We start from the raw sequence: 103,782 nt of genomic DNA, 5'->3' as shown, positions 1-103,782 counted from the left end.
TGATTTTTTCACTTCCTGACTAACAACACCACATTTTGAACTTTGAAGGTTGTCCACTACTTTCTTTCTGGTGTATATTTAGGTGCACATATTATTCAATATAAGAAATTATCCAAAAAAAAGTTGTTTAATTGTTGAATTTGTTAAAAGGGAAAAGTAAAGCTACAAATAGATCAAGTCCTCTCATGACCTGACTTGGTCCAAACCACATTAGACTTGATCCTATCTATTTTTAAACATCCATGAATTCGGTCTAGGTCAACTATAGGACCGGATTTGGAAATCAGGTCTGGTCTGGATCATATTCATATATCTTCTAACCCAGCCCTACCAAATAATATCCAAGCCAAGTTTCGGTCAACAAAAAAATAGATCCAATCCACTAGATGCAATTCAACCCAACTCGGAAATCCAAACTATAGAAGACTCCTTCTGCTTCATCCTAAAACCTTATTTAAACTAGCTCCTCTTTGTTCATTTCAATAATCCCATCTCTTCTACATGCTTTCACTTAATTAAATTTAAATATTATTTATTTATTTTAGTAGATTCTTACTTAAAACATTCTCAAACATATCAATGTTTATTTTCTAAAAACATAGCTTGTAAATTTGTACCTTAAAAATGATTACTTTCTTGGTTCAAGTTTAAAGAAAAGCTTTCTTGAATAGAAATTGATGTTTAAGTTAGCCCGGTAGTTTTATTTGAAATTTTAATGATTTATATTGAATTATTAATCATTATATTTTTAGTTATAAAATAATAGACTAAATATTTTATCCAAACTAAGGATCTCATTTGATCCCGTCCTCACACAAATTGGAATATTTTGAGTTGGGTTTGGGTCAGACTGAATATTATGCCAACCTGATTGATCAATTAGCTCTAAAATGTTTTTTATGAGCCCAGCTTGACTTGACCCGATCAATCAATGGGTTGGATCTAAATCCAACATCAAGACACTAACATGACGCTCGACCATACTCTCTAACCTATTTGCAGCCCTACAGAAAAGTGATCACATATGCTTTCTTACAAGATTAATATTTTCAAATATGCATCAATTAGTATAATGGATGCAGCAATATAAGCGCGTTAAGTAAGGTAAACATTTGCATTTATCCGAGCATAAAAGCACAATACGAGATACGAGTGTAAAACGATTCTGCTGCAAAATCCCTGTACACAGGGAGAGAGCTAAGAAGGCTTCGATTAGAATTCCATAGAATAATTCAGCTCAATTGAGGACGCCGACCTCTGTAGAATCTTCTTGAACTTGATGGCCACCACTAGTACTTTTCCACGTGGCATGACACGCGGAGGGCCCCAAGGCCAAGCAGTACGTGGCACGGTCTTCCACGCAGCATGGAGTCTGACTCGCTGAGCTGGCTCGGCTCTCAAAAGGCGCCCCACCGATTCAGAAGCTTGGGCGGCGCGCCCTCGTGTTCTCAAGCCCTGCATGGAGTCCAAGATTTCATATTAATTAAGAGTTTCTCTGATAGTGCTAATCATACGGAATGGCCTGGCGATCAATTCCAGAAGTCCATGTTCCTTCGGCTCCGGATTTGATGCTCTCGCTGCTTTCGGAGCTGCAATCCGCTGGCCAAACTTGGCTTCCAAATCCTCCATTAATTTGAACCAATGTTCTTCAGCCGTGTTTTTTTTTAAATTCTTTTCCCAGTCAATAATTAACTCTTTTAGTGGCTAGATTAGTGGGTTGTAGATGATTTCCTTGACAAAAGACACCAAAGCCTCTCTTGCACACCTGGCTTAAGTTTTTTGGGTCAGCTAGTAGTCAAATCCAGTCCACCGAGGTCTCACCATTTAGTTCATATAATTATTTTTTTATTTTTTAAAGAAGTACAGCGCAGATGGTATTGCCAAGATTTGTATCTAAACTTGTCTAATAAGTAAAAAAGAATGCTAACTGGCTAAGCTAAGATTTTTTTTTCTTTCTTTTTCCTTCTTTTTTTTGAAGAAAACATTATCTCGTAAGCTAATTTTATCATACTAGACCCACTACAATACGTGCTCTTAGTTCATCATCAAATATAGTGATTAAATGTTTTTCCATCAGAAGATCCTCTACATCTCTTAGATATGAAGTATTTAAGATCAGCGAAGTTCTTTTTCACCTCTTTCGTTGGATAAATCAGGATGAAAACTATGAGCGAGAACCTTGCATTCTAGGGCGAGGCTTGGCCTTGTTAAACAAATAATTCTTAGCTTAGAAACCAAAAAATATCAATAAAACTTATGGTATATATTATCATACTAAGGCTCAGTCAATGTATCTCCCCTCTCACTCACTCTCTCTCTCTCTCTCTCTCTCTCTCCATATGACACAATCTGATATGGATTTTTCTTTTCTATAGTTTACACAGGAGGAGCTGCCGCAGACGTAGCCAATGGTGCGACGGCATATGTCAAAACGAAGATCTTCTCGAGCCCAACTTTGGAAGCATGCTTCACGTACGGTGATTTGGCGAGGGAAACAAATCCAAGCCAAGTGTGAGAGAGTATATAATAATAACGTGTATACGTACTATCTTTACACACTTGGAACATAAGCTAGCTAGGGGCTGCCCCCCATTTTCATAAGAAAGCGTGCCAAAGTCGAAGTTCGTTTCCTGTTGTTCTTTTGAACCCTTTGCACTCACCTCATGACCAGTGGCACGAAAAATATAGTGGAAAGAGGAAAGCCTGGTCCAAGCTCTAAGTATGCGTCCACATGGGGACTAGGGTTCCATGATATTGAAAAGATTTCCAAAACCCTAGGGTTTGGTGGATTGACAAAATTTGCCCACAAAACTTTACCACCGTCTCCTCGTAGCGTGCATGGCGGCAGACAGGCACAAAGCACTCGTATCTTCAATTCCACGCCATGCTAAGGCTTCCAACACTGCTTTTATAGATCACGAGGACAAGTTTTTGAGTCTTTCCAAGTGCAGAAATATAACCAAGCCAATAACAAAACGTTGAGAGGACAATTTAAAATGTATTAGAACACCAATTAAATATTTAGAAGAGATGAGATTTTAGAAGCCTAGCTTTGACCTCTCTGCTAGGGTCTTAGATTATAAGACCCAACCTTTCCCTTTTCTTTCTTCCTCCCTCTTTGTGAACTTGTTGAATGACAAGCATAACGTCTATAGGTCAGTAAAAGGTAATGGTGCTCTTAAGGTTCATAAGCTTTGTAGTAGGACTTCTGCTCTCTTCGGCTGCTCTTGGGGACTCCCTTGCACTTGCCGATGAAGGTAGGCATGCATGATGACTCTCTTCTCCATTCTCTTCATCCAAAACAAAATTTTTCACGCATGCATATCATGTCTCAAGAGCAGTACTGGTTTCTTTCTCCTAATTTATTCTTTCCTGCAGGCATGGCAACACTTAGGCATAATGATGGTATTTTCAGCAGTGATCGGGTATATATATAGTATCAAACTCCGTCATACTTCCTTCATTTGTTAATGATCTTTTCTTATCCGTGTGGGAATTTGGTTTTATGAGCTTTAACTTCTCGCTAGGGGCTTGAAGACAACACCGAGATGGTTGATGGCACTGGAATCATACGGCTTGGAGGAAGGAAGATGGTGAAGGAAGCCAAAGGCACAATGAAAACAGGTGCAAACTATTCTGTTGGAAAATGTGGGCATGGAGGAGCGGGAGAGTCGAGGTTAGGGTGTAAACTGAGTAATAGACGTCTCCATCGAAGAGTCCATGGCCTTGTACCTTTCAGTGCTGACTACCACAGACCCGGAAACCACCCTCCCAAGAATAACTAAAGCAACGGCTCTTAAAACTAGTTTTGTGGCTGATGAATGAGAGAGAACATCTTTTAGTGTGTTAGTGTCCTATATGACTTCCGGTGCGTGTTCAAATGGATGTTCGTGTGTAACGAGGCGTCTCAGTTATTATGTCAGGTAGGATTCCAATCGCAGTTCTTACATTAATCCAAGTATAAGATTAATTTATATCAAGTGTTCTTTTCGATCAAACAAATATTAGTAGCATTCTTCAGACATGCATATGCTTAACAATATGATTTGACTCTGCGATGGCCGCATATTAGTCTTCTTACATATTATACTACGAGTGATCAGATAAGACTTATATGAGTATTGTGCTGAATTACAAAGTGGAATGCAGAGGAAGATAAAACGAATTCTTGTTCAATTTGAATACTTGCCCTTCCAGATGCAGGAAAGGCCAAGAACTCTTTAAATAAGTCATTTGGGTCATCAAATGCAAAGGTAAATGATCCAATCCTCTCTCTCTCTCTCTCTCTCTCTCTCTCTCTCTCTCTCTCTCTCTCTCTCTCTCTCTCTCTCTCTCTCTCTCTCTCTGTGTGTGTGTGTGTGTGTGTGTGTGTGTGTGTGCATGCGCACGCGCGCGTGTGTGTAGGCACGCGTGCGCGCGCGCATGCGCGTCCATCCCTGCCTCAGGATAGACTAGGACAATGCACCACATACGCATAAATATGCACATATAGAGACCACAATTCAATTAGTTCGGCATCTCTCTGACAATTATCAGGACCACAAATAGAGAAACAGCATTATGACTTACAGATTGTCTTGTGAAGATAAACTGGTAGGCGAATTCGTGCATCTTAACTCGAAACTTCTGCAACCACATTTTGGCCAGGCCCTTCTAAGCGAAACATGGTCATGCACTTACATGCATTAAGTAAGAAAGAAGGATTATTGTTTTTCAAGAAGGAAGGTCCCTCTTAACCAACTTTTAAAAGTTCAGGTGGACTCTTGTTTTCTTGTATGTTTTCGCCAAATGTCATATTTTCCATATTCATATTGTTTGTCATCATGTTATTGGGCCATATCTAACGCTAAGACCTTTTTTTTTAAAGAATCCTTCTACTATAATTAAAGTCACACTGAACATGTCTCATGTTATGCTCCTGTCCGGACCTAAATTATTGTTTCACATAGAACTAACTAGTGATATTTGATCGTAAGGAGGTGCCCTTCATCAATGTGGCAATTAAGATTTTGCACTCAGCACAGTGTTGTCTCATACTACATGTTCTGGCTTCTTGACCAACTATATATAGACACTAATGATCGAGTTTCACCTCCATCTGTCCTCAGGATTCTAGTAGCACGACGCTGCAGTCAGGATCATCGACTAGTCTCCACATGAAAACCGAATTGGGAATGCTCTTGAACCCCCAAATTATTCTCAAATCAAATCCCAAGTAATGGAGACCTCTTCCACTCATGCAAGCTTGGGGTCTTCAAAAGTTTCAGGACTATCACATGATCAATCTGAGACAGATGAAACACAGAAGCTACTAGCAACCACCTCTGAAATTTTTCAAAATGCTCAAAAGGCCTACCATCAGAAGGCCCATCGCAGGCCTCCGATTAACAATAACCTACCTTTAGGGAAATTAATCCGAAACCCTAGTTAGTGCTATGAAATTTTCGCATTAGGATATGAATCCTCCTTTACTTCTAAATATCATCAACCTTTTTGCTAAAATAAATAGCCACTGCGTTTAGCTAGTTAATGAAAACATTTTCGCACCTGTGTTACTCGTATAGTCTTCACTCCTTTCCTTTATGCCCTAAAACTATATAAGCTTCAAATCTTTCTTACTTCAGTCCTGTCTCGTCTACCCAAAAGCATCATTTTAGTACATAGAATTTGTCGATGACTGAAGTGAGTTCAAGGTTTATACTAATTATTATTCAACTTTGAACAAATATAGCTCTAGTTCTATGTGCATGACACTATAAACCATAGTCTAGTAATTTTGGAGATCATGATGAATACTCCCAAAACTGCTATCTGAGAATATAAAGTGGATTAGTTGGAAGGATATTGAGATGCTACTTCTGTGCTATTACCGGTTTGTTCTTTCGCTCCCGCTGTTTCTGTCACTATTGCCATCGTTGCAGGGAAATTCTTTTGCAGTTGCCATCATTCTTATCTAGTTCCCTTCTCTCTTCCACTCGATTTTATTACCATTGCTGCTATCCTTCCTTTCTCTCTCTCAGATTTCGAAGATGCTACGGGCATTGACATTTCCACCTGTTATAGGACTCCATTGTAGTGGGATTTTTCTGGGTCCTAGGATAAGTAGATAGGATAAAAAGTGGGTATGGATCAGATCAAATAAGGCCATATCTCGCTCCGGCGGCATCTCCTCTTCTGCCCGCTTTGCGTGATAGTCGTTGTTCTGCCTCCGTCCATGGCTGAACCCTGCCTTGCGGATGCAGGCGATGGAGGGGGTGCTGTCGGCGGATGCGAGAGATAACGTAGAGGAGACCGATGCATGGGAGGAGGTGGAGGATGAGGTAGCCGTCAGAGGTTGCATGGCATGCGAAGCGGAGGAAAATATACACGGTTGTGGTGTCCCTCCTCGATGACATGGTGGACTCACATGTGAGCTAACTTGATTTTGGGCCTGGGAAATGAGTGGGTTGGACTTCATTAAAGAAGAGATCGAGGAAAAGAAATTTAGGACGCATTCATCTCGTGACCAAAATTAGAATCAGAATTGAAACAGGAATAAGAATGGTCAAATCATAATTATGACTAAAATAGAATTTGAATACTAGAAAAGAGTAGAGATTGAGTATTGAAAGATTGGAGCATATAACAACTATCCATGGTAAGGATTGGAATGTTTGCATGTAACAACTACCAAGAATCAACTGAAGACCTTATATACAGGTTTTTGGCAAGGGTGCAATATCCCCTATTCCCTATTCATAGCAATAGAAGACCTCACTCGAAAAACTAGTCAAAAAATTGTTATTTAGGTTATTTGTTAAAGTATTAAGATCTATCTAATGTATAACCAATACAGGACTAAATACTGGATAAATTTGTGGGAAGGAGAATGGCACTTATTTTTCCCTAGCATGGGAGCATGTATGTGGTACGGTGCTATATGAGAACGTGGACATAGGCATTACTCTTCCCATTTCCATTGATAAATGGGAAGATTGACCTTTATCAGTTCTAACTCATCACCATGCTCAACCGTCGCATTTTTGTAACTCGTTCCTATTTCCCGGCCTTTGTACCAAAAGAGCATTCTGTTCTCCCTCTCAAAACTCCAAAATTGAAATACAATTTAATCTAGACGCCTGTACAACAACCACACAGTGCTCTTGTCTAATTCGTCTAGTCAATTCATTGATGTAATGTAATGTAATGAATTTTTCCAATGGTGCCTCATGGAGTTCTCCCATTGGTCCTCCCAAAGACTTAATATTCTACTTCGCCACGTAAAAGGCTTCTCCGAAAAAATTATATGCAGTGAGAAAGAGCTGACAAAATTATATGCAGTGACCCTTTTATGATCAGGGTGGTGGCATTGGGTGATTTTATATCATGGCTTCTTGCTTCTTGTTAACATGTAGAAATTAAGCTAAACCATGTGGACGCAATAATCTTGCACAACCTATGTTATAGAAAATTGATAATATCTCTGTACGTGGAATTTTTTTTGATAGGCTAAGTGGCCAACCATGTAGAATAAATAACGGCACAAAACTGCAACCCAAATTATAGGCATATCGATAAATAACCATGTAGATCACCCATGACCCAAACGAGTGGAGCATTGCTGAAATCTTGGTGAATGAAAAAGTTCTGTAGATCACAATGGAACTTAAGCTAGAAAACCGACCCCATTGAGTTGGATGCAGGTCTACGTTACACGACCAATAACAATTCAACATGTACCTCAATTATAAGCAAATTCCTACGGCTAGCTCCGTGGAACCACAAGATCAGTTCCACTAATCACGCCGAATCCCCAACTCTTCTTCTCCTCCTCTTCGTTTTCTAAACCATTATTCCTTGTAACGACGAGATCAAACCAAAAAGAACCAATGAAGAATGGTTTGAGAAGTCTCCACAAACGTAGAAACTCATATCAATCAATCAATCAATCAACTGGCTCGCAAAGAGCTGCTTGTCAGCATATTACTTTTGTCAAAATAAGGAACATCAGGTTGGAACCATAGCCGAGTCGCTATCGGGTTGCCCTTACGGAGCTATCCCAAGAATTCCACGGGCTGCATCACCCTGTGGACCTTATGCTTGGCGGCCTAACTTTCAACAGATGCTATCCAACCAGAAGTTTGGATAAGTATCCCAGCGTTGCGGATAAGTAATACCATGGAACATCCCGCTGTGTCAAACATCATGTGAGGCGCGGCAAAACAAGCCAGTTCTAGCTTTAATTGAATATATACTATATATAGGAGTTCTCATTGGCTGCAAGATAAGAGATATATAGCATGTTGAGATGGGTGTCTCAGATTTTCCACAAGCGCAGGCACTCGTCTCAAGATGCACTTCAACTCATCATTCTAGGTGCTGAGACAAAGCAGGGAGTGCCCCAGCATGCTGCCCTACGCGTCCAGAGTCATGATTCCATACAGTACAAATTATGATTCTTTTTAGTTTTGTGCTGACGGTGCCAACTGATGGAGCTGCTCGAGGCGACGCACCTTTAATATAAGGTTATAAAGATAGAGATTAGGGCAGCATGGAAGATCACCACTTATGCAATACGTGTTTTAGGAACTGATGGTATCTCTCTTACAGAAAATTCAATTATGATGATCAAGTGGATATGAGACAAAGACTAGCAGAAAGATAGACATCTATTGCTCGACAACATTCGTAGGCTGGCAAGAGATCGCGGCTTCTTTCAGGCCGTTCATATGTAAACTGGATCATCTTTTTTGTTGCTTAACACTCCAAAAAGATTTTTGGAGATGTTACATGCTGCCTCTCTACTACGCCATCTTTTTTTCTCCCGACTCTGTTCTTTACAAATTAAAATTGTTTGGGCAGCCGTTGTGGGAAAAAAAAAACCTGCGTCTTGTAGCAGGCACAAAAAGGAGAGTCACCCATAATCTATGCCAACTTACTTTTGTTTAATGACATCTGCAACTGATACGGCCTCCAATTTTTGTTTAACAATATTCACTACTTAAAATTATGAGATGCTGGTGTTCCATTCACCTTCATTGGCCTCAAGACAATGCATAGAATGCACAAGTTCTAATACCCTTCATGCGATGCAAGCATGCCAACCATGCTAATAACGCATGTTGTAGGGTGACCACGCCGGAGGAGTCGAGAAAGCTGCCGGCTGGAACAGAAGAAGAAGAGCCACCTCCCATATGACAGTGTACCTGCACAAAGCCTCACCGATGGTTCCGGTGAGGGCCCTCTGATATTCAAGTTAGGGTGGATCTTAGTTTGTCCAAAAGTCTCCGTAGTGTTATCTGATGGGGCTATATATAGTCCTTGTAAAGATATCCAGGTGGCGGAGATATGACCCATCCTCATCATGGGGAAAGATAGATTTCAGACTGATGGCGCGCAGTTAGAGCTTGCTTGAGGCGCACGGCATAAACCGTTTCTGTGAATGGTAAGGCGTCGATAGGTGTGATGGGGTATAGCTGGAGCAGCATGGCGTTGTCCTTGACTATCGTTGGCCAGCAAGCAAAGCATGGCGCGGTGACGTTGTAATGTACGGCTACATAGGCGAGCGTGGGCACGTACGTGGATGCGGTCGTGGGCGAAACCAAGCTCGATGAGGGGTCGCATCGTGCATTCGGCGATGTCGTTTTGGCGGGTGCTAAGGTCAGCCTAGCTTCTCCGATTCCGAGGTTTGCTTGGTAGGGCGCTCCGAGCTCAAGGGTCGGAGCGCGTTGTTGGATGGGGTGCCCCGAGCTTGGCTGGGGTGTATCGTCGAATACTAAGGAAGCCCCGAGCTCGGGTCGAAGCGTGTCGGCAAATATAAAAGGCGCCTCGAGCTCGATCGGGGTGCCTCGACGAATATAAGGATGCCTCGAGCTTGGTCGGGGCGCGTCGGCGAATAGTCCCACGGTTGAAGGTCATTTTTGGCTCACAATTGACTCAGTGGGGCGTTCCAAGCTCGGAACGTCATTACAGACATCAGAGGAGGTTGCTGCAAGTCGTGGCATCAGAGAGATTCGGTCGAGATCGGCTGAGACTTCGGCGGAGTTCGAAGTCGGACTGGCTCTTAGCGGAACTGAGATCCGGCTCAATCGGTGTTGGAGTCTATTTGGCGGAAATCGGATGGTCCTATTATTATGAGCAGGATGATCCATTTTGCCCCCCATCACCGCCCATTCACCTCCATTGGCCTCTTAAGGACAAAGCATAAAGCAAATGGCATCTATCTGCTGCGACTGCTCTAGGACGAGGCTGGAATCCATCATGAGAGCGGGAATGAAAGAAACGCTTTGGCAGCTGCGGATCAGGTGGGAACCACCACGAGGATTGTTTCACGAACTTCCCGTGAATCAGATGGGAGCCACCAGGAGGGCGGCCTACAAAAAATCTGATGTTGCGAACAGCCCCGAAAAAAAAATTCTATCATCAAGCACTTACCAAGAAGAAAAAAAAACGTAATTTTTCGAGAACTAAATCACTGATGGATGGATTACCTGAAACCAACGGGCCATGTAACACCAGGAACTTGAATATGTAACAACATTCATCCCGTGTGATCTAGGATTGGGGGCTCATTATATGCACGTAAGAAAGGCTTATTGGTGATTAGAATGGGACTTGAATTGATTGTCAGGAGTTATTGGAAGATTTGGAGACAATGGCAAAATTATTTAAGATACAATATGATTGCAGCAGAGGATGCATGATTTCAATGTTCAGCCGTCTCTGCGGTCATGAACAGACTCGATAACAAAGAGTAACATCTCCGGCTCTCAGTGGTTTAAAGAAAATCTAAAGAACGCGAATGTGTTTCAATAGACGAGCTTTACTTAATTCAAATATACATATTTCTCACACCAACATAAAGAGCTTTTGTCTGACCATAACCCTGGAGGCCCCAGAAGAGCGTCGAAATTGATTCTACACTTAAAAATCTTTTTATCTCTTAGAACTTTGTCTTGAACATTATAAACATAATGAATTATCAGGAACCTAGGGAATTATCACAGACCCAATTTTCATAAACACCTAAGATAATTCTCGGAATGCCAAACCTAAATGACATCATAATCAAAAAAAAAAAAAAAATCAAACAATCAATTCAACAATAAATATATACAAATGAAACTGTTATTCGATTATTGGAAGCCTGAAACATACTTAGGGATCATTGCAGATATTGGTTCTAGCAAAACTCTCAGACATTTTAGCAGATACCATGAATCTCTAACCTGCGAAAATATGGACATCCAGCCTAAACATGAATATATTTTTTAAAAGATTATATCATAAACACCAGTGAGTAGAGTTGCTTACCATGATAACATTTCGAACAATATACATAAGTTCTTATTTGTGGCAATATTATCTAAAAGGGCATATCATAATAAGAAAAGGCAGGCCATCACACTCACCTTCGTGCAACTAATAATCCAACCTAGAAAATAGATACGGGAGCAGCGCTACCTCCATTTTTCACCTCCCCTGCCCGTCACTCGCATGCCTGACCATTATTCTTGACCTCCCTATTCTCCGTACATTACACCTACAAGAAAGGGCAGAAACAAAAACAAACTGCAAACACACGAACACCCCATACTTCCTCCTTTCTTAATTAATCTCCTACTCAAAACTGGCAAGAAGTCCCCAGCCTCTGCTTCTGCCTCTGACCTGCCGCCATACTCTTCCGGCCACGGAATGCAGCGTGCAGCAGCTCCTGAAACTTATCGAGAAAAGCCCCCCATTCTTCCTCGTCCATGTCTGCCAGCTTCACAAAGCTCGTGCTTGTTGGAAGCTGCTCATTTGCACTTCCATTACTGTTATTTTTACTGGTAGCGATATCCCCTTTTGGAACCTCAACCTGGTACCCTGGAGTTTTCTCCGCGATGCCGACACCCTTCAATGACACAGACAACTTCGAGACATTTGGAATCCGCTCATGAACAGGAGAGAAGCTAGCAACTTCCTCCACCTTGCAATCTTTGTTAGCCTCATCATCTTCTTCCTCCTCCTCCATGCTCTCCTGTAATTTTGACAAAGGGTTCCTAGAACTTCCCCATTTGAACCCCAAACCATAGGATCGCGGCGGCGATTTGTACAACACGTAATCATCTTCTTCTCCACAATCAATATGAAACTGAAAATCTTCTTCATCTCCTATTTCGGCTTTTGGAGAAAATATCTCTCTTTCTGCTACCAACCTCCTCGCTTCCATGCAAACAACCTCCAACTCGCTCGGTTCTTCTTCCATTCCCCTGAACTCCCTGCTCATCATCTCACCAATCTCAGCTAGGCAAAGCCCAAAAGCTACAGCTTCCTTGAGGAAAATTGTGCAAAGGACCAAGACCCTAAGGCATGCTTCACGGATCATTGGCAGTTCCATTCGGAGCATATCAGAATCTCTCACTGGATCAAGTTTGGCAATGTACTCAAGTTCATCCTGAGAAAATGGGATGGATGCCTGCGGCCAGTGAATCCACTCAAAATAGGGGTCCTCCAAGCTCTCTGGCAAGCAGAGGCCATGATCAATAGGGATCAGTTCCACCTGTCCCCCAAATTTACCAACCCCACGATCAAGCTTCCTCACCAGGAGATTTCCAGCATGCCTGTCTGTGTTGAAGATTCTAACATCGAGTATCCCAATCCTGTGTACAGCAGCGACCGGGAAGCTTGAAGTCCCATGATCACTGGCGTCAAAGTCATGGGGAATGAACTGCTGGAATGAAGCTATCTTGCTCATAACCTGTCGTTTCTTGTCAAAGATCTTAGTATTCTTAGCATTGACCCCATCATTCACATGGAACACCGAGTGAGTTATCTTGACAAGGGCCGTGGGGGGCACATTTGCAAAGTGATCATGGTCAAGAAGGTACGCAGCAACCTCCCTAAAGCCGGTCTCACCAACCCGAACTGACCTTTTAAGACCTGGCTGGCCAAGGGCTTTCCCAACAAAACCTTTTGGATTGTTAGGCGCAAATGGCTCCTCATCTGTCGGTTTCGCAATTGCAACACACTCACCCCTGCTGCTCCTGAAGTAGTATGCACCCCCAAGTCCACTGTGAACAGGTATCGGATCCACACCGCTTCTTATTGCGTTAACAACATCCTTGACAAGCTGTTTCATTCGAGAGCAGTGGCTTGAGCACCCTAAGATTTCAATTGGACAACTCCTATCCCTTTGCTGGAGATCCCCTCCGGTGGGAGAGAGGCACGGGGTAGAGGAACTCCTGTGTATTGAATTCCTGGTGAGGAGAAGTGGAGAATCACTCCGCACAGCACTAAGATCATTCTTTAAAACAAGATCACCAAATGTGAGCGAGCTCTCCTCAGTAGGGACATTGAGGGCTAACTGAAGTTTCCTTTTCACTGTATGGGCACTGTCCCTACGGTCCAATTCAATACCCAAGACACAGCCAGTCTCAGTTTGGACAAATACTCGCCTTCTTCCCACAGGCTTCCCTTCACCATTCTTGTTATGCTGGCACTCACTGCTAAGGGTTTGGTTCAGGATTGCAACTGCCATCTGGGTCTGCACAGGGCTGTCCAAGTTAGGAGACATGGAATGTGGGAAGTTGTAGAGCAAAGTTGCCAAGGGAGGCAACAGGAAAAGTCTTCCTCCTCTTCTTCGTCCGCACGCCAAACACAGAGGCTGACGCAGTTACGGAGAGAGGAAGATGCACAGTCACGACCATGAATTGGATAGCACCTCACACAAAAAGAAGCAAAGAACACGTAGCGGTGGAGAGGGGAGACGAAAATCAGATGATCCCCCTACATTTGCGAAGCCATCAAGTCAATCAAAGTAAAAGAAGTCAAACCTGCAAGGAAGACAAAGTATTAACTTACTTGCTGAAAATCTTTCATGCCATTTTCTGTCAACCAGAAAGTGGATGGCACGAGCGAACTCTTTTTCAAAAAAATGGTTATCAGTTTATGAATTACAATATTATCTGCCACATTTCACTTTATATGATACTATAATAACATCTAAAATTTTTAAATGTTTTGGATAAAACCAGTATTTTAGATTTGGTTGCTGTTGTTATGATGTATAATTGGGAGAAACATTACGACAAGAAGCTATAAAAGAAGGAAAATAATATGGCTTATGAACCAATTGGTTGCGCATGAAAATAACGAACAAAATCTTAAAAGCATTCGTAAATTAAGTGTAATATAAGCCTAAGCATGGATAATTTCCACGAATTATTGATGCTATATGCAAAAATCAAGAAAATCATATAAAAAAGACCAATAGTCTATGTTCAGCAAAAATTGAACTTCAGGATCAGAAACATGTCAAAGAGAATTGGACGGAAGCAAGAATAACCATCAATACCAGTCCTAAGAATATCGCCAAAAACTAACAAGTGAAACATAAACTCATCACATTATATACCCAAAAAGAAAGAGAGAAAACTTTCGAGAAAATAACGTTGACACCAAAAGGCATCATATGAATTCTTGTGCATTTTTTCCGAAAAATTCATCTAAAAACTAATACAAGAACTCGAAAAGAAGTAACTTTTTGCTAGCGGAACAAATCAAAACACATAATTTCGAGAATCGACAAACAATTTCCAGTTCAACATAATCCCCAAACCAGAAATCCCTGAATAACTGAAAAGGAAGTAACTTTTTGCTGGCGGGGCAAATCAATTCACATAATTTTAATAATTCGACAATCATTTTCAGTTCAAGATAATATCCGAACCAGAAAACCAGGAACCGGAATGAAAAAACCTAAACAATCCGAAATAAATCCTCAAACTCCCATCGATCCAAGGAACAAAGCATAGCATACGTCAAGAAATCGACGATCGCACGAAGAAATGCATCATGGAGGCCAGAGACCTCTAATCGGCTCGCGAGATCCGAAGACGGTGGGGAGAAGCAAACTCACCGCAAGCCAAGATCTGGTGAGGGAACGCGCGCCAGACTATAGTGGAAGAACGCCGGCCGTCTGATCCGCCCTCGGCACCGCGAGGATCGGCGACCGACGGCGCGGATCCGATCAGGACAACGATCCTCCCGTGGAGATTCAATCCTTCAACCCAAACACCCGCCCCCTTCCCCCCTCAATCACCAAAACCCTCCTCCTCTCTCTCTCTTCCTCCCCCGTCCCTCTCGCCTCCCTTCTGAAAGAAATCTTCTTTTAACTCCCCCCAGAACCGAGAGAGGGTTTAAAAAACCTAACCGTAGTTAGAAGGAGAGAGCAAAGTCATTCAACCGCATAGATATTTATATGCATAACAAATGATCTGCCATCCATATATAAACAGATGGTTAGGATGACCTTTCGCATAGACGATTTTATGCGGACCGGTTAAACGGAGGGGGTCTCGGTGCCTCCTCTCCTTTATTCCCTTCGAGCGGAAGGCTCTGGAAGACTGGCGAAGACCGTCGGATGGATGGGAAGGGCGATGTGGGCCGTCGGATGTGGACAGGGGAGGCCCCATTCGGTGACGTGGAGGAAAGCGATTGCTTTCGAGGGGATGACGTTGACCGCCGCTCGCCGGCGCCGAAGGCGGCGGCGATTGGCGTGGAGATTTCCGGGGCGGATCCGAAATCCACATCAAAGACAAAATGATAAAATTACCAATATACCCTTACAATTGCATTTGATGCAACGAAACTCGAGAGATCTCTCGGATGCGCTTATTTTAATCCCACGCCCACCCGGCGTTCGTTAGCGCGATTTCTTTTCTGCCACTTTGTCCCTTTGATTTTTTTTTGTTCTTTAATTTTTCTGAAGAAGGAAGAAAGAAAGGGAGAGGGACTTAATTTCTTCTCTTAGGTTTTCCGTGGATCTCTCGCTAGGGTTTTTCTGGGGGCTGAGGGGATTGGGAACGATAGATCGGGTTTCTCTGAGGGCTGTGAGGGAGTGGGAACGATAGATCGTCGGGGACGAAGGAGAGGGAGCAATTGATGGAGACGGTGTCGAGATCGAGCGAAGACGAGGATGAGTTTGGGAGGAGTCAGAGCTCTTCCCAGAAAGGTTCTCTCTTTCTTATTTTTCTCTATTTTTTTCCCCTCCAGCTTTTATTTGCTATTTCTTGTTTTGCTTGCACCTCTAATCTATGCTTTCTGGACCTGGAAGACAATCTTTTTTCATGTGAAAATTGCTTTTTCTTCGTTGTAATCCATATTTTCTTAGAAAAAGAACTTATTCTCCTGAACCCACAAGTAAAAGAGCAGGCGATCCAGTCACTTTCTTGCTCTTTCTTCTTGCTGTAAATTTCTCTGCCATTAGGCTTCTTGATTGTGAAGAAAGATCAATTTGGTTTATTTTGGACTGTCTAGTTTTAGCCCTCTTTTTTAAAAAAAATCTAAAAGCAGCTTATTCTGGTGAGCCGAGAATAGGATAAACTGACTTGGTTTAAGCTTTTGTTTTTTGTTAATTTCTTTTGGGTTTTGGGCAGTGGAGTTGACGGTGATGTTGGATGGGAAGAGTAGTGAGCAGAAACCGAGCACACCAACCACGCCAAGATCGAAGCACTCGGCAACTGAGCAGCGTCGGAGGTGCAAAATTAATGATAGGTGAGTTGACCGTTACAGTAATATGCTCCTCTTTTCCACTAGCAGAATAATTGCTGGTGTTACCGATCTATCAACATCGTGGTTATCCTTGGTTCATCGATTTAGTTCTAGAGGTAAAAAAAGAAAAGAAGGCATTTTGATGCTACATGAAGAACATTGTCATGTATTTTGTCATAAGATTTGCGTTTAGTTTATCCTGTTTGCTGGTTTGTCTTCAAGCGATGTCGGTGATGTTGTGTGCTTTCACTTTTTTTCAGGCATTTTCCAACTTACAAGAAAGTATTATGACATTAGAAATCAAAATTTGGAAAGACTAAGAAAAAGCAATTAACACTCTGGCAAAGGTTAGACCGAAATCAAAATTTATGGGAAAAGAATGAAATATAGAATGAAAAAAAATGGAAACATTTGAAATCAAGTGTAACTAAGTAGAATTGTGTACATTTCAATTCCAGGAGGCACGAACAGACTCCTTATGCTTAAATTGCCATATTATTGAACAATTATGTTGTTCGCTCGTCTTTACAGATTTTCTTCTCCTTTCACGTTTTGAGCAAAGTTTATTTTTGTATTGAATGACATAATTAAACAATCCAGTGACTTGATCTAAGCACTGAGAACTGATCCTAGCATCGATCTTATTTACATCAAAGTCATTTGTACAAGGAATTTATCTTATAGTACCTCCTTAATATTGTAGTGTCACATGCACATCTGCAACTAGATAAATCAAAGATCTTAGATTGTTCTGTAATGAATACAAGATATTCTTTGTTCACATGGTGAGATGATGCCTCATCCTTCTTGTACCAACCATGCACCTTAACCATAACCATCCAGTCTTTTTCCAACTATTTGGGGTTGGCTTTATGGATTCTCATTCGCTAAAAGCACTTATGACAAGTACTAAATAGGAACAAGATATCTGCTAGGACTTGCAAAGAGACCATCCTTCAGACTCAAATTGACAGCTAAAATGACTAGAAAAATGGGTTATTCTTGTCCAATATGCATCCTTTCAAAGCAAACTCATTATCATCCTCACAGATCGATATGCTAATAAGTTTTCTTGGTCACATTGGCTGTGGTTGTGGGTTTTTTTTTTTTTTTATGGGCATGAAAACTCTAATGTACCTGCAATCTTGTCGACCTAATTTCGAAATGGTTTCCTATCAAGATGGAAGAAAAGATGATAGCATACTAATATAAGCAAAGTTCTTTGTTATAGGAAATGAATAAGAAGCTTAAATTCCTAAATCTGGAGAGTACAAAACATGTTTAGCATAATTATATTACTTGGTTACCAATTAGGTGTTCTAAGATTCTAGGATTGGGCTGCATTAGTTTATGCATTCTACCCCTTCTAAGCAAAGTTCTTTATGTGGTTAATACCAATGTTTTCAGTTTGACTGTACCTATCTGCATCGAGCGTACCAACTCAAAACGGTAGCGAATTAGTACGCAGTAGGCCTCTTGTATCGTGCATCGGCATCAGGAACCGAACTATGACGACACAATACCAGTTGGGTATTAGCATGGTTATAAAAACCGATACTGAAAATCTTGGGTAATATTATGAATTTAGAAGGGCATGTCATATGATGCATGGTTTAGAATAATGATCAAAATGGAGTATTTCATCTTCAAAAAAGTTTTCTTTTGGCTAATTTAATTACGACAACACCTATTATAGCTTGAGGTTTAGGTGTTTCAACATAATTTCAAGAAGTAATGGAAGTGCAATTCTTGGAAGTGAGATTCATTTGCTGGTGTTTACTATGGTAGATTCTTGTTTTGAACTACAATTCAATCATTTGGATTGTATTTTCCTTTTCTTTCTCAAAATAGAGAGGTTGCTTGTAGTGGGATGGGAACATGGGTTGTCTTCTTTTTTCTTAAAAAAAATTTGGAGGTCTCTTATTGGGGTTTAAGGGTAATTGTTTAAGTGGAAACATAACTTAAGGAATTTTAGTTGTTAATCAATCTCTTGGAAGTTGCTTACTTTCATAACATGCATGCAAGGTACGTCGTTTTAGCACTGGGCTCTGTACTAGTGCCACCTTGTTACTGTGTCGGTGCACCCGGTATGGGGGCTGATTTGGCGTACCGACCATACCAGCTACTGAGTATCGGTACGTCATCCGTATTGTGTACCGATACCGAACCGGTCTGGTACGTCCTGTACCGTTCGGTTGGTTACGATATGGTATACCTTGCTTGCATGACTTCCACCTTGAGTTACACATAAACAAACAAACCCTTAGTTGAAGTCTTTTTTGGGTAAAATCAATCTATTATGGTCTGTCCTGTATATATTTCAGACAAAATCTCTTGGCTTCATTTGAGAATGGGAAGGTATGTACACACGCTCCGTTATAAAAAGAAGCTTTACAATTTGGAATTTTCCCTTTATGATCCTGTTTGTCAAGTTTTTTCCCATAATGACTCATTCAAATCCTCTAATCCTGCCGGCCATATTTTCCTTTACATTTCCTTTCATGGCATGTTTGAAGTGGAAACTAAGTTTCTGCATGGGACGTGCATGCCATACAAAGTGGACTTTGGATATGCACTTGTTATCCCGTGCTAAGCCTTGGGTTAAAAATTTACGAGGGAGCCCCATTCGAATCTCAAAGCCTACCATGTGTAGCATGGGGTCTCAAAGTGTAAATTAAGTTTCTACTTTGTAGTTGATCTGAACCGCACTCTTCATAGACACCCCTAAGTATCTTTTATGGCATGGCACTCTTTTATATTAAAATATGCTGAAACTGAAGAAAACTACTAGTTGCAGAAAACTTCCATATACGTTACACAATATCTTTTATCTTCTTAATAATTTTAGCTTCCAAGATTTATTATATAGTATCATCAGTCTGATCTTCAAAAGCAGCCTTATTCTTTATTTGTTCTATGTTTTATATACTATTTGTAATATGCAGAATGTCAAAAAGTAAAAATGTTTTTTTCTTTTTTTTTTTCAGAAGCATGCTGCAGGTGCCCTTTGCTAGTACATATATATGTATGTGTGTGTATACATTTATATTTACATATAAGAACTCTATAGATGCTTTTTTTATAACATGGATGATTTTTTTCAACTGTATTAGAATCATACATGTTCCGGCCTTGTTTTACCCAACTTCTGATGGTAACAATTTCGTTTGTCCAATCATGTCTTTTGGATAGAATCACTTTTATTTAATTTAGAGTCAAGATGATCTACAAAATGTAAAATAGTTACTTACAATTTCATACATAGTCTTGTGTACTACCTATGAAAAAATATGCTTTTCGGCAGCTAATTTGGTGTGGAACCTGTTTCAGGTTAATTCTAGCTTATTTCACTTTGCTTATATAAAAACTTGTTTATTTTTATTTGAAAATAATAATGAAATAATCCATCACTCTGCTATTATATAACAATTAAAAAATCCCTAAACTGTTGAACTCTACAAGTCCCTGTCCGCACATGACTATAGAGAATCCATCTTTATTAATGCACCCCTCTTAGTTAAAGTTCTTGCTCACTGGGAAGGAGAGAAGTAAGAGTAAGTGCACCAGCCAAAAGGGGAATACATCTGCAGAGTTATATTAAGTAGTAATAATCTTTAATCAAATAATGGATCATACACACTGTTCTTCCTTTCACATGCAACACACTTTGCCAACACTAGTAATAAATATGACTTGATTGGCAGTCTTCCTGTACAGTCCATGCAGCCATCCTATTAAACCTACTGGCTTGTAAGCACCGTGTATAAATTGAATGAGATGCTTAAATCAACTTGCTATGATATGGTTAATATGAAGAGAATCAGAAGTGACTTTGTGTATTGGTGTCAAACACTGCAAATCCCTAAAATCTGGGCATATACACACATGGTGTGTGCACATCTACATGCATGGAGATGTTTGTTTTGTACATGGTCAATATATCCAGAATCTCATGTCCTAGAATTGCTGGACAATATTGGATGTGTTAGGCACGTATCTCAGACATTGCAACAAAAACATACGTGCCCCCCAAATTACAACATTTCGTTCACATTGATTGCTAACATAGTGTAAATACTGTAGCGAATGCAAAGAATTAGTAATGTTTACACTGAAATATGTTGCATAAGTTATATTGTTTCATGAACATTTTTTGAATTTCTTATTTCTAAACTTCAATTATATTTTCTTGTTTCTGTTTCTCAGCATAGACCTAAGTCAAAATAGAAAATCAAAAATTGCACAAATTTTAAGCATTGTTTTATTGTCTTCCATCTGTCATGAACTATATTTGATGTACTGAAAATGGATGGTAAATCTGGCACATAGATTTCAGATACTTAGAGACCTTATACCTCATAGTGATCAGAAGAGAGATAAAGCTTCATTTCTTTTGGAGGTAATAATATCATCCCAAGCTTGTTTTCTTCTTTTGCAGTAATCAAATTGGATGGGATAATATATTATCTTCACCTCCTTATGCAGGTTATTGAATATGTTAAATTCTTACAAGAGAAGGTACAAAAGTATGAATACCAGGGATGGGGTCAGGAAAATGCAAAATTAATGCCATGGGTAATTGATTTACTTTCTTCTTTCATAAAAGTCAACAGATGCATACATGCATGTATGCATGTAATTTGCATTTATATGCTTGTAGACAGGCAGCATGTGACATTATCTCTAGGTACTTGTTTTTCTGGGTGGATGCACATGTCATTATCATTTGCTTCACAAAAATCTGCTTATCCACATAAATTTCGATCCAGTTGGAACAAGAATGGCCTGGGGTTAAATGCACTTTTTTTGTATGCATGGACTGGTTTATCTACATTCCAAATATTAACAAGATTGGATCAACTGCAAAGAGCCTCCATACAATTTGTACTAATTAATCAGTTGTAATAAAATGGTTGTATGACTGGGAGCATTAGTCTAATTGTGTCTCTCTAAATGAGCAATATGCTTTTAGATCTATCTTTTTTTTAAATCCGTTATTTTGTCAAAGCCTAGTAAATTAAGGGCCCGTTTGGCATAGTTTTTATTTCTTGTTTTCTACTTTTGAAAAACAAATACCCAAAAACTGAGACAAAAAACATGTGTTGTGCTATTGTTTCTAACTTCTTTTTTTCAGAAATCATTTTCATTATTTCAAAAATAAAAAATAAAAAATTCTTATTTTCAATATTTTTGAAATAAAAAATTCATATTTTTTACTATAACTAATGATACCACCGCCACCATTGTTGCCACCATTGCTTCCATCACTATTGCCACCACTGCCACCATCATCACTGCCTCAGCTGCACCACCCTCTTCGTCACACCACCACCGCCTCTTACCATTTAGACAACCATCACTGCAGCTGCCTTCACTACCGCCATCATCACTACCTCCATATATTTTAGAAAATAATTAACTATATCGAATGTATCTACATTTTTTTACAAAAATTTAAAAACAGAAACAGAATTTCCATTGTCTATTCCTAAAAACAGCAAAAATAAAAGTGATGCCAAACAGCACCTAAATTATCAGATGTAGATAGCATTTTTCATGGTATTTAGTATGGCCTTTATGTGCTTTTATTGAAATTATGGACCTTCAACTATGAAATTGGTCTTTTATCGTTATCTTGTTTACTGTTTTCCAGAACTAACAATACTTGTGGGGCTGACTGTACCTTAGTAGTTAGATTTACGAATGAGCAGATGAAGGTTTTCCAAATAATTAAGGTGGTTTGTCTTGAAATTTTCTTTAATGCGCCTGGCAATTTACAGGAATTATGTGTCAACAAAATAAGCAATAACTATATCATATTATTAAATGATATCAACTAGACACATCCCTGGACCATTTTGCTTTTATTTGTACTCTCAGGTTCCATAACTTATTTCTTCGATATAAGTCATTCTCCTATAATTCATAATTCTCTCTCTCTCTCTCTCTCTCTTTCTCTCTCTCTCTCTCTCTATGTGCACGTGCACATGTGTACAACTGAAACATCCTAGTTCCACCAATCCTAGGATCTCCCCTTTTGGGTTCTATGGTTCCCACAAAAAATGAGATGAGTGTTTCGTTGAATTCACTTCTTTTTCTTAGTTTCTAAAATTCTTCTGGAATCATATTGTATCTGCCATTTATTGCTTATGGGCATGGAATATGACTATGCATGAATAACATGATCTCTTTTATATTTTTTATGGCTTGTAACAGAGTAACAGCCAAGGTCCCACAGATGGTTTATCTGACCCTTCTCATGTCTTAAAAAATGGACCTGTCCCCCCTGGGTTTATGTTCAGTGGAAAGTTTGTTGACAATAGCATCCCTATTGCGCCAACAATGCTCTCGAACACACAGAATGTAGCAGAACCAGACATGAATACTGGTACAGGTGCAGTGCTCGCTCCTTGTGCTTCTGTTGGAAGGGAATCTGGTTTAACACTCCCTCAGGAGAGGTTAATTTCAGATTCAGATAACATGGCATCCCATGCTCAATCTCAGTGGCAAAGATCATCAGGCCCGGCTGACTGTACTATCGGTAGTGATATGTTGAATATACAAGAAGAGCTGGCCATTGATGAGGGCACAATCAGCGTGTCTAGTGTCTATACTCAAGGGTGAGTTTACATTGTATTAGATCATCTTCTTATGTGCACTATTTTAGGACATTGAAAACTTGCATTTTCTCTTTTGTGGGTACGAATACTTGCTCTTTGGCTATGGATTGTTATTCCTAAGTATTATATATGAAAATTTTAATCATTAAACTGTCTATCACCGCATTCATTTTTTTTTCCACTAGTAGTTGTTGGGAAAGAGCTGCCCCCCTTCTTGTTTTTTGAATTGGAAAAGTAGATGCATTTTGACATTTTGACTTGACCTCTTATTTATTTATTTTTGTCTATTCATTGATCTCCGTGTGGATGGTGGGCAGAGCAAAGACCTTGTTATTTTGTTTTATTTTTCATAAGTTGTATTTTCCTTTTCAACAATAGACAAGCTTCTATCAATGTTGTTGTCTGTTAAAAGTTCATGCTAAGATGTAGCAATTCAATTTCGCAGGGAGTTATGCTTTTCTAGTTATTTCTTTTGGATACTTGTTAATGTTATGGTCACTTAAGGTGGGATACATTTACAAATATCTTGACAGAGAAAATTTAGGTTTCAAATCTCTACTTTTTTCATTTCTAGCATATGCTTTAATGAACTTCAACTTTTTCATAGCAGACCATTCATTTGCTCATATTTATGTATATCCTTTGGAACTTCTTGTTAAACCAGCAGGACCCAGTTTTGAAAGATTTTATATTTTGAGATTAATATTTACCTGAATTTTAACATGGGCTTGATGTGAGATAGGATATTGACTACGCTAACACAAGCACTGGAGAGTTTAGGTATAGATCTGTCTCAAGCCAGCATTTCCGTGCAGATCAATCTAGGTAAACGTGCAAATAGTAGAAGACAGACTGCTACCACCACCATGTCCAGTGCTAAGGTATAGATTATTTCATTTGTTCTTATTATATTTTCTTCTAGTTAATTTACTGAACTAAATGAGATTCTCAATAACATCTCTTGAAATTATCCCCATTTCGGTACTGGACTCTCAATTCTGGTCTTACCCTGTGCATTTGGATATATACTAGTATGGATCTGTGCTTATCCGATGAAGATCATTTCTTCTTCTGAATAAACATTATTGCAACAATTATATGTATGACATCATGAGTTGCTTCTGTCAAGTTGATTAATATTTGTTGATCTCCTTGGATTTGGAAATGACACTCATTACAATGCTTTTCCTAACCCACCTGTTTTCTTTTTTATGGATTTGCAAATTATGTTAAGATGAATAAACATTATACAGTACAATTATATGTCTTAGTATCTAACTTGTGCACATTACATAATGAATAATTATTTATCTCCTTGCATTTGCCAAGCTATTCTCATGACACTGCTTTTTGTAACCTACCCAGTTATGTTATATAACTCACTGAAGTAATCTGCTGCTGAAGATGTTCCTGAATTGTTTTCGCTTTTACTTCATTATTTGCATGTTTTGTTGTTCTTTTTTTATATAAGGAGGGTATGATACATTACCTTATATTTTATTCTCCAAAGCAGTTGGTTTTTGTCATCACATTGGGTTGGACAATGCCCATATTCATTCCAATGTTGAATTGCGGTATCTTGATTTTTAGGGAGCATGCTGGTAGCAAGCCAAATCATGTTTGGCTCAAACTTGAGCTCAAGCCTGAGATGCTCGAATGGCAAATTAGCTGATGAGCTAGAGCTACACTCGTCTCCCTAAAAGCTTAGCTTGATTAAGCTCGGAATATGAATATAAATAAGCAGTTTATATATTGTATATGTTAATTTAATTAACATTTCTCTATGTATTTTTTTTATATTTGTTTACTATAAATTAATAATCTATATGGAATACTTAAAATATAGGATTAAAATATGATTAGGATAGTTATCTCAAAATGTATGAATGAAGGCATTTAAAAATCTCCAGCTCTTATGAGATCTTTTAAATGAGCTCTTGTGAACAGCTTGCACTCGGCTTCAAATTAAATGAGCTGGCTGGATCTCGGCTCAATTACAAAACCAGCGGAGCTTGAGCTAAAGCTGGCTAGCTCATTATTACCCCTAATTAGCTGTCTCTTCCAAACTGCTATTTGTTTTCTGGTTAGAGAGTTTTGATGCCTGGGCTTAAAATCTTTACAGGACCTCTAAAGTGATTTCAGTATTGCCTCAAATCCCATTTGGATCCACATCTCCTATCAGCCAAGCTGAGGTTGGTTGTTCGTTCTTGGTCATAAAAAGGGTGTTCAAGCTTAAGCTTTTGCTTGAGCCTAGTTTAGTTGTACATGTTATTCTCAGCTTGTGACCCACTTAAATGAGATGACTCTAAAGTGAAACCATTTTCAAACTTAGTATCGCAAGCTGGTGCCAGTATATTGTTTGTCTCATTTATAAGCCGGGCCCCATGATGCAGTACGAGGGAAAGAGCTTATAGGTTCTTGTGATTGCCCCAAGTTTCAAACAAAACTCAGAAGTACATGACAAGTGATGAGTTCATGCTCATTGTCATCCTGATTTGCTTGTGGATTTTAGGACCGTGAGTACCCTTTGTTGTGTGTTATTAGTTGAGCACTTGGGTTTATGTCTAAGCCTATTGCTGTTGTAGTGTTAATTTTTAAGGCTTGTATTCCAGCTGACAACATGTCTACTCTGTGCAATGACTTTTCAGAATCAATGTAACAACTATTGACGTGGTCCTTTTCATCACCTTTGATTGTAGGATCTTGAAGACCCCTCAGCTTTTAATCAAGCAATGGAAGACTCGAGAGTGGGGAGCAGTGGTGAGGAATCTGAGCAAGCTCCGAAGAGGCATAAAACTGATAAGAGCTAATGCTACATGCTCGGATCCTCTTATTTATCTTGTAATCATCCTCATTCTGAAGCTAGGATGAATTTTCAAGCCTTTGCAGATGCACGTAATGGCATTATGTGTTCATATGGTTTCATGACGAGGCTTCCATCATAAATTGAGAAGCCACTTTTCATTTCTGGCTTTCAATCCTGTTAGACTTAGAAGTCTCTTATACCAAGTCACAGTACTTAATCCATGAAGGTACCGCGGATAGCTGATCTTCGTTGTTTCTGTGTTTGTTTGTGAATTATGGAAATCATTATCCTCGTCATATATTTGATCAGCTGTTTAGATTGTAGAGTTGAAGTGGAGAGGCATGCAATTGTTGAACTGATTAATGCCACGATGATTAGGTACCTGCAAAATTTGTCCAATCTGTCTGCAAATCCATTTAAGATCCTACCATCTGAACTCATTCCAAGACTGATTAAAAGTTTACCCAAAAAATTTGAACTCATTCTATAAAAAAACTGGAAACTTGTCGAGTATCTGAATCAATTCGATTGATTTTTATTAATCAGGTGTCCGACGTAGAATTATCAAAAATTTTAAAAAAAAAACAAAGACGGTAACAAAGGGAAAGATCTTTGCTTGAATATAACTAATATAAGTAAAAATTATCAACACCAAATGGATTTTGTAGCTTTTATATATATATATATATATATATATATATATATATATATGAAGATTTATAATATATATAATATCATATAAACAGGTCATGTAACTCGGAGTCAATTTTAAAATCCTAATTTAGGATTTTATTAACGGATCCCATTCGGATTTAGGATGGGTTAGATACTCAAAAAAAAAAAAAAAAAAAAAAAGGGTATCCTGCTGACATCCCTGATGATGATATTTCTAAATGCTGTATCGGTAGTTTCTGGCTTGTCATTTTTTTTATATAACAGAACTACAGGATATCATTCATTGCGGAAATTGTGTAGTTTGGAGGGGGACAACCATAAAGAAATATAGATGCAAACCAGGTGACCTTAGATTATCAAAACCTGAAAGATCAGGAAATTGCAGGGTATGGGACATTATCCAAGGATGGGTCTGTGGGGCATCCATAGCATTCCCTAAAACAGAAGATCTGTTCGTGCTATGCATACTTTTGTTGGGTTAGAAATCAAACATCCAAATGTCGTCCTCGTCAAAATTTAGCAAAACATCCTTTTGTTCTAATGGGATGTTGAGAACATCAATCAAAATTCTTCTAATCTAATAGATGGTCCCCATTTGTTTGATCAGAAAAAAGATCCACCTTAATTTGACCAAAGCCAGCACGGATGCTATATCCCACTCTAAACAGAAGATTCTCAACTAGTTCTTGCAAGACATCACCAAGTTCCTATCAGTTCTGCCTATACTGCCTTGAAGATACGCCTAGTTCTCTCGTATATGTATGTTGTTGGGGAAAAATAAATTGCTCCGAAGCACATAAATGCGTCGCCGACACGTGACCTGAAGACGCCCGTCTTTAGAGACGCCCGACCTGGAGACGCCCGACCTGGAGGCGCCCGATCCGAAGGCGCTCGACCTGGAGGCGCCCGACCTGAAGACGCCCGGCTTTAGAGGCGCCCAACCTTAGAGCTCCCGACCAGGCGCTCGACCTCGAGACGTCCGACCCGAGCACCCGACCTCAACATTCTGGACCTCGGAAGACCGGTCTCACCATCCACCCGCCGCGGTCACATCCTTCTGCAGCTCGACCGGGGACCATGCCCTGCTACCGCTGTCAACAATCAATGTGCATGGATTCTGCTGATCTCCGGCTCACTCAACAATCAATGCACATGGCCTCTGCTGATCTCCGGCTCACTCAACAATTAATGCGTATGCTATCTACGGATCTCAAGCCCTCCACGGCGAACAGCTGACCCGCTCGGCTACGTCCGATCAGCCACGACGACTCATTGGCTCTGGCCTGATCTCCTACGGTAATGCATTAATTCACACGATCGTGCATTAATTCATACGACATGCTCAATCATGACGGTAACCCGTTCGCCCCGTCACATCACAGGTAATCCTGTACCCCTCTATAAAAGGGGAACCCCTCCATCTTAGAGGGGGTTGGACTCTGAAACTCGGGAGACATTTTTCCTCTCCTCCTATACATTTGCTCCATCTGACTTAGGCATCGGAGGGTCGGCACCGAAAACCCTGGCCATCGGCTTTTTGCAGATCTCCCGAAGGACGCCGCCCGCCGGCGGACCGCTACCCGCCATCCCACGCCGGAGCTCCTCGTTCTCAGCCGACAGCCGCCCCCGGGTCCAATTTCCAGCAATAGTTGGCGCTAGAGGAAAGGACCGAGTTATGACCATGAAGTTGAGAAGCAAAGGAGCCTCCAATGCTTCCCGGCATCTCCCACCAAGTTCTGGACACTCTGTCCAGAATTCGCCATCTCCGGCTGATCCAGTTTTCTAAGTTCAGCCGGAATAGTTCAATATCCTGGTGCAGCAAGTTCAAGCCTTGGCCGCAGCCGTCCAAGGCCTGCAACGTGAGGAAGCCCCACCTATGCCGCCTCCACAAGCCCAGGTCCAGCCAATGCTTCCTCCAAACGGACCGGTGCCCCAGGGCCAAAATCTTCATGGCTCCTTGAGGGCCAACAATGAAGGACGATGCTGTTGCCAAGGCTCAGTTCGGGCGTCTCCCCGGAGAGAACTGCCGGGGAGGAGCATAGATAGAAGGCCGCAGCTCTCGGAAGCTGAGTCAGCCCCGGACCAACATGAGCCGAAGCAGACTACTGTGGCAATCCCCCAGGCTGGGAAGCTCGACAGGAAGGTCGAGAAGCTTGAGCGCCAGATTGAAGCGCTTCACAGCAGAAAGGCAAGGCATGAGGGTGACTTTGAGTTTACCACCAAGTTCCTCTTTTTTCGCCAAATCGAGGATGAGCCGGTCCTACCGAGATTCAAAATGCCCCAAGTGGAGCCCTACAACGGAATTACTAACCCCCTCGATTATTTGGAAAGTTACCGAGCCCCCATGGCATTGCAAGGGTCCTCGGAGGCTGTGCTTTACAAGGCCTTCCCAACGACTCTTTGGGGAACAGCTCGGCTTTGGTTCTCTGGGCTGAAACCGAGCATGGTATCCTCCTTTGAGCAGCTCGGCAGGCAGTTCGCCACCAACTTTGCTGCCAGCCGGTGCCAGCGGCGAACGTCGGATTCCCTCCTGGACGTCAAGCAAAAGGAGAGGGAATCCCTCAGAGAATACCTCGACCGCTTTACTGCTGTAACTTGGGAGGTCTGCGAGCTCGACCAGTCGATAGCCATGTCGGTACCAAAGACCGGAGCTCGCTCCTACAGATTTCTTTTCTCCATTGAGAAAAGCTTCCCTGCCGACTTCACCGAGATATTGGTCCGAGCTCGAAAGTATGCGAAATCCGAGGAGGACATCGCCTCCAGGCGGGGCGCGACCGAGCAGGCCTTGAAGAAGCAGAAAAGACGCCACGAGGAGCGCGGCCGTCCCAAAAGCCCGTCTCCCCACCGAAACAAGAACCTGCCTCGGCTGAGGAGTCCACCTGGACAGCGTTGACAGCTTCGACCAAGGTCCCCGCCTCGACCGAGATCTCCACCGCGGCCATGAATGCCCTCGGGGAGGTACAAGAATTACACCCCCCTGAATGTTCCTCGGGTAGAGGTCTTAATGGAGATAGAAGGTCGAGACTATTTCCGACCTCCACCCTCGATGCGGGATACAGGAGCTCGGCGCAATCCTAGGAAGTATTGCCATTTCCACCGAGACCACGGCCACGACACGGAGGATTGCTTCCAGCTCCGGGATGAGATCGAGGCGCTTATCCGTCGCGGAGTACTCAACCGGTTTGTGCGGAACCGGCGTGAGAAAAGGAGGCCAGTGGAAAATGCCGCACTACCCGAGAATCCAAATGATAACAGGCCTATCGCCGGTACCATCAACGCTATCGGAGGAGAAAGTTCAGCTGAAGATCCAACCGGGAGAAAGACCCCTCTGAAGCGTTCGCGCACCTCCAAAGTCATCTCATTCTCGAACAAGGACTTGGAAGGAGTTGATACTCCTTATGATGACGCTGTGGTCATCTTCATGATTGTAAACAAATTTGATGTAAAACGTATCCTAGTTAATAATGGAAGCTCGGCAAATATTTTGTACTACGATGCCTATCAAAAAATGGGGATGACAGAAACCCAGCTTCGGAGAATGAATGCTCCACTGGTCGGATTTACTGGAGATTCGGTCTCGGTTGAGGGTGAGGTCGGCCTCCTTGTCATGGTCGGGCTCGATCCCCAAGAAAGTACTGTGAGGATGGATTTTCTTGTGGTCCGCCTATCCTTGGCCTACAACGCCATCCTCGGACGACCAGGGCTAAATGCCCTCCAAGCTGTGGTCTCGACCTATCACCTGCTTATGCGGTTCCCCACCGACCAAGGAGTAGGCAAAGTTCGTGGGGACCAGTCAATAGCTAAGCGGTGCTACATGGCAACTCACCAAGCAAAGCAACCAGGTAAGGCACCAAGTCGGGAGGGAGCTACCGGCCAAGGTGCCAACTCAAACGTCAGATCAGATGCTGCCCATCGAAACCTTGGAAGTGCGGGACGACCTCCGAAAAGGACGGATAGAACCTGGTGAGCTTCTTACCCAGATTTTTTTACAAGAAAATTGCTCAGAGCTAACCGTGCAGGTCGGCTCCGGCCTGAGCTCCCTCGAAAGAAACCGCCTGATTGAGTTTCTTCGGTCCAATATGGACGTCTTCGCCTGGTCGCCCGCCGACATGCCGGAAATAGACCCTGAGGTCATGATTCACCAACTCCAGGTGAAACCGACCTACAGACCTGTGCGGCAGAAGAAACGGGGCTCCGCCCCAGAACGACAACGGGCAGCGGCCGAGAAAGTGGACAAACTTCTCGAAGCCGACTTCATCCGGGAGGTCTCCTATCCAGACTGGCTCACTAACGTGGTCCTCGTGAAGAAAGCTAACGGGAAGTGGCGCATATGCGTGGACTACACCGACTTGAACAGAGCCTATTCAAAGAACAGCTTTCCGCTCCCCAGCATTGACCAACTTGTGGACTCCACCTCGGGACACCAATTGCTGACCTTCATGGACGCCTTCTTGGGATACAATCAAATCCGAATGGCGCCAGAAGATGAGGAAAAGACGGCCTTCATCACCGACAAGGGCATTTATTGCTACAAAGTGATGCCGTTCGGGTTGAAAAATGCCGGAGCAACATATCAAAGGCTGGTCAGCCAAATCTTTAAAAATCAAATAGGCCGAAACATGGAGGTCTATGTGGACGACATGCTGGTAAAAAGCCGAACAGCGGAGGACCATGTGGCTGATCTCAACGAGACATTCTCCACACTTAGAAAGTATCGGATGAAGCTCAACCCTGCTAAGTGCACATTCGGAGTCACCTCGGGCAAATTCCTTGGCTTCTTAGTCACCCAGCGAGGAATCGAAGCAAATCCCGAGAAGATTCGAGCGCTGCAAGAGATGGTGCCACCAAAGACGGTCAAGAAGGTACAGCGGCTCACGGGGCTGGTCGCAGCTCTGGGAAGGTTTGTTTCTAGGTCGGCCGAGCGTTGCCTCCCATTCTTCACAATCCTCAAGCAACCGAAGAACTTCTTGTGGTCGGAGGAATGTCAGTAAGCTTTTGAAGAGCTTAGGCACCTCCTTGCTTCCCCTCCATTACTCACAAAACCCCAGCAGGATGAGCTCCTCTATTTGTACCTGGCCGTCTCCCCAGTTGCGGTAAGCTCAGTCCTGGTTCGAGAAGAAAACAAGTTTCAAAGATCAGTGTATTATGCCAGCCGGATCCTGAAGGATGCCGAGACCCGATATTCTAAACTGGAGAAAATAATTTTTGCCCTGGTCATCTCGGCTCGGAGGCTCCGGCCCTACTTCCAGGCCCACACTGTGGCCATACTGACCGACCAGCCTATGAAGCAGATTCTGCAACGCTCGGATCGCGCCGTGAGGATTGCCAAGTGGGCAGTCAAGCTCGGAGAGTTCGACCTCGAATACCGTCCGAGGCCGGCGATCAAAGCCCAAGCGCTCGCCGATTTCATCGTGGAGTGCACTTTGCCGAACGATCCCGAGCTCCCACTCATGCCAATGGAGGAGACCCCGAGGCAGCCATGGGTCGTATATGTGGATGGCTCCTCGACCTCGGAGGGTAGCGGAGCAGGTCTTATCCTTACAAGCCCAGATGGGGTAGTTGCGGAGCAGGCCCTACGCCTCGAGTTTCCAGCCTCAAACAATGAGGCGGAGTACGAGGTGCTCGTCGCCGGACTCAAATTGGCAAAGGAGCTGAAAGCAGAGAACCTGAAGGTTTTTAGTGACTCCCAACTGGTCGTAGGCCAGATTCTGGAAGACTTTGAAGTAAGAGAGCCGTCAATGCAAAGATATCTCTACAAGGTGCGAGACCTCACGTCCACCTTAGGCTCCTTCAATATCCAGCACATTCCTAGAACAGAGAACCTAAGGGCAAACCAACTGTCGAAGCTGGCGACTTTCCACATAAGCGAGCTTCCTAAGGCAACAATGCTCGAATATCTCCAAACGCCCGGTACAGAGGAGCCTGAGCCAACCCTCTACGTCGACATCGAGCCGAGCTGGATGGACGAGCTCGTCAACTATCTATAAATTGAGGCCCTCCCCAACAATGAGCTCAAGGCTTGCCGAATCAGGCGTCTAGCCTCCTGATACATATTATATGAAAGCAAGCTTTACCGAAAATCTTTCACCTCTTCCCTCCTCAGATGCCTCCGCCCGTCAGAGGTGGACTATGCTATGCAAGAGGTTCATAAAGGAAAATACGGGAACCATCTGGAAGGCCGAGCACTGGCCCACAAAATCTTGCGCTAAGGATACTATTGGCCCACACTTCAAAAGGATGCAACGGACTTCGTCCGAAGGTGTGATCGATGCTAACGAAACGCCAACATCCAGTGCCGACCTTCGGCCCCGCTAACCTCGATCGGCGCCCCCGGCCATTTGCCCAAAGGGGGATTGACATCCTGGGGCCCTTCCCCTTGGCTACCAGGCAGAGGAAATTTTTGGTCGTTTCCATCGACTGCTTCACCAAATGGGTCGAAGCCGAACCAGTGGCCCGGATCTCCGAGCAGAAGATACGGGATTTTGTTTGGAAGTCAATAATCTGCATATTTGGACTCCCCCGCATCCATCTGATAACGGCCGTCAGTTCGACAACACCCGTTTCAGAGAATTCTGCTTCGAGCTCGGCATCGATCACCGCTTCACCTCGATAGCCCATCCACAGACGAATGGAGAAACCGAGGTAACAAATCGCACCATCCTCCAGGGGCTCAATGCTAGGCTCGACCGGTCCAAGGGGCAATAGGTCGAAGACCTCTACAATATCCTCTGGGCCTACAGAACCACATTCTGACTTCTTACCGATGAGACCCCCTTCAATCTGGCATACGGAACGGAAGCTGTCATCCCTCTGAAAGTTGGACTCCCCTCACCAAGAGTGGAACATTACGACACAACCTCCAACTCCTCCTGACTCAGGGGCAACTTGGACCTCATTGAGGAGACCAGGGAGGCAACTTGAGTTCGTATGGTAAGATATCAATGAAAGACGGCGCAGTACTACAACTCCAGAGTGAAGGCCAAGCTTTTCAAGGCAAGAGATCTTGTCCTCAGGAGAGCAGAAGTTTCTCAGCCCACCGAGCAGGAAAAGCTTGCCCCGAACTGGGAAGGACCTACTGGATTGCGCGAGTCCAGCGGCCCGGAGTATACAAGTTGGAATCTCTTCAGGGGACCCTCATTCCACGAAGCTGGAATTCCGAAAATCTTCGAATGTACTACCAGTAAACCCTTCAGGGGTCTTCGATGATTGGTCTCGTCCCCTTCTCATAGTTCTCTCTTAATTATTCCATGCTCCTCCTGATATTGGGACACTTGAGATCTTCAGAAAACCCGACCAAGCTCGGATGCCTGACCAAGCTCAGATGCCCGACCAAGTTCGGATGCTCCAGCCAAGTCTGGAACGCCTCGCCATGTCGACGTCGAGCTCGATCTCGATCTCCCTCAAAGACCCCGACCAAGATCGGGATGCCCCGTTGTTCGACAGTGAGCCCAAGCTCCCTCGACCTCGGAAAGCGTCACTAGATCGATAGCGAGCCCAAGCTCCCTCGACCTCGTGCTCGATTCCTCGACTAAGGTCGGGATGCCCCGTTGTTCGACAGTGAGCCCAAGCTCCCTCAACCTTGGGAAGCGTCACCAGGTCGACGACGAGCCCAAGCTTCCTCGACCTCGTGCTCGATTTTTCGACTAAGGTCGGGATGCGCCGCTGAGTCGACAGTGAGCCCAAGCTCCCTCAACCTCGGGAAGACATTCAACAACGGATAGTACCTTCGCGGACCCCCGAGGCCTTCAACAATGGGGTAGTACCTTCACAGACCTCCGAGGCCTTCGATAACGGGGTAGTACCTTCACGGACCCCAGGGCCTTCGACAACGAGGTAGTACCTTTGCGGACCTCCGAGGCCTTCAACAACGGCGTAGTACCTACGTGGACCCCCTGGCGTGCAGGCGTACCTAAAGCAGACAATACCTCGTAGGGAACGCAGCATTCTCTCCTGCTCGGCCGGTGCGAGGTACGCTGTTGCGCAAGACTCCGACCAAAGTGCCATCCCTACAACAGATAACACCACCTGCGGAAGCGGACTACAGGCCGAGGAACGCCCCTAAAGGCCAATCACAGGGCGGAGTCACTCACCTCTACTTGAGATGCCCAGCTCCGATGGTGCAAGAGGTATAACCCTACCCAACACCTATGTCATCGCATTTATTTGCTTATATTACAAGATGGTCGGCAAAACCCCGACTAAGCTCGGAACCCCCCGACCAAGGTCAGGATGCTCTCTTGAATCAACCATGAGTCGAGGTTCCTTTAACCCTGTGCGTACCCTCCCCACTACCAATCTCCAGTTCAATCTTCACTTGTTCCGGGCCTTTCTGAACGAGGGCCCGGCCGAGTCCAAATGTCGATTTAAGCCAAGACGGCCTGTAACGACAACCTCGAGCTCTGCCCGATGATACTCTGGCCGAGCCCGGAGGTGCCAAGTCACTCATCGTAAGTTTCGATTCTACTTCCTGACACTCTGACTGAGTTCGAGATCAAAAGGCATAAAAGCCCCAACGGTAGCCCGACCTCGGTCTACGATCTCTTCGGGGCGCGACCCTAAAGCTTTGGCAAGCTTGTTCTGGAAGCCGAGCCCTAGGACTTGGCCAAATTTTCTGGAAGGTAAATCTAAATACCTAGCGGGATCTCTTCGGAGCCCGGCCTTAAAGCTTTGGCAAGCTTATCCTGGAAGCCGAGCCCGAGGACTTGGCCAAATTTTCCAAAGGATAAACCTAAAGGCTTAGTGGGACTTCTTCGGAGCCCAAGCTCAAAGATTTAGCGAGTTTTCCTAAAGTCTAAACCCGGAGCCTTAACGCGATCCCTATCAGAGCTAAGCCTGACAATTTAGCGAATGCTACTGGAATCTAAGTCTATGGATTTAGCCGAGCTTGAAGATTTGGAGAAATTCGTGGGAGGGGAATTCAACTTAAGCAGCCAAGGTAAAAGTTTACCTACTATGCAAAGAAGAGACAAGCACAAATTTAGAAAAAGAAAGTTCTTCATTAATAAAGCCTAAAGGCCGAGTACAAAATTGAGGTTCGGCCGTATTCAAGGGTCGAACTCGCTTACAAAAAGGGAAAACAAAAAGAGAAGGCTAAGTCCTAGGGAGCGGCAGCTGCATCAGTATCGACCTCAGGGTCGTCCACGATGATCACTCGAGGATCCTCGGCAGGAATTGGCTCGAGACCCTCCGCGGCGGCCTCAGATGGGGCTTCGCCAGTGGCCTCGGGAATGCCCCCGGCAACTTTCTCAAGGGGAGTCTCTTGGGCCGCTTGCTCGGCCGCATCAGTCTCGGCCTCGGCGACCTCCTCCTCGGCCTCAAGGGTTGCGAGAAGATCGAACTCGCTCTCTTCGCCGATCCCCGACCTAGGCCGAATACCCCCGAGGTCGAGCTGAGGGCAGAACCTGTGCATCTGCCTTCGAAAATTTTTGAAGCTGCGGAGAAACCCATCCACAGCCTCCTCCTCCAACATGTCGACAGAACTCCTCCGATTCCTTGAAGAGTTCCACTGCGTTCTGGGCCTGAGGCGCCCGATCTGAAGGCGCCCGACCTAGAGGCGCCCGACCTGGAGGCGCCCGACCTAGAGGCGCCCGACCTGGAGGCGCCCGACCTTAGAGCTCCCGACCTGGCGCCCGACCAGGCGCTCGACCTCAAGACGTCCGACCCGGGCACCCGACCTCAACACTCTCGACCTCGGAAGCCCGGTCTCACCATCCACCCGCCGCGGTCACATCCTTCTGCAGCTCGACCGGAGACCATGCCCTGCTACCGCTGTCAACAATCAATGCGCATGGCCTCTGCTGATCTTCGGCTCACTCAACAATCAATGCGCATGGCCTTTGCTGATCTCCGGCTCACTCAACAATTAATGCGCATGCTATCTACGGATCTCAAGCCCTCCACGGCAAACAGCTGACCCGCTCGGCTATGTCCGATCAGCAACGACTCATTGGCTCTGGCCTGATTTCCTACGGCAATGCATTAATTTGTACGACATGCTCAATCATGACGGTAACCAGTTCGCCCCGTCACATCACAATAATCCTGTACCCTCTATAAAAGAGGAACCCCTCCATCTTAGAGGAGGTTGAACTCTGAAACTTGGGAGACATTCTTCCTCTCCCCCCATACATTTATCCCCTCTGACTTAAGCATCGGAAGGCCGACGCCAGAAACCCCGGCCACCGACTTTTTGCAGGTCTTCCAGAGGACGCCGCCCACTGACGGACCGCCATCCCACGCCGGAGCTCCTCCTTCTCAGCCGACGGCCGCCTCCGGATCCAATTTCCAGCAACATATGTATATATAACATTTGATACTCAAATTCTGCCCAACAAAATCGATCTCAGCAGAACAGTCCCGCATATATTATAATACACGAGCAAGTTTTCAAATAATGGATTTTTGCAGTATCATCGCTATTTTCATTTTTGCTACCTGGCACCCTTCTTTTCTTCATCCCAGTTCATGGTACCTAAACTCCTTTCACATCCAACATATTGGAGAAAACATGGACCCCGTACATCCTCCAAGCCGGCTAAGCTTTGCACCTGCTGGCCGGAGAACTTGTTATTAAGACCTCGTACATTCCACAAATAGAATAATCTCGCAGAGCACACAAGTGAAACATTTTGAAGAAAATCCAAAACAAAACTCGGACGATCTGCCGGTACGGATCAACTGCTCATGGAGTGAAAAGGAAAAGAGATTTTACTAGCGATCAAAAGATTTTCATTCAGCACATGTTACAAGGCATCTGTTCATGCCTTCACAGCATATGAGCATCATCAGGCAACAGAGGGTAATGATTTCGAACATTGCATCACCATCGTCCATCCTCAGCTTTTCCCAGCAAGAACTGCTGCATGAACAAAGTCCTCGCACCGGGAAAACCCGCCTGACAGGGCATCTCCCAACACCCCCATAACATCGAATGCCTCCTGCAGATCGGCAGCTGAAGTCATGTCCTCAAGCCATGAGAGCATCTCCTTCGAGAATCCCACCATTTCCTTCATGTTCACCAGCCTCTCCTTCATCACAATCTCCCACCTCTCCAAACCACTCCCGCTGCCCCCTTCATCTCCCCCTGATGACCCCTTTGAACTTGCCCCACTCGATGCCTTGTTTACCTTGAAAAATCGCTGCAGCTGCTCAATCAAACCAGTGTAAACAAGCATTGGCTGGACGATGGCGAAGAGTTTCTTGTTGTCATTAAGATCTGTCGAGGATCCTTCATCTGATTTGACACCACTAGCAGATGATTCTGAGGACAATCGGAGGGTCGACCGGCCATGCTTGTGCTGCATAAAGGCATGGTATATGCCCCTCTGCAAGAAAGTAGGGCGGTGCTGCAACCAGTCCTCATATGACTCGGAGAGGAGAGAATTAACCATCATGAACTGGACAGTCTCCTCAGAGGACCCAGCAGAACGAGCCCCGGGAAGAGAGGATGAAAGCCTACTGGGAGAATCATAAGTGGGAGAAGCATTAGATAAGTATGCAGCTACTGACTTTGCCATGGCTCGGCGCTGCTGTTGGTTCGGGCTTCCTTGGTTGAGTAGGAAAGAAGCCATCTGGATCATGAAAGGGAGGAAGCGGAAGTTGCTCTCCCTCCCCCCACCTTTGCAGTCTGTGCTGAAAGAAGCACGCGTTGCAAACCGAGCTAACATCTGCATGAAGCAATATATTAGCACATAAAAGATAGTTTAGCCACCATATGCATTTGTTTCTCCATGAGAAATGATCACCATAAGACATTCCGACTGCATAAGTGCACTCATGACATTCAAATCTATCAACTGCTTAGTTCAGAACATTCAAGTATCATATTGAGATCTAACATGCCTACAGGAACATTTCAGGGCGTGCACCTCTATATTGGTAATGTGTCAGCATGATGAAGGCCAAACAGTTGGTTTTCATAGCTGGAAAACAAATTGCATGATCCAACAAGCATTATTAATAGCAGGGTAAGCCGTCCAATCAAACATATCTTTATAGACACACCAAAGAAAGTCCAACTTGCAAAAGAGAGACTTTGTCGGCAACAAACATTTACTAAATGAGTTCAGCTATGATGACAATAACAATATCAATAATAATGACATTAAAGTGTAAGTAAAATATTGAAAACTGGAAAAGTAATAACAATCATTACAATGAGCAAAACAGCAATAAGATCTCGACCAGATAGCGATGGACTCTTGATGTCATTAATTCTGGCCTTAGTGACATGTCATGAGAAATGTATGGTGCAACACAAGCAGTAACTAAAGTCCCACCCTCCTAATTACATGTTTGAAATTATCTAAAAGAAGCCTAGACATGAATTATGCCAACCACATATAGCTTGAGCAATCTCATTTATGTTTCCACAATTCAAGAAGCAAGCTGCATGAACTGGCTTGCTTCAACAGGGAGCTCTGTGTATGTGTGTGCGAGAGAGTGAGCGTGTCTGTCTGTGTGTGTCTCTGTGTGTCTGTAGATAAAGCAAATAAAGAGCAATCACTGAGACTGGTATCAAGTTTAGATCTAGGGGTAGTAGTGCATCAAGTTTAGATCTAGGGGTAGTAGTGCATCATCTACAATTCAACCATTTGTTTGTTATGGCACTCACAACCAGTGATATCTTCTGCTTTTCATCAAATTGTGAACAACCATCCATAAAATGATGGGTGACCTAACTACACATTATAGACCAATTTGAGTTGCAAAACACAATAAAATGAAAGAACAGAGAAATTGTCATACCAAGACAATGTCATAAGTCAGTAGTCGGAGTCGGCTGCCGTCAGCACGACCAAGGGCATTCAGGTTGTCCCAGTACTGATCGACACAGCGAACGTATTGTGCAAGAGGAACAGATGGGCCCCTCAAGGGGAAGATGCAATTACACAAGGTTTCATTATTCCTCAATGTAGCTCCTTCCCATTCCTTTTTGGGATTTTTCAGTGCAGCATCTGCTCGTTTGGCCTCCTGATGGCACTGGAAATGTATGATGTTAAAATGACTGACAGTTGTGTAAACACAGTCCCCGCGGACACTTCCTGAATTTGTTGGACCTAGATTCACCCGCTTGCTATAAGAGTAGACACCTAACATGTCATTGGGCCTCAGAGTATACCCCTCTCGGCATACCATGCAAGCCAGCCCATCTTCCTCTTCTTCTACATCTTCCAAACCTTCAATGGCAGGTTGGGCAACAACAATACGCTCACCACCATCTGAAGCAAATTCTTGTCGCATTCCAAGACCCTACAAGAGAAGCAGAACACAGAAAACAGACTGACTTTATGCACAGAATTAATTAGAAGGACCCATTGCATTAATTATATAACTTGCATTTGTAGTAGAAATAACTTATGCTAGCATGATTAAGACTCCAATCAGTATACCCTTGAGTAATCAATTATTTGTGGTGGTAAAAATGGATATTCCAGGTGTTGTCCCAGCTAAAACAAAATCTTAGAAGATTTAATCAAAAAATGAAAATATAATTTACCAAACAACTGCCCTTTTCTTATAAATCATCCATACTAATTATGATTTGCATCCAACAGTTATCAAATTGAATTGGGAAAAAAAAGGTATAACATAGCATCCCATTTCCTCAGCAGGGGGGAGAAAACAAAAACTGAATTCCCGGTAAGTATAAATTGCATTGCCATTTTCAAGATAGCCAAACCAACAAAGCGCAACTATTTAACTTCAAAAGGGAGCAAAGTTTCAATTTATGGAGAACAACAGTTGTTGCAACAAGCTTCTTTCCTGCTATAAAATATTATACTACTATGGCATTTAAAGGTGATTGGTTTTCAAAGAAACACAGAAAAACTTGAAAAATAAGAATGGAACCAGCATTGCAACACATAATTGCTCCACCCTTCCACCAACTTGTGTACCCATTTTTTTTGGTAGACTATACCATTTTCTTTCTCACTTATATGAGATAAATCTTCACTCTAATGCATATTGCATTATCACACTTAAAACTATATATTATTTCCTATCACATTATCTAAATACTAAAAAATCACACAATTATACAATATTACAAGTTACTTAAAAGTGAAGACTATCAGGAAAACACTTTATAGAAGGGGTAAAATAATAAAATTTACCTGCAGTAACTCTTCTCTTTTCCTCAGAGCACGACGGCGCATCTCATCCCTAGTAGCATGTCGCAACTTGGATATTTTCTCCCCAAGGAAACCATCCCCATTACTCTCCTTGTCAGCCAGTGTGTCCAACAAGTTCTCTGCTCTTGCACCTATCTCATTTTCTCCTGACACACCCTCCAAAGCATGAAGAAGGGGTAAGATTCCTTCCTCATCAATGCATGTTTGTATAGGCAAATGGCCCTTTGAAAGTCCCCTCAGCATCGACAAGATCAATGGAACTGATGGTAGTTTTAAACCAGTTGCCCATTCTGCACTTGACTTGAACCCAGCCTGGCCAGCAACCGAGAAACTCTCTCTCAGGTGCCTCACTGCAGCCTTGGTGATTCCCCTATCAAGAATCATATCCTTCAGCCTCTCCCCACATGAACTTGTCTTTAGTGACTCTGATACTCGAACAAAATTTTCCAAAGCAGATCTTTGCTTATCTGCTTGTTGTGCCACGATTTCATTCTTGGGATTATCCTGATGCTGTTTTTGAAGTTGATCGAATTCACCCCAGTCTTGCAAGTAAGGTTCAAAATGCTGAATAAGTGCTTCCATAGCTGCTGGTTCCCCGTAAGTCAAGTATGGCAATATCCTTGCCACCATCTCGTTATTCCGCTGCTGCTTATTTGACTTCTTGGCACCCAAGGGATGGCATAGCCTTTCTAGGAACATGAGAACTATCTTCTTAGCCTGTCCACCAGCACCACTTTCTTCACTAGAAATTGTAAGTACACTTTGAGTAATGCCAATGTCACTCTCATTAGCTTCCATAGTAAGGCTTTCAACAATCAAAAGAATGCCTTCAGCTGGCTCCATGGCATCTATTGTGAAGGCACGTCTTGCTGTCTCAAGCAGCAGCCCTAAAGCTCCTAATTGTAGTAAGGCTCGTCTATTCTCTCGTATCTTGCAGCAATACATGAGAAGGTTAAGTACCGAGCCCAACTCTTCTTGGTTTGACTTCAGCTCATCATCACGTAATCGCTGCAAAAAATATGAAGTTAAGAGCAGAAAACTCTACAAATCATCTAAATAAAACATGTGATAAACTGGTAGCACAATAGAACATTTTCAGCACCAAATACAAATGGAAGAATAAAGAAGAGCAAAGGCCTAGAATATATTGTGAAGCAAGGACCGCAATCTCAGTGCCGGTTGCTATACCGGTAGGTTCAGTCGGTACGGTACGATATGCACCTACATTGAGATAGCTCCAACCCCCTTTTTTTCTCACCTTTTATCACAATACTTCCAGATATTGGGCAATATGGGTCGGTACAGTACAGTACACACCCCAGTTTTGAGTGGTACCAAGCGACATAGGACAATTCTACTCAGTTTGGACCAGCATGGACCTAGTTCGATTCATATACCAAACCAAACCTTGGTACCATACCGGTACCTTAACCGTACGGTATAGTATGGTCAATACAGGCTGGTATAGGTCGGTACCACAGACCTTAATGTGAAGTATTTCACTGTCATAACTCTTGAGTTCTCCACGAAAGATGCTCAACAAACATATCTAAAGTAGCATTATGAACTTCATAAAATTAAAAACTGAGGCAGGTCCCCTTGAAAATAAGCCTAAAGGCAATTCTTTAATCTTGAAACAATAATAATATAGCACATACCTGAATCATGCTTAAAATAACTTCAAGACCTCCACATTCCCGGACAGCACCCGCTATTGCAAACTCGACTTCAGGATCCTGTGATTCCTCCCTTTCCTCTTCCAGCTCCTTGATCATTGGCTCAGTAGCTTCACCATCTAACCCCTGTCAAAATAAGGAGAACATGTTCGAGCGTCACAACAAGCTAGCATAGCTATAAAAGACTAGGACTAGCTGACCAAAACACATATACAACAGGGACAGCTACGGGTGGGCAGGTGAATGTTCATGCACACACACATACAGAGAGAGAGAGAGAGAGCAAACTAAGTGAGACAAAATGTGTATGCACCTTGAGTTGCTTATGCATGTATACCACTGAGCATACAAAAACATTTATGCAAATAATATAGAGATATGAATATACAGGAAAATGAATGTATGTTTACATATGCAAGCAAAGTATCAATTAATACGTGGCATATGGAAACTATATAATGCACAGAGTGCTGGAACCAAAGAAATATTTACATATCTAAAATCAAGTCTTTGAGAACAGATGAAAACCATTATTCTATACTTCTTATGAAAAGTGAGATTTAATTGCACCACATATGGAGCTATTGCTCTATTGAATATAAACAGCAATAATGTTAAAGAAGCAAACTTTCCGATCCCATAATCAACCTGGAGTCGGTAGGTTACGGTCATTGGTGGGTAATCTCTGATTGATGTCGGACCGGCAGAAGATGGTGCACCAGCAGTGGACACAGAATTCTGAGTTTGACTATGATATTTCTTCCATACTTGCTCGTATACTTGAGAGATGCTTAGGTCAAGAGAAATTATATTGCCAGCAACTAGTAACTCCATGCCATAATCATCTTCTAAAAGACCTAACAAGTCCAACTGATGACAAATCTTATTTTTAACATCTCGCATCAGTGGACCAATCTCACTACTGGAATAGGGATTTTTCGTCATGGAACCCCTGATAAACTCTTCCTGAGTGTGTGCCTTGTTGAGAATCAGAAGATAAACAGGCTCCGGCTTTGATGGACATATCATATTGCAGAGTTGTTCCAAAATAAACTGCAGTCAAAATTAAACAAAGTAAGATTTTGACTGAATATATCATCCAGAACCATTGCTCGAAAAAACAAAAGGAAACATTGAATATTTCTCCCCAAAATATGGAACTATGTGAAAATATTCACCATGTAGCAGCATGAATGGAAGGATTACTAGTGCTGGGAATTGAAATGAAAGATAAAATCTTGTATAACATGATTGAGATTGACAGCAAAAAACCTCGCCCAAAAAAAGATCACTCAATAAATATCTTAAACAAATCTGCACTGAGCAATTCCATACCAGAGAGGTCCGTCCCTTTCTCTCCTTGCCATGATTCTGCAGACCAGATATACAAGCACGAATGAATTGCCGCTTATTTTCTGTGCTCTCCAGCAGAAGACCATCTAGAAGTTCTTTCAAAAGCCGATTACAGTCACTTATTAGTTTTGTCTTCTGCACTACAAGACCTCGAATGACAAGAAGAGACTCGAGCACTTCAGACAGCAATTCATCCCGCATGAATCTATCACCAAGCCCAAGAAGACTTAAATAGAGGAAAAGAATCAATGACAGCAGTAAAAGTTTTCAACAGAAAGGAACATGCTTACCTGATTCGAATATTGGGCACCTCAAGAAACTTGCTGAGGAGCTCGATAAGCTTATGAAGGACAAATCCCTGTGATATGTCGATACCGAGGCTTCTCTCTTGTGACTCTAAGTTGCACGCCTCTTGTGTTATCAGCCTACATATAGCAGTCAGGCATCCTCGCACAGTTAAGAAAAGAAGTGCAGCTTCTGAATCTATCATCTTGAAGAATAATTCAAAATATTCTGCTGCACTTTCACCAACAGATAGTGAAGCCGGAAGCAGGGACATGAGTAAGTTTAATAATTGGAACCGTCTAGAAGAATTTGGGGGGCACAGCAAAATAATAAGAGTGCATACTTCTGATCTTATAGACTGTGAGCAAGCACTTAAAATCAACTCTGAGACCCAGGAACCCAAAGCAAATGTAGAAAAGTCACTCTTAGCTGTTTTTCTACAAGCACGACGTTTCCATTTAAGAGCATATTTTAGTGCCAGATAGTCAAATTTCTGTGAATCATGGCGAGCCCTCTGTGCAGTACCTTTAACTGCCTGTGAGACTTTGTACTGCCTTCTAACAAAATCAAGATATGACGCGCCCTTTTCCCACTCAGTATAGCTCAAAAGTGGAATGTCCTGACCCTTCCGACTACCATCCCAATGCTTTTCTGTCATCTCTGTTGGAGTTTTACTAGCACTTGGAAGGCAATTTGAAGTTACGGATGGATTTATGCCATGGTCATTCTTTGATTGCAATACAGAAGTAGATTTTCCAACACCTTGTTCTTTATCTGCAGCATCAGATCTGGGAGGGGTGCATGCTTGAGATATGATCCTCAAACAAGGAAGAATGATGTGCTCTGAAATGGCTGGGTGCTTTGCTCCGAGTTTGATAGAAGAGAACAACAGCTGAAAAGCAACGCGTAGCCTGGCTTCCCACAACTCATCGACCACAGCACATGTCTCCGAAAGTAACAATAGCTCTTCCCGTGTTGCGAGTGCAATGTCCATGGAACGATGGTGTTCAAGGCAATACATGACTTTCTTCTGTACTAATGTATTCAATTCAGCCACTGCATCTGCATCGCCCTCAGAGAAAGCACAAAGAACAGCCCTCGCCTGAAGACGAGCTGTTTTAGGGCCCTGATGAATATTATTTTCAAACAACTCAGATAAGATGCCAGCAGCTACAAGTTGTTTTTTACAGTGTGTATATTTTGACAGCACCTGTAACAATTCTAAACATTGTGTGACAAACATAGTAGCACAGCCATAACAATTATTTGGTGATCTTGGAACGGCAAATTCTGATGAAGCCACTGCGCCATCAGAATTTTTTTGATGCAGATAAGTCATCAGCACCCGCCGAAGTCCTTGCAATGTCTGGACACTTTTACTGACAGACTCAAAAGCTGCTTTACATTTCTCACCATACAGCACACCAAGAAGTGCAATTTTGCGATTTATCTTGAATGAAGGCCCAGGCAAAGACACCATCATTTGCTGAACTGTATCCTTCTGCTGTGAATCAATTTCGTGTTCACCTATGCTTGATACAAGTTTAAGCAGAGGCTTCTTGAATCCTAACAGTTGCTGATATCGCCTATGAGCATTTTCTGATTCTGACTCAATCGCTGCCAATCCTTTCTTCATATCCTCATCATTTTCCATGTTATCAAACGAAAAACTAGGCTTTGCCATGAAATTGAACTCAAAACGGCCATATTTGCTGTATCCACACTCATTGCATAGGAAAGAATCCAGATTTTCATAATTAATATTTCGACACTGTCTGCACTGGTATGCATTTTCATGGCAATTGCTACAGATGCCATGCTTATCAGTAACGGACCTGCTACACCGGGGGCACTGCAACGACTCAAGAGAAGAAGCTTGTAAATTTTCATAGAAGGAATCCAGCTCAATCATGAAATTGCATGCAGTAATCGGAATGGCAAATTCAACTTTCAGCTCTGTCTGGTTAAAAGCAAGATGACAACTCTTTGCACGCTTCCACAACGACCAATTATTCTTCAACTCTGACAAGTCAACTACAGGCCTGTTGTTGTAATACAAGTTCAGAATTTTTACTGCTTTTGATTTACGAGCATCATGAATATTCATTGTAACTGACTGGATGGTATAGCTTCCAGTGCATTTTACTATTATGCGGTTGTCAGTAAACTTTGTCTCAGATTTCAAGCTTTCGAGTTTCATCCTGGTGTAAGGCACCTCTGGACAGCTACAAGTCACACAGGGCTCATTTTCAAGATAGTAACCATCAAATTCTACAAGACCACTTAAAGTGTTATATATGCGAGAATTTGGATGATTTGCCAAAAGCTCATTTTGTGAATGAAGAGTCTCAAATATGCAGGTTATTACATCAGGCGTCAAGCATTTGCTCACAAGCCCTGACTCATGTTGCTTCATCCCGCTATCAGGTATCTTACCTAACATCCACGTCATGAGCTCAGTATATTCCACAATGTTCTGGCCATGCGTAGGTAAGGATTTCACTTTCTGCAAGAGAGCAGACAGCATGGCCTCCTTGAATGACTGTTTTCCATGATGCCAAATGCCAAATAGTACACACTTAGCTTCATGGCGCACACTTGCTGAATTCCATTCCAATAAGAAAGAATCGACAAAACGCCTTAGAACACAGCCATCCTTGTCACTGAAGATATCAACAGCTTGCTCCATATCCAGGCAAGATTTCTCTGAACCACTATCTCCTTCTTCCCCTTTTCTCTTCTTCTTTGAATCTGCAGGTTGCAGCCCATTTCTATTAGAAGCTCCTGCATCACCACCTTCTGGTCTTTGTGTTGAATGACCCATGTCTTTTCCAGTGTAAAAGGCCAAATTCAAAAGCTTGAGAGTCTGAATTACAGATTCTTCACCAAAGTAAAATATCCCATTCATCAAATAGGGCAAAAGGTCCGTGTGCTTTAAGCAGTACTTTTGCCAATTCCTTGGTCTGGCTCCAGCCACTTCAGAAATTGCAGACAAGCACTTTACAAGTTTTACACTCTTTTCATATGGCACAGGATTGTGAAAACCTCCAGATTTATTTACAAGATTGTGTAGCTTCTTCACTTCACTTGAGAACTGCCATGAATCTCTGACACTGTAGTAATGAGTCTTGCTACCGCACAGATGAAGGAAGAGCCTTCTAGCATACCTTCGGATGAATGTTGTCTGTGGGTTGCTGATATAGCTGCAGAGAACATCTTGAAAACCATCCAGCTTCAGATCCTTACCAACACATGTCTTGTATGTTTTATCCTTTTCCAACGACTTGTCCTGCTTTTCTGGGCGAACCAAACTATACACCAGCCGGAAAGTGTTCTCCAACAAGAGCTTGTGGTAATCCATGAATATATCTGAGCGGTGAGCTTTAGCATAAGAATCTGAAAAGAAAGGAGAGAAGTTTCCAGCAGGTAGGTCTCTTCTAACTGTCAAAAGTGAACCACAACCAGAACCAGCTGATAAACCACTTTCAACACTTGCTGATGAGGATTTGAAAATGTGAACAAGCTGTTGCAATATGTCCATTAGATAGTTCAGAAAAGCTTGTTGTCTTAGGAGGGAACAAGCTCGGACATGCTGGGAGGCAAACTCATTCTTTTCTAGGTCATCAGTGGGGGATGGAGCCGCTGAAGCTGGTAGCGGAACTTGAACAAAACCTTTGTCTTGTATTTCTGCAGTGCCACCTGATTTTGGCTGAGAACCATCACTGCCAGGATGGTGCCAGTTCCGAAGCATCAAAGTAAAGAACATGAAGACAAGGATTGCAACTTCTCCAAAAGAAGAACGGGTCTTGGCTGGAAATGGTTTGTTCAGGTTTATCTCATCCAATAACCATTTTACAAATTTTTCCAGGTCCAAGTTTTCAGGTTTAGAGCCATCCATGAAAGGTCCACCCACTGCAGATGATAGTCTATAAAAGAGCTGCATAACAGGAATAGCTCGAACACCAGATGTTGTCTCCATCCATCCCTTAAGCTCACCAATTAAATGATGCAGCAGAAAAGAATTCACCGCACGCTTTGATGCAGAGATTGAAACTATCCTTTGGTCAGTTCCTGAGCCAGGGAAGTCTCCAGTCTCAGTAGCTTCCAAGACATGAATTGAGGATGGAGAATTCTGCAGGCTCATATCAGTAGCAACCTGCATTAAGCTTGCATCATTCAGCTCATCCATAGGGAAATGAATTTCATGGCCATCACCTCCAAGGGAATCAATTTCAATAGGAATTGCTGACATAGGGTGATCTCTAGAATGCGGTGGAGGGAGCCTATCTGCATCAAGCACTTCATAGCAGGCCTCACACAAATCGAAGTCCGGGCATACATTGCAATGCCATCGGCGGCGAAGTATAGGAACAGTTGAGCAACCATCGCAGCAATATTGTACTGATGATGTAGCAGAATCTTCTTCAATCATGACCTGTGCATTACCACTGGTTGCACCCATATCGGAAGGAACATGTGCTGTTATAGGATTCTCAGCAGCATCATCAGTGGCTAGCATTGTCTGCTTTGGAAAAGGCACTTGAAGCAATCTAGATGATATAGCCAAACTGCATCAACAAAAAAAAAATCACCACCCGAGTCAGGGCTTACAGTATGCATGAAAACTTGTAGATCCAGTTCAGTTGCAAAACTGACCTGCTAGATGTCTGTACTGCCTCATATGGTGCAAAAAGTAGCTTCTTTAGTAATACAACAGCAGGTGCAACAGAGCGTCCAGATGCTTCGGCTCCATGTAAAGCCAGACATTCAGCATAACTATAAATCAGTTCCACAGAGGGTATCACGATGCTATTTATCGTCTGTGTCTCTGGTCGCTCCAAGTCCAAAATTCCCCATAAAACTTGCATCAACCCATCCACAACCCCAGAACCTATACCAGATGCAATGAAATGAATTGCACACTATGTCTCAACAAAAGTAAATCCAATGAGCAGCTAATTGCCTCTTAAAGTTCAGTTAGAGAAGACAAGCATGTCAATATGTGATTTTGACACATAGCTGATTACCATGATCTTAGAAAAGATTAAGATACATGTATTTACAATTGATACAACAAGGCAAACATCATACAACATAGATTCAGATATAACAGTTAAGAAAGTCACTTTCAGTATACCCTCTTTTGAAAGCATCAATAGCTGAGACCCATGATGATAGACTCCAAATATCTAGGGTAATTGAAACAAAGGCAAACATAAGAGAACATACACTGTGTCACATGTGATTAACAAATTAAATAAACCGAACAGTTAAAGTTTTTAAAAGAAGACATACACTGTCTTTTGAAATAGTACCGAACATTGAAAACTCCAGATCAAAGTCCAAAATAGTACCGAACATTGAAATACTGAAATCACATGTTAATACAAAAAATTTCTACCAAACAAACATTTATTAATTCATTAAACTTACTTTCCTTAAATATTATAAGCATTTCCTAAACAAGTCAATTATCCAAATACTGTAATCCAGAATCAACTCGTCAGGCCTATGCATATTGAGAAAGCACTCTACGTGTTTAAGCACTTCAATTCAATTGGTTTGGGAAAGAAGGCTTAAATGGATTTGGGAAAGCAAGTACAAATACATCTTTCGATCAGTTTTCTTTATTAAAAATAAATTCTGCCAGTTTCACAAGTGCCATGCCTATCAAGAAAGCACAAAGCAAAAGTGAAGATCCGCATGTGGATGAGTAATAGTAATCAATAGGACACCACAATTCCATTATGCATGCACAAGCAATGTGTTTTTATCAACTTGATCCTAAATATGGCTCATAATATAAGGGGTTGTTCTTAATATGTTATGAACCATCATATTGAGAGATTTAAATTGAGCTAGCAAAAGACAAGAGTAAAGATTTAGTGCAAGATATTTCACCATGTAGAGCTATTTTGACTTTGCACTTTTAAGTACATAAATAAATGGATTCCTAAGCCTATCTGTATAATATTAATATCTCTAAATATTATAAATTTCATCTGACCATCAGCCCCCTTACCGAGGACATTCTAATATAGTTTTTATTCAAAAAGAAAAAACTTAAAACACCCATCTCAGTTCTCCTCCCCCCCCCCCCCAAATCAAGAGATAAACTGGAGAAGTTTACCAACAAAAGTTGGTAGAGGAATGATCGATCTTCTTTCAGTGTACTGCATTTATCAATCCTGGATAAGATTTAGAGAACAGTCAATCAACATGCTTCTCCCCGCATGCATCAGACATGCCAAGATCAATTATTAAACTAGAAGTTGGATGTGATCCACATGGTAAAACATAAGAGGAAGGAGACTGTTAGAAGGCTGCATTACAATCAATCATTAGAGAAAGTGGAGGGAGAAGGGGTATCACGAGTTCTGAAAGCAAAAGACAGTGGCATAATATGAATGATGAGGCAATTTTTTTTAGAAGTACAGACAGAACTTCAGAATCTTGGAGAGACTAATAAAGAGGCACTTGGAAGTTCTAAGTATTCAAGATAGTCGATGCATAAGTGTGTATGCAGGTAAAATTGCATAATGTTTCTGAGATACCGTGAGTTTCCAGAAAGCTGGCCATGTTTGACCTCCTATGTATTGCAATCTTTGACACTGCATGCATCTGTGCTGTGAACTCCTTGATCACCCACGCAGATGCAGCACCTCCAACTCCTGTTCTTGAAATGAGCATGGGAAGAGATTTTACCACTCCTAGGAGGCGCATGGTATCCTTCACCTGGTAAAGACATAAAAATTAAGCAGGAAGTAAAAAAGAAAAGAAAAGGGGAAAAAAATAAAAGAGAATAATCCCAGTTAAGAAAATGATAGCTACATTATAGTAGATCTCCCGCTTCGAGAACACTGCCTGAAGAACTTGACATGCAACAGACTGAAGCAGAGGTTCTCTGTCACTCTGAAATATGATTTCTAGCAATGCCCTGCATTTAAGCTTATTAAGCTCCATCATTGCATCCTCAACTTCAGTAGAATAACGTGACCTGCACAATGAATAAATCCTCGAGAGAAGCTTAAGAGCGTCTGCCAAAACTTGCTCCTGAATAGGAGCTGCTTGCATTGCACGGAACTTCTTTCCAGCACCTCCAGTACCAGAATTCGCACCAAGGACATGGGATTCCATATCCAGCACAGCATCCATTTTCTCTTTCCAACCAAATTCATCCTTAGCACGACCATAAACTTCCAAAGAGTCTATCCTAGGCAAAGTTGAACCATCAAAGGTTCTGCCCACAGAGATTGTAAACTCTTCATCAGCCAGAAGTGACTCGGCAATTGTAAAAGGAATGTCATACCATGATCGCATGCCTTCATCTAGTTTAACTACTCTCTGAAAAATTGTAACCTCAGAAGGAATATGGCTTGCTGATGTATTGCCCACGTGCATACGACAACCAACCATAACAATATCAGGATTTGAATTTGATACAGTTACCTAAGCAAATGCAAAAGGTGAAAACTCCATAACTATTCTTGTTAACAATAAGTATACAAAAGAAAACAAACAAAAGCCATATAGCAGCACACATGCACTGAGACACAAGACAGCAATTATAGCCTAAACGACTAAATATAAATGTTTGAGGACCACTTGGGAAGAAATAGTCATCATACCTTAAATCCTGAAAGACTAGTGCCCTCGAGAAACCCATCATCTGATGATAACCTTTGCTTGATGCCTTCAGAATCACCATTTTTGACAGCATCACAACTCAGCTTCACTTCACTTGTGATGCACATTGTTTTTTCAAAAAAATCAAGTGGGAATTCTGGGTTTGACCCAGCATATGCCCTATTACTCAAAATGCTGGATCCCAACTTCTTTTTGTGGTCTATGCTCGAATTTGCTGCAGTGTCAACTCCCGTAGATATATGTGAGTAAATCTGAAGGCTTCCATCATCATGTAAAACAAGACAGTGAGTTCTATCTTTGGACAAAGGTTTATAGGAAGCAATGCCAACCAAAGGCAAAGATGAGCCTGCACCATATCTCATATTCTGTGCAAATAACTCACGAGGACCCATAGATACTGCAAGTGCAGCATTTAATTTAAGACTTGAGAGGCAAACAAAAATCCCACTACCAGAAAGCAATTCTTTCCAATGATGCAACCCAGCTGGCTTAATTTTACCATCTTGATCATCTTCATACACATAAGATACCTCAATAAGAGATGTTGCATTAGCATCTAAGCGCCCCATCAAGGTAGTGCCATCTTGATATGACAAGAAAAGCAGTTTGTAAGTCGAAGAAAAATACAATGAAAGGCCTTTGGGCTGAATATCCTTGTCCTGAACCCTGATAATGTCTGTTAATATTTTGGCCCCCACATCACCTTCCATTGATACTTCTAGCCTGAATAGAGACCCAGCTTCTGATAAAACAAGGAGAAAGGCTTTCCCCGACGAAGCTGGAACAAGTGTGGCATCCACAATCAAATCATTAGACAGGGTGAAGTAGTGCATGGGACTAATGTTATCCTGTGAAAGGTCATATATCTTGACAAACATGTTGGTGACCACCATGAGCTGAACCTGAGAACCTGGTACCCATTCCACTCGACGAATATAGGCACCTTGCAGAGCAAGTTCAACTGCAAGACGATCAGTCACTTCACCACGAGGATTCACAGTAAGGACCTGGCATTCCTCATATCCAGCTACAGCAAGATAATTTTCTATCACAGGATTAAAAACTAGATGGACTATTTCAAAGCGGACTATGTTTTTAGATAGTGGCTTAACATTGCTCTTGTCTGCTGTCACAGGCGCAACAGTAGGTTGACCAATTAGTTGCCCAACATCAAATATAGCAACTTTATCTCCTTCACCAGCAGCAAGCCTACCTCGAGCACTGACACTAAGTAAGGATTTGGTGAGAGAACCACTAGCCAGATGTGATTTGAGTTCCCTGGAGTTTGGATAATCTGCCTTTATCTTCAGGTCCAATGATCCACTTTTGAAAGCCTTCTTCAGTTGAAAAAGATCGACACTGCAGGACAATAACTTATCATCACCCAGAATTACCTTCTTATCTTTTAAAAGGTTTGATTCTCTACGGTTGATTACTGTGGGAAGCATTCTGTTACATAGTTCAAGCAAACGACCTTCCATATCAAGTTTTTCAAGTATAACAGGTAGTCCATCTTGTACATCTCTGGGGACTGATAACTTGAAGCAACTGCCCATATCCACACAAACATCATCATCCAAATCCGAATCACTGTCTGCTGCCTGGTCACCATCTTCAGAGAAGGGTAAAAAGGACGGAAAATTATTGGTATTGTGAACTGGTAAATTGTTGCTTCCAGTAAATTTTCGAGGCTTCAAACACTGGCAACTGCTTCCCCTGACACCCCCAGCCCCACAATCACAAAAGAATCGACTTGATCGAGAATAGACAACACGATGGCCTCGGTGGCAAACCTTGGCACATATGGAACAGCAGCCCTTAGAGACAGTTAAATCACAAGTATAGCAGAAATACCAATGTTGCTCCATGAAATTACTGCCACTAGATGTAAATGTGCATATTTTAGAGGCCAATGCCCTTTCACTATTGCTATCCTCCTCTTCATCCTTGTCCACACTACCCAACTCCCCATCAGATGTGCCATCATCTTCATCTTCATCTGCAGAAGTTGCATCACAATCAATCTGTGCAGAACTACCTTCCTGATTAGCAGGTAGAACCAAATTCTCCGAATTTTTTCTTGAGTTAACTGGTTTGGATGCTTCAGATCCTGACCCAAAACTATTACTCAAGCAAAGTTTTGATGAGAGCTTATCTGAAGCATTCTTATTAGCTCCAAAACCACCCAATACAGCCCCAACAAAGCCAAATAGGAATTTCAGTCCATGTAGCAAATTCTCACTATCAACAAGTTTCTCCATTAACATTACAGTCTTTTCCAAAAGTTGCTCCATTGAGGGCTCGCCATTTAAAAGTTGAAGTACAAAATTGAAATAAGCTTTAGCAGTTTGAATATCACACAACATAAATGCACAATCAAGCGACATAAGCATGGCTTCAGTTAGTCGACCCTGGAGTTCTGTAGACATTTCACATGGTTGGGATACAAGACGCATAATAAAATCCATGGTCGACTCTCTGAGTGCAGTGGAACCTCCTTTTGCAGTAATGCTTCCCCCAGTGGACTCTACTGTGCATCCTAAGAGCCTATTTTCTAGCCAATGTGATAGGCAAAACAAGTCCATCCCAAGAAAATTTTTCTGTAGTTTCTCATGGAGACCAGGGCAAAGTCCACTAGCTAGAAGATCAACAAATAAATTTAGTACCTTCATATTGACTGTCTCGGAATGACACTTATTCAATGCATTGATGAGAACCAGCAGATTACCACATTGCCCACTGAAAATTTCCTTGGCTTCCTCTGACACATTATTAGAACCCAGATAAAATTTATAGATTTCTGCTTTGGAATCATCTTTTCGAAGGCATTCGATAAAATCAACAACACTGGAAATTAGTATTTCCAGTAGACCACTATCAACTACCTCTCTAGAACTAGCATCTGCCAAAAAACCTTCCAACTGCTTCAAGACAAACAAATCACTGTAGTCTTCCAATTCTTTATGATGAACAACCAAACTAGCATATATAGATTTACATTTCTCATTGATGCATTGGAAAATCCTATCAGATTTTATCGCCATAACTGTATCAAGAAGCTGGCAAATGACCTCAGTCTCCAACTGAACTCTTCCTTCTGCATCTTTGACTTTGAGATACCCATCTAGAGCACAAATAACCTCTTTTATAGTAAGAATGCAAGAAAGAAGAACACCACTGCGAGAATCTGAATGTGATGGAAAACCATGAAACAAGCACCTCAAAAAAATATGACTTGTATTTCTTGTATCCTCTTTCAAAGAAATTTCATCCAACTTCAACAAGAGGCCATATATCATTTCCAGCTGCATAACATTGCAACCAGTCTTCTCAATCAGAATATCTTGTTTGCATTTGTCTAACCCAGTATGTCTAAGCAATATAAGAGGAGAGAATCCATCTGAAAGATGGTGACCATGATTGAGTATAGAAACAAATGCTTCCTGAAGAACTTGCAAGTTCATTTTCAAAATAGAAACTAGCAAATACAAAAATCTTCCACTTTTGTTTCCCTGAACTATGTTCAGAATTATGCCTTCACCCAGTTTAAAAAACTCACCATCCTTGGCATCCTGGATCCAGTAAGACTCAACTCCAGGAACTGCACATCTCACAGAATATCTCCAAATACCAGCATATATAAGAGAGAGAACAAAGGAAAGCCATGCACCCTTCCTCAGAAAATCCCAACCTTGTAGTGTAGTCATATCTGGTAATTGCTCAGAGTGTAACTGCTGAAGCAGATTAAAAACCACAATTGAAAAATCAGCATCCTTGCAAACCACAGAACTGTCATTCACCACAACAAGAGCAAATTTTAAGAATGAATCCATATCTGAAAAGTCAAGATTCAGCCAACCGTTTCCCTCAAGAAGTGTGCAACTCAAACCAGAATAGATACAAGAAACAGTACCCAAGCAAAGCGAAAAGATATATCTTTCAAGTATTAGCTGTTCCACTGCTTCAGCCTTTTTCCCTTTCCAGAAACCAAGAATCCATGAAAAAGTAGTAAACAAATCATCCCAGTTCAAGGCTAATCGCTGGAAGGCAGAGTTGTCACCGCATATTACAGAAGGATGGGGGGTAACATCAATAAGCTGAGGAAGCAAGCAACTAACTGAAACATCTTTGATAGAATCACGTAGAATGCTTTCTACCGCAGTTGACGCCCAGGATGACAACTGGTCATTTAATAAATAAGGAGGACATGTTTTATGAGGAGTTTCCCTCAATCTAGTTCTCAACCGCAAAAGCAACCATGGTGGGCAAGTAGATGGGTACATTACCATATGCCGTAACACTAAAAGCAACCGTGAAACTAGTAGAGCCCAGCAAAAAAGTTGCTTTGCAGTAAAACCAGCTGGATGAGCATCTATCGTTTTGATTGAGGAAAGCACAGAATTTGCCAGCGTAATTTTTTCAGCTTCATTTGATAGATGGAAGGCCATCAGCAGAATTTCCAAGTGAAAAGCACAAGGGAGAGTACTGAAGAAATCACTGGGCTCAGGACATCTGCAACAAATAGTCCTTGCTTTCTCCAGAACAAAATTAATATATTCCTCATAGATTTTAATTGTCAGACCCCCATCCAAATCTGCCCTGGAAATAAGAACATGAGCTAGCAGAGTAAGAGTATAATGATTATAGACATACATTCCATTTTCAACCTTCAGCACTTGATCAACAAGGTGTTCTTTAAGAGATGTTGATAAAGCATGATGAACTATAAGATCACGCAAGAGTTCAAAGCAGATATCATTGATATCCAGAAAAGTTGTCTGCGAATGCAAGGCGGCGTTCTCAGATTTCCTTTCACCAGAAAAACAGGATTGGCAATTAAGAATGGAAAGTAGTTGATTTATATGACCTGCATCAACTTTTCTGCAAGCATCTTTATATACAGTATGATGCCACTCTGGAGAAAAGACACACAACTTCAGAAAGTTCAGCAATTCAGTTGCTGCTTGGATAGGCAAGTGGGGACTGCTCGACGTACCAGTAGCCACAGCAGCTGGCTGATCAAGTCCATCACCAGTAGCTGCAGATCGGCTAGATTCAGAGAAAAGATCCCCAAAAATAGCTTCATCTTCATGACTAACAGCACACTCCTGATCCGATGCGATAGCAGGCTTTGTGCAACTTAAACGTGATTTATCAGCCATTGACCTTGATTTAACCCCTTCCAAGTGGAGGAAATAGGCTAGATGTATTAAGCCATCTATCCATTGTTCTGACTTTGGAAATATCAATGACAAATACTCTTCCCAAGTATACTTTCTAAGCATGAAAACCTGCTCAGAGCGAACATGGCATACTGGAACATTTATCTCAGATTTACACAAATAATCAGATAAATCTGACTCTTCCTTCAGGTTATGAGTTCGAGATTTCCAATTTTTAGCATCCTTGAGAAGCTTTAACACAAAGAGAACAATTTGAGGGCAGTAAACTAATGGGGGTCTTGGCGAAGAGCATGCACCATCATATCTCCAGACTTTGGAATCTAAAATGTCCATCATGGAAGCAATTATGCATGTCTGGATATTTAGAAATATATTGCCATCATAGAAGACAAGTTGGACAAACTGTAGAAATTCTTCCAAAATTTGTAATAAGAGGCTCCCTATTTCATTTCCAGCAGTCGCCAAGTCATAGTTAATAAAGTCAAACTTCGATCTAAACAAGGTTGGCAGCGTATCGGCACAGCTCACAACTGCACATAACAACTCAGCATCGCGAACATCATGAGGGATTTCCCGGGCAAGATTTCGGACTAAGTTCAAAATTTTTTGACTGAAAGACAATATCAAGCTGAAATTTACATCCTCCATCTGTTCATCAAAAGAAATTGGAGGCCAAAGCATTTTTTTACATAGCATAAGGAGACGAGGTAAGCATTTCAAGTGAACAACTGCTATGTGTTGTGCTAGAGGCATTGTGCAATCTGAAGCCTCTGGGCGGAGTGAATCATGTAATTCCGCGACAATGTTATCTGATGGGAAAACCTCAGAAGTTACCAGTAGACTTTCCACCATATTCACATCCTTCAAGCAGTGAAAAACTATCCAAAAGAGTCATGCAAGCCAAGTGAGAATATACTAAAGCCAACAATAAGATAAATAAATTAATAGATTTTAATTATAAACATGTGCATCATGGAGGTCCTACCTTGCAGACTGCATATAGGATTATTGCCCAATTCCACACTGGCATGATTAACTGGAATACTTGACAATTGCTCTATATAGCTATTTACAGGATAAGGATATTCTTTGATAATTCCATCAGCTAGTACCGATTGCAAGAACTGCGCTACAATATTCTGCAAATTGACAGAGTACAAGGTATTGCAAAAAGACTCAGAACAAACTATAAGCAACAGGAAATGATGTATCATATGAAATGATTTTATTCTTGAAAAAAAGCACATTGCACCAAGAATTCCAACAAGCTTTCCTTGAACCCATTAATGAACTACAAGAGAAAGCAACAAAATCATACATCCAACACACAAATACTATATATCTCGATAGGCCCCTGCAATACTACTAAAAAGATGACTTTGAAGAGTATCATACAGAACATCACAGGTGTAGCTTAGGCCTAAATTATGTTAAGTGTCTTTACATATTAAAACTTTTTCTCCGTGTAAGTTAGTACAGTAAACATGATATTTCATGTAGTCATTATGTACACCAAATTTATTTCCTGAAAAAGAAAATCAGAAGCTGAAGATCAAGGTCCAGTTTCTGACTTCATTTTTCATTTGGTTGTTCATTTTTTATGTAATCTTTATCCAGCAAATATCACATGTGAAAATATAACCATGAACTTTGTCCTGCAGATCGCAAATTAAAAAAAAAAAAAACACTTGAGTAGCACTTTCAGTTTAAGAGGAACTTCAAAAGTCTCCACTCATTACACTGCTATGGATACTCCCATCTTTAATAAACACAACCTTCTTAGTTCAGTTCATGCTCTTATCTTAAAAAAGGACACACTAGCCAAAAATTCAGGATGTATTTATCAAGCCATCAATTCATGGTTCTTGCAGCACTCGTCCATGAGTTCCATATAACATAAAAATTTAAAAAAAAATGGTTGCTTAAATCTCCACTCACTACATCTATAGATACTCCTATCTTAATAAGTACACTCCTCTTGGTTCGGCTCTCTCTCTCTCTCTCACACACACACACACAAAGGAAGGGTTTCAAGAGTAGCACACCAGCCAAAAATGTAAACATATTTATCAAGTTATATGGTAGAGTAGAAACCTTAAATCAGATATGTTAACAGAGTCATCTCTGCTCCTCTTACTTTCATCAGACAACTTAGATGAAATCACAGCCATCATCTTCCACTCATGCATCACTCATCCCAACTACTTCCATATGCTATTTTGATACACAACACTACTGAACCCTTCTCTGTATTTCCAACTAAAAATATAGCCTATGAAGGCAATAACTTGAATAGAACAACTTCAAGATAATCGTATATTTTATAAAAAATCAGCATATTCAGTTTGCCTAGATTTTATATTCTTTATTACTGGTGAAAAGATCCAGTAGACTTGAACATGAATAACTTGTGATAGTTAACAGAGTGAGATAATAAGAATTAAAAACATTTATACCTGATATCCGAAATAATTTTGTTACTTTGAAAATTTATAATACTTAATAGTTAATATGCTTCAATAAGTTGGCATATGTTTATGCACAAAATCATGTTTATATTGCTGGCACATTTCTAGTGAAGCAAAATTTTATCCCTCGCATGCATATACTATCTTTAGTATAATTGAGTAGTTAGCCTAAAAGTTTAAACTTAATGCAGAACCAATCACACTCCAAGAAGAGCTAGACTTTATTGATAAGGATGCTACTTTATCTTACATCCAAATTACTTATGTGTTCATCCTTCGAAGTATCTTATTAGTGTCTTAACACTAAAAACATAGACAAATAGCAAATAGAGGAGCAACAGAGAAACAGCGGTAAAGAAACAGAATGGGAACGAAAAAAATTGAAGGACTGATAAAATCTTTTAAGCTCCAACTTTTGGAGTGGTCGAGAGTTAATACCACATAGACTTGCACAAGAACACAAGATCAGATAGTAAGTTCTTTTGGTTTAGTAATACGCACATCTTAGTAAATTTTCTTACGACTATTATTTTGACATCTGAATTGCATACAGTAAATTTGCATTCTAGCACATTGACTTTATCTGCTCTCTCTTTTCCTAGAAACAAAGCATCCATTCTTTGAATGCAGCAACTACCTCATGAGCAAACGACACTTTGGAGTGCTGCACATGAAAGACATCAGCTTTTGCACATAATTCTAAATGATCCCCCTCGCGGAAACTTGAGCAATCTTACTAATGCTCATGTTCAATCTAACCTCCAAATAAAATGAGAAAGAAACACACGCATCTTCTGTGTCCTACAAGAGTATCATGTTGGTAACACATACCTCATGAAAATATCAACTTAAAAATTTATGCTCGCATCATGCTAAATTTAACAGTACTTTTTGAGAAGTTCATTTTGAATGCTGACTAATAGGACAAATAGCAAAACGAAAAGTACTTAGAACTGCTTGACTTTATTTTGCATTAGGGGAGGAAAGTCATCAGTATAGCTCTAAATAAATACATTTCATATGGAAGAGGGGGGATATATATTTAATATAAACTGAGTAAACATTTGAACAGCTCTATATTTCGCCCCCCTCCCACTGTGTAATACTTTTCTCTTATCTGCTCACACTCATCCCTGGGCATGTGCTTGTGTGTGAAACAATGTGTAGCGATTTCGGCAGTTTTCAGCAGTTTCAAGAGTTTGCATTGAGTTTTGGAGTTTTGGTCAAAAGAGTCATTAAAAAAATCCAAAAAACGAAACTTAACAAAATCAAGAAAAGTTATTTCACATTATCCCACTATGTTTTCAGTTAACTAGGACCATAATTTGTGTAGTTTGGGTGGTTTCAAGTTGAAACTTAATTATTCGAAAACTCAATACATAAAATATAGTATACTTATCCCTAATTTTAATAGTTATCCTCCACTTCCTCTAATGCTTCTAATTTTCCTACAATGATCTCTATTTTCTTAATAATTTCCTGTATATACTATAATTTTTACATTTAGCTGAAAATAATTTCCCATATTTGTTTTAATTTTTGAATTAAACTGAACTATTCTCTAAGCATATTGATTTGATGTCATTTTAATAACTCATTTGAGCAACAAAAAAACAATCTAAGCATATCATTAGGTCTGTTTTAAAAATATCATTTTAAGCAAGAAAAGATCATCAAAATAAGAATCCATTTTATCTCACTATTTCATTTTAATATCATTTTAAACCAAGGTTCGTTGTTTCAATATCAGACCCTGTATCGGTGCCACACTAGCATAGTGTCAGTACGGTACGGTACACGATTCTTTTGCATACCGAGTATCGGTACGCCACCGGTACCGGTATCGGTACCAGTTCCGAACCGGTATGGTACGGTATGTCCGGTACCATTCGGTATGTCCGGTACCATTCCGTACAGTACGGCATACCATGTTTTAAACAAAACTAGTTTATGGAAACAAACACAGGAACATATAATCTAATTAGTAAAGACACATCAAAGTTGCATCTTGCCCGCTATAACAACGAAGTCTAGTGAAAAATAACACAAATTAGATAATTAGAGCCATAGATAAATGGGTATTGACTAATACTAACAAATTTTAGAAATTATTAGAAAATCTTAAACATATATGCCTGCTAATTTAAAAAAAAAAAAACAAAAACCAAAAACTTCAGCTTCCATCAATTTTGACTGAACTATTGGGACTTAACAGAAACCAGCTGAAACTTCAACCCTTGGTGTGAAACAAGCAAACAGATTGCCTCCATTCCCACTCACTTCTTCTCTCGCCTATTCTCCATTTTATGCCTCAAGGTTTAGATAGAAAGCACAATGAGACATACAAATGAAGATGGCAACATAGATTCAATAGAAAAATATGACAAATTATAGCTATTATGACAGATCCGATACAATATCTCATAGAAAGGAGTTCTATATGAACACACCAAGGTATGTGTAAATATGTATACATATATATTGCATGATAAATGAATAATGACATAGACCTATGCTCCTTAATTCATAAGATTAGATAAAATGGTTATCGATTGTTATGTTAAACTTCAAAGATAGCATCATAGTTTGATAGTGTGAAGTGTCAAGGAACACCATGCAGTGTTCTAAGTGGCCAAATGTCCGACATGTCAGAAAAACCCAAATTTGGTGGGTCCAAGTTGCACCACTATGAAGTGTAGGATTGACATTTTCTATTTAATAAAGAGTTCAGAACCCTAATTTCTGAATCCTGCTCGTTACCATATCAACCAATATGATATCATACATAGACTAGACTAAAACCATAAATACAACCATCAAATAGAAAGAGGGGAAAAATGCTTATTTTTCACCTTAGTTTGGAAGGAGAAAGATGGTTCGTATAAGTGATAGGGTAGCGTCTTTTTAGGTACTAAGATCTGCTGCAAGAGCAGTAAGAAGTTATGGTAGTAAAGAGTATGGCGAGAATTGTCACTAAGATCCGCATTAGGTAGGGCTGCAAATGGGTTGGGTCGACCCGTGACCCGACCCGACCCAACCCGCTTAAGAGCCGACCCGACCCGCATTTTAGGACCCGCGGGGCCGGGTCGGGTCCTAAATTTGGACCCGTTCTATTTTTCGGGTCGGGTCGGGTCTGTCCAATTTCGACCCGCACCCCGACCCGACCCGACCCAATTTTTTGGATCATTTTTTTAAGACATGCAGCCCATTGGGCCGCAGGCCCGCAGTGCTACAACAGGTCACAGGTGTGCTCTGGCCTCTGTGCTTTGCCCGCAGCCCGCAACGGTCCAACGGATGATATATAAATCATCCGCTGGACCGCTTCACCTGTTGGAACTTGGACGGTCCGTTCCTCCCTTTTTCTCTCCCGTGCGACGCAGCGGCTGTGCCCTAGCCCTAGATCTCCCGAGTCCCGTGCGGCGGAGGATCATCTAGAGGAGACGAGGACGTCGAGGAGTAGACCGCTTCCGTGCTCGGTGCCCTAGATCTCCCGTGCGGCTGTGCCCTAGATCTTGAGCTGCGGCGGAGGATCATTTGGAGAAGAGTAGCCCGCTTCCGTGCTCGGTGCCCTAGATCTTTCGACTTCCGACTCCCCATTCCGCGGATCTCCCTCTTCCCATTCTTCGGCGTCCCAAGGTATGTCCCTCCTCCAGTCCTCCGTATTTTTTTTAGCATAGGCCGGGAGATGGTTCCGGCGAAGGGGGCTTACATTGTAACAGGGCAACGACGCCGGACTTGAGGGAGAGGGAGAGGGAGAGGTGGGGGTCGTCGGGGTCCTCGGGGATAGTCGGAAGATTTGGAGGAGGGGCGTGCCACACTTGGGGAGCATCATTTCGGCCTACTTGTTTTATTTTCTACCAATCTGTGAGATCTAACCTAGTTTGCACAATTTTTTTGAGATTTAATCACAGAACGCTTGAATCATGGACTGATGTAACAATCCAATGTGTGCAATATGAGCCTGCCATTGATGGGTCACAAGGTCTTGATCAAAACACTATAGACTTCAAAATTGGATAATGGATGTCATTCAACATACAAAGATAAGTGGTTGTGATAAAAATGGTCATGTTGATGTTGGTGAAGTCTTTATTTTCACGCTTCCAGCCTTTCAGGAGGAATTGTTGAGCTTGCAAAAGGCTTCACCTGATGGTGAATTGGTGAATCGGTGATGGAGTATTGGATTTGACAAAATATTGAATTAAAAATGCAAATCTGACCCGGACCCGACCCGGACCCGATCCGGACCCGACCAGATCCGGACCCGACCCGACCCGAATGACCCATTGGGGTAGGTATGGACCCGACCCGACCCGATCCGTTTTTCAACCGGGTCGGGTCTGGGTCCAAAATTAGGACCCAAACATGCAACCGGGTCGGATCGGGGTCACCTAGGACCCGACCCAACCCGACCCATTTGCAGCCCTAGCATTAGGTGTGCTAGAGAACTATAAGGAGAACCAAACTATAGACCGAAACAATCTTGTTTTCAGTGGGTTCAGTTCAAACTTATACAATCAAAGCAACTTGGGAAAATGTGTAGAGGAAGCCCAAAAAGATATACAAGTTAAATGATACATTATACATCATTTAAATATTACCAATATTGTACTTTACACTTTAGAATAGATTTTTTAAAACTTATAAAAAATACTTAAAAATAATAAATCACAAAAGGAGATCATAAAAATAGCAAAGTTAAACAGCACTGCTAGAAGTCATCTAAACAATAGATCATAGTGTTAATGTTGTAATTTTGTGAAGGTGTCTTAGGGACAAATATAATGATTGAGATGGCATAACATCAAAATGAGAAGAAAAACAAACAACATAAGAGTAACAAAGAATGGTTATGAAAAGCAACAAGTAAGAATGACTAATAAATGTAATCGTTAAAAGTTTATCACCAAAACTTTTTCATATTCTTGAAGAAGCACAAATCACTAAGGTATCATGTGGTAAACTACTGAATAAGAAAGACCACAAAAATTGTTCATAAGAATCAAACTTTGCTTAAACATTGACTATATTTTATTACCATTGCTTCCACGGAAGCCCAATTATTACCCACAAACAATAGACCCTCTTAATTTAGAAAAGCATAACAAACATTTAGTAATAACATTACCAGTTTTATATGCATCAATTTCAACGAGAACAGAAGGTAGTTGGTTATGATTCAAATTGACCAAACCAAAACATGGTTAGGTTTTCCCTTTGATTCTGACTAAAACCAAAACAATGTATCCTGGAAATAACTATTACATTAGATGAGTAAGGAGCCTGTGTACTTCAGGACTAAGTTGCGATTAATTTAATTAAAAATTCCTCCTGATATCCTCTGCAGATCCTCTACTGATCTCGTCCAAAAAGTTTTATTCAACTTCTTGAACTTAAAAATTAAAAAAATATATATATTTCTACTTAAGCAGATAGGTTTTTCATTCTTAAGCAAGGCTTCTTCATTTATTTTGATTTATGATGCTACTGTGGAACTACTGCATGGTTGTTGCCAAATCCAAAAGGTAATGGGAGTAACTGTTAGGTCCAAAGTTCTATGACACTGCTTTGGTAGTATATAGCCAGTGAATAGTTTGTCATCAAATCCAGGGGAATCTCCTTTCAAAGAAATTTTGGCAAAATAGAACTATCAACTAAAAGATGAAGTATTTTATCAAATCACATCAATTTAAAAAAAAAAGGACCCAAATATCCGCCGGTTATGGGATCACGTCCATCAAGTACTCCACCCTCCTAGATCACAATATGGATTATTCTTTCTTCTTAAATCAATCATGGGCATCACAAATGTTTATTGACTTTGTTTTTTTTTTTTCTGCTCACTGGCAACTGTTATATACCAACCTGTCTTTCCTTTCCTCCCCATCCATTTTTCCCCTATTGTTATTGTTGTCCAGTTCCTGGTTCACCTATCATTTAATGAACAAGGCCTGCTGGCCAAAAAATTGCTTTGAGGCCATTTAATGTTTAGTTCCAAGATTGCATAAAACGAGGCATATCTTGTATGAAACAGGCATGGCTGTGTCTAAAACATGTGACAAGTATGTCTGGGATGCAAACCAAGTACTGAATCACTGATGATCATCAAATATTCCTCTTGAATAGGTCGTGTCCATGCCCTTTCTCTTGAATCAATCAGGTTATATGCTGCATACTATTTCGTTATTTGACAAGATCACATAGCCTATCAAATATTTCTTTTTCTAAACTCATGGGATCACAATTATACATCAAATACTCCCTTTAGCCACTAATAAATAGCTTTCATTCAGAGACTAAACTACAACTGTTCATTCAAAAGTAGTCACATGAATCAGGAATGTGAGTCCATCAATCTCTCACCATGTTCAGAAAAAAGAGTGATGCTAAATGCACTTGTTTTTTATATTCATTAATACTTATACCCCATTGTAATCACTTCCCTTATTTGATCTCTTTTGAATAAACATAGGGAAGTGATTCGGCTAAAAGCAGCGATACATCTATGAATTCATTCAGTAATATATATCTATACTAGATACCACCTTCACATGAACCAGGACTAAGTGTTGCACATGCCATGATTTAGTGAAGTTTTTTCAATGATCAACTATATAGGAGGAAACAAGACACTTGACAATCTGATGAGTATCAAGGTTCTAGGGGACAACACTAACTTAACATTATTTTCCAGACCTCCATTAATGCCAATTACACTCAGCAACTTCATGAGAATTTAAATCTAACCGTAACGCTTTCTTATCCTATGCATCATTTCCTGGAGCCTCCACTAAACTTGCTAGTAACTTTACATCAAGCATCAATGAACATTTGATTTCCACGAGAACAAGAAAAGATCAAGTAAATGATGCTTATCAATTAAATCATTATAAGGCTCCAGATCATTGTACTATATAGCACGCCAGAAATTTAGCTAGTTTTGCTCCAAGTGATTGCACTTGCGACTCAAATCCCACGTAAGAATCATGCTAGATGAACATAAGATACTTCTATGCATTCAACAAAAGATTATCAAAACCCATCAAAATAAAAGAATGGTGATTCTGAACTGGTAGCACCGATATCTTCATACTCGAGAGGAATCAGATGATCTGAAAGCATAATCTCGACTGATTCATTTCAGAACAAAAACATTCTGTCCAAGAAGTGTACCTGCAAGCTGAAATCATCGCCTTCAAAAGGCGATTTCTCGAGAAAAACGATGCAGAACTCCAACGACTTCTCCAAGATCAGCACTACCACCGACTCCACATGCTCAGGAACTAAAAACATCCAAGAAAATCACCAAAAGATCGTGAACTGATTCCACGAATCCGTTCGAAACCTCATAAATTCCAAGAAAAGAAGAGGACTAGCTCCATACCGGAAGTGGAGCGTATAGCCAAAACAATCAGCCTGGCCACCGAGACCACGGCTTCGATCTGGGACCGACTCCAGCTCTCAAAACCCGGCAGGCCGCCACCAGCGTCCCCGATTCCGACCTCGAGGATCGAGAGGAACCTCTCCAGGCACGGTCTGATAGAATCGGAGCGTAATCTCTGGGCAAGATCCTTCGGCACCTTGTCTTGGAAGATCTCGAGAAGTATTGACATCTCCGCCATGGCGAACGATCAATTCATCGAAACCCTAAAGGGACGGAAAGAAGAAAGGAGAGAAAGGGGGGGGAGGAAAGAGAGGTTTCGCTACTGAATCTAGTGAGGGTTTTGAGAAGAGAATCTTGCGGCGTAGAGGAGAGGAAAGAGAAGGGGAGAGCAAATGGAGAAAGCGAGGACGGTAGTGCCTTTCTTATATCGCACTTATGTCGGTTATGGTTTTTCGTTTTTCCTTTTATTTTGAAATATCTGGACCGTTCAATGGTGGGCTTCGCTCATCTGATCCGTTAAAAACGCGTCAGATAGACATGGCGACGGTCGGGAAGGGTTCATCGGGGTGACACGTGGGCAAAAACGATCGGGCGCTGATGTTCCATGTACCAGCTTTTTCTTTTCTTTCGTTAAAAATATATCTATATATCAGCCTTTTCTTTTCTTTTCTTAGAAAATGGGTAAAAAAATGAAAAAGCTGCTCTGATTGACACAAAATGTTTGCCTTTTTTTTTGCTTGCTCTTCAAGTCTTCTTCTTGCGTCTATCATGCACGTCCTTCTCGGAAGAAAAAAAGAACTCTATATTATTATATTTTTTTAATATCCATCATAAATATATATATATATATATATATATATCTAAATTTTTTCTACTAACATACTCTTTGCTGATACAAACCATATAGCCAAATAATACATATCAAATAAATTAATTATTTAACAAGCCAATACATATATTTTTGGTAAATTAATATATAGTTTCTAAACCATGATATTAACTAATAAATAATACATGATTAGATGATGCATATTTAGCAAATTAGTCATCTACTAATCCAATGTACATCTTTATGCAAATTGATACATAGTCTTTAGAACATCATATTCATCAGTTCACACTACATGGCTAGTGATACATACTTATCTACTTTTTGATACATACTGTAAACTTATTTGATACACATTCGGCATTGATCCAATACACACCTCCAGATATATACATATACAATTTTTAAAATATACAGTTTACCAATACACACCATGTAGATGATATACACCAAGCAAATTAGTCACCCAACAAGTTAATACATATCTCTAGATAAATCGATATATGGTTTTTAGAATATATTGTTCATCAATGCTGATACATAGTTTTCTAGCTTTGTCTAATATAAGAAATTATATACATCCATTCCTTAGATTATATGGATTCTTAGTTGTAAAGATTCTAGAAAATAAAGAGAAATTTGGTGAAGGAAAAAAAACTTAAAAGGAGAAAGAAGATTACATGAATATGATAAACGGCTTGATAAGGAAGAAGATAGATGGTTTGGCTTGACGAAAAAAAAGAATACGGATGGTCTCTCTCCATAGATGATCTTTCTTGGCACATGCTTTTTTTTTTCTTCTTTTTTTGAAGTTACGGGATCAAGAGACTCCATTAGTAGGAGGAGTCACTTCCCTATTTAACTTTTGTGATTTCTTCTTTAAAAAGGGTGAGAGAGGAAATGTGGTAAAATAAAAGTTCCACCTATATGATATTCTATAGTACCCGCCTTATATAATTTTTTTTTAAAAAAAAGTTATAGAAAATAATTAGCTAAAGAGAAATCATACCAAAATCAAATTAATTTTAAATCTTTTGACAGCTCATAAGCATAACAAAGCTCATAGATCAAATTCAATAGACTTTGCGTGTTTTGCATGGTTTTAGCCCATATTGATCATTCCATGATTGATTGTTTGTCCAACTTCTGTAATCTGCTGGTCCAATTTTAGATTACCCATGATCTTTGCTTTGCAAAACGACCAACAATGCAGTGGACCCCATTGTCCATGATTTGCGGAATGGACAACTTGATCACCAACAATGATTGAACTGGACTTCTCCAATCCAGCTTGAAAATAAAAAGAATGCAAACTTTCATCAATTAATTCACTCTAAATATAGAGTTACGCTACTAATATGTGTGCATGTATACATAAAAGCCCCAACTGGTGAGAACGATGATTTTTGTTGAAGTACATAAAAAATATCCTTAAATAACATATATTTTGAATTAAGAATATATAGCAAAATTTATTCTTGTCTTTTGAGACTGATGGGAGAAATATTAGACACCTCGACCTCTGACCAGATAGACTCCGACCACCTCGGTACAAGCCGAGGTAACCAACTTCAGCCCAGTAGAGAAACCAACAGGCCGAGGTGAACAACTTTGTCTCTAACCGAGGAGCCTATCGACATGTGATGATAAGGACTGATAGTCCTGGTAATTGGTTGTCGTGACAGTGACTGGCCGTTTCAATGGTTCTGCGTTCGGCATGCGGTCAGTACCGTATGTGGTCTACGCCGAGGTCATACTACTGGCCACCACCTGACCACTGGTGCACACCAACCCACGTAACGGCATAATCAACTCTTCTATATAAAGGAGCGATCCGGGGGACCATAGGTACGCAAGGCGATATCATGCAATATCATTTATTGAGGACCACCCTCTGCTAAGATTTCTTTCTTTTATACTATTGTATCTTTATTCTGACTTAGGCATTGAAAAATCCCTTGCCGGAAACTCCGACGAGCGAAGTTCTTGCAGGCCATTCTTGGAGGAACTCAACTCCCGACACCTCAGCCAACTAGCCCAACTCGGTTCCAGCTAGGGCTATTAACGAGCTGAGCCCGAGTCTCCGCGGGCTCGGCTCGGCTCGTTCCACAAAATTCAAGGCTCGGGCTCGAGCTCATTTGGCACAGCCCGGCTCGGGCTTGAGCTTGTAAGGCTCGTTTGCCCGGGCCCGAGAGCCCGCCCCATCCCCGAGCTCGGTTCGTCATCGGAGAGAAGAACGAAGGAAAGAAAGAAAGCAGTTTGCAGTCGGAGAGAAGAACGAAGGAAAGAAAGAAAGCGGTTCGTTGTCGGAGAGAAGAACGAAGGAAGGAAAGAAAGAAGGAAAAGAAGAAGAAGAGAAGAAAGAAAGGGTGGCAGCGAGCACCGCCGGCATGGGTGTCGGCCGCAGGCTCGGCCGCGGGGGAGGGAGTGAAAGCTAGGGGATAGGGGTAGGCTCGACGCGGGAACGGTTGGATCGATGGGGCGCGGGGGTTGGGGCGGCGGCACTTGTTGCCTCCCCCGCCGGGAGCAGCGGCATCGGGGGCGGAAAAGGAAGAGGAGGAGGCATAGGAAGGGTGCCAGAGGCAGGTGTAGAGGTGGAGAAGGTCGCGGTCATGTGGAGCGAGGCGGGATGGGTCCTGGTCACGGGTGATGCGGCCGGAAATGATGCGGAACTTCTTGCTGAGGCGGCAGAGCTTCTCGGAGAGCTGGGATCGGGTGTACAGCATCGTCGTCATAGCTGTGGTCGGAGGGGAGGGCAAGGATGGGGGCATCGGCTTCGGGCTTGGGGTGAGGAGAACGAAGTCGTGGGTGGGGGTGGAGGTGGGGTTGGGAAGATTCTAAAGAAACCGAGAAGAAAGGAGAAGAAAAGAAAAAGAAAGAGGAGGAGAAGGGAATGGGTTAACAGGTTGGATTTGGATTAACGGGTTGAGTCCGAACCCAAACCAATTTAATCCGATTTAAAGAAATTAAATGGATTTGGATTAGGTCGGGTTGGGTCTGATCTAAGTCCAACTTGTTGGGATTTGTATCCTAAATGTCAATCGACAGCATATTGATGATTGAATTTTGTAAATGAATTGACAAATTAATAAAGTGTTATTTGGCATTATTCATCATTTCATCTTCAAATGAACTCTTATATGATGAAGTCCTTAGGACTTATGTTATGATAAAGGAGGATTTATCTTTGAGTCCTTAAACTTGTTTGCGACCAAATGATATGTTGTTACTAGGACGACAGCATTATCGAGATTAGGTCGTTGTGTGACATATACGTTGGTTGTCCTCTTAACCAAAGAGTGTGCTCTAAGTCATCCTGGCATTAGGAGTCAAAGGGATTGAATTATACAGTAACCATAGTTCAGGATTCCAGAATATTTGCTTCGCATATATTCGACCTATCCGGACGTCGGGTACCATTGCTAGATGGTCACATCGATTAGTGTAGGAAATTGTTCCTATACTACCGGCTTAGGTTCGAACCTATGAGGTCACACGCATAGAAGATTCCTGATTGATCAAGAAAGCTGATGAATGATTAAGAATCATTCAGGGATAATTTGGTCAATTTGATTGGCAAATTATCTTATAAAATAATTTAAGTAATTATTGAAGGATTAATTAGTAATTAAATTACTAATAAACTCAATTTGATTGAGTAATTGTGCTAAGGATGAGCCAAATTGAATTGGATTCAAGTTTGGGCTCAATCAGGGTTTTGACCTGATTGGATTAGGTCAGAACCAAAAAGGACTTAAGCTGATCAAATTAATTTTAAATTAATTTGTTCTTAATTGGAGATTGATCTAATTGGATTAGGTCCAACACAAAGTAATTAATTCAATTTGATTGAGTTTGGATGAGCCAAAAATTGAATTGGATTCAATTTGAGCTCAATCAGGGTCTGACTTGATTAGATTGGGTTCAACCAAATTGCTTTGTTTTAATCCGGGTTTGACCAAATTTGATTAGGTGCAACCCAAGAGGATTAGGCTCAGATGATGTGGCAATTAGTGGTGACATGGAATTGGATTTTATGAATTTTAAATAAACCAAAATTATTGCATGGCGCATGGACCTATTGCTTGACACATGGCGACATTGTTTGTTGTTTGAATTTGAATTCAAATATTAAGCAATATATTAAATAATTTCATATATCAAATAACTTTTCTAGTTGGCGTGTGAACCTCTAAATTATTTAAATTCGAATTTCAAATGAAATATATGCGACAAGAGGTAGGAAAATTCTGCTGCATGGATTTTAAATTCCTCCCCTCTTGCACATGTGTTTAAATTTGAATTTAAATCAGATTTGGTTGAGATCTGATTTGGGTTATTCCTATTCCTTTGCATGCGCCAACTAAAGGAGGTTTTCTGAAAATAAATTTCAAATTTTGAATGAAAATTCAGAGGCCATTAAAAGGGGTCAAACATGGGCACCGAAAACACATCCATTGCAGCCTTCTTCCTCACCCGTCTCCTCCTCCTCTTCTTCTCCATTTTAGATAGGGTTTTCAGGGTGAATATCTAGAAGATTCAAGATCAGATCTGAGTCCTCTACTTTCCTTACAAACCTCATCTCTATCTGCTTCAAGACGATTGATCAAGAGTTGATTGAATTCCGATGGGCAGATTTCAGCTTTCAAGTGTTCTGCAGTTGCTAGCACTGTTGCGGAAGAAGATCCTTCAGGACTTCGCGTGTACTTCTCGTAGAGGCCATTCGTGTGCGTGGTTGCGAAGTCAAGAATCAGATTCACAACTTTTATCCATCATAAAAGGTATTAATCTAGCATTAATCATTTATTATGGTGTCAAGGTCTAGGTCCAATTCTCCGAGGTTTTACCCTCTTTTGGGGCTCCTCACGGAGATATCTCCAAAATCCATTCGATGGATATTCGGATATTAATTGGAATAGAGTTCTTAAGTTTCAGATCTGATAGTTAATCATGTATAAAAGTTTTAGCATAATTGTTTAAACAATTCTGGCATAATCCTATGTGTTCTTAATGTGCTGATTTCTAGATTTGATCTTGTAAGCATGCATGAATTAAATTGTTTGATTCATTTTTCCGCTGTATTTTTGAAATTTTAAAAGAACTACGTGTGGCTTGATTCCCCTTGTGAAGAGGTACGTAGGCAACCCGATCAGGTTCAGCCATGGTTTTCAAAAAAAAAAAAAATTCAGCATGCTAAACACCGAAGAACCTAGGAATAACTTTCAGTGGTATCAGAGCAAAGGTCCAAGGGTTGTGACCGATCTCCGAAAATTCTCACGCGTGATTGTGTGATGAAGCGTGGCTCTCCGTCCGAGGGCGTATAGAGATGCATGCTCTGATAGGTATACATAGGTGTCACCCTATTTTTAATAGAACTGAACCCATGTAGGAGTGGAAACTCCTCCACTAACAGTGGTATCAGAGCCAGGTTTATGTTTAAACTTTTATGTTTTAATTCTTGCAATTAAATCTGAAATCATTAACATGTTTAGATTAGATCTAAAGTACTTTTTATGATTGATTTAATTGCTGATTATGCATGATTAAGTAGATCTGAAATTTTGGATGCATATGATGCATGTTTGTGTTAGGATTAGTAACATGAATAAATCTGAAATCATAATATTGTTTAGATTAGATCTAAATAAAGTTTATGATTCATATGATCTCTGATTTTAATGAACAAATCAGATCTAAAAATAAAAGTGAAAAAATAAATACATAAGATGTATGTTGTTTGTATTAATTCATGTTGTTATGTATATGTGATGCATGAACATAAAACATAATGACTTAAATATGAATTAAATCTGATTACATGTGATTAATTATAAAAACTCAGATCTGAAAATGTATTTAAGAACTGAAAGATTGTAATTAATATGTAATTAAAAAGAAATATACAATGATCAAAACTTTCATAAGTCTAAACTTAATTGAGAATTAAGTGTTATGAAATAGAATTGTAACTCAATTAATTGACATTGCATAATTCTTTGAGCATATGGGTTAGCTTGAATCAAGTTCTTAGGATTGGGTTAGACCTAAGGTTAGAATCAAATATGGTCTAATTAGAGTTAATTGATCTAATCTAATTAAGTAGTAACTAGATTAGGTCAAGAAAACTCTAGGTTAAATACAATAGTTGTAGATTGATCAATTCCATATCTTTGATTAGACCAAGATGGAACTTGATTTAGGCTCAGAGGTGTAGCCCGAGTCATTTGAGTAATCAAATCGAAATTGATTAACCAGTCGGTGTCTAAGGTAAGTTTGGCAGTTTTAACCGGTGGTTTTTAATTGGGAGCTACTCGCACTGATTCGTCTTTGTCGAGTTAATGGCATATTCCTTCCACCGATCTCATTTACCTGGCCGACATGGTCAATCACATTTTGATTGGATCACTTAATGATTCGAGTTAGCCCATGCCTTAAGAAAAATTAGTATGACTGATTTAGGTGTCTCCTTAATCGGTTTGAGTCTAATCTGATTTGGTGAAGTCAGTGGGAGAAATTAGACTAACCGGATCTTCTCATTTATCCTAATTATGAAATCCTCTAAAATTATTAGGTCCTTAAAATGAAATGGTTATGGAGATAACTAGGTCATAGCCTCCCATTAAGTTGGGTGATAATGGGTCTAATATTTTGATAATTATTGGAGGCGCCACACGCCTGGTACTTATCAAACATTGAAATTGTTATTCAATATATAATGAGTTAAGTGTACCTTCAATAGGCGGTCAGGTGAGCCGAGCCACACTCGGGCTTGGTCATCTATTAGTTGATTAGACTTAACCCTATTATTTAATGGTTGGACCTGACTAGGGTATTCGGTGGAGGCGCCACACGCCTGCCGGAAAATCTATGGCAAAATCATCACTAGAAGTTGCTTGGTGAAGCAATTGGTTAAGAACCTACCAATAGGTGCATATGGGTTGGCCGAGCCACACTCGGGCCTATATGTGATCTATTGGGTTCTAGTGCCCACTAAAGAATTAGGAGTAATTTTTTGAATTAGAGGTAGAGGCTATCAATTTGTATAAAATAGTGGGAATACCTTTAGACTAAAGTCCAAGTCTATTGAGTTTAGTCAATTCATATACTAATAGCCAAAAAAAATTTATGCAGAAATAGCCACTAATTTATCACTTCGCTCATTGTTGGACAATGACAAGTTGACTGGTCCAAATTTCAATAATTGGCATAGAAAATTGAAAATAGCGCTAGAGCATGAGAGGATCCTTTATGTGATAACGGATTAAGCACCTGAGCAGCCCGCTGCTAATGCATCAAGATCGGCCAGAGACACTTATCAGAAATGGCTCAGTGATGGATCACTGTTCGATGCATCATGTTGGCAGCAATGAGTGATGAGTTTAGTAGGCGTTTTGAGAATACGCAGTCGGAAGATATCATTCAAGTGTTGAATGAATTATTCGGCGTTCCTGACGACGTTGAGAGGCACAAAACTAGTTGTGCCATCTTCAGCACCCGAATGAAAGATGGGACCTCGATAACTGATCATGTACTGTACATGATTGAGTTGATCGAGCGTCTAAGCTCTCTTGGCTTTCCCCTTCATGATCAATTGGGGAAGGATACCATACTAAACTCATTGCCTGGATCATACCATCCTTTTCTCACTCATTTTCGTATGACGAAACCTATAGTGAATTATCACCAATTGTTGGGGTTACTACAGATGTTTGAGAATGATCACCAACTTCTTAAGAAGACGGTGAACTTAGTGGGAGGTTCATCCAAGGGTCGCTCCTTTAAGAAAGGAAAAAAGAAAAATAAAATCCAAAAGAAACAGGTGCACCATGCTCAGCCTAGTCAGAAAAAGAATAAAAAGGCTGATCAGAACAAGGCGGAGTGCTTCTTCTGCAAGAAGCAAGAACAATGGAAGAGGAACGGTCCTCTTTACATTGCATCCCTCGATCCGAACCGGCCTAAGAAAAGTGGGCAATCAGTTGCCAATCAAGGTACTTATATGATAATACCGTGCAATTTTTCTATTTGTGATAATTCGACCTGGGTATTGGATACCGGTAGTCCTTTTAATATTTGCAATTCGTTGCAGGGCTACAAGTCAGTAAGAGGTTTGAAGAAGGAGAAAGGTTCCTGAATGTTGGAGATGGAAGACCAGTTCCAGTTCTAGCTTTAGGAATTCTTAAACTTGAATTCAATTCTCATGTAAATGTCCTTAGTGATTGTCACTATTATCCAAGTTTTCTATCGAGTATCATTTCTGTAGGCCTTTTGGCCAAAAATGGTTATGAAATATCAATAAAAAAGGATTATTGCAATGTCATTTGGAATGGTATTGTTGTAATGAATGGAATTCCGAGTAATGACATTTACATTTTGTCACAGCCTGTTCATGTAATGTATAAATCCAATAAGCGTCCTAGAATAGATAATATCACACATGTCTACCTTTGGCATCATAGGCTAGGTCATATTAACAAGAACAGGATGAACATGTTAAGTAAAAAGGGAATCCTTGATGTTAATGATTGTGAATCATTGACAACCTATGAATCATGTCTTTTGGTAAAATGACCAAATCACCTTTTACCGAAAAAGATGAACGAGCCAGTGATTTATTGACCCTTGTACATTCTGATGTATGTGGGCCAATGAGCACAGATGCTAGAGGTGGGTATTCATATTTCATTACGTTTACAGACGACCTTTCTAGGTATGGTTATGTCTATTTAATGAAACATAAATCTGAATCATTTGAAATGTTCAAATTATATCGTAATGAAGTAGAAAAACAAATTAGAAAGAGTATTAAAACTCTTCGATCAGATCGAGGAGGTGAATACCTCTCCAGTGAATTTTTGACATATCTAGGAGAAAATGGAATTCTCTTCCAATGGACTCCTCCAAGTACACCACAATATAATGGTGTGTCAGAAAGGAAAAATCGAACTCTGTTAGACATAGTTCGATCCATGATGGGGTTTGCTAATCTGCCCATATCCTTTTAGGGATATGCTCTTGAGTCAGCCTGCTATATTCTAAATAAGGTTCCAAGTAAGTCTGTAAATAAAACACCACATGAGATGTGGACTGGACGCAAGCCGATGCTCTCTCACCTTAGGATTTGGGGGTGTCCGGCGTACGTCAAACGTTTGAAGACAGACAAACTTGAACCCAAGTCTGACAAATATTTCTTTGTTGGTTACCCTAAAGAAACTAAAGGATATTACTTCTACTTTGCTGAAGAACAAAAGTTGTTCGTAAGCAATAGAGCAATTTTCATAAAAAAGGAATTCCTTGGTGAAGGAACAAATAGCTCTAATGTTGAGCTTAGAGAAGTTCAACATGTAGAAGATCCGACACCATCTACTGAACCAGTTGAGTCGGATTTGATTAGATCAGATCCAGAACCCATATTAGATGCACCATTAAGGCGATCGGGTAGAGTACCACGTCAGCCGGACAGATACTACGGTTTCTTGGTCTAGGATGGGGATCCTATCGAACTTGATGAAAACGATGAGGATCCAATCACATATATGGATGCAATGCAGAGGTATGACTCTGATAAATGGTTTGGAGCCATACAATCCGAAATGGAATCCATGAAGGTCAATGATGTTTAGACATTAGTTGACCCACCCGAAGGAATTAAATCTATAGGGTGTAAGTGGATATTCTAAAGGAAACGGGGCGCAGACGGAAAGGTAGAGACCTATAAAGCCCGTCTGGTTGCCAAGGGTTATCGTCAACGTTATGGTATTGACTATGACAAGACGTTTTCTCCTGTGGAAATGCTCAAGTCCATTCGGATTGTGCTTGCGATAGCAGCACATTTAGACTATGAAATCTGGCAAATGGATGTAAAGACCGCATTTCTAAATGGAGATTTAGAAGAGGAAGTGTATATGATACAACCTGAAGGTTTTACATCTGCAGATAAGTCTAAAGTGTGCAAGCTTTAAAAATCCATTTATGGATTAAAGCAAGCTTCACGGAGTTAGAATATACATTTTGATAAGGTAATCAAAACATATGGCTTCATTAAGAATGAAGAGGAACCTTGCATTTATAAATGGGCAAATGGTTCAGTTATTATATTCCTTATTTTGTATGTGGATGACATTCTTTTAATCAGGAATGACATTCCTGCATTACAAGGAATAAAGGTTTGGCTATCATCTCAATTTGCTATGAAGGATTTGGGAGAAGCATCTTACATCCTAGGGATGAAGATCTATAGAGATAGATCTAGAAGATTGCTTGGATTATCCCAATCCACATACATTGATACTATACTGAAGAGGTTCAGTATGATTAATTCCAAGAAAGGCTATCTTCCGGTGGGCCATGGAATTAACCTCTCTAAAAGGGATTGTCCGACAACCCCTCAAGAAAGAGAGAGTATGGATAGAATTCCATATGCTTCGGCAGTGGGATCTATAATGTATGCCATGACATGTACTAGACCAGACGTAGCATACTCACTAGGAGTAGTGAGCAGATACCAGTCTGATCCAGGTAGCAACCACTGGAAGGTTGTAAAAACCATCCTTAAGTATTTGAGAAATACGAAAGATCAGTTGCTTGTCTATGGTGATTCTGACTTAAAACTTGAGGGATATACTGATTCAAGTTTTCAGTCAGATCAAGATGATAGCAAGAGCGTGTCAGGATATATCTTCACTCTTAAGGGTGGGGCCATCTGCTGGGAGAGTTCCAAGCAGCATACAGTGGCAGATTCTACATGTGAAGTAGAATATATCGCAGCATCTGATGCCGCCAAGGAAGCTGTATGGTTGCGGAAGTTCATCACCGAGCTTGGAGTGACACCCTCCATTATTGGTCCAGTGCCTGTATTTTGTGACAATACTGGGGCCATAGCTCAAGCAAAAGAACCCAAAGCACATCAGCGGACCAAGTATATTCTATGTCGCTACCACGTGGTTCGAGAGATCATCGATCGAGGTGATATTGATCTTCAGAAGATCGACACAAAAGAAAATCTGGCTGACCCATTTATCAAAGTCCTCGGCATCAAAGAGTTCGACGAACACAAGTCGAAGATGGATATTAGATACTGTGCCGATTGACATTAGGCTAAGTGGGAGTTGTTGGGATTTGTATCCTAAATGTCAATCGTCAGCATATTGATGATTGAATTTTGTAAATAAATTGATAAATTAATAAAGTGTTGTTTGGCATTATTCATCATTTCATCTTCAAATGAACTCTTATATGATGAAGTCCTTAGGACTTATGTTATAATAAAAGAGGATTTATCTTTGAGTCCTTAAACTTGTTCGCGACCAAATGATATGTTGTTACTAGGACGACAGCATTATCGAGATTAGGTCGTTGTGTGACATATATGTTGGTTGTCCTCTTAACCAAGGAGTATGGAGACACTGGTATGCCACACAGGTGAAGTGTAGGAGTACATTTCACTGAACATGACCAATTTCGGAACGCTCTACTGTCGAGAGATGTTCCGAGTGGATATGGGTATAAGTTTGGCCCTCTGATCTGAGACCGTAACCTGTGACTAGCAAGTAACTCACTGTACTTTGGTATCGGACTACCTGAATTTCTAATTTAGTGACGGAAGGTCACTGGGTGCAGTCAAGTACTTGTGTAGTCAGTTATGAGTCAAGATGGAATTGACCCCTCCTCAAAACAGGAGATAATGTCTTGTGATTAATTTAGCAAAACCTTGGCCAGGATAATCCCAGTGAGGAGTCATGGGATATCTAAAGTTAATCACATAATGGATGTACTAATTATAGGGTTGACAGTGAGCTCTAAGTCATCCTGGCATTAAGAGTCAAAGGGATTGAATTATACAGTAACCATAGTTCAGGGTTCCAGAATATTTGTTTCACATATATTCGGCCTATCTGAACGTCGGGTATCATTGCTAGATGGTCACATCGATTAGTGTAGGAAATTGTTCCTATACTACCGGCTTAGGTTCGAACCTATGAGATCACACGCATAGAAGATTCCTGATTGATCAAGAAAGCTGATGAATGATTAAGAATCATTTAGGGGTAATTTGGTCAATTTGATTGGCAAATTATCTTATAAAATAATTTAAGTAATTATTGAAGGATTAATTAGCAATTAAATTACTAATAAACTCAATTTGATTGAGTAATTGTGCTAAGGATGAGCCAAATTGAATTGGATTCAAGTTTGGGCTCAATCAGGGTTTTGACCTGATTGGATTAGGTCAGAACCAAAAAGGACTTAAGCTGATCAAATTAATTTTAAATTAATTTGTTCTTAATTGGGGATTGACCTAATTGGATTAGGTCCAACACAAAGTAATTAATTCAATTTGATTGAGTTTGGATGCGCCAAAAATTGAATTGGATTCAATTTGAGCTCAATCAGGGTCTGACTTGATTAGATTGGGTTCAACCAAATTGCTTTGTTTTAATCCGGGTTTGACCAAATTTGATTAGGTGCAACCCAAGAGGATTAGGCTCAGATGATGTGGCAATTAGTGGTGACATGGAATTGGATTTTATGAATTTTAAATAAACTAAAATTATTGCATGGCGCATTGACCCATTGCTTGACACATGGCGACATTGTGTGTTGTTTGAATTTGAATTCAAACATTAAGCAATATATTAAATGATTTCATCCATCAAATAACTTCCCTAGCTGGCGTGTGAACCTCTGAATCATTTAAATTCGAATTTTAAATGAAATATATGCGACAAGAGGTAGGAAAATTCTACTGCATGGATTTCAAATTCCTCCCCTCTTGCACATGTGTTTAAAATTTGAATTTAAATCAGATTTGGTTGAGATCTGATTTGGATTGTTCCTATTCTTTTGCATGCGCCAACTAAAGGAGGTTTTTTGAAAATAAATTTCAAATTTTGAATAAAAATTTGGAGGCCATTAAAAGGGGTCAAACATGGGCACCGAAAACACATCCATTGCAGCCTTCTTCCTCACCCGCCTCCTCCTACTCTTCTTCTCCATTTTAGATAGTATTTTCAGGGTGAATATCTAGAAGATTCAAGATCAGATCTGAGTCCTCTACTTTCCTTACAAACCTCATCTCTATCTGCTTCAAGACGATTGATCAAGAGTTGATTGAATCCCGACGGGCAGATTTCAGCTTTCAAGTGTTCTGCAGCTGCTAGCACTGTTGCGGAAGAAGATCCTTCAGGACTTCGCGTGTACTTCTCGTAGAGGCCATTCGTGTGCGTGGCTGCGAAGTCAAGAATCAGATTCATAACTTTCATCCATCATAAAAGGTATTAATCTAGCATTAATCATTTATTATAGTGTCAAGGTTTGGGTCCGATTTCCTGAGGTTTTACCCTCTTTTAGGACTCCTCACGGAGATATCTCCAGAATCCATTCGATGGATATTGGAAGATTAATTGGAATAGAGTTCTTAAGTTTCAGATCTGATAGTTAATCATGCATAAATGTTTTAGCATAATTGTTTAAACGATTCCGACATAATCCTATGTGTTCTTAATGTGCTGATTTCTAGATTTGATCTTGTAAGCATGCATGAATTAAATTATTTGATTCATTTTTCCGCTGTATTTTTGAAACTTTAAAAGAACTACGTGTGGCTTGATTCCTCTTGTGAAGGGGTACGTAGGCAACCCGATCAGGTTCAGTCATGGTTTTCAAAAAAAAAAAAATCAGCATGCTAAACAACGAAGAACCTAGGAATAACTTTCACAACTCGGTTCAATCAGATTGGGATTTAAATTGATTAAGCTAAATAAAATTTAATTGGGTTGAGTTCAAGTTTAATTAGGATCCAATTAAATTGTTAATTGGACTCCTTATTGTAGGCTTAGTTTCAATTCCCTGTCCAAGAGCTAAGATATTCTTACTTCTCCTAGACCTGTACTTCTATTAACTAATATTCCAAGAGCTTGGTTATGAACTTTCTCCTTCCCAACTATTGATAGCTTCCATAATCGAAAACTATCCCCTATCTATGGTTCTAGCTGACAAAACCGGGAGTGCATTCAAAACAATGTTGGATTGATAAATAGGTCAAAGACAAAGAAAATGCTTTTCGGTGTTTTAAGTGTTGAGGCCCAACTCAATTCCTTTTATTCGTTCACACCACGAAAGGAAAGAAGGCCGATGAAGCATATGAATCAACTACCACAACTTGATTCCTGATTATCGGTACGAAACTGGAACACATAATTAGCATATGTAAGGTAAGGTTGTCTGAGGTGGTGGGATATTGAATCCTTTCGTTGGTAGTTTTATTTGAGGCTGTTTCCCGAATCGTGCGTCGAAGCAAGATAGTTCCTTTTTTCAGAGGAGCTAAGCAGCGAAGTGGACCCCGATTGCATAATGAGTCCTAGTAACTTTAACTTTTCCCTTCTTGGTAGCTCCTTTGGAATCGAACTTCACTGAGCCTTCATTTGGGCTCGTGAGCTGTTCGGGCTCGGGTTCGAATTTAAACGGGCCTCATTTTGGGCTCGGGCTCGGGCTCGTTTGACTAACGAGCCGAGCTCGAGCCAGGCTTTTACCAAGCCGGGCCCGAGCCGAGCTATCAAATGAGCCCGAGCTCGAGCCGAGCTTTTACCGAGCCGGGCCTGAGCCGAGCCCAAGCAGCTCGGCCCATTGACAGCCCTAGTTTCAGCCATCCTTAAGGTCGTCCAAGCTTCGCTCTAACCTCGGTCCGGATCCAGCGGCAATAGATTGGCGCTAGAGGAAGGACCACCCCTAGCTACATCATATTCAACGGAGGGAGAAATCGCCAACATGAGGTCACGAGGAGCTTGCAGTGCATTGCATACTTTGCAACACCACGCTTTGACCTCTCGAAGACCGTTGCAAAGCTCGGAACCTGTTTCGCCGAAAAAACCTGCTATGCTAGAGGATAACGAGCAGTTCAACCTACTCATTCAACATATGTAGGCACTGATCGTGGCTGTCCAGGTTCTGCAACAAGCAGATGGACGGTCGGACTATGTCCGGCCGGAGTCCGATTAGCCCAGTCATCCCTCTCAATCGGTTGTGCACTACATGCACCTGGTCAGACACCACCTTCAGGAATCGGGACCTCGAACAGTCTCGCCAAAGTCAACACACTTAGCGGACTAATTTTGGCCAGGATGAGAAACGACGTACACCAAGCCCCCATTCTAACAAGGACTTTGCTCCGAGCCTCTCGCCTCCTCGCCACGTGGAGCCGCTACCCCAGCGGAATGCTGACCTCAACAGGAGAATCAAGGAAATGAACCAACAGATTCAGACCCTCAGGGGACAAGCTATGAGGGCGAACAACGACCTCAACTTATCCCCGGAGCCCCCTTCTCTCAGCAGATCATGAAGTAACCGATCCCACCTCAATTTAAGATGCCCTAAGTAAAGCCATAAAACAGCACCACCGATCCTCTAGATCACCTGGATGAGACCTTCGTGTTGCCCAAGGAGACAACCCAAGAGGGGGGGTGAATTGGGTTTGGATTAATTATTGACAAATTAAAACTTGATTAGTAAATAATTAAACCTAATGCAAGCAGGTTAATTAAGATACTTGATGAGGAGATTGGAAGAGACAAATAGCCAATGCAAACACAAGAAAATTTTATAGTGGTTCAGAGCCAACCCTTGCTCCTACGTCCACTCCCCAAGCTTCACTTGGGAGTTCACTATAATCCTTTGGATTACAGTCGGTTGTTTTACAAATTCACAACCCAACTTGTTGTTTTCGCGAGATCACAACGAACTCGGTCGATTTTCACAGGCTCACCGACTAGAACCACCCGATTGTTTTTTCGGGATCACAATCAAACCCTTACACCGTTGGTTTTAACTTTGGCTCACCAACAAACCTTTTAACCCTTGATTCAATCCCCTGGTTGAATCAAGTGAGAAAAACGGTTTGGAAAAAGATACAAGAAAAGCTTCTTAAAAAGCAAATATAAATTAATATGAATAGAGTAAAGTTAGAAGCCCTCAAACAGATTTCGGAAGAGAAAGAAAGGGCTTCTCGAACTCTGAGTCTCCTCTTTGAGTGCACTGAAGATTTGATGTCAGAAGAAGAGCCTTGAATGCGAAGGAAAAACTCCTAAGAATAAATTGAATGCGTTTCTTCCTTCTTTTGCTTGTCTTTTCTCTCAATGGACTCTTAGTAGTTGGCAACGACTTAATGCACAGATGGAATAACTCTCCTGTTGTCTACTACTGTTTACTCTAGCTATTTAACCGGTCCCTTTTAAAAAATAGCCATTAGACACTGATTTGTACCCGTTCTGCACAGTCTGCACCTCTTGATAATGTATCTGTTGGGGTTGGAGTCGACTCGGCTGTTGCTGGAGTCGACTCATGCTTTACTGGAGACGACTCGCCCACTGTTCAGGATTTGAATTAAAGTGCCATCCCAACCTGGAGTCGACTCGGTCCAATCCTGGAGTCGACTCGCCAAGATCTGGAAATGACTCGGCATTTTGGAGACGACTCGTTCTCAGGATTCCAGATATTTTTCTGCATTTCTCTCTCGAGTCGACTCGGATTCTCTTGGAGTCAACTCGGCTGTTAGAGCCCGAAAAATCGATCCTCTGTCTATTGATCTGAGCTGCCTCAGAGTCGACTCGCATTTTGTTGGGGTCGACTCGACTGACTTGGGGTCGACTCTCGAATTCTCGGAGTCGACTCATTCACAGGGTCACTGAATTTGTTTTTCTGCCTTTCAGTCCGCTTTCCTTTGAGAGTCGACTCTGGCATGATTAGGAGTCAACTCGCCAAACGTTGGAGTCGACTCGCATCCTTTTGGAGTCGACTCGGTAACAGGGTCTAAAAAACACCTCTCTATCTTTCTGTCTGTTACTCCTTGGAGTCGACTCGGATCTGTAGAGAATCGACTCGTCAAGCATCGGAGTCAACTCGAAGCCTTCTGGAGTCGACTCGGTAACAGGGTCTAAAAACCATCATTCTGTCTTTCTGTCTGTTACCCTTTGGAGTCGACTCGGAACCGTCGGAAGTCGGCTCGGCAAGCATCGGAGTCGACTCGAAATCTTCGGAGTCGACTCGGTGACAGGGTCTGAAATTCATCTTTCTGTTCTTCTATCTGTTCTCAGTCGGAGTCGACTCGATCTTGTGCCAGAACCTCTGAAACACTTAGAATCGACTCGCAATCTTCCGGAGTCGACTCGAGCTTCAGACTTTGGCTCAATTGAGTTCAACACTTAGCCAAATTACTTTGAACCAAGGCTCGATGCTCTTAAAGATAAATTCACATATATTCGCCTGAAATACTAGATTAAATTCATTACTACAACATGAAATATACGCAGATGCTTTGAGCTCATCAAAATCAAATAGGGGTATAATCAATCACTCCACAATCTTTTCCTTTTTGATGATGACAAAACATTGAGTATTTGTAAAGTGAATTGCTCAACCAGGAGATGATTTATGGTAAAGTTTTGAAATGAATTCAAATGTCTAGTCATTTAATTTATCCAAAATTGAAAGGTATGAATCAGTAAATTCTGAAGTTAAAGCTCCCCCTTTCATTTGAAATTATATAAGCCTTCAAATCATGCAATCAATTGTTTAGCTTATATGTGTTTAATGAATTTGCTTTCTTAAGATTTCAGATCCTCCCCCTCAACATGTGCATTCAATTTTGTTTAAGTCTAGTTCAAGTTTTCTGAATTTTTTAATGTTTTGAAAATTTGAGCTTAAATTCTTACTTTCAGAGGAAAAATCTGACAATTTGTTCTTGAGTATGATTCAACTAATCTCCGAATATCCCTTGAATAGATTCTGCAGATTACATCTTGAGGAGCCCCAACAGAGAGATAATGAGCCTCGAGGTATTGAATCCATTAAGAACAAATTACATTTTGCTTTAAGGATTTTCTTTTGTTTAGTGATTCCCTTTACATTTCAATTCATCATATTTTCTCCCCCTTTTTGTCATCATAGCAAAAAAGGCACATAACACAGAAAGAGATAACAAGTCAAATTGCACAGTTTTTTTTGAAAGAAAATTTCTATTCATTGTATTAAAGTCAAGATTGAGTACAAAAGTGAATACATATAGAAAAGTCCTCAAGGGACTGTACATCATAAAATCAAAAATACACTAGGATCGTCTAGTAGTGGAGGATGTGGCTCCCCCACTCAGTCTAGCATGCTGCATGACCAAGCTTATCCCCTCAGATACATTTCTTAATTGTGTGATGATCTCAGAGGTGGCCCTAGATTGTATCTCAGTTAGTTGGGTCACAGTCTCCTGAATAGTGTCAAGCTTGAGGATTAATACATTTGCAAGCCTTTCCGCACCTTGACTCTGGCTTTCCATCTCTTCTCTGATGCTGTCTCGCATCTTCCTCATGTCTTCCTTTATGTCGCTAAGGCTCCAGTATTGACTAGGCTCCTTATGTTGGACATTTTCTCCTTAAGATCTGCTATCATCTTGGATACCGCTGCTGTGGAGGGAATGACGTCAGTGGAGGGAGCACTAAGTGGACCTCGCAGCTCTCTCAATATGTCATCTCTCAGCTCCCTCACTATCTCCTCTCTCATCTCCCGAAGCTGCTCAGTGCTAATCCGAACTTCTAGGGGTTGCTGAGGTGGTGGAGCTGTAGATGGTCCAGCTGAAGTGGATGGGAATGAGGGACCAAAAGTGGATGGAAAAGTGGGAGGAGCTGTGTAGTGGTCCTGGTCATGGTTAGGGCTAGGTGAATGGTGAGTAGTAGGGTCAGATGGTGTGGATGAAGATGTTCTCCTAACCCAGACTCCCTCTACTTTATGGAAGCCCATTCTATGAAGAGTTTCCTCACCCATATGATCAGTGTGCCTGAGGGAGCGTGTGGGTTCTCCCTCAAGGATAGGGACCTCTAATTCCCTAAAAATAAGTGTAAAGAGCATACCGTAGGGAAGGCTTAGCCTAGGCTTATCTAAGGGTTCATAGAGATACCTATAGATTAGCTTTGGAAAGTTTATGGGAATGTCATGTAGAATGTAGAACATCAATGCTAGGTCCTTTTCTGAGACAAAGTCAAACCGACCAGTCTTAGGAAAAAGGGTCCTAGATATGATGCTCAGGAGGAGTCGTATTTCAGCCGAAAGCTGATTTGCAGACACCTCCTCTATGGGAGATTGGGGTGGTCTTCCTAAAATGGCCGTAAGGGCCTCTGTCCTATCTGTGGGATGTGTGGGAGCGATCCCATCGCGAGACCAGTGGAAGATCCTAGCAATGAGATCTTCGAAAATGAGAATGGGGACATTGGCCACTACCCCTTGGACACCACCGCCACCCCTTGTGACGGTCCCATAAAATTTTCTAACTAACCCTGGGTAGGTAGGGAGGTCAAGAGAACAGAAATATTCTAAGTTTTGGGCTCTAAGGTGATGCCCTAGGTTGAACCCTTCCCGAAAGAGGAAGTCAAAGTTGACTTGTCTCCCGGTAGAGACAACCCTCCCGGCGCACGGTTGCGAGGAAACCGTCCTCGGCGGAGAAGAAACCGGAGGTGGTGGCCTCACGGGTTCGTTTCTCGCTTTGGACCATCTCTCGGCACCGCTCGCAGAGAGAGGTCTCTTTCGGCTCGGGACAACTGTTTTCCTAGGCATTTTTGACCTAATACGGAAGGATGAACTCGAAGGACGGAAGAAAACAAGGAAGAAATGACGGAAAAAGGGTTGGGGATGATGTAGGAGACGACTCTAGGTTTTTGAACTGTGGCGGCCGAGAATAGAAGTGGAGAAAAAGATATTTCACTTAGGGTTAAAAGTCGGATTTCCGACCTCGAGTCGACTCCGGTAAGTCGCGAGTCGACTCGACATAGAGTTGACTCCTAAATATGTGCGAGTCGACTTCTCCACGAGCCGACTCGAAAATCTATTCGAGTCGACTCGACTCTGGCACATAACCAAAAATCCCGTTAATTCTGTGCCGAAGAAGAGAGATATGGAAATCTTTAGAACTTAATGAATGATTTGATGACCATAGACGAGAAATCCTATATCCAACATAAGCTAATCATCAAAATCAATGAATTATAGGAGAGTATCACAAGAATGGATTAATCACTCCTAACCCTCTTCTAAGAATACAAAATCGATCTTCACTCAAGGGTTTTGTGAAGATATCAGCAAGTTGATCTTCAGTGCATACAAATTCAAGCATCACATCACCATTTAACACATGATCTCTTATGAAGTGATGTCTTATCTCAATATGTTTAGTTCTTAAGTGTTAAATTGAATTTTTAGTTAGATTTATGGCACTTGTATTATCACAATTTATGGAAATCTTATCTTGTTTAATGCCATAATCTTCAAGTTGTTGCTTAATCCATAAAATTTGAGCACAACAACTTCCGGCAGCAACATATTCGGCTTCAGCCGTAGATAGTGCAACCGAGTTTTATTTCTTGCTAAACCATGAATATAAGTTCTCTCCTAAAAATTGACAAGACTCGCTGGTGCTTTTTCTATCAAGTTTACAACCAGCAAAGTCTGAATCAGTGTACCCTATTAAGTTTATACTTGATTCTTTAGAGTACCATAGACCTATGTTTTTTGTTCCTATTAGATATTTAAAGATTTTCTTAACTGCAATTAGGTGTGATTCCTTAGGATTAGATTAATATCTAGCACACATGCATACACTAAACATGATATCAGGTCTACTTGCTGTAAGATATAATAAAGATCCTATCATACCTCTATACAGCTTTTGATCTACTAATTTATTTGATTCATCTTTGTCTAGTTTGCATGATGAGCTCATAGGAGTGCCAATTGACTTGTTTCCATCCATATCAAACTTTTTTAGCATTTTCTTGATGTATTTAGCTTGATTGATGAAAATTCCTTTCTTGGATTGTTTGATTTGAAGTCCGAGGAAGTAGTTCAATTCTTCCATCATGCTCATCTCAAATTCACTATGCATTAATTCAGCAAACTCTTCGCAAAGACGATTGTTAGTAGCACCAAAAATAATATCATCTACATAATTCCGTACTATTAACATATTTTTGTTTTCCTTTTTCAAAAATAGGATTGTATCAACATTTCCTCTAAAAAATTCATGGTCTAATAGAAATTTGCTAAGTCTTTCATACCATGCTCTAGGGGCTTGTTTTAGACCATAAAGAGCTTTATTTAGTTTATAAACATGATTTGGGTATTGATGATTCTCAAAACTAGGAGGTTGTTCTACATAAACCTCCTCATTAATATACCCATTCAAGAAGGCACTTTTTACATCTATTTGAAATAATTTAAAATCTTTATAACATGCAAATGCTAGTAATAATCTAATTGCCTCAAGTCTAGCCACAGGAGCAAAAGTCTCATCAAAGTCTATACCTTCTTCTTGATTATAGCCTTTTGCTACTAGTCTAGCCTTGTTCCTAACTACAACTCCATTTTCATCAAGTTTATTTTTGTATATCTATTTAGTTCCTATTATTGAGTATTCAGTGGGTCTTTCAACTAAGTTCCATACTTTATTTCTTGTAAATTGGTTAAGTTCCTCTTGCATAGCATTTATCCAATTTACATCACTTTCAGCTTCTTCAATGTTTTTAGGTTCTAAATGTGAAACAAATGCAAGATGATTATTTAAGTTTTTGAGAGAGGCTCTAGTTCTAACAGGTTGAGATGGATCATCTAAGATTAACTCTTTAGGATGACCGTGAGCATACCTCCAAGCTTTTGTAAGCCCATGTTCGGCAATTATCTCTTGGCTTGTTGAAGTTTCTTCAACTTGCTTGGGTTCATCGTCTTATAGAGTCATGTGATCCATCTTTTCTTCAATTATTTCTGCATCATCATCAAATACCACTCTCTTGCTGGAGGAAGCATCATTAGACTCATCAAAAACAACATGAATGGATTCTTCAATAACAAGGGTTCTTTTGTTGAAGACTCTATAAGCCTTACTCGATGTAGAATATCCCAAGAAGATATCTTCATCAGATTTGGAATCAAATTTACCTAAGTTATCTTTGCCATTATTATGAATGAAATACCTACAGCCAAACACATGAAAGTAGTTTACTTTGGGCATTCTATCTCTCCAAAGTTCGTAAGGTGTTTTCTTTATAACTGGTCTTAATAGAACTCTATTTATTATATGACATGATGTATTAATGGCTTCTCCCCAAAAATACTTTGGGAGGTCACTTTCACACAACATGGTCCTAGCCATTTTCTATAGGGTTCTATTCTTTCTTTCCACAACTCCATTTTGTTGTGGTGTCCTAGGTGCAGAGAAATTATGAGTTATCCCCTTTTTACTACAGAATTCATCAAATAGATGATTTTCAAATTCTGTTCCATGATCACTCCTAATTGCTATAACTGAACTATTTTTTGTATTTGTTACCTCCTTGTGGAATTTCTTAAAAACTGAAAATGCTTCATCCTTATGAGCTAAAAACATGATCCATGTGTATCTAGAAAAATCATCAACTATGACAAGTCCATACTTGTTTCCACCAAGGCTTGTGGTCCTAGTTGGTCCAAAAAGGTCCATGTGAAGTAGCTCAAGGGGTCTAGTTGTAGAGACACAATTTATGGACTTAAAAGTGCTTTTAGATTGTTTGCCAAATTGACATGCTTTATAGATTTTATTTTTTTCAAATTTCAGCTTTGGCAAACCAATCACGGAATCTCTTTTAACTAATTTAGATAATGTGTCCATACTTGCATGACCTAATTTACGATGCCATAACCAACTTGTCTCACCAAGCTTAGTATCATTAGCTACTAAGCAGTGGCTGTTTTTAGCAAGATCATTAAGATCTACTACGTAAATATTGTCACGTCTTAGTTCTTTGAAAACTAAACTATTGTTGGTTGAGTTGGTTATGATGCACATAGATGGCTTAAACAATACATCAAAGCCTTTATCACATAGTTGACTAATGCTAATTAAATTGTGCTTAAGACCATCTACAAACCGAACATTATCAATAAAGATTGAAGGTGTGATTTGTATCTTACCAATACCCATGATGTGACCTTGGTTATCATCTCCAAAAGTCACCACACCTCCTTTCTTAGGTTCTAGGGCGAAGAATTGCTCCTTGTCACCCGTCATGTGTCTTGAGCAGCCACTATCCAAGTACCAACAGTTTTTATTTAGCTTGGCTGTAAGACACTACTACACAAGAAAATCATATAATCTTAGGTACCCAAGTTTTCTTGGGTCCTTCAAGGTTAGCTATGTTTTCCTTTTGGAACCCAAACCTTTTTAATTTTTCTTTTAGCTTCTATTTTTCTTTGGTCACACACATTAGCTTTATGTCCTACTTTTCCACGGCAAAAATAGGTTATATTTTTAGTTTTACTTTTTCCAACTTTTACAAAAAAGTTTTTAAGAAACTTTTGTTTATTCTTAGGCTTATACCCTAAATTAGCTCTATTAAACACGGCTCGTTGACTATTAAGAATCATCTCCAATTTTTCAGAACTATATGTAAACTTTTCTACAATAGGTTTGTATTTTTCAAGTTCTTTTGTTAATTTCAATTTTTCTGTTTTTAGTAAGCTTAAGTCTTTTGTAAGATTATCTTTTATAGTTTGATTACTATTTTTATATTCTGAAATATCTTTAGTTAATTTTTCTTTGTCTTTAATCAAGGTACAGTTCTTTTGAGTTAATAAATGGTTGCTTGTTTTAAGTTCTAAGTTTTCTTTAATAATGAGGTCCTTTTTTTTAATCAGACTATCATTTTTATGACTATAAGATTTATTAGTCAACCTCAAATCTTTATTTTTAAGAGTTAAGGATTTATACTCATCCATTAGTTCATTAAAGGCATCATACAATTCATCAAAAGTAAACTCTAACTGAGTTTCAGATGTTACCTCATTATCATTTGTCATAAAGCAAAAATTTGTTTTCCTCTTGTTCCTCATCCGATAATGATGATGATTGATTGGAGTCTGTCAAAGTGGAGACAAGAGCTTTCTTCTTCTTATATTTGCTGCCCTTTTTCAGCAAGGGACAATCGACTCTGAAATGTCCTGACTTCTTGCATTCATAGCATCCGATTCCCTCACTTTTCCTTTTCTTATCTTTATCCTTGTTGAAGAAACTTGAGGAACCTCTCTTTTGATGAAAGGACTTCTTCCGATTAATGAACCTTCTGAACTTTCGCACGAGAAGAGTCTCTTCTTCATCTTCCTCATTGTCTTCTTCTTCATTGCTACTACTGCAAGATAGATCCTTGTTAGAAGAAGTATATTTGAGGGCCATTACCTTTTTCTTATGATAGGATTCTTCTTCGCTGTATTGTTTCATTGTGAATTCATGCGTCATTAGGGATCCAAGAAGCTCCTCGAGTGGCAGTTTGTTCAAGTCCCTTGCTTCTTGGATTGCCGTGACTTTGGCTTTCCATGACCTTGGTAAAGAGCGAATAATTTTTCTGACAAGATCACTGTTAGTATAACTTTTGCCAAGGCTTTTTAGGCCGTTGACAATATCAGTAAATCGAGTAAACATGCAAGAGGTGGTTTCACTAGAGTCCATTTTAAATAGTTCATATTTATGAACTAGCATGTTAATTTTAGTTTCTTTAACTTGATTTGTACCCTCGTGGGTCACTTCAAGTCTATCCCATATCTCTTTTGCAGAATTGCAAGTAGAGATTCTATTGAATTCATTATAGTCTAAGGCACAATAAAGAACATTCATTGCTCTAGCATTTAGTTGTGCCTTCCTTCTATCATTATCATCCCAATTTTTCTCAAGCTTGGGTATAGCAATGTTATCAACATAGATAGAAGGGATATGTGGTCCATTAATTATAATGTCCCAAACATCATAATCTTGAGCTTGGATAAATATCCTTATTCTAGCCTTCCAATAGGTATAATTAGCTCCATTAAACAATGGAGGTCTATTGGTGGATTGCCCTTCACTAAAGGAAGACCCAAAAGGGGTTGTCATCTCAATCTTTGACTCTATTTACGGATTGGAACACCAATCGATATGAGAGCACCTGCTTTGATACCACTTGTTGCCCAAGAAGACAACCCAAGAGGGGGGGTGAATTGAGTTTGGATTAATTATTGACAAATTAAAACTTGATTAGTAAATAATTAAACCTAATGCAAGCAGGTTAATTAAGATACTTGATGAGAAGATTGGAAGAGACAAATAGCCAATGCAAATACAAGAAAATTTTATAGTGGTTTGGAGCCAACCCTTGCTCCTACGTCCACTCTCCAAGCTTCACTTGGGAGTTCACTATAATCCCTTGGATTATAGTCGGTTGTTTTACAAGTTCACAACCCAACTTGTTGTTTTCACGAGATCACAACGAACTCGGTTGGTTTTCACAGGCTCACCGACTAGAACCATTCGATTATTTTTCTAGGATCACAATCAAACCCTTACACCGTTGGTTTTAACTTTGGCTCACCAACAAACCTTACAACCCTTGATTCAATCCCCTGATTGAATTAAGTGAGAAAAACAGTTTGGGAAAAGATATAAGGAAAGCTTCTTAAAAAGCAAATATGAATCAATATGAATAGAGTAAAGTTAGAAGCCCTCCAACAGATTTTGGAAGAGGAAGAAAGGGCTTCTCGAACTCTGAGTCTCCTCTTTGAGTGCACTGAAGATTTGATGTCAGAAGAAGAGCCTTGAATGCGAAGGAAAAACTTCTAGAAATGAATTGAATGCGTTTCTTCCTTCTTTTGCTTGTCTTTTCTCTCAATGGACTCTTGGTAATTGGCAACGACTTAATGCATAGATGGAGTAACTCTCCTGTTGTCTACTACTGTTTACTCTAGCTATTTAACCAGTCTCTTTTGAAAAATAGCCGTTAGACACTGATTTGTAGCCGTTCTGCATAGTCTGCACCTCCTGACAATGTATCTGTTGGGGTTGGAGTCGACTCAGCTGTTGCTGGAGTCGACTCATGCTTTACTGGAGACGACTCGCCCACTATTTAGGATTTGAATTAAAGTGCCGTCCCAACCTGGAGTCGACTCGCCAAGATCTGGAGATGACTCAGCATTTTGGAGACGGCTCGTTCTCAGGATTCCAGAGATCTATTTTTCTGCATTTCTCTCTCGAGTCGACTCGAATCCTCTTGGAGTCGACTCGGCTGTTAGAGCCCGAAAAACCGATCCTCTGTCTGTTGATCTGAGCTGCCTCGGAGTCGACTCGCACTTTGTTGGGGTCGACTCGGCTGACTTGGGGTCGACTCTCGAATTCTCGGAGTCGACTCGTTCATAGGGTCACTGAATTTGATTTTCTACCTTTTAGTCCGCTTTCCTCTGAGAGTCGACTCTGGCATGATTAGGAGTCGACTCGCCAAACGTTGGAGTCGACTCGTATCCTTCTAGAGTCGACTCGGTAACAGGGTCTAGAAAACACCTCTCTATCTTTCTGTCTGTTACTCCTTGGAGTCGACTTGGATCTATAGAGAATCGACTCGTCAAGCATCGGAGTCGACTCGAAGTCTTCTAGAGTCGACTCGGTAACAGGATCTAAAAACCATCGTTCTGTCTTTCTGTCTGTTACCCTTTGAAGTCGACTCGGAACTGTCGAGAGTCGACTCGGCAAGCATCGGAGTCGACTCGGTGACAGAGTCTGAAATTCATCTTTCTGTCCTTCTATCTGTTCTCAGTCGGAGTCGACTCGTAGTGTACCGGAGTCGACTCGAGCTTGTGCCAGAACCTCTGAAACACTTAGAGTCGACTCGCAATCTTCCGGAGTTGACTCGAGCTTCAGACTTTGGCTCAATTGAGTTCAACACTTAGCCAAATTACTTTGAACCAAGGCTCGATGCTCTTAAAGATAAATTCACATATATTCGCCTGAAACACTAGATTAAATTCATTAGTACAACATGAAATATACTCAGATGCTTTGAGCTCATCAAAATCAAATAGGGGTATAATCAATCACTTCACACTTCGTGACTCTTAAGAGGTGTCAGATGAAGCTCAACTCGATAAAGTGCACCTTTGAGGTCACTTCAAAAAAATTTCTGAGATTCATGGTGATGTAGCGAGGCATCGAGGCAAAATTCGAGAAGATTCAAATAGTGCAAGAGATGCAACCCCCAAAGACTGTCAAAGAGTTTCAACGCCTGATTGGTTAGGTCGCTGCACTAGCAAGGTTCGTCTTCAGATCTGCAGAGCATTGCCTCTTGTTCTTCAAGGCCCTGAAACATCTCAAGAACTTCTAGTGAACCGATGAGTGTCAAGAGGCATTCGACCAACTGAAGGAATGCCTCATCTCGTCGCCTCTTCTCACCAAACCATAAGTTGGAGAAATATTTTACTTATGCTTAGCCATTTCTCCTTGTACTGTGAGTTTGGTCTTGGTATGAGAGGAAGAAGGATGCCAGAAACTGATCTACTACATAAGTCGGATTCTGCGCGACACCGGGACTGGATACTCCAAATTGGAGAAGACGGTTTACACCCTCATGATCTCAGCTCGAAAGTTCCAGCCATACTTTCGAGCTCTCAATCACAGTCCTACTCGGCTAGTCGATGAGACACATTATGTAGAAGCTGAAAATGTAGGTCGACTGACGAAGTGGACAGTGGAGCTTGGCATCTATCAAGGTGCAAGTGCTAGCAGATTTTCTAGTGGAATGCACATCCCTAATGAAGATCCCGCCGAACTCTCCAGAAAGAACACAAAGCGACTGTGGATCCTGCACGTAGACGGGTCGTCGAGCTCGAGGGCAGCGGGGTTAGGCTCATACTCACCAATTCTGACGGAGTAATTACGGAGTATGCTTTACGGTTCAAATTTCTGACCTCAAATAATGAGGCCGAATATAAAGCACTAATAACCAGCCTCAAGCTTCCCAAGAAGCTCGAGGTTCAGCAACTAAAGGTCTTCAGCAACTCATAATGGGTGGCCGGCCAAGTGCAAAGAGAATTCGAGGCTCGAGGGCCGTCAATGATCAAATATCTATAAAAGGTAAAGGACATCACCTTAACCTTTTGTAACTTCGACATACAATAGATTCTTCAGATGGAGAATGCAAGGGTCGACTTGCTATCAAAATTGGCCACCTTGGAGACTGTCGAATTGACCAAAGCCACCTTCCTCAAAGTCCTAGAGACACCAAACATTGACGAAACTGAGCTCGTGATGAACACCGCCATTAAGCTAAGCTGATTAAACCCTCTAGTCGACTTCTTGAAGCACGAGAGATTGCATGCAGACTAGATTGGAGCATGCCGGATAAAGCAACAAGCTTCCCACTACATCCTCCTCAATGACAAATTATATCGAAGGTTGTTTTTGTTGCTGCTCCTCAGGTGCCTCTGTTCAACTGGAGTAGATTATCCACTTCGCGAGGTGCATGAGAGCATCTGTGGCAGCCACCTAGGAAGCAAGATATATGTCCTATAAGGTCCTGAGGTAGGGATACTATTGGCCGACCTTGCAAAAGGATGCGGCCAACTTTGTCAAGAGATGTGTCTGATGTTAATGACATGCGAATATCCAACGATGACCGGCCGTGCCGTTGACATCAATCAGCACCCCTTGGTCGTTCATATGATGGGGAATTAACATCCTCGGATCTTTTTTCTGGTGGCAATTGGGCAATGCATGTTCCTCTTGGTAGCAGTGGACTATTTCACTAAATGGGCAAAAGCCGAACTAATGGCATGGATTACCGAGGCCAAAGCTCGAGTTTCATCTGGCAGGCCATTATCTGCAAGATTGGACTCTTCCGAGTAATCATCACAGATAGTAAGCATCAATTCAACAATGCCTGATTCAAAGAGTTTTACACCGAGCTCGAAATCAATCACCAATTCACTTTGGTGGTGCACCCCCAGTCCAACGAAGAGGTCGAAGCAACCAATCGAACAATCATGTGGAGACTGAAGGCGAGACTAAATCAGGCGAAAGGGTTGTGGGTCAAAGAGCTCTACGTTATCTTGTGGGCATACTAGATAACGTCTCGGATCCCCACCAGGGAGACACCCTTCAACCTTGCCTTTGGAACGAAGGCCGTAGCCCCACTAGAAATCGGATTTCCGTCGCTTCAGATGGAAAGCTTCGATGACCAAACAAATTCTGATCAGCTTCCTACTGGAAGAAATCAAAGAAAAAGATCAAATCGGCTTGGCGACATACCAACAAAAAGTAGCTTAGTACTACAACTCAAAAGTCAAAAACAAGCTCTTCTTAGCGACCTTATCTTGAGAAAGATTGAAGCATCCTGACTAGGAGAGCACAAAAAGCTGAGCCCAAATTGGGAGGGCTCATTTCGAATAGCCGAAGTTGTATGGTCGAGAGAATATAGACTGGAGCAGCTTGACAGCACTCCGATCCCACAGACTTGGAACTTCGACAACCTTCGCATCTATCATCCGTAAGGTTCATTGTAGTCTAAGCTTATTTTCAATAAAAAAATCTTCTTGTTGTGTTTGCCTTTCAGGTCGAATAAATATGATAAGCATACTCGACTCAGGATACATCGGGAACACTTGGGCCCCAACCTAAGACCTTCGAGGTCAACAATAGTCCGACAACAAAACCGACTAAAAGGAGACAACCTGGGCCGACCTGGGACCTCCTCAAGCCAAGCTCACTCGAAATCCCTCTAGAGTTAGACTCCAGAGACAACCAATAAGAGACAATCTGGGCCGACCTGGAACCTCCTGAAACCGAGCTCACTCAGAATCCCTTTGAAGCAAGACCCCAAAGATGACCAACAAAGGAGACAACCTAGGCCGACCTGGGACCTCCTCAAGCTGAACTCACTCAGAATTTCTCTAGAGTAAGACTCCAGAGATGATCAATAGAGGAGACACCCTAGGCCAACCTAGGACCTCCTCAAGTTGAGATCACTTAGAATTCCTTTGGAGCAAGACTACAAAGATAACCAATAAAGGAGACACTCCGGGCCAACCTGGGACCTCTTCAAGCTGAGCATACTCAGAATCTCTGTGGAGCAAGACTCTAGAGATGACCAACAAAGGAGGCAACCCATGCCGACCTAGGACATCCTCAAGCTGAGCTCACTCAAATTTTTTTTGGAATCGAAGTCCGGAGAAGATCAATAAGGAAGATAACCCGGGCTGACCTAGGACCTCCTCAAGCCGAGCTCACTTGAAATTTCTCTAGAACCTAATTTCGGAGAAGATCAACAAGAAAGACAACCTGGGCCGACCTAGAACCTCCTTAAGTTGAGCTCACTTAGAATTTCTCAGGAGCCAAACTCTAGGGAGACCGACCGTGGAGCCCAAGATAGGCTAAAGTTCCACACCGCTTCTTCATGAACGAAATTAAACATAAGGGGAAGAGTTCGGCGTGACGACCCCAACTCAAACCAAGAAATAAACAACAACAAGTAAAGGTCGAAGTTGGGTAATTCAAAATTTTCTTTACTTTCATTATTTTTTAGTACATACGTTGACCTTCGCAAAAACCAAGCAAAAAGAGCTACAAAAGAAGATCGAAGCTTGGGGCGACGATATGAACTTAAGCAAAAAACAAATAACAAAAACAAAAGCTGAAGTCAGGTACTTTGAGAAATTCTTTACTTTCATTAGTTTTGAACTTTTACACCGACCTCAGCAAAGGCGAACAAAAAGAAAGTACATCAAGCTTGGTTTACCTAAATGAAAAGAAGAAAGAACAAAAAAGATGGAAAGGTAGGACTTCATTCCTTGCCTTCCCCACCTTCCCCGTTGCCAAGGTCCCCATCGTTGCCACCAACCTCGCCCTCCTTGCGACCTTCTTCACCACTATCACCACCAGCCTCACCTTCTCCACCGTTGCCGCCATCGACCTCACCTTCTTCGCCACCTTCGTCGTCCCCACCTTCACCGATGCCATCATAGTCGAGGTGAGAGAAGTCCATCCCTAGAAAGAGCCGCTGAGCTTGAGCTCAACATTCCTCAAAGTCCTTCCTGAAGATATCAATCACGTTCTCCAATGCCTCCTCTTGGAACTTCTCCAAGGCGATGTACTTCTCGACGGCCTTCATGACCTTCGCTTCGGCACAAAGGGCATGCTCCCTGGCCTTGGTGGCTCGCTCCTCTGCTTCGGCAGCATTCTGCCCGACCCGAACTAACTTCACAAAAAGCTTCACGACCCTCGACACAGTAGCTTTGAAGGCCTCCCTAGTCGCAAATAGTTGTGCCTCCTTTATTTTTGCTTGGGTCCATGCAGCCGAGGCATGGGCTTCTGTCGACTCGATCTTGTCTTCGACCGCCTTCACCCTCACCTTGGCTTGCTGAGCCCGCTCCTCAGCAGCATCTGCCCCCTCTTCGACCAGATGGGCGTGCTCTTCGGCAACCTCTCACTTTGTCCCGAGCTTTGAGCTGCACTCATACGCATAGCTGATCTCATGGGCATGTTGAAAAGAAGAATAAGGGTTAGTAAATGAGGTGAAAAACTTAATGAAGGTTTGCATGTCAGAAGCTTACTCGAATGACATGGTGAAAGCCTCGTTGAAGAACTCCCTGGTGTTATCGGATCGCATTATCTCCCTATTGGCTGGGACTTACATAGCTTGGACCATCTCCTTCGCCACCTTGGGGGTCGCTGAGCCGAATCTAACTCTTCAACAGACCACCCAGGAAGTAGATCCTGGAGGTGAGAGCTAGAGTTGAAGGGACCTCCTCGAGAGCGAACGAGCTTAGACCTGACTGAGCGAAGCCACAGGCCTCAGGGGGTGACCGACATGGAGACGTGGCAGCAATAGAAATCTGTGCGAGGACGATCCCCTTTGGAGGGGCCGATTTGATTGGAGACACAACCTCGACCTTGGGGTCAAGCTCAATAGTCTCCCCCTGAGGTATGGGCACCTTAGGGGAGGCTTCAGGAACCGAGGCCTCGATGGTGACCTTAGTTGTAGCTTTGCCAGTGGGGGCCGAGGACTTCTCCCTCGACCTCTTCTTTTGAGGGGCCTCGCCCTCAGCGCCCATGGTCTACCTCTTCTTTATCTTCCTCCTTTGACAAATAACGCGAGATCGGTCTTCATGGTGGCGAGAGCTGCAAAACAGAGGACAAGGTCAGAAAGAAATGTGACGAGGTGAAAGGATAAGGAAAGTTCAGAAGAAGCTTACCCTGGGGGTCAGTCGGGCTCAGGCCGACATTGATCAACGTCTCCTCGGATAGCAACTCCTGCAGGGTAGGGATCTTGGAACAAGACTAGAGAAGTTTGTCCAAAGCCCTTTGATCATCACCAAGACTAGTTAGAATTAATTTTTTTTCTTTTATTTCTAGTTTTCTTCTTATTTTGTAGGTCTTCTTTTCTGGATATCAACAGCTCAAGGTATTCCTCTTCTCTCCAATATTATTTTCTCTATTGTCTCTCATATATAGTTTTCTTGTATCTATTACATTGAGGACAATGCAATGTTTAAGTTGGAGGGAGGAAAATATTTTGCAAAAAAATATATATATTTTTGCTTTTGATTTATTCTATTGCTTTCTTTTCTGAATAAATGCACGTGTATTTTCATATTGAGTTTGTGCGACTATTAAGGCAAGGAACACATGCATGCTATGACTGATCAGAGACCTATTTTTAGATTCCCACACGTGTACTTAATGATAATAGGAAGGCCTTAGGAGTCACATTTGTTAACTGCATTTTTGTTAGCCTTATCCGTAAAAGTAGTACGAGTATCCTTGTTCGTACCATAAGGTTCATAATTTGATTTTTTACATAAAGATAGAGGTTGAATATCCCAGCTAGATTACTTAGGTGCCTTACGATCCGACCTTGGTTGACCTATAGTCACGATGCAGTCATATATATAATAAAAATATCTATATGGTTCAGTCTACCTTCTATTTTTTTGCAAAATTATTATTAAAAAAAAATCCTTATGATGAAAAGTCTGGCCTCGTGGCGTAGTCTAGTTCGAGTAATTAAGTCCAAGAGGTGTTTCACCTAATGTCTTGAGCCAATTGGATCGGGGGCCATTAGCTGAAAGCTCGCTACATGGATCTTACTAGAGCCTAATGGGGTTGGACAGTTGTAGTCGTCATCTGTATTTAAAAAAATAAATAAAATAAAATAAAAATAAAAATAAACATGAATGAGTTGGTCAGGCTGAACTCAGTGATATGTGGTAATGGCTGGTTTGACTCCATTATATTGGACCTCTGTGCACCCGGATAAAGATAGTTGGGATTGATAGCTCTTTCTTTACATGCGAACCATTCTTGACAAATTTAGACAATATGTGATATTCTGAAAATTTAATGGATCAGGATCTAACAAATTGTAGAAAACACTTGTGAACTTGAGTAGTGCACCTAAAACTCAGGCGGTGCCCTGTTGTGGTGGAGGTATTAGTACTCTGAGAAAGTCATGCGATTTTATGCATACTACTTAATCATATTTTTCTTGCTTTGATAGTTACCATGCTTGAAAATATATATATATTAATTACATGTGTATTGGCTTAGTATTTATTTCACATTTTTTAGGATCCCATGTCATGTCATATCATTCATGATGTTTGTGGGTAACATCTCTGCAAACCCTCACGAGACAAAACTCGTCCACTAAGATAACCTAAGAGTTTAACGGCTTGTTGCACGTGCTAAGTGCAATCGTGATACTCTACGAAAGTGGGTACGTATCTTAATTTTGTGTACTTTGCTTCAATAAAAGATCATACGTTAAACCACACATTTTGCACTCTCATTTTATCATTTGCCCGTTAATTGCTAGAGACTAGCAATAAGCTAGTTGGGAGGTGTGATAAGAGCATAAAAGTGCGATCTACACATCACTTAAATTAGTATTATTGCTAATAAAATAATGATAAAAGTGTTGCATTAATATTATATTTTTGTGGGGTGCAGGTGATCGTAAATCAAAGCAAAAATGCGCATTGGGTCCAAAAAGATGCATCACCGCAGGTGACCAGCCAACCGTATGGGTCAACCCCAGTTGCACACTAGAAGGAGGCTAAGTTCAGCCATCCAGTTCACTACAACCGATTCCCAGTAGCCCGTGCATCTCATTCTGATGGAGCCCATGTGCAACCTATCCTCCCGTAAGTGAGTCACGGCGTCTGCGAGCCAACGTCCAATCCTCCTTCCGTTTCCGAGCATCTCCATCCCAGCATCTCGTGCGTCCCAACTCCCGTGCACAATCTCAGGATCCCGCGTTCAAGGCCAAGCTACCAGAGCTTCCCAGCTGTCCATGAAGTATCCGGGTCTACGTTCACAGCACATCCCAGCTTCCTCCAAGCGTCCAACTGTGATCCCAACATCCGCGTCCCAACTCAATCTACTCCTTCTGTTCGCGAGCATCTCCATCCCAGCGTCCATCCGAGTCCGCTTCTCCTGCGAGCCCGAGCATACAATTCCCAGCCTTCTAGCGTCCCAGCTTCCTCTCCACGTGCGATCAGTCTCCCAAGCTCCAGCATCACAGCAGGACCCGCGTCTGAACCTCCTGGATCCCGCGTCCGGGTATCTCGCGGCCAGCCGAGATGCGCATCTCGGATGACCGCCTCCTCCTGGCGAAATTTCCATCATCCTGCGATCAACGCCCCAGATCCATCCGGTCCGCCCATCTCCACCGCAAGCGAGAAGGGGATCGAAAGAGCTTGATATCTCTCTCTCGGCTGGGAAGTTGGGGGGCTATCATCTCTTATTCGAAAGAACAGAGCCCCCCTGCCATTGAAGAAAAAAAAAAGAGAAACAGGGGATGCCCGGTTTCCGAAAAGAAAAAAAGAAAAGAAAAAATATGGGGAGGTTAATGTTTTAATGGAGGGCTGATTTCTTAGGTGAAGGGTGATGGAGGAATCTTTGATGTCTTATTTTCTTTCAAGAAAATTCTGAACGATTGATCTCTTTGATTTACATCTATTAATATGTTTTTGATTCTTGCCTACTTATCTATTAGATAGATCTTTTATGATTTATATTTATTGATGCATGGATTGTTTCTATGTTTGATTTGTCGTAGACGTAATCGGCACGATAAATACTTAGATCTTGAATTCATGTTTTCAAATTATATACTCCATGATTAGAACTATTCTATCTAATTGATCCTTAATCAAGAATCGCAGAGTTTAATTGTTAAAAATAATATCATCAAGGGGGATTCCAGATCCCTAACCATCTTTATTTCATTGAACTTTGTTTATTTATCTATTATTCTCTGCTTTTAATCTCTGAAAATCAACTGAAAATTACATCTAAAAATTACGCTAATAATCCATAGATCGTTCCCTGAGAAATTGATCTTGGACTTCCGAGTTATACTACTTGTGCGATTCTCCTGCACTTGGGAGAGCTGTTTTGCGACGCATCAGAAGGCAGAGAGAGAGAAAGCCGACAAAGATCCGCCATGAGTTCAAAACCAGTTGGGTCAGAATAAGACAATAGACCCTCATCAGCTGAATAAAAAAGGATAAAGGGGAAGTCTCAACCTGGCCCTCAAAGCCTCCTTGTACAGGCCGAGCTGAGAAGGAAGGGGTCGGGTAACTCGTTCACTGGGACCGGTGAGCTTGAAGACGAACTCAGAAGGAATGAAATGCTGGGCTCGGGCAAGGCCCATTTTCTCTTCTGTGAGGACAGACACCTCACAGTCTAAGCCCGATCAGACCTCAGGCTCAGCCGAAGGTGACAATTGTTGGGCTTGAGGAGAGTGGCATGATGACCAACTCCCCTCTGAGGTGCTAACCTCAGCATCACTCATGGTGGAAATAGCTGGAGAGGAAGACGAAGAAAAAGGCAAAAACAAGGAGGAAGACAAGAAGAGAAGACCAACCAGATAGGGAATAGATACCCACCAAAAACTGGGAAATGAGAAGGACACTGGAGTCAGAGAAGAAATTTCGCCAGAGCACCACTCAAGAAGCTTGGACACTTAAGCACTCGGGCGGAGAAGCAAATGAAACAAAAAGTATAAATTGAAGGGAGGGGCCACCCTTATATAGAGTCATGAATGACCCTGATCGAAGCGCCGGTTCGGTTACCCGGGCAGATTGAGCCATGTGTCAGCTCGGTGTACGACACAGGCAATTCGTCAGGATCATCGTAGTAATGACGCCTCGAGATAGCCGTGCATTAATGGTGCCCCGGGACATCCTGCATCCTGTGATACTTCAAAAAGACCAAACGACGCCTTTATTGCCTTTTAACAGGAGCCCTGTCCTCGATCGAGGTGACGACTTGACTTTCGTCACCCGAACTGCAATGTAGCTCGACCTCAAACGTGAAGAGCAAGTGATGGAAGAAATATTAAACACCTTGGCCTCAA

At 41.3% G+C, this 103,782-nt stretch overlaps 4 protein-coding genes across 7 annotated transcripts; 2 read left to right on the top strand and 2 right to left on the bottom strand.

Annotated features, from left to right (window-relative positions):
- The first annotated feature begins 3,094 nt into the window (after positions 1-3,094).
- LOC120104233 (uncharacterized) lies at positions 3,095-3,849 on the top strand. The gene is made up of 3 exons (XM_039115051.3): positions 3,095-3,257; positions 3,379-3,425; positions 3,528-3,849. Exons 1-3 carry the CDS (start codon positions 3,170-3,172, stop codon positions 3,783-3,785), a joined length of 393 nt encoding a protein of 130 aa, XP_038970979.2. The 5' UTR covers positions 3,095-3,169; the 3' UTR covers positions 3,786-3,849.
- A 7,241-nt stretch (positions 3,850-11,090) lies between these two features.
- LOC103712755 (phosphatidylinositol 4-kinase gamma 5-like) lies at positions 11,091-15,220 on the bottom strand. 2 transcript variants are annotated; one of them, XM_008799374.5, is made up of 2 exons: positions 14,879-15,220; positions 11,091-13,793 (listed from the first exon to the last, which is right to left on the bottom strand). In XM_008799374.5, the coding sequence occupies exon 2, from the start codon at positions 13,532-13,534 to the stop codon at positions 11,603-11,605; it is 1,932 nt and encodes a 643-aa protein (XP_008797596.4). In that variant the 5' UTR covers positions 13,535-13,793; positions 14,879-15,220; the 3' UTR covers positions 11,091-11,602. The 2 variants fall into 2 exon arrangements, with proteins under 2 accessions (XP_008797596.4, XP_026662608.4); XM_026806807.4 differs by having other exon boundaries at positions 11,091-13,746; positions 14,879-15,132.
- A 386-nt stretch (positions 15,221-15,606) lies between these two features.
- LOC103712756 (transcription factor BIM2-like) lies at positions 15,607-26,234 on the top strand. 3 transcript variants are annotated; one of them, XR_015975611.2, is made up of 8 exons: positions 15,607-15,973; positions 16,398-16,515; positions 20,842-20,911; positions 20,998-21,087; positions 22,729-23,132; positions 23,875-24,013; positions 25,255-25,324; positions 25,832-26,055. XR_015975611.2 is itself a non-coding variant. In XM_008799375.6 (7 exons), exons 1-7 carry the CDS (start codon positions 15,904-15,906, stop codon positions 25,940-25,942), a joined length of 1,002 nt encoding a protein of 333 aa, XP_008797597.1. In that variant the 5' UTR covers positions 15,607-15,903; the 3' UTR covers positions 25,943-26,234. The 3 variants fall into 3 exon arrangements, 2 of the variants coding, with proteins under 2 accessions (XP_008797597.1, XP_038983491.2); XM_008799375.6 differs by lacking the exon at positions 25,255-25,324 and having other exon boundaries at positions 25,832-26,234; XM_039127563.3 differs by lacking the exons at positions 23,875-24,013; positions 25,255-25,324 and having other exon boundaries at positions 25,832-26,194.
- Positions 26,235-37,302: 11,068 nt separating this feature from the next.
- Positions 37,303-67,168, bottom strand: BIG (auxin transport protein (BIG)). Its single transcript, XM_008799377.6, has 14 exons — positions 66,745-67,168; positions 66,534-66,643; positions 57,878-58,031; positions 51,691-57,770; positions 50,894-51,511; positions 50,617-50,797; positions 48,719-48,953; positions 44,068-48,630; positions 43,760-43,982; positions 43,073-43,477; positions 42,407-42,550; positions 40,731-41,756; positions 39,361-39,864; positions 37,303-38,279 (listed from the first exon to the last, which is right to left on the bottom strand). Exons 1-14 carry the CDS (start codon positions 66,980-66,982, stop codon positions 37,449-37,451), a joined length of 15,312 nt encoding a protein of 5,103 aa, XP_008797599.4. The 5' UTR covers positions 66,983-67,168; the 3' UTR covers positions 37,303-37,448.
- Between the last annotated feature and the right edge of the window lie 36,614 nt (positions 67,169-103,782).

Source organism: Phoenix dactylifera, chromosome 2, assembly GCF_051530095.1.
Source record: "Phoenix dactylifera cultivar Ajwa chromosome 2, Ajwa_hap1_PhDact_Kaust_v1.1, whole genome shotgun sequence".
NCBI lineage: Eukaryota > Viridiplantae > Streptophyta > Magnoliopsida > Arecales > Arecaceae > Phoenix > Phoenix dactylifera.
This window is presented reverse-complemented; position numbering and strand designations above follow the sequence as displayed.

What these genes read in the sequence shown, in the direction of transcription:
- LOC120104233 (XM_039115051.3), top strand. Translation starts at nt 3,170, where the DNA reads ATGGTGCTCTTAAGGTTCATAAGCTTTGTAGTAGGACTTCTGCTCTCT. An exon ending in CCTTGCACTTGCCGATGAAG is followed by an intron (nt 3,258 to 3,378) that starts GTAGGCATGCAT and finishes TCTTTCCTGCAG; the next exon opens with GCATGGCAACACTTAGGCAT. An exon ending in GTATTTTCAGCAGTGATCGG is followed by an intron (nt 3,426 to 3,527) that starts GTATATATATAG and finishes ACTTCTCGCTAG; the next exon opens with GGGCTTGAAGACAACACCGA.
- BIG (XM_008799377.6), bottom strand. Translation starts at nt 66,982, where the DNA reads ATGGCGGAGATGTCAATACTTCTCGAGATCTTCCAAGACAAGGTGCCG. An exon ending in CAGCTTTCTGGAAACTCACG is followed by an intron (nt 48,954 to 50,616) that starts GTATCTCAGAAA and finishes CATCTGGTATAG; the next exon opens with GTTCTGGGGTTGTGGATGGG. An exon ending in CCGTAACCTACCGACTCCAG is followed by an intron (nt 42,551 to 43,072) that starts GTTGATTATGGG and finishes TTATTTTGACAG; the next exon opens with GGGTTAGATGGTGAAGCTAC.
- LOC103712756 (XM_008799375.6), top strand. Translation starts at nt 15,904, where the DNA reads ATGGAGACGGTGTCGAGATCGAGCGAAGACGAGGATGAGTTTGGGAGG. An exon ending in AAGCTTCATTTCTTTTGGAG is followed by an intron (nt 20,912 to 20,997) that starts GTAATAATATCA and finishes CTCCTTATGCAG; the next exon opens with GTTATTGAATATGTTAAATT. An exon ending in ATGCAAAATTAATGCCATGG is followed by an intron (nt 21,088 to 22,728) that starts GTAATTGATTTA and finishes GGCTTGTAACAG; the next exon opens with AGTAACAGCCAAGGTCCCAC.
- LOC103712755 (XM_008799374.5), bottom strand. Translation starts at nt 13,534, where the DNA reads ATGTCTCCTAACTTGGACAGCCCTGTGCAGACCCAGATGGCAGTTGCA.